This window comes from Artemia sp. Qi Xiang Cuo, chromosome 16 (genome assembly GCF_049724085.1).
Source record: "Artemia sp. Qi Xiang Cuo chromosome 16, ASM4972408v1, whole genome shotgun sequence".
NCBI classification, from domain to species: domain Eukaryota; kingdom Metazoa; phylum Arthropoda; class Branchiopoda; order Anostraca; family Artemiidae; genus Artemia; species Artemia sp. Qi Xiang Cuo.
Window position 1 is genome coordinate 42,270,289 of NC_142809.1, and position 104,417 is coordinate 42,374,705.

At 33.8% G+C, this 104,417-nt stretch overlaps 2 protein-coding genes across 3 annotated transcripts in view; both read right to left on the reverse strand.

Annotated features, from left to right (window-relative positions):
- Cand1 (Cullin-associated and neddylation-dissociated 1) overlaps positions 1 to 27,534 on the reverse strand; it is a 170,405-nt gene extending 142,871 nt beyond the window's left edge. The window contains exons 1-5 of the mRNA XM_089102636.1: positions 27,460 to 27,534; positions 22,338 to 22,507; positions 11,714 to 11,901; positions 7,971 to 8,145; positions 3,279 to 3,422 (exon numbers count right to left, since the gene is read on the reverse strand). Coding sequence (XP_088958762.1) covers positions 3,279 to 3,422; positions 7,971 to 8,145; positions 11,714 to 11,901; positions 22,338 to 22,507; positions 27,460 to 27,501 — 719 coding nt within the window. The 5' untranslated portion in view covers positions 27,502 to 27,534. The remainder of the gene's footprint in view (positions 1 to 3,278; positions 3,423 to 7,970; positions 8,146 to 11,713; positions 11,902 to 22,337; positions 22,508 to 27,459) is intronic.
- A 9,277-nt stretch (positions 27,535 to 36,811) lies between these two features.
- Positions 36,812 to 99,201, reverse strand: Hydr2 (abhydrolase domain-containing protein 2). Of its 2 annotated transcripts, XM_089102084.1 has the most exons (9): positions 99,088 to 99,161; positions 87,248 to 87,326; positions 74,184 to 74,357; positions 70,208 to 70,380; positions 60,480 to 60,647; positions 57,022 to 57,208; positions 55,249 to 55,443; positions 49,926 to 50,080; positions 36,812 to 39,998 (listed from the first exon to the last, which is right to left on the reverse strand). In XM_089102084.1, the coding sequence occupies exons 3-9, from the start codon at positions 74,336 to 74,338 to the stop codon at positions 39,835 to 39,837; spliced, it is 1,197 nt and encodes a 398-aa protein (XP_088958210.1). In that variant the 5' UTR covers positions 74,339 to 74,357; positions 87,248 to 87,326; positions 99,088 to 99,161; the 3' UTR covers positions 36,812 to 39,834. The 2 variants fall into 2 exon arrangements, with proteins under 2 accessions (XP_088958210.1, XP_088958209.1); XM_089102083.1 differs by lacking the exon at positions 87,248 to 87,326 and having other exon boundaries at positions 99,088 to 99,201.
- Between the last annotated feature and the right edge of the window lie 5,216 nt (positions 99,202 to 104,417).

The window sequence follows — 104,417 nt, forward strand, 5'->3', positions numbered from 1 at the left end:
TTTATAAATTTGAATATATGCAAAACATCTCTTTTACTACTACTACTACGAACAACTCACCGCAGCACCAAGCCATCTAATGCCAACACAGCTATGCACGCTCCTCCTCCATCCCAATCTATTCAAAGCCTCCCTTTTTACACACTCCCAGGAAGTTCTCATTTCCTTAGAACCTTTCTGTATGACGCCCTCCCACCCCAGACGAGGACGACCTGCTTTCCGTTTAGCCCTAGACCGTTGGCCAAAAAGGACAATCTTCGACAATCTATCATCCTTTATCCACACAACGCGCCCTAGCCACCTCATCTTTCTTTTATTATAGCCCAAGAAAGCAGTATTGAACCACATTTTTCGTGCTGCCTACTGTTTGAAATACGGTCAGTCAGTCACGTACCCAGAACAATCCGTAAGCAATTTCTCTGGAAAACATCTAGCAAATCTTCATCCGCTTTTCGGAGCACCTATGCTCCACAGCCATATTTGACCACTGTCATCACTATAGCTTCTAATATTCTAATCTTGGTTTGCAGACTTATCTTCCTATTCTTCCTAGACTTATACCCTGACTAGACTATCTTCCTAGACTTATACCCTGAGCCTTGGCTATTCTACTTTTAGCATCTTCACTGCTCCCCCCCCCCCCGATCTTTACTAATAATACTACCAAGGTAAGTGAAGCTCTCGACCTGATTAATCTTTTCGTTACCCAACGTCACCTTTTCATCTTCACTTATTCCTAGCCTTAGTGACTTAGTCTTCTTAACATTAATTTTCAAACCTATTCTAGCACCCTAGCATCTCTTTTACACAATGTTCTAAAGACTGTTGATAAGACATCAGTTTTCTAAGATTTATATGTATTGTCGGTAAATTTGAAAATATTTCCATTATTAAACATATTTCCATTAGGTGAATATGCCACTCGGTGCCTTTTTTATGCTCTTTCTGAATACAATAATCTTTTTACGCGGAAATTCAATTTTAAGCCCTTTCTGGACCCTTAAAGATGAGACATTTTCCTCTTATTTTTTGCTATAGAAAAGGGTTAAAAACAACAATTCTTACTTCATAATATGCAGAATGATTGTAGTTAAGGCAGTTCAATTACAGCTCCGCTACACTTTACCCCCCCCCCCCCTTCCCCCTAGTGTGCGATTATATAGCCCAAATAATATTTTTAATATAGTAAAAATATCATATTTTAATATATTTTAATATAGCAAATAATATTTTTAATATAGCCAAATAATATTTTAATATAATATAATATATTTAAAATAGCCCAAATAATATTTTAATAAATAATAATATATAGCCCAAATAACATTTTATATATTTCCCATGTTTTTTTGTTCTTGATTTCGTCAGTTAAAAATTACGAGTAAACAGGTTTAAACAAGAGTTACGTTAATCGCTTAAAGTAAACATGGCAATTTTTAGAAGACTTATAAATTGTTTATTCAATTGGATCGTGATGAATCAATGCCCGTGGATTACACTACTTTAGGAGGATTCAATGCCTTAAACATCATTTTGTGAGCCCCAACGCTGGCTGACTGTTTCAAAAGCAAAGGGTACATTAGCGAATTCTCCCACGGGACTACTTATCATTGAAACCTATAGATAAGTTGTGATTTGATTATGAAATTTTATCTGAAATACAATTGAATTGTGTCGGCAGAGTTTTCAATCAAAGCGGGATGTACCACAAACAATTCGAAGAGCTGTCAAATTGATCAATGACATTTCTTTTGAGGTGATTTTCGGCATTTTTCCTAGCAGGTGTACCAGAACGTTTTAGGGACAACCCTTTCCTGAATATTAAAAGGAAAATTGTGCTCCAATCGATCGAAAAAACAAAATTTATACTTCCTAATTTTATAAGTTTTTCTATAACTGAATATATCTATCTCTGGCACAAAACAAGAGAAGTTACAAGGGTTATCTAAGATTTCAGGGAAAGCGATTTCGGCTTCTAATTTTCTGCCGTTTATTCGGATCGCTTATCCAAGCTCTACAAGCTATGGCCAGGCCGCCCAAATAATTCTAAATAGTTTGGCCACACAAACTAAAAAAGTTTACAATCGACGAAACAGGCTGATTTTTTATGGTATCGAATCCCCTTAACAAAATGGAATTATAATCAATAGTATGTTTTAACCAGTATTTTAACCTTTTCTATAGCCGCCAAAAATAAGAGAAAGAGGTATCATCTTTAAGGGTCCTAGAATTTAAGCCCTATAAAGGGCTTAAATTGAATTTCCGAGTAACATGATTATTATATTCAGATAGAGCATAAAAAAGGCCTCGAGTGGTATGTTCAACTAATTCATAGCTCAGTAATGGAAACATCTCCAAATTTACCGTATTGTCTAACTTGTATGGAAGTTGAGAAGCTGATTCCTACCGTGTCTGACAAGAATAACTTACAATGGTAGTTTTGTATCAATTACTTTCAATCAGAACATATAGCGAAGATTAGCTGATAATCAGGATTCTAAACCAGAAAAATAAAATTTCAACCCAAGTATCAAGCCAAAAATTCCAAATTTCAAATCGAATGCCAAAAATCAAAACAAAATTAATGAAATCGATGAAACATAAACATTTACTAAATAATTGAAACTCAGCAGATAAATCTAAGGCATAGAGCAGCGTCGGATTTACTTCTAGATTTTTTACGATGTTTTTGCAACTACAGGTTTTACAACGTTACGTCTACGTTTTAAGTTATAGAAACGTCTTGCTGTCGCGTCAATACAAAGAGTTCTCGTTATGCTCTTTTAAGGCTGCTTAAAACTTTTTCATAGTTTTATAAAATATTATAAGAAGTTATATAATAGTTATAACACAATAATACTATAATATAATATTTACATACAAGATGTAAACGTCGGATTTACATCTTGCTGTCGCGTCAATCCATCTATTAAATACTATAGAAGTTTGTTATAAAGGTAGGCCACAGCCTTAATTTTAATTCAAATATAAAATTTTAATTCAAACTTCTATGAGAGAATATTCCCAAACAATCCTTGTTATGCTCTTTTAAAGGTATTTAGAACAAACAAGAAGATTATAACATCTAGAAAGAAGTCCACATTAATGATAATCTTTTTCTTCTTGATCTTGCAGCAGGACCAGACGTTTTCCGACTCACCTGCCATCTCAATTTCAGATATTAGTTTAAAATCTGCTTAACCGTACGCTCCCCAGACCAACTGTGAATTAATAATAATCGATGGAACATAAATATTTACTAATTAATTAAAACTCACCAGATAGATCCAAGGCATAGAACGTACGATTTACATCTATATACATCTTGCTGTCGCGTCAATCCGTCTATTAAATACTGAATAAGTTTGTCATAAAGCTGGGCATTGCAAGTCAACACCAAGTAACTGATGGCAGTGATCGTCCTAAATTTAAAGAGTTAATTAACAGAACGTTCTTGTGTACAATGCCAGCATTGCCAAAACATGAAAAGATGCTAAAAAATAAAAAAACGGATGAACGACTCCTTCATGTAAAATATTCTACGAAAAACTGCTTAATGAACGATCTTACTGAGTTCTTCTTCATTAGCTCAATGAGCAGCTACAGTACATGGAGCAGGGTAAAGCAGACAAAGAATTTTCTAGTCTTGTATCCGCGTTAACAAAATCACTATTTTAGATTATGGTTGCCACAAAAGGACAAGATATGGAATCATTATTTAATTCAACACTTTTCATGGAAAAGAAAATGTTTTAGATACTGAGAATATTGATTGTTCAAAATTTGTAAAAAATTAATTACAAAAATCATTCTTCTATATAAACACAGGTTTTACAACCTGTTTTTACAACAAGGTTTTACAACAAGCAAGGCATGATTGTTTCCATTAATCCAGCAGGTAGGTCATAATAGGGCATAACTGGCTCAATTCCTTCCAATTCCGTAATATATTTTGATTTATAGTCAGAATGAAAAGTTCCCATGGGGGGAACTTTTGGGGACCCCCCTACGGGCGCTCATGGTGCACAGTATCATTTTTTGCTCCATTTCTGTTTTCTGAACCTCTCATCTACCCATCTTGAAAACTAAAAAAAGGACAGAAGGTAATGAACCTTACATAAAGACAACATTGCCACAAACTAGAAGAAAGTGAAATATAATGTGTTGTTTCTGTCGTCCTTAAAAAACAATGGTTTTAAAAAACATTTTTACCAATTTTACTGACAATCGTGTTTCTATGAGCTAATCGAAAATTGCAATATTTGGAAAATTCTTTAACAATTCGAAAAGCTAGTAGTGAAAATTATTATGGGCTCTGAACGTGAAAGTAAAAAATTTGAAAATAATCATAAACATTACAGATTTCTTCATCTAAGAAATAACTTGGGAAGACTTTTGGGTTTTATAGTTTAAGATTGTATTTTTATAGTAGTTTTGAAGTTTAAAAATCCTGTTTTAAATTTTGTTTTTATTTAAAGGTTCCATTTGTTAATATCCCAACCATTTGATGCATTTCCACGAAACTGTAGCAAAAACTTTTTGTTAAGTAAGACTTCTGTTTCTACAGGTGAACAGAAAAGTACTCGTATTAATAAAAATTGGGGCGGATGGTTTTATCTTCAGCTGCTTCTTCAATACTAAGACGGCCCTTGAAACGAACTTGTGACAGCGAAATGAATTAAACAAGGTTTTATTTTCCGACAAAAATGAAAATAAAATACAAAAAAAAATTAGTGACATTACTGAACTAGCCTGGATTCAGGTGCAGTTATATTTATGAGTGCTATGATCACGTGCAGTCTAGGACTGTAAGGTAACAGCACAACCAAGGCCGTATCCAGGGGGGTTTGGGGGTTTGAACCCCCCACCCCGAAATGTTTGTCTGACTCGTAAAGACGTAACAAAAATGGACATATACAAATTTTGTATGCGTTTTTTAGGTTTTTTTGTGTAAACCCCCCCCCCCCGCCGAAAAAAAAATTGAGTTAAACCCCTGCGAAAAAAATCCTGGGTAAGGCCTTGAGCATAACTGATTCTTTAAAAGAAGCAGTTACTACTACTACTACTACAACTTACTACATCACCAAGCCGCCTGAGGCCACCACAGCTGCACACGCTCCTCCTCCATCCCAGTCTATTCAAAGCTCCGCTCTTTACACTCTCCCAAGCAGTTCTAATCTATTTTAAATCCTTTCTTACGACATCTTCCCACCCCATTAAAGAGCGACCTGCTTTTCGTTTGGCCTTAATTATAGAAAAAAAAATGTGTCAACTATTTTGAAGGATCACGGAGGTACTAGCAGCAATTAGACAGTCAATAAAACAAAAATGAAAACATGTCAGTGAGTGGGAGGTGCTATGAAAAAAGCTGTACTTGTTTTACTGCATATGTAACCTATTTCTAGGATATTCTCGAAGTAACGAGTCCTTGGTATTAATAATGAGTCAGTCGAGTAGTGAAATAATTATATGAGTAGCTTCTTTCTGTACGCACGATTCTGTACCTTAATTCTTATCGCCCATGTACACACGCGCAGATGCAAAATGCATGTGTGCTACATCGTTATGACAGCCGTTTAGAATCGTATCAAAACGCAGATTACTCGAGGGCGTATAACGACTACTTTCGGTTCATGAAAATATATGCTATTGTAAGAAAGGCTGTGCATGAGCATTTAAACGATGGAAAATATTTTTTTTCAATGACCCGGCGTCTACTAGCGCGTATTTTATCAGGACCTCCTTGATACACTGCATCAAGTCAGAACTGACCAAATCACAAAATAAATAGTTTTCAATGGTTCCCATGGACCTTTTCTCATAAAAAAAATTGTAATTTACCTTTTTCTTTAGTTGATTGTCGGCCTGCGAACTTGTTAGCTTTAGTTGACACTAGACCCTTCTGGTACCCTATATACAAGTTAAAACGCGTTCCACCTAAAACTGTGTTCTTTAAAACTTTTCTATTCATACAAAAACATTCATGTTGATTTGAAGGTGATATGATTCCTTAAATAAGCCAACTACTGCCCCCCCCCTATCTTCGTACAAACACCCAAAATACATCTCTGTTAACTCTTGATCATTGAGAAATTAGTTAAGGAACGGTCCTAAATAACAAATTTTTACCACTGAAAATTACTGTACTAACTATATTAATGGCATTAATAAATGAAGCTACAATTTAAATTTTTAATTGTACTCATTAAAAATTATTAGCATAAGTAAATTTGCAAAATTCCATAAAAGGGATTGAAAACCCCTACCATGATCCTTCCCATTACAATTATAGGTCATCCTATCCCGGGATAGGTCAATCCTATCCCGACAGTTTTCCACAAGGATTTATAATTCGACTGCTCCCAGTCCGAACATGCCCACAAAAACTGCGCCTGCAACTGCTATTCCGACTAAGGTTTCTGATACGACATCTTTCCCTACAATGACTGCATGTAGCACCCACTAGCACCCACTAGTCTCTATCTTTTCCATACGACTATTACTACAAGAACTAATCCCATAGTGCTACTACCATTTCTCTACTATTAACAAACATTCGACAGTACTGGCTGATACAAGTTACTAGCCAATACTACTATAGCTAACACATAGAAGAAATTTGTTAATTAAAACAGAATAGAAGTTGACTTAAAAAAAATAGTGTTTACAAGAAAAATAAAGAGTAAATTTAAAATAAAACAAGCAGAAACTCACACATATTATAAACCCATTACAGACAGAAATTACAATACAAATGAAGATAAATTGACTGAAATGAACAATAAGTTAACAATTGAAACTTTTCGGCACAGTTGAAGAAAGAAGGGGAGGGGCAGGGAAAATTCAAATTTAGTTTTAGGAATGACGAAAAGGCCTGACCATTTTTTTTTCAATACTTTAGACAAAAGGTCTATTGTATATACCTGCATACAATATTTAGACATGGTTCAATAGCAGGATAAATAAAAAAAACCTTAGATGGTGCTAGATCGTCAAAATGGTGTATCTGCAACAACACAGGATTACCTTAGGGCATTAAATTAAAAGTTTCAGGCAATATTTGGGGGAGGGTGCCATTTCGTGTTGAACTATGACTAGGAGGAAAGAGTAGTTATATCAAAAGGCGTTACTTGCCTCTAGGATGAAAGCTCTAAAGCCAAACTAGCCAGCCATGAAACTATAAAAATAAAAGAACCTAAAAAGGGGGCTAAACAACTGGTCTATGGCCAGTAGAAGAAACAAAAAGGGGACGAACATGCCTATATTACAAACGCCTAGTTTTACAAAGGCAAAATATCTGCTTTTTGTCTTTTCTTCTCTTTCTATTAATTATGCACACTTTACTACATTTAAGACATCCGTCTTTTCACTGCTACGACTAAAAAAATGATTTCTAAATAGTAATTAAATAGACGTAGGTATGGCAGGTGCTACTTGATATTATGATTATAAACAAAAATTTAAACTAGAAGCCTTGATGCTTTATCACTTCTTTTTTTTTTACTGTACAATAGTACAATACGTGGAGTAACACACAAAAAGAATAAAAAGGGAAAAACAAACATGAAAGAACGAAAATCTCACAACTGAAAGAACCTAATAAGGCGGTGATGTAGAGAAATACGGACGCAAGCTGTGTTTGGCAGATTTCTGTCAAGTAATTCGTTTTACTGTCACATTAGGAATAAGAAATTTTCTAATAAGAGCCCCGGGTTTTTGTTCAAGGCAGAATAAATCTAGAATAATTAATCCGGACTCCTTTTTATTCTTTTTTTTTAAGAAGGGGTGGAGAATTCCCCAAGAAGTGGAGAATTGATTATTCACAGGAAGTTGAGTAGACCTTACCAACACTCGTCTCTTATATTTCTTTCTATTAGCAACAATTTTAGCGTATCCTAATTGGATTTTCTAATTCATATCTGAGAATCGACGCTGGCACAGGGTTGTTATTAGACTTTGGATGAAGTTACCTTTTGATAACTGCCATTCTTGCAGAGGATAGTTGAGGAAGGAGACTTTCCATTATCATTCCATGGTAAGGAACGAGCAAGGTGCCAAACCGGCAAAGAAGGTCACTCATGATCTCAATAGCTTCAAGCTGAATAGCCACATCTTCTTTTTTAGCAATGGTTTCACTCAAGCGTCCTATCAAAAATTACAACATTATTTTTTCTGGCGCTCTCATTCCTCGTTTTCTTTCTGTTTTACAATCTTTTGTTTTATAAATTTGTCAATTTGGTCAATTATTGGCGTCCTTGTCACATTGGCCCCCACAAGATTTTGCTTATTAGCACCCTTGTCACATTTGTGATAAGGGTGTCACAAGCAATTACAACATTATTGCTATTACAATCACACACGCCCTCTTTGACACTCCCAAGTGTCTTTGTCAAAGAGTAATTTAGTAAACAAGATATACTTTTCCCATTGAGATAGAAAAAAGAATAGAGACCATATCGGCTGTGATAATTAGACGAGCAACATACACCAATTTTGTAACTTTTCAGTTGAGACAAAAAATAGAAAAAAGTTTGTCGGCTGTTGTAGCTCTGAAGGATGAGGCTAATGGAGAAAAATGAATATATTCTAAACCATCTTTATAGGTTCTTTTCAGTGGTATAAACTAAATTTAAATATTCCGAGCAAATTAACAATTATTCCTTTTTATGGCGTATGTCTCCTTTTAATTCTCTTGTCAAAAGTATTATGAGCATTCAAAATTGATCCATTTTTTGGCGTATGTCTCCTTTTTCCTTAAAAAAAAGGAGACAAAATACCGGATCCTCATGTTCCAGCTCGATAGGATAATCCTCTTCTGTCAAAACTGACGTGTGTCTTTTTTTTATATTCGTAAGGGTATAATATTCTGACTTCACCATTTGATTCCTCGTTCTGAGTTTACCTACAACACATAGAAAACTCATTTTCGACCAAAATGACATATGTCGCATTTTCAATTATCACAGCCGATATTCTGCATAAGTGTCAGGGTAAACTTTAGACTGGAATTTTGGTAATAAAAGGAATATATAAGTACAAACTTGTGCCTAGCAATTAAATCTTTACCTTTATTATTTTGCATTTTAGTCGGAGTCGGAGTTTTAAATAAATTTTTACAGAATGGAGTTGGAGTCGATATATTGAAAATGGCTGAAGTCAGAGTTGGAGTCAGTTATAACTTAAAGAAATCTAGTTAAATGAAGCTTTAAAACATGGCTGCGAAGTCGGAGTCGTGGAGACGGAATTTTAATAAATTTTTGCTGAATAGAGTCGGATTTGAAGTCAGTACACTGAAAATGTCTGGAGCCAGAGTTGGAGTCGGTTATAACTTAAAGAAATCTAGTTAAATGAAGCTTTAAAACAGGGCTGCGAAGTCGGAGTCGTGGAGACGAAAATTCAATAATTTTTTGCTGAATAGAGTCGGTTTGAAGTCAGTACATTGAAAATGTCTGGAGCCCGAGTTGGAGTCAGTTATTATTTATAACCGACTCCACGATCCTGATTTTACATAGATAACAAAAAAGATAAGAACAACATCTTTACTTGTAGTTAGAAATTAGTAGCTCTGGATGTAGTAACTGCAGTGGTTATGGTTCCAGTTTAACATCCTAGCAAAAAGTGCAAATTTATTGGTTTTAATATCACAGAGATCATATTTGATACTTGATAGTACTATTCAAGCAGTAATTTGGTAAGTAGTTTTAAAAGTAGGGTATATTTTAAACTTACTGTGAAAAAAATAACTATGAACAACAACTTTATGTGCAATTAGAAATAAATAGCTGTAGTTACATGATGCTTTAAACCAATATTTGTATATTGGAATTAATATGACGGGTTCATTGTTTGACTAAACCAAGTTTAAGGATATAGTAAAAATATAGCATTCTTGGAATTCATATGACGGGTTCATTATTCGACTAAACCAAGTTTAAGGATATAGTAGAATATGGAATTCTAAAGTCATATAACGACACATACAACCCTCAGATATAAGAGGATATTTTTTTTTTTTTTTTTTTTTTTTGAAAAACAACAATAACAGTGATTACGGAGATTCATAAGAGTGAAAACTAGCACTAGTGTCAAAAGAAAAATCACTAGTGTCATCTAGCATCTACCAATTTTGTTCTTATTTTAGCCTATTCCAAAACATTGAATATTCGTCTTTCCAGTTACTTTGAAATCGAGGAAAGAGTAATAAAGCGAAATTTTATCTGCAGTAGGCTTTTCAGCTTAAGGTCTACCTAACCTGCCAAAATTTTATCAAGCTAACCTAGGCCTACTCTGTGCAACAGTTTGCTTTAAAAGATTATACATCAATTTTCGACGCCCAAAAAAAACAACATTTTTTTTTTTTTTTTTTTTTAAAAAAATTACCTTTTAAGTTTTTTCAAAAACTTACCTTTTAAAATAGTAAAATTAAAATTGAGAGCCACAAACGTAATCTCTCTAACGAATTTATTTTTCCTGTAATCTCAATTACTATCGTAATATTCTCCTTTCTAATTCCGATGTTTTAGTAAATTAAAATCATACGGTTCAAAAGAAACCTCGTTTTTAGTTAGGCAAAAATGACACTCATACCTTTTAGAAGGTTCGAGAGAGGGGAAGGGGGAACTCATCCTTATCTATAATCCTTGATTAATCTTGTGATATTATTTCGTTGTTGATCTTAAGACAAATAAAAACAAGTTGCTAAAAAGACAGATCGTTTTCCAAAAAGCGCAAAAGACGTTCTGGCCTATCTAGATTTAGACCTAGACAGCGGCCGTACTTCGATTTGTGCCAATTAGTGTTTGTTTGATTGTGTTTTGCCAATTAGTTTGACTTGATTATTTCTTTTAACTTCTGTTCGTTTAGGTTTCATCTATTCGCTCAGTATCAGTTATCTGTATGTTTGATAAGAAATTCATTTCAATTTCTGTTCATTTTGGTTTTGATTTATTAATTCATAGTAATATCTATTCGTTGTAAGCTTGAACTATTTTATGAATTTATTCTGCTCTTTTAGATTATAATATGGCTCTTAAATTTTCTTTGGAAACTCTTTTTTAGGAAAATGTATCTTCTAAATCAATCCTTAATAGCATACGATCAGTTTGTTTTGTTTTGTTTTTTTGGTTATTTTTTTTAATCTTTTCCATCTTTTAATCTTCTAAGTAAAAAAAAAACTGTAATCTTCTAACTAACGCTTCAAATCTAGTTTAATCTTCCTAATCATTTTTTTTTAATCGTAATTTTTAATCTAAATTATACCTAATTATTTTAATATTTAGATGAAAATTAAAGTTATTAAATATAAGTACAGCAACATAAACATCATTGCTTTACAAACCTTCATTCAGTTATTCTTTAAGAATAAAGAGAAAAAAAAATATTTTCTTTGATACACAGAGAAGAGTATAGGTAACTTATAAGAGAGAGAAATGGCGTTAGTGTCGACAAAAAAATTATATGCGCCATCTAGCGTTTGGCACTACTTGGCTTTTTTACAAGTTGTATAATCGTTTTTTTTTTTTTTTGTTAGGATCTGATATCAGACATTTATTACTAACTAATTTTACCAATTATAGTAATGAAATTAAAAAATGCCAAGTGTCGCCAAACGGTAGATGGTGTTGATAGTCATTTTTTTACACCAGCCCCAATTTCTGCTCTTATAAGTTACCCATGCTCTTTGGATACACAGAAAAAATGTACAAGAGCTTACCAGTAATTTTTTTGCATACTGCAGCTGCCAGTCCGGACGCAGATAAAGGTAATTCAGCAATGACTGTCTTCAAGCCAATTGATGATATGTCTCTCAGCTGTTCTTTTGAGGATGACATGTTTGAACACAGCGTTTCAACTATTACTTCTACTTGACTGTCTTTCACTTTGGAAACCAAAGGACCAAGACTGAAAATTAAATTATCAAATTAATTTTCTGAATTTAATTGCTGAATTAATTTGCAGGTAAACAGGTAAAGGATGCAGCACTAAACTTCTTAAAGTCCAAATGGCGGTGCTGACCTTCGTCTCAAGGCCCTTCATCCAGGAAGTACAATGGGGGGGGGGATGGAGGCCAGCCATCCTGTGCCTTTGCACACCCTTCCTGCTTACCTTCCCCAGATTTCTCCAGGAACCCATTTAGAGTAGCCTACTCACTAACCCACTAATGAAAAGAACCTGGTGGTAAGAGTACCGCCTAACCACCAAGTGTCCACTAATGAAAAAAATGTCTTATGCCGTGTCATCTAAACCCATTGGAAAAAAAAAAGAAAAAACTATTCTGATGCCCTATAAAAAGTATGATCAGCTTAAATATACTACTACTACTACTACTAAACACTCACCGCTCACCGCAGGACCAAGCCACCTGAAGCCAACACAGCTACGCACGCTCCTCCCACTGGCGCTACCTTTTTCTTTTCTTTTAAGCTTTATAAACTTTTTTTTTGTAAGGAACTGATATCAGAGGGAATTCACAATCCATTTTTAATGCATTCATGAGACTTTGGTCTTTGACATTCAACTGCCCCAACTAAACAACTAGTGACGGAGAAAAACAAGATATTCACCACACGAAAGCTTTCCTTCGAAGCTATATATTGAACTTTGTCAGTGTCGGTTCTGGCCTCTCTTGCACCCGGGGCAAAATCTGGATTAGCGCCCCTCCCCCTGTCTCCCACAAAATTTTCAGGTCAAATTAAAAAAAAATTCATTTATCAACAAAACTATTTTCAATTTATTACTTAATTAATAAATTATTTTGAACTTATTATTTTAATTATTTAACTATTATTAATCATTTTAGTTCAATTATTTAAATTGTTATTATTTAGTTACTTTCGTTTATTATAAGCGCAATCTACTTTACTAACAAAATTCCAAAAACTACAAAATGATTATAACTGTTAGATTATTTGTTTGAAATTTTGCAACCGGGGCAAGTACCCCCTCTATACCTCGCCTAAAACCGTCTCTGAACTTCGTGAAATATATCTCAAACAAAGAGATTGGGAAAACCTGCCTAACTTACTACCAGAGGTAGCGTATGTATGCATGTATGACGTTTATAGTTTATAGTCATGAAGAACATGTCGAACCTTTGCTACATATTTGTCAACAGAAACAGGAAACCAAATGAACAGGAAACTAGTCACAAATGTTTATTCCAGTGAGCTAAATAAATATTCAGCTCAAAATTGTAACTATTACCAATAATATGAAAGGTAACTAGGTCCAAAAGTCATACGGACCTGACATAAAATGAACAAAAATGAAACAAAACGATGAATTTCACAGCAAGGGCGCTGCAAAAAAAAAGAAAAAAAAGCTACATTTATTTATTGAGAAATTATTAGGAAAAAATCCAGCTTAAAATTGCTTAGATAAAGATTGATGTTGGTGATTTGATTGCTTAGTAGGAATACCCCTGAATAAAAATTACAACGATTAGTCATAATAGGAACAACGTGGATCATCATAATAGGTGACATAACAGTTGGACATTCCCACTCCCAGAATCAATTGACCCATTCAAAAATGAAAAAATGAAATGAAAGGCTTTAGGTTGTCTGTGCAGGATTTCGAATCTTTTTGATAGAAGAGCATCGCCAAGTGCTGAAAACCATTTTGTGGCCAAGATGGGCCCAGGATTGTACAGAGCCTCCATTTATAGTGGAGGTCCCAGGAACTTCTTGCTACCCGGTTCTAAGCTGGCTTAGGTGCTTCATGTAGACTTAAGAAGATATGTTGCCCCCGTCCTCACTGGTTCTGGGACCATTGCTTTTCCTGAGGCCATAATAATTTCGATAATTAAGAATATGAAAATTGCAACTTGGAATGTTACTACGTTAAAAACAACTATCGTATCGACATTTTTACTGACGAATTGAGACGTTTCGAACTGGACTTAGTGGGAGTTTCAGAAACTCATATCCGGGGGGGGGGGGGTATGAATCATGAAATTAGATGGTATAGAATTTATTTACTCAGGCAGGAAGGATAGAGTATATAGGCAGAGAGTAGGGCTTATGATGAACAGAGAAGCTGCTAACCATGTTTAGGTTGAGAAGGTATTAATAATAGAATCCTAGTCACTCATTTTATGACTAAAAAGTGCAGGGCATCACTCATAGTAGTATATACCCCTGTAAAACCGACTGATGGAGATAGCAATGACTCAAATGAATTTGACTTAAAGCTACAGGAACGAATAGATAGGGTCCGAGGGAGAAAAATGGTATTTATATTAGGAGATTTTAATACCAAAGTCGGTAGAAACAGAGCTAGACAGTGTAGGAAAAGAATACAGTAATGGTTAAAGACTGCTGCAATTTTGTATGTATAACAATCTAGCAATAATCAATACAGTAATTGGTCACAATATGGCTCATAAGTTAACATGGTATTCACATGACGATAATGCAGCTAACATTATTTATTATGTTATTGTAAGCCAAAGACTAGTAGGATCGATACAAGATACTAGGGTGTATAGGAGTGTCGTTATTGATGTTAAAAGTAAAGATCACCATCTAGTAGCATCTAGGGTTAATTTAAAGCTGAAATTTAGGAAAGGTAACTACCTCCCGGGAAGCTATGCCGTTGGTAGACTCCAGGATGAGAATTTGAGACAATCTTTCCAGAAACAGTTGAATACTAAACTGGAGAGTTTAAGGTTTGACAATGTTGTATGGTAAGAACAGTGATGGGTAAAATACTTTTAAGAAGTATCTAAATACAAATACAAAATACTTCACTGTACATATATTTAAATAGTATTTCCAAATACGTGACTAAACATGTATTTGTATTTAAATACTAAAATACACATTTAAATACCCAAATACACCGGAAGTAAAACGCGTACAAGATAATATAGAAAGGATTTTTAGTAGGGTAAGCACATGAGTTTTATTCAGGCTATACTTTACTGATATAGAAATTATACAAACCAAGAATTACGAATATAAGTACCACGACAATCTCTTTTACTCATAGTCTAATATATTTATTTTTTTCATTTTTTACATCAATCATTTTCCGATTCTATCATCTTCAAGTTCATCTCTCTTGCATGTCAAACTGGTGCTTCCAACTGAGAAAAGGGGCTCGACAAGAGCAGACAAAACGATTGATGTGTTAAATTTATGAGAGATTTTTGAAATCATTGCTTAAAGAAGGACTAACCCAAAATCTTTCCTCTTATCTTCAAAAAACTGCAGAATCTCTGATTTTAAAGAAAAATCAGTGTATTCAGACCCGGTACTATTTGCAAGATTTATGCAGAATTACATACAGCCGTAGTTACGGCATCGGTTTGAATAGTCTTCGACTTCTGGAGCCTCCTCTGTACGGAAGAGGCTCTCCTATGGAGAGAAGTAATCTATAAGGAGATAATAAGGCTTCTGAAGTAGGATTCTCTCTAGATAGCAGAGAGTACTCCCCTCTTAAGAGAAAGAGATACCTTTCCGTACAGAGATGTAAATTCAAAGAAGATGAAGTAACTCTCGCCAAATGCATTCTTTCATCAAGTAGACAGTAGCTTCATTTTTGTAGGTAGTTCTGCTTGTTCACTAATCTGAGTTACTTAAAAAATAGGTTTGAACTTTTTCCTTTTTATTTTCAAAGTGATTAATAAAGAGAATATTTCAAAGGAGCAAGGACTTAGTGTTCTTTATGGTTGAAATGTTTTAACAGGGAAATGTAGATAAAAAGATAAGCCTGCAACAAGGACTGCAAAACTGCTTGAATTGGTGCTTGATTCAAATCTAGTAAAGGCAGAAAGTAGCCGGTTAATTAAAAACCAGTGAACCAAGCAGGTTTTGAAAATTTTATTCAGCTCAAGCAATGATTGTCCACTTTAACTTAAAATTATGGAGGATAATATTTTGGGCCTTCGTTTCCTTACTAAGTGGTGTTTCGCATAAGGTGTTCAGTTCAGAAAGGTAATGCTTTAAGAAACTAGAATCTCTAACTGATTGTAATGGTCCACGGATTCCAAACTAAATCATGAGCATCATAGGCCAAAAAATAACCCTTTAATCGTGAGCATAGCTGGCTAAAATTAAAATTACATAAAAAAAAACAAGTTTCTCAACTGAAAGTAAGGAGTAACATTAAAGTTTAAAAGTATGACAGGGGGCTGCTCTCTATTATACCCATCGCTCTTTACGCCAATGTTTGACTTCTTTCCCAATTCTTTAAGAACGATAGCTGAAATATAAGGGACAAAAATAATTGGAACAAAAAATTTTGTTGAAGCACTAAAATCTTCAGCGTACTGAGTGAGGGGTGAAACCTCCCTCGTATACGGAATAATTGCTGTTCTTTTTAAGATTTAATGATGCTCCTTACTTTCAAATGAATTAATTTTCCATTTAATTTTGATTGTTTTTCAAATTATGCCGGAAAAAAAAACCTTTCCCCTCCGTGGAAAATTTCACCCAGAGAATTCTCCCCCACGAAAAATTCCTGCCGCAAAAACTTCCCCCGTGGAAAATTATCAGGGGATAAACTAAATACATAGACCCAAAATAACAGCGGGAATCAAAAGGGATTAGAACACAATTTCTTGAAACTCATTCTATATTTATCTGAAGGTCCAATGAGCTCAGAAAATTATACCATTAGAATGTACTCTTTGAGGCATCTAAAACCTTATCTATAAAATGATCCATCACCCCTTCTTCATAATAGCTTAAATGCACTTGTGCATCATTATATTGCAAACTAAATCAGTTAAGGCAAATAAAACACTAAAATAAATGTAATAAAAATTTTTCTTTAATAACAGGAGGTATTACCCTGCAGAAACGTTATTCAGGCTTAGTCTAAATGAAAGGAATGAGAGATTGATCCCCCCCCCCCCAACACACACATACCCATGCTTATGTGAAGACCCACGGAGAGTTAGACAATTTAGGCATTGAAATGCACTGTTTCTGGCATGTGATACTTTCCCCTCTACCCCCCTTCCATCTATCCTTCATAATAGCTGATGCACAACTGTTTGTTACTGCATATAATTTCAATGAAGATCAAGTAAATCAACTTAGTTAAGACAAGGATTATAATAGTAAATGTCTATGTTTACCATTTATCTTATATCGACAAGGCTACATGATTTTTCAGGAATAAACGCCCCACAGTTCGGTATTAATTTTTCTACGACTGGGAAGCTCAACACATAGTTTTTTTTATTTTCATGAATTGATCTTCTATCTCATAATTGTTAGTCGATAGTAAGTTTGGCCCTCTTTGGGGGTAATCAGCTTTTAATCACTGAAAAAAGGCACTAGAAAATCCAATTTTCGTTCGAATGAACCCTCTCCCAATTTTCAAGGACCACTAGTCTGATACAGTCACTCCTGGGGAAAACAAAAGAAAAAAACAAAAAAAAACATGCATCCATAATCTTTCTTCTAGGAAAAAATATAAAATTCCACATTTTGTAGATGGAAGCTTGAAATGTCTACCATAGGGGCATCTGATATGCTGGATCTGATGGTGTGATTTTCAATAGGATCGCTGATTTCTTCTTCTTCTTATGGGTGTTTTCTTCTCTGTTGAAAATCAGTCAAATTTCCTCAAGTTTGTAGCTTTTGATGGGTATCATTGAACTTAATGAACTTTATATGTTTTGAATCAGCATCAAAAGCCAATTCTTTGGATGAATTAATTGTTATTAAAATTCCTTTTTCTGAAGTTTCTAACTCCCTACTTTTATTACTAAGAACTATTTGATTTATAATAATCCTTATAGAGTTTGTACCTAGAGTTCTTTTGCTAACAGAAACTAATTTCAAGTGGAAGAGTAAGTCAGATGCTCAATTATCTTACTTTTGAAATACTTCCTGTAAAGAATTGTAATTAATGAAATTTTTGCCATCGTACTTTATCGTAAGTCAAACTTGCTCATTTTTCCAAAAAGCAGATATCTCTTCCAAAGTGGTCCAGAATGAAAAGCCATCAACTGGTCAAATGCAATTTGTCATGTTATTGCAGAATGGTATTTAATGCCGTTTGTTAAAGTTTTTTGTATTTGAAATTCAAAAAAGGTACTTAAATACGTATTTCAAATACGTGTATTTAAAAACAACCCCATCACTGGTTAAGAACCAGCACTGGCATCTTCCTTTAGTGGGAAGTTTGTTATCAGATGCGCAATATTACACATAAAACAATTATTTTGTACACAGGTAAACTGCTGATCTTTGTCACAGCTAGATATCCCATCTGGTAATGCAGCTAGAAGAATATCTGTTAGTTTGCCAGGTAAGAAGGGGTTTCACTGACTGTCTCCACGAACTAGAAAACGTCTGTTGCTGATTCTACATACTAATCTGCTCAAGCGACTACATACTTAAGCATAAACTTTCTCAGAACAATCGTTATCCAGGTTTGTCAGAGCATATATATTGATGAGGAAAAAGCTAGTTGGTCCAGCAAACTACAGAGTATCGAAGTCACAAGACTCGTACGGCCTGCAGAGGATTTGGTCATCAGCAGTAACAGCAATGCCACCACTAGATCCTCCATGAATAAATTATCGTTTGACTTCATGCATGAAGACAAATTTGCATAGAAAGGACAGGGTCAGAGCAAAATTGTCCTTTGTAAGCAGATGCTCTTTCACAAAAATAACATTACATTATCCAAATCACCTCTTTTTTCTCATAGTTTATATAAAGCTGTGCATGAAGCTTAATTAATTTTTTTTATTATTATTATTTTTTCTTCTTCTTTTTTTTATTTATTAATTATTGAATGAAGTGTTAATTTGTGTGGTAAGTTTGATTGAAGGCCTTAGCGTACTTGTTGTCATACAGTTTAAAAGAGTTTTATGGCCTGTTGATTAGTGGTTATTTTTTTAAAATTTTCACTCTTCGTATTTGGAGGAAATAAAAAGTTTGAATTGAATTGAATTATAATCATTGCAGACTTTACTTAGTTAGTATATTTTTATAGCTCTGTGGACCTGGATTTTTTTGTCAGAAGACCTTCAACCTGTTTATTTTCGAGACCGAAACACTGTCCATGGTCTTTTTGCAGCTGGGGTGAACAGGCAATAGCTTGGGTACTTGAGCTGTGCACTGGGACAAGAAAGCGCTTAATTGACATGCGTTGTATCTTGCCAATTAACTGGATCATGTATAACAGAGGCAGAAGGCTTGATTGATGTAGCATTGGGCCAAATGTCTGCATAATTGACACCTAAACCAACTATTCATATTCATTTAAACGCCAGTATTTCAGATGAATGTACTCAACATAAAGGCCTTGATAGATAGTTCCATCACGTGATGGTTATATCAGCAAATACATATCTGGTAAATATCCCAGTTTGGTCATCCTAAATTTGTAGCAAAGGGTCAACACATTCTTCATAACTATAAACGTTACCTCTGGCAGTAAGATCGCCAATTTTTCTAGATTTCATTGGTTTGAGATATATTTCACAAAGTTCAATTTTTTCTTCATCAGTTGAATGTCTTTGTTTTTCTCTGTCACAAGTTGTTTGGGTATTCCTGTTCTTAAAGAATGCACTGGAACCCAACTTCATTATTGTCCTTATCTGTACTTGATTTCTCTTCCTTTTGGAGGCCCTCATGGGGTAGTTGAATGTGAAAGACCGAAAACTCATGAATGCATTAGGAATAAAACGTAAATCCTAGCCAAAAAGGACGCAATGAAATACAAAAAAAACTGCAAAACGTTCTGTTGTCTAGCTGCAGAAACAAACATACCGCCACTTATTAGCCACTTGTATTATTTGCTATTAGCCACTGAGTAGTTAACTTCAAAACCAATCTCAAAGACCACACAGGGATGAAAAGGGGTTGATAAAGGCTTACATGAGGCACACAATGCTGAACAGTAAGTTTAAAGTTGTTTGTAGCACAAAATGGCACTTTGTTGCTGCGCGATCTCTTTAGTGGTTTAAGTCACTAGAACTTTAAATTTCCATTCAAATGAGCCCTCCATAATAATCTACAACATCTAGTTTGACATCATCATCCCTAAAAAAGAAAAAAAGGAGATACAACCCACACAAAGATACAATTCTCCTCAGTTTTCAGACGGGGAGCTGCAGCCTCAGTTTTCAGACTGATCAGCATGGAATTTGTGTTCTCTACTATTTCTGCCTACTTGAGCCAAATTGATGTTTTGCTGCACAAAATGGAAAAAAACAGAATACTATAGAGGTGCAATCTAATTCATTATTGAAAAACTGCACTAGATAATTTTATTCCTGTTCAAATCCACTGCTTCCTGATATTCTATTACCACTGGTTCTAGTACTATCACCACAGGAGAAAAAAGGACAGAAAAAATAGGAGGCACAACTGCAACAATACAACAATGTGATTATCCTTATTACCCGCAATTAAGGGTTTACAGCAATGGCAATTTCATTGAAGAGTTTCATGTTCCTTTTAAAAATCTTCAAAAATTTCGAGTAATACAAAAAATAAATACAATGTAATACAAAAGTAATACAATGTACTGATCACCTTATTCACTTCACAGCCCGAAAGCAAAGGACCCTTATTGCCATAATTTGCCAATTAAGATAGGGCTCTACAATAGCTGCTTGGTACATTTATCAAGATTGAATACCAGAATAAAGAGCTCCACACATTCAGCACTTGGTTCTGATGTCCAAACATGGATGGACTTGAGTTAGACACAGTGTTTTAGACAAGAGTCTGATACAATATTTTTAACAAAATTGTGGTCAATCATTCTTGGATACAGTAAAAAGTCATTAAATAGAGAAAATGAGAGGTTTATTTTGGAAATGGATATGCTATTAACTGCTTAAAGCACTATTCAATAGCCACGACTACATTAGCTGAGTTGCCTCTACAGTCCCATCTGTCACCATTCATTTCGGTCACAATAATCCTAACATGAATATACTATGAATGATAACCAGACATCATCCCCCATTCCTCTCCCAATTTGCGCCAGTGGTAAAGACCTGAGAGTCACTACAGATAACCTAAAGTTCTGTGAACACTGCACAAACTGTTTCAACAGTAAATTCAAGCCTTGGATTTATTAAAAGAATCACTTACTATCCAATCACATGGGATCTTCTTGAAGTTATACAAGGCAATTGTGGAACCAGTTCTTGACTTTGGAACCTGCCTTGCTGGTCCTTATTACAAGAGATATGTAGCTGATTGAAGGTGTGCAAAGGAGGGCCACCAAGTACATCTCTGGACTTGGCAAGGAACCATAAAGTGAAGGGCTATATGCCCTAAAACTCCTCTCATTGACCTTCCAACACAAGTGCAGTGACATGCTACTCGAATATAAATTTGTCAACCAACCTCAAAATAAGCTCTTTACTCAGGTACCCAGCAAAAGAAAAACACAACATCACTAAGAAAATTCATAAGCCCAGAGTTAAACAAGACAACTGGAGCTGCCCATCTTCTGTGTCTCATAAATGGTGATTAATATGTATGTATATATATAAATAAAAGAGTTGGGCTAGGATGCTGATGCTGCTTGTCATACCGAACTAACTCACATACTCTATCCAAAGTAGTGTCTACTATAAACTACAGAAGAATGGTCCCCTTGACCATACCTATCTGCAGTCACTGTTAACAAGTGGGCTTAAATTGCATCTATCCTAGCACTCTCTTATTGGGAAGGCATGTCACTTGCATCTATCCTAGCACTCTCTTAGTCAGAAGGCATGTCACTGGGCTGTAAATACAGTCACAACTATCTTTTTTATATTTTTTGTTAAGTGTTTTAACCACCATCTCAACAATGGAGCCAAATATATCCAGCATCAGACTTATTTTGCTCCAAAGTGCAAATCATAGGCAGCGAAATCGCGCTGCCTAAGTAAAGAATAATGTTGGCACAATGCATTTTTTTTTCTTCATTAGGCCAGGGCACTTCACTTCTTCAAAGGAGTTGTCGTAGAAACTTGGAAAAGGGCTCATTTGATTGGAAATTGGAACAGCTAGTGCCCTTTTTAATAGTCGAAAGTGATTGGAAGGCAACTAACACCCCCTCCAAGCCCACCATTTACCCAAACAAATTCAATCAAAATTTTGAGATAGCCATTTTGTTCAGCGTAGTTGATTTCCAGATAGAAATTATGTTTTTGAGGAGGACACTCCCACACAGCCCTCAGGGAAAGGGTTTTAAGTTATGCCTTGGGGGCGTATAAGAACGATGTTGGCATATTGTATTATTTTTTTTTCCTTTAGACCAGGGCACTTTGTATTGAAGAAGTTGTCATAGAAACTTCGAAAAGGGCTCATTCAATTGGAAATTGGAGTTTTGTTAGCTGAAAAAACATGAAAAAGACCTACCATTTGACAGCAAGATTCTGTACTTCACCATTTTTGTCTTCTAGTAACTTCATGAGCATTCTTACAACTTTTCTCTCAGAGTCGTCATCTAATTTTATTGAATCTTTTTGCAGTTCAGACATAAGATCATTTGTTGCCATGAAACGAAAATCTTTGTCATTTGAACACATCTAAAAATAAAATGGGCCTTGTGTTGATATACAAGATAAGAAAAAAAGAAAAACATGTAGTTCCTTATAAGCATTAACTTCACAGAAAATTGATTTCATGGGAGGATAAGGGTCTGACTTTTGGTGAGAGATATCCCATAATTTGGGAAAAACTTTTTTTGATATTTTAAAGAAAGTAATAGAGCAGGTTGGGTGAATGAAACTTCTTGGCACCAGCTTGAACATTAAATCCTGATAATTTTTGGAAAATTTATTCACCGAGCTTAACTCTTTTTGATTTTTTTTTTTTTTTTCAATATTTATTACTTGAAATAGCATTAAGCACAAGGATATTGCTCATAAAAAGAATAGTCCTACAATTAGGTTATTACTTCCTGTTTGTCTTTGTAGTAAATTATGTGCTAAAATTGACAATTCAATTCCCCCTCAATTTTTTTAATCAAAAGTAATTTGTAATTTGGTTCATTTCAGTAAGAGAGGCTTCACTTTTCTTTTTTAATAATTTGTTGGATTATCACCTTACATTTGTATTAATTTTGTTTTAGTAAATTTATGCTGTAAAACACAAATCAGATAAAAAAGAAATATATTGTTTGATTGAATGCTCTTTCCAAGTGTAATAGTCATTGCTGTCATAATTTTACCCATGAGGCTATATATAGAGTCTACACATAGGTTCACAAGGCTACATATAGGCTTTATACACAAATTACTGATTTTGCAGGTTTGCATTCTTTTTTTTCATCAAAACTTTGTTCATAATGTCAAATAAACCAACTTGAAAAAAAAAATTGACCCTCCTCAGTTGACCTGATATATCCCCAGGATATTTCTCAATCCCCGGTGACCATTTTGAACTAAAGGGTCATTGAAATTTTGTATATAGGCTAGAGCAAGACTATATCTGGGCCTATTAGGGGGGGGGGCAAGGGTATAGCCTAATAATGACAGAATCTAGTAATTGTTATACTCAGACAAAGAATTAAATAGGAAATCAAACAGTATAGGCCTATTTACTTCTTGCCTGATTTCTGTCCCATAAGAACCATTAACCATTTATTTTGCATAAAGTAAACAATAATTTTTGGATTGTGCAAACACTGCTTAAATCAGGGATCAGACAAACAAACTAAGGATAATATATATTTTCCAACTAAACTAAATTCATGTTTGTAAATTTAAAATGTTTCACAGTACTTTGCTGGGTAGAATGTGAACAGACTTTTCAAAAATCAAGAGTGACACTTTGCTCATTATTATTTTCTTGTCTAAAAAAATACTAAAAATTCTGAAAACTAGTCTAAAGTAATTGTAAATACTTGCTTGTCTCTTTCCCAAAATTATATCACCTCCTTTTACCCCCCCCCCTGTGACAGAAAAATATGTTTAGATAAAACTACATGAATGTTTTCAGTCTATATTAAAGAGCTGTCTTCAGGAAAATGAATAAAATATATAAAGCTTACAATAAAATACATAAAAATTATAACTGAAATCAACAGCAGTCCTGAACTTAAAGCAACTTCAGCCAGGACTAAAAAAAAAAAAAGAAACAAGGAAATTCATTCAGATGAAAACAAATCAGTAGTAAACATTTACTGTAAATCTTGCTTTTTTCGCAGCTAATTCAAAAGAACCAGAAAAACTACTAGAATCTAAACCATTAGAACTTGTGTGGAGAGTTTAAAATGTCACAGACATTTTTCATAGGATATATGCTGCAATCTACAGATCATCTTGTTTATTTTGTGTTGCACCTTTTCCTGGACTTCTTTATTTTTAAAAAGAGTAGATGCAAAAGATTTTTGAAAAATAAGTTGTGGTTGTACCAATGAATTACAGTTTCAGGAGCACTCTAAAATGCCAACTTGTGATTGTTCTTTCATGCCAAAAGATAGAAAGGCAAATGATGACACAGTCTTGGCATGGATCATAAAATCCAATTTATTGTTAATAATGATTACAAGATCTATTTCTTCAGAAACTACAGAAAGGGTGTTATCTTGGAAATAGTATTGTTTGTGTTGATTATTGTTTCCAACATGGATGATATGACAATTACTAACAATGAAGGCAAGGATTCATGTATCAGCTCAACTACCAAAACTATTAAGGCCATTTTGAGTAGATTGTAGGACAGGACCAGTGGCCACTTTACCTGCTGGTTTTGAAACATCTGTATACAGAGTGAGGAGGTTTGATACAAGATTTAGTTTGTTGTTTCTGTAGAAGTTGAAGAGGCTTGGTCTAAGAATAGGCCTAGCCTTGGCCTAATACCCCCAAGGAACACTACTTAGGGTTGTTGCAGAAGAGGAAAAGTGAGGAATGCCATCAGAAACTCTGAGAACTTGCATTCTATCTGATAAAATGTCCCATATCCATCATTTGTGATGGATTTATGTGACAAGTCTATGGCTTCTCCTTTATTGAATAAAATAAATAAAAATGTAAAACAAACATCCATAGCTGCATCTTTAAGTTTTAAGATAAGGAATTTATTGCAAAATTCATTGAAAGAATTTGATAAGTCTGGAAGGATCATGTAAACAGGAAAACATGTCAAGCAGTCCTACTGTTGTACCATGAACTATTTACAGTTTGGCTTATTTCAGTGGATAACAGAGTCAATGCTCCATTACCCCCTCCCCCCCCCCATTTTTTTTAAGTCTGATTCAGTTTTTGCTTTTCTCTTTCTACCTTTGTGCAATCAAAGTGAAATTGCACATTCCCCTTCAGCTCTCTTGATTTAGTTACAATCTCTTTTTTAGCTGTGTAACTGTCTGTGAGGAAAAAAACAGGCCTAGGGAGGTCACTTTGTTTTAGAGAATTGTTTCCAAGTCGCTGTGGTTTCAGGACCTTGACAGATGGCAGGTTGCATCAATGGGTAAGATGGTCCTGATTAAACATTTGGATGTCAGCAGCCTCTTTACACAATTCTGGTATTCTATTTGGCACAATGTTAAGCTGACATTTCTGTCTTTCTTGGTCCTATCAAATAATATTTTTCACATCACTTCCAAACTTCATTGTACTGTCACTATGAGACTGGCTCAACTTACTTTTAGCTATGTCTTCTGTTTTAATTTACACCTCGGTTAGAAAACACTTATTTGCGACAGCACTTTCTAAGTTTAAGATCTTACTATTCATGTTTACTAGTTCTTGCTTGAGATCTACTTGGATCTGATTAAACAAAGCAGTTACAGCTTTGGAGACATTTGATTCAATTAGCTTTTGAATGGTGTCTGAGTCTAGGCTGGTGTTTCCACTAACCTTACAAACTGGGCAAAACCATTCACATGTGAGTCTATCAGTCATTTTTTGGAACAGTATATATTGTGACTCTGAGGTCCCAATACACTCTGTGCATAGCCATTTGTCACAAATGTCACATGATAAGGCTGAAGACTGTTCATCAAGTTGAACCTGACAGCTACCACATTCATCGTCATTCTTTTTAGGGCTTACCCAGACTCTCTTATTGTTGGTTTTGGGCAACATTCTAAACTTCAATTCAGGTTATAGCCTATATTGCACATTAGGGGGGTGGGGATAGGTAAATTTGAATTTGTAATACATGCCATTATTATATTTGTAAAGAGCATAAAAAAGGTGGTAAATTTTTACCAAATCATGTTGTTGACTTATGAATAAAGTAAACATACCACTCAATGCCTTTTTTTATGCTCTTTCCAAATATAATAATTATTTTTGTCAGAAATGAATTTTATATTTGCACTTTAGGGGGTTGGGGGTAAATTTTATTTCTGATGTATATGAGAGGTAAGATTAAACTTTTCCCCTGCCCCCATAATTTGCAAATATATACCCTGAATTGGTATAGGCTATATAGAGGTGGGGGCTGAAATTCATTTCTGATGAAAATAATTATTATATTTGTGAAGAGCATAAAAAAAGGCATCAAGTGGTATATTCACTTTATTTGTAAGTCAATAATATGATTTGGTAAAAATTTACCAAAAAGGAATCAAGTAGTAGCCTATGTTCACTTTATTCATAGGCCTAAGTCAATGGTCAATATCTACAAAATCATTTTGTTGAGTTATGAATAAAGTGAATTCACCATTCAATGCCTTTTTTTAGCTGATTTTTAATATAATGAGCATTTCTATCAGAAATGAATTTCAGCCCCCCCCCCCCGAAATAAGCTATACCAAACCCAACCTAACCAAGCACGGAATTGGCATTTATAGGGGGGGCTGAAATTCAATTCCCATAGAAATGCTTATTTTATTCATAATCAGCATTAAAAAAGGCATCAAATGGTGTATTCACTTTAGTCCTAACTCATTAATATGATTTGGTAGATATTGACCAAGTCAATAATATGAACTGCAAAAAAAATTATCAAATTATATTCAAACTCTAGGCTAAATGAATTTCAGGCCTATAGCCTATTTGGATTCTGAAATGAATCCTGCTTGTGAGGGTATGTCTATTTCATAGCTATCTCATTAGTGAGTTAATCAGAAAATTTACCAAATTAGGCTAATCAGGTTAATGGTTCTAGGCTATTGTTCAAAAACTATTTTATAACACTTCTTAGGCTGTGAACTTCAATTCAAAATTTATTTATAAGCATTAGGATATCTCTTAGGCTATAATTTTATAGGCTAGGTCAATATCAGCTAAGTTGGGTAAGAAAAAGAGCCTTAAGCTAGAAAAAATATGGTGCATGCTGCTCACATGGGTAGGTTATCAATTTTGTTTTTGATAAATTTGTTATTTCATTTGATTCAAGCATTCAAAGCAAGGGTTGATTTCGGCTTGCATCTGGCCTTACATTCCCCTTGAATCAGTCAAAATCAACAAGTGTTAAAATTCCAATGCAAGAAGTTATTGTCAGGCATATGTACACTACTAGTAGGGATGGCATAAATTACTAATTCTATTCCATTCCTATGCAGTATATGAACTAAATTTTTATCTACCTTTTCGAGAAGCTGTGCAATTTGGAAAGATAAGTGAGACATGTTTATTAAGGGAATTTCTAATCACATTAAATTAATAATCTTCTCTTTCTTTCTCGTGCCGATATAAGCTGCCAATACTTTGGCCGAATCAGCGACGGACTTCCTATCAAAGACGTGCCGGCGTCGAGAAAAATTTATGTGGCACGCCGCCGGTTTGTCTATATTTAGCCTTATTGTTTTTGCAGTGATTCGATGCTTTCAGTGTGCTAAGTAAGCTAGCATGCTAAGTTACTTTGTAGAAGTCTATCAATATTGATTTCTAACCAAAAAATCAGAATAAGAGGTTGCAGACAGAATAGGTAGTGGCGTATTTAAGGAGAGGGTGAAATTTCGTAAGATTTCCTTAAAGAGCTTATTCTTTCACTTGCAGCAGTCCTTTTGGTTCCTTTTAGTTCATTTTGATAATTCATTTAAACTGGCTCATAGTTATCAAAGTTCTACCCAGCTATTAAAATTTAAAAAATGGAGAGATCATATTTTATCTTGCATTTACACATCTATTAAGATTATCCATTTTAAAGATAGGTCTTACGAAATGAGCCGTAATTTGCCATTTCCTCGGCCATTTCATCCCTGTGCTTTAGTTTCCAGCGTATTTCATTGTAAAATTTCAGTTTTTTTTAATTTAATCTTGGGATTGGAGTTTAGAGTATTAAAAGGTGTTATTTTCCGTAAAAATTTTCTTCCTGTATAAAACAACCTCACAATGTTATGTTATAACAAGCGATTTGAACTACCTTGATCTATTATAGTATTGAAAAGGCCGAATCAGTTTTGTTTTCTTTCAATTTTTGCAGATTGAGAATGCAATACCTTCAATCGTTATTTTAGTTTTAAAGTGCGATGAATACTTTCGCTCAGAACAACTATTCTAAGATAAGAATATTTCTAAGAAGCGGTTAATTGAAAGCATATGTTGTTGTTGTTGTTTAGGGTTTGATGCGTTCGATCAATGGGTCATATACATTCGTATCAATTGATTATTCTGTGCCTTCTGTAATCACTAGCTTGCATAGGTGTCACTTCAGTCAATATTCAGTCAACCAGATCATGTACAACTTATCTCGTTATTGGTAGGGGGTTATTAATCTGCAGGAAAAGCCTGCGTTGAATAACAGGAATCAGAATAATGCATCTGTGCTTTGTCATACAACAATTAAAATACATATGCAACACAACTAAAATAAATAATACGAATTTACAATATAACTGTCACGTACTTCCAAATATAAAAATCTAAAAAAATGAGATATAGATAAAAAAACAAATAAAATATTAAATGGGATAACTCTAAAATGAACTTTTATAGGGGGTGATAGAGAGAAAAAATTCTTATAGGGAATGAACCAAATCAGTAGTCGTAACAAATCTACCTAAAAGATTTGTGCTTAGTCGTCTAGCCCAAGGAGGAGAGGTTCTGACGTCCCACAACAGAACACATTGTGAATGCATTAAATGCCTTCTCACAGCAATTCCTTAGTATTTCCTTCTTTTTTCATACTCTCTACTGTTGAAGATGATGTGACGTATATCTTCGTAAACTCTACATGTGGCGCAATTGAGGGGTGGGGCCATTTTCCATTGGCATATGTTTGACTTTGTCTTTGCATGACCACATATAAGACTGAAGAGGCAAGTTGAAGCGATGCGAGATGTGAGGCTCATTTATTTTGATGGATGCTTATTTTCATAGATATCTAGGAGCTGGGTATGAGAAGAATGGAGCCAAGTCTCTTCTTCCTCCAAAAGTTTTGAACTGATTACAGACAGGAATTTAGGACCAGTAATAGGGGTTTGAGTGATCAGAACCAGTTGGGAGGCTTATTCTGCAACCTGGTCTGCTATTTAATGTTCTCTTATACCACAGTGTGCTGGAACCCATATAAATATAACTGATATACCTTTTCTTGCTTGTTGTGTAACCAAATTTTCAATCTCAATGGCAACATTTCTTGCATGGTGGGGCTTTTCCTTAAAAATGTTAGATCTTAAAATATCCAAGAAGTTAGTATTTCCTTACGGCACTTTAAAACACAAAATCCTAATAATTATTTCTACGAGATCTCTTGCCCCCTCGTTCGGCTCGTCGGCGTTCTGGAACATACCGAGTTCCTTTTGTAAGTTATTAAAAGTCAAGGTTCTCAATTAGGTACCAAATACCTTTAATTTCCAAAAATTTAAGCTGAATGACAAAACTTTAGTTGACTCATCCAGCATATCTCCAACGAAAGAAGGAAATACTAAAGATGTTTATTGATCATTGATGATGGAATATTAAAATATACTATATTTTTCTGTGTGTGTCTATTTACATTTATGTCCTCGCGTTGAGGGACACAAAAGTAAACAGAAGAAGACCTCCCACACCCCTATTGCCTAGCTATTCTTCATTTTTTTGTCTTTGTTGCTGTTGTTTTTTGTACTGTTTTCGCTATTATTACAAGGTGATGTATTATTTCTTTTTTATGTCCCACTAAGTGTTTACCCCAAATTTAAGAGCTCTGCTCTCCGTTCGTGGTTGTGTTATTTTATTTTTTTCTTTAAATGAATGAAATAAAAAATCTAATAAAGCAGACAATTGCCATCTATACCGCTGTTCTCAAGAAACCGGGAAACCCGCTTCAATTCGCAGCAGGGAAACACGCTTTCATTAACAATTTACGTAACAACGATTCAAGCAAAACATAACATGTTGGTGAGCTGAAGCAAACCCAAACTGAACGGTTTATAAATCTTGAGAATAAAAAAGTGGTGGAGAAACTTCGTGCTGCTATTCTATACGGTGATACTGCTACTTTAGATCCCAAATGAAAACTCCCACATTTTCTGGTATAGCTAGGTTTGTGTCCTCCAAAATTGATGCTCATGCTCTATTAACCATGATCCCCAATTGTGTCTAAACAGAGCAAATTAGAGCAACCAGTTCCATCAAACTACAGTTTTTACTTAAAAGCGATCTGCAACATGCAATGGCAAGCCCCCTCGCAGTTTATTATTATCCCGTGCCGGTGCTTCAACTTCCAGCAATATGGATTTATTTGCAGTGAATTGCAAAAACTCTAAATATTGCACTAGATTAGATTAGTTACGGATCAGAAAAGGAACATCCCTGCGAAAATACTATTCGGTGCGCGCTTTGCAAATCCGATAAGCACTCGTGTTTTACCATCCATTTTCCCGAAGCGCTGAAAAGAATGAAGAAATCGCAATGACAAGGGTCGCCATCTTATGTCTTAAAGTAATATCTGGGAACATGAGCGGAAATCTGCGGGACAAAATGTCGGTTATTAAACAATTTGCCGAGAATAATGACATAGTTTGCATATTTTTCTCTGTGTAATAGACAGATAATTATTATGTGTTTTATTATGTAATAAAACAGGCAATTGCCATCTATACTGCTGTTCTCAAGAAACCGGGAAACCCGCTTCCATTCGCAGCTGGGAGAAAGGCTTTCATTAACAATTTACGTAAGAACGATTCAAGCACAACAGAACATGTTGATGAGCTGAAGCAAACCCAAACTGAACGGTGTATAAATCTTGAGAATAAACGAGTGGTGGAGAAACTTAGTGCTGCTATTCTAAACGGTGATACTGCTACTTTAGATCCCAAATGAAAACTCCCATATGTTCTGGTATAGCTAGGTTTGTGTCCTCCAAAATTGATGCTCATGCTCTATTAACCATGATCCCCCATTGTGTTAAAGCAGACCAAATTAGAGCAACCAGTTCCATCAAATCACAGTTTTTACTTAAAAGTGATCAACAACATGCGATGGTAAGCCCAATCGCAAGAACTGAAATCAAAAAGTTTATTATTATCCAGTGCCAGTGCTTCAACTTCCAGGAATATGGATACCTTGCGGTGAATTGCAAAAACTCAATAGATTAGATTAGTTACAGATCAGAAAAGGAACATCCCTGCGAAAATCCTACTGGGTGCGTGCTTTGCAAATCCGAAAAGCACTCCTGTTATACTATCCATTTTCCCGGAGCGCTGAAAACAATGAAGAAATCGCAATGACAATGGTCACCATCTTATGTCTTAAAGTAACATCTTGGAACATGAGCGGAAATCTGCGGGACAAAATACAGGTTATTAAACAATTTTGCCGAGAATAATGACATAGTTTACATACAAGATCACTTTTTAAGCAAGGATAGCTCGGATTCTATGAAGTTCTCTGACACGCATTGGTTCTCTATTACAGAAGCAGGATCTAGCAGAAGTAGAAGGCCAATTGGAGCTTTGCTATTGTAAGCAAAGATCACATCCTCGAAAAACTCTTCGAGCAGCAAGACAGTTTTATACCAGTCCACTGCGGGACAAAGTCTATGGCATTGTTCTGAACTGTGTTTACCTTCCTATTAATTACAAGAATGATTGGCAAAAGAGAAAATTCAACCTATCCTGTGAGGAACTTGGTAAATGTGGGAAGAGAACAAAGCAGTCGGGTCATGGTTATTTAATTATCGGTGGCTTTAACTGCTTCATTACAGACTCTGACAGTCTTAGAACGCAAGTAGTTTTGGGAGTTTTACCAGATAGCTTCAAGGTTCTAAATAAAAATAGAAACTTCATTTATTATTATAACAATGCCTCGGTCTCTATCTTGACTATATTGTTACGTCGGTCAATATCCAGAGTGTATCTGTGTCGGTGCTAATTATTTGTACACTTAGTGATCACTTACCTATATCCCTGAATTTCACTTGCCCATTCTCTGAAGTAAGAAAAGGCTTAGCATCAAAGCTCAGAGTGGTGCATTATTAGAAGCTCGATAATGCTGGGATCCATCAGTAACAGCAAGTGTGTGATACGATTCTTGGGAAGATCCAAGTCCCTTTCCCGCTACTGATGACCAACAGCGACGTCCCAGCTACAGAGCAGAAACTTTAGTTGAACATTTAACCCTACTTTAATATGCCATGCCCTTGATGTGCAGTAGCCATACCCTCTTGAAAAGCTCGAATAAACACGAAAATTAGAGGATGGTTCACTAATCTAAATTTAAAGGAAGTATACCAGTCTGCTAAGTTCCTGGTTTCATCTATGATGTGGTGGTGAAAGACTGAGATCTGAATAGGTCTGGAAAATGAAGAATCATACTAAACGCGCCTATGCCAAAACATTGTCTAAGCACCGTAGAGACATAATTACGAATACAGCAAGAAAAGCAATTCCAATCCCAAACTCCTTTGGCGGAATTTGGAGAAGCCTAAAGAATCGATCTTTGACGTCCCCCTTCCTAACAAAAGAAGCTTGGAATACTTACTCCATCGATCAGCTTAGAAGTCCCGACCAAGTGCTAATAAAATAATCCCTGAAAGCGTCACTCCACTGGACTCCCAAGATCAAACATGCCCCCCCCTTTTTTTCACTATAAAATGTATCTGTAAAGAATTGATAGTCGGCATAAATTACGGCCCTTATCCCAGGGGATCTGGGGGCTATTTCATCCTTGAATGCAAGTTTATTGAAATTTTAAAGTATTCTGAACATAAATGGGTGCCTCAAATGTTGATCAGAAGTACTAAGGGGTTACAAAAGGACCAAATATAATTAAAAGTTCTAGGGCAGGGGCTCGTTGCTCTCCAATCACTTTTGACTTTTAAAAAAAGGTATTAAAACTCAGCTTCCGATCGAATTAGCAGGGCCATAGCACATGGGTGCAGGGGGACCCGAAAATGATTTTGGCAACTCGGTAAAAAGATGAGTCGGTAAAATACCGACTTGCCAAAAAAACCGACTTGCCGAAATCATTGGGGGGGTCCCCCTGCCCCCATGTGCTACGGCCCTGCTAATTCGATCTGAGCTGAGTTTTAATGTATTTTTCAAACGTCTTGTGTTTACAATCACCAGATCAAGCTGTTTAGTCTGAAGTTTATCTGCCAGAATCTTCGTCTTAAAAAGGACTTGGCGTATGAGCATAAGAATCAGAATAAAATCGAAGCAGGTAATATCACGATGCAGAAATCTTTTCTTTGTTCTGTTCTATTAGTTCTTCGAGAATTTCAACAATAGTGTCAAGGCTGGTCCACAACACTGTCAAACTCTCTGACCTGCAGGCCGACACGCAACATCTTATATGCTCTCCTCCGAGACTGATCAGATAGAAAGGGAAATCGAGGCATCAAAAGCAGTGGAAAAAAGTTGGTTCACTAACCAAAGACAAGTTCCAACTTAAACAACATCCTAGGCGACCACCTGCTTGTTATTCCCGCCCCGCCCCACTGGATTACTGGAAATTGTTCTGTCACGGAATTCTGGGTCGTCCTGAGACCCCTAATGAATTACTTGGACGACGCAATCCATGATATACAAGGAAAACAACAAAAGCACAAAAAACAATAGGGAAATCTTTTTGCAAGACAGTGGAGATAATTTAAAAGAATATTTCGGCCCTATGTCCAAGGGCCGTCCTCAGCAAGACAAAAATATATAAAAGAAAGACTCACAACAACATACGACCAATAAAACCAACAAATTAAAAAATTTTCAAAGCAGTCCTAGCATCCTTACTTCAGCGAAGTTCAACAAGGACTGATAAAAAGTAAGGTAAAACAAGGCGATTCACTGAGAGGAAAGAAAAATAATTTAAAAACACGTTTTTATTGCTAATCCAGCCTTTTTGACAGCTAACCTCAAAGGTCTTTCTGTGACCGGTTCTGTGTTAATGTCTATTGGCTTTTTAAAATATTTTGTAAGATCATTTTTAATTAAATTTGTGTATCTTAAGTCTTCAATCTTAAGTCTGATTTCAATTGATTCTCGGACTACCTGATTTATGCCTAAGTCATTGCTAATAAGGGCGGATTCATCAAAAAGTATATTAAGGCTAGGATTTTCAAAAATATGGCTGCCTAATGCAGAATCAAATGAAACAGTAGAAATATTAGAATTTAGAGCTTTCACTATATCACCTTTATGCTGTTGCATGCGTTTTTCTAAATTCTGGTGTGTTCTACCTACACAGTATTTGCCACAATCGCATGGTATTTGATAGACCCCTCTTTGACGAATAACTGGGGTTTTATCTTTACCAGAATTTAGAAAACTTGTGATTTTAAAATTATTTGTGAATACTACATACAGATTATTTTCTGTGCAAACTTTTTTAAGATTTGTAGTGATTTTTGGGATGTAAGGGAGGTAAATTATGTTTGAAGGCTTGTCAGAAATCTCACATGGTAAACTATTATTAATTTTACGGGAGTGTCTTTTCAGTCTACAGTTAATTACACTATTAATAAATAAAACAGGATACCCATTTCCAAAAAGTATGTCCTTGATAAAGTTTAGTTCTGCTGTGATGTGGGAATAAAAACAAATGTTTAGGGCAAGGTCGACGAAGGATATTACGACCACTCTTTTAACTTGTGGGGGGTGGTTTTATTTAAAATGCAAATATCTATTGTTATGTGTTGGTTTTCAATAAATAGTAAAATTGAGTTTATCAAAGCTACGAATAATTAACACATCTAGGAATGGGATTTTATTTGCGATTTCTAAAGTACACTGTAAATTTTTATCATATGTACTAAGGTGATCTAAAAAACCCTTAAGTTCATTTTCCCCATAATTCCAGGGTTAAGTTACGTCATCCATGTAACGTCCCCAAAAGATATGTTTAAAAAAATACGAATCTAATGCCCAATTTTCAATATGTTCCACATAAATATTCGCCAGTAACCCGGAGAGGGGAGCGCCCATCGCTAAACCGTTAATTTGCTGGTAAAAAGAATTACGAAATTGGAAACACATTGACTACTTGTTACAGAGTTTAACCAAGGTCATTAAGACTTCACAATCGATTCCTGCTGCTGAAGCTTCTATTAAGTGATAATTTTCTTTGATTTTATTTTCTAATAACTGTTCAGATACTGCTACATCCATACATCAATATTTGTATACATTGAAACAATGTCAAAGCTACTTATAATTGTATGTTCTGAGATATTTACGTTTTTGAGTTTTTCAACTAAGTTTACCGAATTACATAAATATGATTTTTGAGAGCAAAGCAAAGGTTTGAAGGCTGTACATAACCATTTCCCAATTTTGGATGTGGGGGCTTTCGTTCAAGCTACTATGGGCCTTAAAGGAATGCCTTGCTTGTGTAATTTTGGTAGACCATAAAACTTTGGGCAAAAGCTACCGCGAGGGAAAAGTTTATTATATAGTTGTGGAGTAATTTTACCATTTCTTTTTACACCTTTTAATTCATTTATAATTTTGTTAGCGAATTGATCAGTATGATCGTGGGTTATAGCTGTATATGTGGTCTCGTCATTTAAATGAGAATAAATTTTGGGTCATCAAATAGCATGTTACTACGACAAGACACAATATGCCATTAATTAGCTTTTAAGCTACAAAATAGTGCGTTTTGTGGCCCATATGTCGGGATTTTGCTGCTCTCTTCCAAAATCCCCTAGGTGGGAGGATCTACCACCCACCTCTGTGGGGAATACCTTCTTCTGGCTTCTGTTTACAGGCTTCTTTTTATCTTTTCTTTGTTTGTTGCACAGCCTTTTGCTTTACTTTTGACGTCCTCATCCAAAAAAAAAGGGGGGGTTCCCTTTCTTGGGTACATTCGGGGCCTCATTTCAATATTTAAGCACTAGTACGCGACTTTGGCCACTCATTCTCAAAAACCATTTTCCTTATTTGTGTGAAAGCTCATTTAAGCATCTGTCCAGTGAAATTTTGACTGGAAAAGGTCATATTTACTAGAATCCAGCTCCAACACACCAACATTGAATTTGAAAATGAGTTTACATGGTGTTATTGCGAGGTTGCCATCTCACGAATTGAAGATAAAGATAGTATACGTTAGGGATGTTTTAAGTCAGTACAATTGATAAAGATTGAGAAATATATATCAACCCCTAGCCCCATAAAAAGCTATAACGTTTTTTTTATTTGCCGTTTCAACTTTCTTTTCTTTGTGTTGGAAATGGGATCCATAGAAAGAAATATTGTTTTCCTATAGTTCCGCAATAAAAGTGTGCTTTAATTGCATCCGTTTACGCCTGGGACGTCATAAGGTAATCCCAATATTCCTTAATGATAGGCTAGAACGGGAAGGCAATTTAAAAAAGAATGTCATAATGCGATAGTAGCCCCCCCCCCCCAAAAAAAAGAGCAAACACAATCTTTAATTAACACTGGAAATATTGTAAATACCGGAAATTTTGAGAGGGTGTAAACTTAGAGACTGTCCTAGGTAAGTACGTGTTTACACATCAAACCGAATTCTTCACATCGGGAACCTGACTTCTAATAATCTTAAAGCAAAAAAAAATCTCAAAATAATTTCGATTTATTAATTAACAGTAACACGTTTCCGCAAAAAGTTATGGAACTATTCTCACTTAAAGCAGCAGTAGAAAACTACAGAAGAACAACAGAAAAATATATCACGAAGCGAAATTAAAATAATTGTGCGATAAGTATAAAACCTCAAATTTGACACAAAGACATTTGGGGTATACGACGCAGAATGTACCTGGAATTTTTTAGAAGGGGAATGCTGGACGCGGGGATCTTTACCTTAGATTCGGACTTACTAGAACTAAAATTACTCTGTATTTGTAAGTAATCGGTGATTTTATTAACCCTCAGCACCTCTGACCCATAAAGAAAAATTATTTTTTACTAACTCAATACAGGAGGGAAACTGAAGTCCACAAGCTTTGATCAACAAAAAATTCTATTGCCTTTACTATCCTTAAGGAAAATCCCAGGATACAGTGAATAGTTCAACAGAAACCTCTTAGGGACGTGACTTTTTTTTTTGCAAAAAAGGACCCCAATGAATAAAGAAATAAATAAGTAGTACTAACATTTTTTCTGATTCCAAATAAAACACATTCATCCAAGGAAAACAAAATTAAACGTAAATAAAAGGAGAAGGATTAAAAGAAATTGCGTCCCTAAAATTGTAGCGCATATTTACTGCAATTTTGACCTGCAATTTTGGCATATTTACTGCAAAAGTGTGCTTTAATTGCATCCGTTTACGCCTGGGTTCTGCAGCTGTTTCGATTTCAAGTAGAAATCCATTCTGGTCTTAGAGAAAAGGAGATTTTTAAGTATTCATCCGAGTTACTTTCTCGCAAATAGTACATGACACTTTGTGACTCAGTACAATCGCAAGGTAAATCAGAGTTCCAATGACTTTTGAAAGCCTTTCCTTTCTTTTTTGGGTGAGGGAGGGGGGGGGGTATTATGACTCTCTCTCTGAAATGGAAATTCTGGTGTAATATGAGCCATGGATTACTTTATAACATAGCAAATAGGTGTATGAAATGGTGTTTTACTCAGGGTTTATACAGTGGCATTTTATTTTATTTCTTTAAGCAAACGTTCGACGCATATTGGATGAAATAAAACCCAAAAACCCGATCGTGTGAAATTAATTTGTTATATCTATTGCATGTGGAATTGGTTATTATATTCTGGACAATCGACAAACTCAACCTAACCCTTTGTTTTTTAACAATGCAGCATATAAAATGGATTTTGCGGCATTGTAACTACAATGAATACTTAAAAATAAACTTCTTTTTTAAAATCAAAACGTATATCTACAGCAATGGATATGACAAATCATATAAAATTGGTAGGTTATATTCAGAGTTGAATATGTCTATTTTGTTGCCTTTTAGCTCCTCCTTTTCACCTCTAAACGCTCAAATAATGGTTCTCGAACAAACTTCGGGGATATATTGCTCCCATCCTATATCTACATCGCCACTGCCATTTCTCCTGGTTCGGCCATGTTTGGTCTAAAGGTTTTTGTATGGTTTTGCCATTCCCATATAACCAAATCGTATTTGTCAAGAGATATATATTTTTCCCACTTTTTTTTCCTCTTATATTTTTTATATTTATCTCTTTTTTTCCCTCTTTTTTATATATTTTTTCCCTCTCTTATTTTCCTTTATATTTTTCCCTACCTTTTTTAAAATAAAGCAGTCCAAAACAAGATAAAATCTAACTAAATAAAGAATTAAGACAGGTTGACATTTCATTTGTGCGATAGGACTCCTTTTCCAAAACGCTTGTAGAATTTTTGAAAACTAACGTACTGTCATTACCACTTCTTTTCTCTTAAGCTACATCCAGGTAGGGATATGATTCCAGAAAATTAAAGCAATTTTCTGATGTAAAATTAGGTTGAAAATAAGCTGTTGAACCTAACATTTCTGTTCCTTTTTTTAAAAATACGCTTTCATAAAACAAACCAGTCACTTTTAAATATAAAGGTCGTAACTTAGCACGCTATTCAAAACTATCTATGATTTAAGGTGGGAGGTGCGCTATTACTTTTTGAATTACAATGTTTGAGTTAAAATTACAGCCTTTAGGAGCAAAATGAAGACTTCTTGAAAAAGTTTTTACTATTCATATTCTTTAGGATTTTGCAAGACTGTAGAAAGTTTGCTCAGGTATATAAGAAAAAAAAAAAAAAAAAAAAAAAAAATCAACCAAAAACAACAGAAAAATCACGAACAGAGACACATGAGGGATGGATACAGAAGAGTACAAAAATATCACGATAATCGTAACTAAGAATAACTGAACGTAAGAACGTAAACTTCAATTACTGACTGGAATTCTGCATTTCATATTAGAACTGAATCCAATCTGTTTTCAAACACATTTGCTTGAGACCTCACGAATCATTGCTTTGATATAAAATCACAAGTTAATGAGCATACGACAGTACCGTTCAGTAGTAAAGGAAAAAGCATTCAAACCCCACCACCCACATCTCAATATTTTCTTATAACTAGGTTCTTTTTTTTGCAATTGGCCAGCTCGACCTGGAATATATAACTCTGTATGCGCAAGGGTACTAAGTAAAGAAGGTAAAATTAGCAAGATCTGGAGTGCAATATAAAGAATCACCTCGACTCATTGCGAACAATGCTAAACTAATTATTACAGGGAGAGTAAAAATTCTTACGTAATTTAAAGCGTCTTTAGTCACCCCATGGTTCAGTACAGCTTTTTTGAATTCAAAAGGGCAGCTGTCACAACCGTATGTTCATTAACCCATGTTAAAAGTTCGCTATATTTCACTTCTAACTCATATAATATAAAACAAAAAAGTTAAATAAAGCTTAACATAATTGATTTAGCACAAGATCTAAGAGGATTTCACCTTCGATTTATAACTTCTCTAATTTCTCACATCTTTCTGTTCTAATATAGAAACACGATTGCAATAACGAGTATAGAACATGTACAAGGAAAAAAAGCAAAAATTAAACTAAAAAGCCAATAACCCAAAAGCAAAACATACAATACAATTAATAACTAGGCCGTCAGCTTTTTTTGTGAATGAGTAACCAAACCATCAGCTAACGATACCACAATACGATCTAGCCACTTGACAGGATTGGGATACAAAATGCCACCTTCATGAAATCCAAGATGGCCACCATGCGATGTGACGATCATCATTGACTCTGGGTGATTTTCTGAAAGAAGCGTGAAATGATTAATTGAAAAGATTGACAATTGATTAAAATCGATGAAATAATCGAAGTGATTGGTTGATTGAAATGGAATGATAAATCAGGGGCAGAAAACCTCTACAACGTATTCTTTCAGAAGCAAAGATACTACTGCTATTATTGACTTACCCTCTCCGGCGACCCTACCAACTCTAACCATTGCTAGATTTCCGACTGTCGTATCAATGAGCCATAGCCAATCTGTCTATTTCTACGTGCTCAGCTAATTAGCGAGTCTTGGTAACAATAGACAACCGATTAATTATTAAAAGGAAACTGGAAAAGAAAAACCAGAGGTACTAAATGGAAAGCGGGGTCAGGGCGAAGGAAAGTGTTTAAAATGGGGAAGAATTTGACTTACGAAAAAGCCATTTGTCTGATAATTGGGGCCAGAGCCTCAACAACTACTAACATCTCACTGCAGCACCAAGCCGCTTGAGGCCGGTACATCTGCGCATGTTCCTCCTCCATCCTAATCTATTCAAAGCTTCCATCTTTAAAACCTACCAAGAAGTCCCAATTTGCCTTAAATCCTTTTTTACGACCTTTTCTCACCTCATCCTACATCCTGCTTTTCCAAAAGGAATTTGGACAAAATGTCAAACTTTAGCGTAGAGGGCGATGAGTCGAGGAGGGGGCAGCCCCCCTCTTATATGGAACAGTTTCTGTTCGTTTTAAGTTTTATTGTGGCTCATTACTTTCAGTTGAAAAATAGACTCCGGTTTCTTGCTGTTAAATTGTATAAAGCAATAATTGTGAATTGATTGGTCGAGTACCGCTTTTTTAGTGTTTCTACTTACGGATTAAAATGTTGGATTGTAATTAAAATGTTGTATTATAATTAAGTATTTCGTCAAGGTTTTCAATGAACAGTAGTTTTGTTGAATAAGCCCTTAATAATATTTTACTACAAAATTTCAGGTGGACAGAGATTGATATTAGTGTTCATTATGATGAAAATTCTGCGTGACTTTCGGTTTTCTACGCGGCTGAAGCCATCGTGACGTCTGCAATAGGGTTCTATGATGTTGAAATACATTACATACATCTGTTTAAATATATTGAAGCACTGAATACAAGTAGGAAAACAGAAATATTGCCATTCAAAAGCACTGAAAACAAAGCTCGGGGTGGGATTTGCCACACACACATCGAGAAACTTCCTGATGGGGCCATAGTTCCCCGCCAACCCTTTTCCACCTCTGTGCCGTTAGACATGTGGATGTGAATTTTTATGCTACGTAGAAAAAGAATATCGCAATGGGAAGGGAACTATTACCCTCCCCCCCCCCTAGAACCAATAATAAAGGAGCAGACAAAATATATTCCAGGGAGCCAAGAGGAACTAGATGTCAGTTTCCACCCCACAACTTCCCAAAGGCTCTTCTGTATTCATATAAAGTCTTAACCAGATTTAGGATATTTGGGCATAAAAAAGCACTCTTTTAAGCATTCCCTCTGCCTACAAAATGACCCACCACGCATCTTTCATAATAGCTGATATATATATATATATATATATATATATATATATATATATATATATATATATATATATATATATATATATATATATATATATATATATATATATATATATATATATATATATATATATATATAACGAATAAATAGCTTATATATAGCTTATAGCTTATATAGCTTATAGCTTATATAGCTTATAGCTTTATATATATAGCTTATAGCTTATATATATAGCTTATATATATATATATAAACGAATAATAGCTTAGGACTCATTAATAGAATACAAAGATGTAAACCATATATATATATATATATATATATATATATATATATATATATATATATATATATATATATATATATATATATATATATATATATATGTATATGTGTATAAATAAAATACATAATTCCTTGCTGAGTTACTACTGGAGTCACCGTAACGACAACAAAAAAAGGAAAAACTATCCAAATAATCCACTATACTCCTTCACACACCTCAAACAACAAAAGAAGAAGAAAAAAAACGAATAACAACTTAGGACTCATTAATAGAATACAAAGATGTATTAGGACAAAGATGTATAGCTCATTAATAGCATATTAAATCGATGTGATCCTATTAACAAAAATCGTACTCTTTATCCCAATGCATTAGATGTAAACCAGTCGACATTCCCAACTTTTTATTTAATAACATATTAAATCGATGAGATACTATAAACAAAAATCGTACCCTTTATCCCAATGCATTAGATGTAAACCAGTCGAATTTCCCAACTTTTTATTTAATAGCATATTAAATCGATGCGATACTATAAACAAAAATCGTACCCTTTATCCCAATGCATTAGATGTAAACCAGTCGACATTCCCAACTTTTTATTTAATAACATATTAAATCGATGCGATACTATTAACAAAAATCGTACTCTTTATTCCAATGCATTAGATGTAAACCAGTCGACTTTCCCAACTTTTTATTTAATAGCATATTAAATCGATGCGATACTATAAACAAAAATCGTACCCTTTATCCCAATGCATTAGATGTAAACCAGTCGACATTCCCAACTTTTTATTTAATAACATATTAAATCGATGCGATACTATAAACAAAAATCGTACCCTTTACCCCAATGCATTAGATGTAAACCAGTCGACTTTCCCAACTTTTTATTTAATAGCATATTAAATCGATGCGATACTATAAACAAAAATCGTACCCTTTATCCCTATGCATTAGATGTAAACCAGTCGACTTTCCCAACTTTTTATTTAATAGCATATTAAATCGATGTGATCCTATTAACAAAAATCGTACTCTTTATCCCAATGCATTAGATGTAAACCAGTTGACTTTCCCAACTTTTTATTTAATAACATATTAAATCGATGCGATACTATTAACAAAAATCGTACCCTTTATCCCAATGCATTAGATGTAAACCAGTCGACTTTCCCAACTTTTTATTTAATAACATATTAAATCGATGAGATACTATAAACAAAAATCGTACCCTTTATCCCAATACATTACATGTAAACCAGTCGACTTTCCCAACTTTTTATTTAATAGCATATTAAATCGATGTGATCCTATTAACAAAAATCGTACTCTTTATCCCAATGCATTAGATGTAAACCAGTCGACTTTCCCAACTTTTTATTTAATAACATATTAAATCGATGCGATACTATAAACAAAAATCGTACCCTTTATCCCAATGCATTAGATGAAAACCAGTCGACTTTCCCAACTTTTTATTTAATAGCATATTAAATCGATGCGATACTATAAACAAAAATCGTACCCTTTATCCCTATGCATTAGATGTAAACCAGTCGACTTTCCCAACTTTTTATTTAATAACATATTAAATCGATGCGATACTATAAACAAAATCGTACCCTTTATCCCAATGCATTAGTCGACTTTCCCAACTTTTTATTTAATAACATATTAAATCGATGCGATACTGTAAACAAAAATCGTACCCTTTATCCCTATGCATTAGATTTAAACCAGTCGAGTTTCCCAACTTTTTATTTAATAACATATTAAATCTATAAACAAAAATCGTACCCTTTATCCCAATGCATTAGATGTAAACCAGTCGACTTTCCCAACTTTTTATTTAATAACATATTAAATCGATGCGATACTATAAACAAAAATCGTACCCTTTATCCCAATGCATTAGATGTAAACCAGTCGATTTTCCCAACTTTTTATTTAATAACATATTAAATCGATGCGATACTATAAACAAAAATCGTACCCTTTATCCCAATGCATTAGATGTAAACCAGTCAACTTTCCCAACTTTTTATTTAATAACATATTAAATCGATGCGATACTATAAACAAAAATCGTACCCTTTATCCCAATGCATTAGATGTAAACCAGTCAACTTTCCCAACTTTTTATTTAATAACATATTAAATCGATGCGATACTATAAACAAAAATCGTACCCTTTATCCCAATGCATTAGATGTAAACCAGTCGATTTTCCCAACTTTTTATTTAATAACATATTAAATCGATGCGATACTATAAACAAAAATCGTACCCTTTATCCCAATGCATTAGATGAAAACCAGTCGACTTTCCCAACTTTTTATTTAATAACATATTAAATCGATGTGATACTATAAACAAAAATCGTACCCTTTATCCCTATGCATTAGATGTAAACCAGTCGACTTTCCCAACTTTTTATTTAATCAAGCAGTTCGTGGTAACAAACTGTAAGTAAGGAGCGACTCTGCTCAATAGTGACCGAAACTCTAAAAACCAGAATTTCGATATCAATAGATATATCAGAAGAATCAGATTTTTATGCTGATTTCAAATATATAAGTTACCCATCAAAAGTTATGTGCCTGAGAAAATTTGCCTATATTTTCGAAAAAAGGAGGTAAGAACCCCTATAAGTCATAGGACTTTAATGAAAATCACACCATCAGATTCAGCATATCAGAGAACCCTACTATTTAAGTTTCAAGCTCCTATCTGCAAAAATGTGGAATTTTGTATTTTTTGCCAGAGAAAGATCACGGCTGCGCATTTATTATTTTTTTTTTTTTCCAGGGGTGATCTTATCAATCTAATGATCTTAGGATATCGGGTGAGAACTAACTTAGTCGTAAATTAAAAGCCATAATGCCCTTTCTAAATTGCCAAAAAATTGGAGAAAAGCTTGGCCTTCTCTCACGCTCTATTTTTCCCAAGGTCCCACGGTCAAAATTCCTAAGCGGCCATCTGGTTCCGCATAACAAGAAATATTACAGACTCTCCTTTGATGACGACTTGATCCCCCAGTGTTCCCAGGGAAAGGGCTGCAAGTTATAAACTTTGCCCATTCTTTACATATAGTATTGGTTATTGGGAAGTATACAGGCGTTTTCAGGAGGAATTTTTTTCTAGTGGTCGGGATTGGAGTCGGGGTTGGAGTAGAGGTTACGGGGGAGGATCTTTCCATGGAGGATATTTCCTTGGGGGAAGGGACATTTCAATGAAGGGGGCGCCAGATTTCCCAGCATTATTTAAAAAACGATTAGACATTAAAAAAAAAGTTTTTTTTCAACTGAAAGTAAGGAGCAACATTAAAACTTAAAACGAACAGAAATTATTACACTTTTGAGGGGATTGGCCCCCTAGTCAATACCTCGCTCTTTACGCTAAAGTTTTTTTGGTACTTTCAAAAGAGCTATCTATTCTAATTAACCGGCCTTTATGACTCGAACAAAATTCGAACTTTGGTGTAAAGAGCGAGGTCCCTAATATACTAGGGAGCGAGCTCCCTAATATACGTAATAAAAACATACGAATATAGAAATTCGTTACGTAAGTCAATTCGTAAGTTACATCATAACAAAATTTCGAGAAAGCCAATTAGCCAAAAAAAATGAAAATTAATACGCCAATTTCGTTTTAATTATTCATGTACGGTGAGCCAAAATCAAAGCTGCATTAATTCAAAAACGTTCAGAAATTAAATAAAAAAAAAACAAGTTTTTTTAACTGAAAGTAAGGAGCGACATTAAAACTTAAAAAGAACATAAATTATTCCGTATATGAAAGGGGCTTTCCCCTCCTCAACGCCTCGCTCTTTACGCTAAAGTTTTTTTATTGTTTTAAAAAATAAAGTTGTAATACAGAGTCAAACTTTAGCGTAAAGAGCGAGGCGTTGAGGAGGGGACAGCCCCTTTGATATACAGAATAATTTCTCTTCGTTTTAAGTTTTAATGTCGCTCCTTACTTTCAGTTAAAAAAACTTGTTGTTTTAGTTAATAACATATTAAACCGATAAACAAAAATCGTACTCTTTATCCCAATGCATTAGATGTAAACCAGTCGACTTTCTCAACTTTTTATTTAGTAACATACTAAATCGATGTGATCCTATAAACAAAAATCGTATCCTTTATCCCAATACATTACACGCAAACCAGTCGACTTTCCCAACTTTTTCTTTAATAGCATCATAAATCGATGTGATCCTACAAACAAAAATCGTACTCTTTATCCCAATGCATTAGATGTAAACCAGTCGACTTTCCCAATTTTTTATTAAATAGCATATTAAATCGATGTGATCCTATGAACAAAAACCGTACCCTTTATCCAAATGCATTACATGCATTTGGATCCTCAACCTTCTTCCCCCTGTTTAAAAATTACACTTTGTCCATCTTTTAAGAAATCACCAAAGATTTATAGGTAATTTATATGATTTAAATCGAATCTAATCTGCTACACATAGCCTCTTCTCTTCGCAAATGAATATTTCCAAATTTATAGTTTTAGCTAGTTTTGGAATATTCAAGCTTTAGTAATATTAATTGGGAACGGCTTGCACACAAACAGATCCCTTTTGAGTGATTTTCGGAGTCGATACCTTTAACCAGTGCTGCCGCATCCAAGGATTTTTCGCGTTTCCCGCTACGTCTGGCACTACACCCCAAAACCCCCTACTTACTTCTTCAAGCGAAGATTTATCAGGTGCATTCATACAAGAGACTAAACTATTAGAAAGACTGGTGGCCATCCTAGAAGGGTACTTTAAACAAGTATGGCACCACACCCCAAAACCCCCTACTTACTTCTTCAAGCGAAGATTTATCAGGTGCATTCATACAAGGGACTAAACTATTATAAAGACTAGTGGCCATCCTAGAAGGGTACTTCAAACAAGTATGGCACCACACCCCAAAACCCCCACTTACTTTTTCAAGCGAAGATTTATCAGGTGCATTCATACAAGAGACTAAATTATTAGAAAGACTGGTGGCCATCCTAGAAGGGTACTTCAAACAAGTATGGCACCACAAACTGTTTTATCGAAAACTACTTTGCTGCTTGGATCCATATCAAAAATTGTAATGCTTTCGTATTTTATCCTTCACCTCCGACCCACATAGTCCGACCATAGAGGTCCATATAGAGGTCCGACCCACATAGAGGTTGGGAAACCCAAAGAAAAAGTAACTAAAAAATCATAATTCTGGCTCGGTGAATGGATATATCGGAGACTAGTTATTGCCACAATATAAGTACTTTGGTCTTTTAGTGCAATCTAAAGCTGCAAACTTGTTACAAAATTGCTTGTTTTAGAGAGAACACATACCTCAAAGCAAGACAAAAAGTAAAAACTCTGGAATCCATAGCAAGGTAAATACAACAAGACTTCACTTAAAAATTAAAAAAAAGAAAAAAAGACATAGATACTCAAAATCAAAGGTTGAAAAGATTCTGAGGATTCATTCAAATTCTATCAACACATCAATTATTATCATTTATTGGTATTACACCTCCCCTCCCCCTCCTGGTCCCCTCCCCCGGGAAATTCGTCAATCAGTTTTTGATTTTTCACCTACCACGAATCGACATTTCCGGCAAAATTGTTGGACCCCTTCGTTCGAACATCCTGGAAATACTGTTCTGTATATATTTTACAACTAAAGAAGACAAGCCTATAATTTTTTATTTTTTACTAATTTTTATTAATTGTATTTTTTTTATCATCAGGAACTCAAGCTAAAAGTCAAGATTATTTCATGCTATTTTCTAGATATGAAGTCTTATAGGTTTGAGCAATCACCGTTTGTGTTCACAAGGCTCTAGGACGAAAAGTTTGATAAGATTCTAACCCATGATACAACAGTAAGTACAATATATCGCCGAAAATTTTGAGCTAGATTTTCTATTAAGTTTATTAAATCACCAAAGATCTTTTATTACTAGACACTAAGCTACGCTATTTTAAGTGGGCTCCATGTGTCAATGTTCGTGCGAAATTATCAAAATTTGTTAATGTACTTGCCATCCAGTTCAGGAAATCTTAACTTGTTTCGGCTCGAAAAGAGGAAGTACAAGTAATGTTTGAATTTTGGACTCTGAAGTTTGGAACTTTGGAACAAAGATTAATTTTTAAAACATTAAATGGAAATTAATTTTTTTTTAAAAACATTAATTTATCTAATCACATTTAACTGTCAAAATCAAAATTAGGGTATATTTAGTTTACTCGCAATAAAAAATTTCAGCTACATTATCCTTTGAAATGAAATAGTTCTATCTCAAACGTGAATTTTGCAGTTTATAAAGGGGGGTTTTAGGCCTATCCCCGCCGGAATGACTCCCCTACATACAAAATTGAACATGCATAGAGAAAGTATAAAAAAAAAAATACTGAAGAAAAGAAAAATATTGGAATATGCAACCAATTCCAAAATGTAGTCAGAATATATGGCGTAGAATGTCGTATAACATTTATTTTTACATTGTGATTTGGTTTTAATTAATTTTTTTGTGTGTTTCTTGGGGGTTGAGTTCATAGCAGGAGAAGATAAAGTTTAACATTGGGGCTATAGGGGTGATATTAACCCTAAAGCCAAAATTATTAGATATTTCGAAGTTTTTCAACAAAACAAATATCTCAAAATTTGGTTCGATATTATAAGTGTTAGAGGAGGGCTGGATAGCAGAAAATGAACCGACAGAGAGGCTGATTACTTTCCAATAGCTTTCGGCTACTGGAAAAATAAACGAAACAAAAACCTTCAATTTTCAATAGGGGCTCTTTGCTCTCCAACGGCTCTTTGCCTTAACGGCTCTTTGCTCTCTATTTGCTTTCAATAGGGGCTCTTTGCTTAAAAAAAGGCATTAAAATTCTCAGTTTCAGATCGGATGAGTATCCTCCGAAGTTTCTACAACCACGAGGGGAATTCAGGAGGGGGCAGTCTCCCTCCTATATGGAATAAATTCCACCCGTTTAAGGGTTGAATGTTACTTTTCACTTTCATAATAAAGGCGTAGACCAGATATATGGCCGAAAATCAAGAGGGATTAGATAACAATTTTTACCCCCCCCCCTCCCTAACACTAATTCTACATTTAAATTAAGGCTCAACGAGAGTTAGGATGTTTTGGCATTAAAATACATTCTTTGAGGCATCTGCCCCCCCCCCCTACAAAATGATCCACCACCCTTCCTTCATAATAGCTTACGTACAAATATACACTTTCTTCGTTCTTTTTATATGTCTTAATTTCCCTTTAGCAGCACTATTTTGAATTTGGGGAAAATTTTCCCGAGGGTCATTGTCAGGGTGGATTGTCCGGGGGGAATAAGAGGGGCCAACCCAGAACACCAAATATAGACAAAAGTTCACCTTCTTTGTTTCACTTAACTTTCACATAAAACTGAATCAGCATTTTCAATTTTCACTACTGTATTTCACATCCACAGGAAGACGAGCAAGTCTCGGCTATTAGTTTAATCATTAAACTAATAGCCTTAGTTTAGCTATTAGTTTAGTTTTATGCATTTGCACACACAGGAGGATCCAAAAATCGAAAGAGCCAAAAAATTGTGAGAAAAAGAAAAGAAGAAAAACATGCAAAACACTTTTCTTGACTGGCTTCAGTAAGGGTTCAGGAACAATGGTGTCGTTCGAAGAGTTGATAAAAACATCAACTGTATCGACTGAAGTTGATAAAGTCGCCTGAGTCCTCCGTTTTGCATACAAGTCCAGTGGACATTGTCCGTCAGTAGGCAAAGCTCATTTAAATTACCCTTACTCCATGCCTATCTACATTAGTTCTGCCCTAGGATGGATCATAAGACTATCTATCAACAAGTGAAATGAAATCATTTTTGTATAGTTCAAAAGGGATATGCCGGCTTTGCCTCTTATTGAGACTATCTGTCTTGGATTTACTCTAATTATATATGGCTCTCAATTTTTTCATTATTTTCACCAAGCTGATTTTAAAACAAAAATCAACGGACTCTGTCCGTTGAAGTTCAAACATAGAAAGTTTAAACATATAAAACAATAAAAAGATAAACATATAAACATAATAACATACATATTATACAAACAACATACCAACAAATTTTTTTACTGGCTCTAGTAAGGGTTCAGGAACAATGGGGTCGTCCAAAGAGTTGATAAAAACCATGGGAACTCGAATTCCATTCAGGTACGTAATACAGCTGCTAGATGTATACAAGGCGCTTACCGAGTCAAAGCCATGAACACGTCTACAAGAAAATAACATTTACGTATACACGACATAGGCATACAAAGCATATTTACGTTTACAAAGCAGTTATTGAATCAAAACCATGAACACACCAACAAGAAAAATATTAATCAGAAGAACAAAGTAGAAACAAAATTATATTTTTATTTTGTAAGAATGAACCAGTAAAATTAAATAATTTTTTTTTTCGCTTTTCATCTTTTTTCTCTTTTAGTTCTCTGTTTTTACAGAAGAACTAAATAAATCTAAAATAATCTAAGCATTTTGCGTTCAGATGGTCAATGAACAGAAGTTCAAAAAGCTTACAGAAGGTAGTAGCCACTGTTATAGGGCGGAAGGACGAGCACTGGGTTGCGAGTTTACCTTTCTTTGGAATTGGAGTGAGATCTCCAATTAAGAAAGAAGACGGTACAACTCCTTGGGTAACAATAATATGCATCCAAAGAGCAATATGGTTTACCAGGAGCTCGCTTCCATGCAGAATGTGAAGAGCGCTTATTTTATCGATGCCAGATTTTTCAAACGCTATATTTATCTTGTTCTGGCTTCGGTCCGTCAATTATTTTAGCAGCTCAATACTTCAAATCTGTATAAAAGTATTTAAGACTGCCCCTGAAACACTGCATTAAGTTTTATTAGAGGCTTACGCAAAAATTGTTGACACATTTTTAATCACAGCAAATTAGGTATTAAGAAGCTTAAATTATTTATAATCTTCTAATAGTAGCAGACAAAGACTCTAGTTTTCCTACGCTGTAAGCAGAATATAACCTTCTCAAGAAGTTCCAGACAGTTTTATTATTATACTTTTACCATTTTTTCCCTAATTCTTACCAGCTTGACTTTGTTTGCTAAACAAGAGTAATATCATGTCAACTAAACAAATTGACATAATCAACTTAAGTTGCCAATTTAAAAACTGAAACCAGATTTAAAATACTAAGGACATACCAGATTTAAGGACATTATTGCCAGGTTGAACCGTGAAAATAAAAAACAAAATTAATTACTTAAATTTGGCAACACTTTTCGTCAGTAAAAGTCCGTAAAAATTCGAATTTCGACGACCTGTTGATTCCTAAAGACAATTATACCGACAAACGAAAGCTACACCTTATCAAGCTATTTGATACCATATGTTTTTAGCTTGCTTTTGGCTGATTATTTATCCATGTTTCTTTTCTTTTTGTATTTGGCACCCATTACTACCAAAAACTGCATAACTGCAAATGGAGACCTGTGCAGTTCCATTACTGCACATAGTTTTTAATGCGGAGACCATGTTTCATTAAAATTCAATTCCCAGTTTTTCCTATTTTTAGGATAAATATGAGCGTCTACATTTCCACTTAATCATTTCAAAACATTGCAATTGGTATTAAAACTTTTTTTCTACTAGAAAAAAAGTTTTAACACCAATTACAGTGAAAATTAAATTATATTGTTTTGAATTGATTAAGTGGAAACGTAGACACACATTTATCTTAAAAAAATAGGAAAAAATGGGAATTCTAAACATTTCTAGCACCAAGTGCTTTTGCAAAATAGTATTTTGAAGTTTTTGTGTGTGAAAATTCCAAGACGCAAAAGAAAAATAATGTGAAGCCTGGGCAATAGAGTAAACTTGATTGCCATTTTAAAGTGTTTTACATCTGTGTGAAATTGTAGTTGAAGATTTAGGTATTTTCGGAGACAACACTGCCTTTCCATGACGCACTAATAACAGTTCAAATAGGGATAAATCATTTTATTAGACAATGAAAAACAATGTTGAAAATTTTGGATATTTCGGTCACATATACAGCAACCATCATCAGCAGATAAACTAAAAAATAGTTTATCTGCTGATGACGGTTGCTCTGTAAGTGATCGAAACATCCAGAATTTTTATCATTGTTTTTTCACTGTCTATTAACAGGATTTATCCCTATTTGAACTGTTATTTGTATGTGGGTGAAGACTGTGAAAATTGAAACCAGATATAAAGTACCAAGGACATAAATATTAAAACAATTTACCCCCCCCCCCCCGAAACCATCTTAGGTCTATTTATACCTGAAAACCACAGTTTTATAAGATTTTCTTTATGGTTATTACAAAATTACGAAGTTTTAAGGCAGTCTCGTATTTTCGTCACGTTGAGCAGTGAAAATAATTAATCAGAACTAATTAGTTAAATTGATAATGCTTTTTGTCGGTACAAATTCAAACCTTAACGACTGTTGATTCCCGAAGACAATTACACCTTGAAATGAAAGCTACACTTTATCGAGCTGTTTGATGCCAAATGTTTTTAGCCTATTTTTTATTATTCATCCATGCTTCTTTTTTTGGCACCCGCTACTACCAAAACCACATAACTGCACATAGAGGTCTTTTTCACTGACTGTGAATGTCTACGTTGTTGTTTCTAAGTCAACTGTGACTGTCGTTGTTTCATTGACGTGTGACTATCTACGTTTCCACTTAACCTTACCTTACCTTAGACCTTAGCGCCTCCAGGGCCAGGTGGGGCACATAGGGCATCAACAAAGACCTGCCGGACGTCTCGGAGCGGAGCAGCAGCCGTGACATCCTCCCACTGTGGCTGGGACGACAGCTCAGTACTCCGCAGGTCTCGTTTGTAGGCAATATTCGGAAGACGGTCTCCTGGCATTCGGAGGACATGACCATGATAGGTCCAGCTTCTCTACTTCAGGAGATCAGTGATTGACGGTTGACCTGTTCGTCTGAGGACCATTACGTTCGTGACCCTGTTCTGCCACGAAATGTTAAGAATTCTTCTGAGGCAGACATTTTCAAATGGTAGAATACCGTTTTTCCAGCTGGACATTCAGCTTCCAGCATTCATTTGCATAAAGGAGAATGGACATGACGTTGCTATTCAGCAGACGGAGCTTTAGGTACAAAGAGTATTTTTTGCCTCTCCATACTGGTTTCAGTATGTTGAATGCCGATGTTACTTGTCCATTTCTCCTTTTTATATCGTAGACTATTCCGCCATCATATTCGATCCAACTTCCAAGATATTTAAACTCATGGACTTGTTCGATCGTTTTTCCGTTGCATTTAAGGATCAAAGGTGAGTTGGATGTGGCCATGCTCTTCGATTTACCAACATTTACTATTAGCCCCACCTTCTCAGCCTTGTCCGCTATGGTGTCAAGTAGTCGCCTTTTCTTCGCAACCTCTTCCGCAAGTGCCACTCTCTCTTCTACCTGGTTTCGTTTATCTCTTCTTGCAATCTTTTCGACAGCTTTATCCTCTTCTTTATAACAAAGCTGCAGACGGCCTTTATCTTCAGGCCTTGACGCATTTAGGATATCTCTATTCGGTTCCTTGCGCCGTTCAATGAATTTCCAGGTTTCGAATATCCATTGAATATCCATTCCTCTTTCTTTCTTTTCTTATATCCAAGATTTGCCTTGGCGGCATCATGGTGGGTATTCTTGATTATCAACCAGATATTCTCAACACCATGATTGTCAGTTTCATCTGTTAGATTCGAGGCTTCAAATGTGTTTTTCAGAGAAATACAGAAATCCTTTCATAAGTCTCAGTTTTTCCACTTAAACAATTCAAAGAATACAATTTCATTTTCACCCTATTGGTGTTTTTACTTTTTTTTGCCTAGCACCTAGGGCTTTTTGCAAAATTATATTTTGAAGCTTTTATGTGTGAAAATGTTGCAGAAAAATGAAAGAAAAATTATGAAGACTGGCCAATAGAGAAATTTAACTACCTTTGTTTAAAGTTTTTTCTTTTTGTATGAAATTGTTGGTGTTTTTTTGTATGGAAAAAAGGTACACAAAAGTACGAGTGTTAGAATAAATTTGATTGTATTTAAAACTTGACAATAAAGTTATATCAGGAAAAAATCTAAGCAATTAAACATTTTCAAGTCAAAAGCACTTAAAGGCTTCTTTTAAGAAACGTATCTGGCATCAAGATAAGTGCATATTTGAGAAGCACATATTATAGTTGCATCAATCATTATAACCTAGTAACCACCGAACAACAGCACATCGAAAATTACAAAAATACGTTTCTAACAAATTTTTAAATGTAAGGAAGTGACCATATGACACTGATTCAGGAATAGTAACTATTATCCATGCTAAACTTCAAAGTATGACGCTTAGCATGCTAAGAACTTTAGCATGCTAAACTTCATGCGAAACTTCAAAGTAATGACGACGAAAATGTATGAGGATTTCGAAAAAGAGCGCCGAACTCTTCGAACAGAGGATTTCAGTACTTTCGTAAAAATTGAAGATCACATTTTAGCTTCGGTAGCATTTATATGTCCTTTCCCCCCTGACGTTAGCAGGGCAATGGAGCATCATATAGAGCAGTTTGAGAGGTCTATTTTGAGGTATTTTGAGAGGTTGAAAACTATATTCCTTTATTCATCTTAATAGCACTAAGTAAAATGCAATTTTGCACAAAAAACTATATATTTCTTGGCGTCATTTTAACATTGAGTCGTGAAAAGGTGGCCGATCGAAATGTAAGTGCACAATTGAGCTCACCATGGTAAAAAATTCTTAACCGAAGGTTTTCAGCCACCTGCACTTATCCGTATTTTAGACTATTTACTACTGATGATTCTCTTATTTTTCCGGTATTTAGAGAAAAACGACCTGGCACAATGACGGAATATTAACGTGTTTGCAGTTTTCAAGCCCGATAGCTACAATTCACGGGCGATTCGGATAAAAGAAACGGAACACGACGTTTTAACAACACTTTATGACACAAATTCACTCTAACAGTAATTTGCAACCGGACGTCACTTCTGGATCTGAGAGACAAAACCGAAATTCCGAACTGAGAAAATCACGGGCGCAGGCTAACGATTGCAGCACTGAACGTACTGGCTAACGATTGCAGTGAACCGGCTAACAATTGCACTGGGTAACAATTGAACTGGCTAACAATTGAACTGAACTGGCTAACGATTGCAATGTACTGGCTATAGATTAAACTGGCTAATGAATACAGTGAACTGGTTAACGATTGCAGTGAACTGGCTAACGATTGCAGTGTACTGGCTATCGATTAAACTGACTAATGACTGCAGTGAACTGGCTAACGATTGCAGTATTGAATATTTTTTTGAAAACGAAACATCTTTGGGATGATATTTTTGTCAGTTGACTTTACCTTGTATACGCTTCGTCCAGCTCAGGGAGGGTAGCAGATGAGAAAATGAGCCTTTCTGACAATAAAAACTTGGTTTTTGTGTCATCACAAAGAACTTGTGCTTGGTGAGCCATGATCACTCTCTTCATTCTTTCGGTCATCATGAAGAGGTAAACCCGTCTGAAGTTTGACCACTGAAGCAGATAATCCATTGCACTTGAATATAAGAAACTTTTATTAAAAACTGGACAAACTTAACAAAATAAAATCAATACTTCGTCTGGAGTCCTTCAGCCAATATTTTAAAATAAATATTATTATTTTATTATTAACTACGTATATTTTACATAAACAAGAGCTTTCGCAATCGCCTAAACTTGATTTTAGCATATAACCTAGATGGCATCATTTGCACAAAAACCGCAAAAAAATTTTAACTATTTTTTGGCTATTGTAATTTACAATTAAGACCTTGATTTTCATTATTACTTTTCGTTAACCCTCTTAAATGAAAGATCTAAACAGGGTTGCCGGTATTATCCAAAATTATCACCCAAAGTATGAAACAATTATTCAAATTTAGCTAAAAGAAAATGTTTTTACCGGGTGTGAACTAGCTGTAAAGCAAAGATAAATACCACTTTGGGTAACTGGACCATTTTGATTAAAATAGACAGGCTTGCCTGCACTTTAAACAAAATATTAGTGAAAACCGAGTAGAGGAAAAGGCTACAGAGCTGGTATATCTAACTTTCAGCTTCTCCTCCATTTTAAAAAAGTTTGTATTATTTTGAAAATTGTTTTAGAGTTATTTTGAAAATTTAGCAACAATAAAGTTTATAAAAAAAAAACTATTGAATTTAATAATCTGAGTTTGAATTATTGCAATACCGAGTTTTGATTATTTGACTTTGAGTTATTAAGTATTGATTACTCGAATTTGAAAATTACTCTGAACATATATTTATGATTTAGAATATTTAGTAGCAGTGGATTCATTACCAAATGGAATTTAACGTAACTTCTTCCCTTCTGAGCTTTGCCATCCTGCACTCGTGTTTTACTGAAAATAATTAAGCTTTCTCTGCCATTGGTAATTTCCAGCTTGTAAAAAATATATTTCAACTAAATGGGTCAAAACAGGACATAGATCGAAAAATCATTTATAAAAATAATCTATCTTATTAAGAGGGCAATCATTGTACATATATCTGTAATTTTTTCTTAAACCGGTACTTAATTAGAATATAAGCAACTACTAAAAACGAAATACCTAAATTAAAAAGAAAAACATTTTTCTCTTTCAGTCTTTAAGTTTTTAAGGTCTCAAAGAACTGGGACTTTCAACAATAGACTCCAGAGATAAGTAAATAGAGGGAAGATAAAGAATAGCACAGCGATCGACAGAGAGAGAGAGAGAGAGAGAGAGAGAGAGAGAGAGAGAGAGAGAGAGAGAGAGAGAGAGAGAGAGAGAGAGAGAGAGAGAGAGAGAGAGAGAGAGAGAGAGAGAGAGAGAGAGAGGAGAGAGAGAGAGAGAGAGAGAGAGAGAGAGAGAGAGAGAGAGAGAGAGAGAGAGAGAGAGAGAGAGAGAGAGAGAGATAGATTGATATATTGAGATCGAGATAGATATATACATATAGATAGAGATAGAGAGAGAGAAAGAGAGAGGAAACAGAGACATAAGCATACATAAAGAAAACGACAAAACAAATATATTAGAAAACAAAAACTTACAATCATTAAACCGTAAAAATACCTGTCCTTTCAAAAGTGAACAATTTTTGGAATACTTACGTCCCGGCATCATAGCCTTGGCATATGGAAACACATCCCAAAATCTTGTCCGTTTTGTGGAAAGTGCTATCTCCAGCGTATTTGGTGACAATATTTCCACCAAGACTGAAACCAATACATATGATACTAGTTTCAGGATAGGTTGCATGGACGTCTTCAATCATGGCTGCATAATCTTTTGGACAGCCTAAAATCAAAAATAGCTTTAGGCTATCGAATTAAGATAAAAGAAAAGGGGACAGTCGAAAGAGGGAAAGTAGGAAAAAGAAAGAAAGAGAGATGGGGGGCTAATAGTAATTAATATGTATTTTGGCGTTCATTGCAATTCACCTTGTTGCTTTTAATGCACTGAAGTCAATAATTATGAAAGCGACAAAATGGTATTATAGGCCCATTCACAAGGATATTTCATTAATACTGAGATTCATCTAGGCTAATTTGAGCCAATGAGATTTTTCATAGAATTTTATGATTAGCTGCGAAATCCTGATTGGCTCAAATTAGCACAAACTAAATCTCGGTATTAGTGAGTGTTATTGCGAATTGACCTTCAGGGGTTTCAAAGGGTTCACCAATCGATAAAGGATAACCCTTAACCTGGACCTTCTTCCTGTGGAGCACTACCTGATCCCCAGGATCCGGCCGTCGCATATAAACATTTGTCTAATGCCTCCAAAATATACTCGTAGATTTGGACAAGAGACACTTGTGAGCAGAGTCCAGGAAAGATATATCTATAAGATCAATTATCTTCTTCCGACCTATATACTAAGGTAGTAATTTATAAAACAAGACAGTGATGTGTGTGTTATTTTTTTTTTATTTATTTTTTTTTTGCATTAATTGCATTTTCCTGGTTTGTTTTCTCTCGAGATTAATCCTTTCTTTTTCTTTATCTGCACACTCATAATTCTTTTGTAACGACAAGTCAAAGCCTTGACATTGTCTAAAAAATTGTTATATAGCTTGGGGCAGGATTATGACCTAGTTTAAACCTAGGCTAATGACCTTTAACCCCTTGCTGAACCGTTTGCAAATGACCCTGTATTTTGAGCACATTTTTATCGAAATATATAAGTAAGGAAAAGGGATCCCAGACTGAGGTTACTTGTGTCAAATAAACAACTTCAGATCGACTTTATTTATCTCTAATTACAGGTCTTTTAAAAATATCTACAGTTAGAAAGTAGTAGGCTCTTTAGGCATGAGGCAGCTAGGCTGCAGCCTATTAGGCCGTCGGGTTGTTTAAGCTTATTAGATCTAAAGGAAAAAGTGCATCTAGTTCACGGCCTTGAAAAGCTTATTTAGAGTTTGGGTTTGAACGGCAAAGGAAATGATAATGTAATGATTATCATTCATTTTATTGTATAGATGATGCACTTATTGTAGTGATAATGCACTGACTGTACCGTCTTTGTACTGAAACAAAGACGAAGTGAAATATGAAAAACTGGAGCTAATCGATTCGGCTTCTGATAGGATCGTATATTAAATAGTAAGATTGTTATTAAAATGATTTATTTTTATATCCCTCAAGCTAATAGCAAAGAGGGGTAACTGATAAGAGCGAGGACTGCCACTGGTGTTGAAAAAATCACCAACGGCATCTAGTATTTCACGTTTTTCTTCAAACTTCGCAATAGTATTTTTCCAGAAACTGAAATTAGACATTCATTACTACACTAATTTTGCCATATTAAAACACTAAACGCCAGATGGCATTGGTGATTTTTCTCGACCTTAACTACCGTTTACACCCTTATAACTTACCCATACCATTTGGCTAGTAGAGTCAACAGTGAAAAGTCCTATTTTTGTAAACTTTTCATAGAGACGATTCGTTTTTTTGAACCAACACTAGGCCTCCCTGATTGAATAGTACACATTTGAATCCTAGACCCGTATTTCCTTCGATCGTCTATAATTTTGTTGCAGCAAATTGGAGTTCACACTGAAAAACTCTATAGAGAGCTATTTTTGTGAAATATTTATGGAATTCCTTAATTTGGATTGTAGATTTATTAATTATCAATCACCTAGCGCCACAGCTGTATTGGTTAGTAAACTGCCACCTTAAAGAGGGAGTACTCCGAAAACTCGAAAATAGCATCACTATTTACTCTTTTATGTAAGGAGGACTGGTTAAAAATTGTTCCAAATGTGACACCTCAATAAATTTGTATAATTGTTATTAAAGCATTAGTGGCGTTTTTTTGCGTGGTTGGTTCCGTGGTTTAATCGTGTTTTGCCATTTTTGCGTTTTCGACAAAACACGTAACAGCATGTTTTAACAAAACTTCGTTTTTTTTTGCGAAACACGAAACATCATGTTGCCTGTTCGACTTTCTGTTTCCTCAAACTTAGAACTTGCTCTTTGTGCGTGTTGCGTGTTCGATTGGTCCCTATCGAGATAGAAAAAGTTATCTGTAGATGACAAAAGAAAGGATAAGATGGAAGGGAAGAAAATGGACATAGATCCTGCTGAATATGCGTTTTTGAATAGAGGCCAAGGTGAAACATATGTGTACAAGAAAACAGGCAAGTAAAAAGCTCAGAATTTTTCCACATGTTTCCACAGTTTTGAATATTTTGCCACTTTTCCTAAAATGCGTTTTTAGACGTTCAACCAGGAACATGGACAGAGAACACGAAAGTGACAAAAACTGCGTTTTTGGGCTAGAACATGAAACTTGGAACATGAACCATGAAACACGTAACTTCGAAAAAAAAACGCAGCTATTAAGAATGATCTTTTCCTATATTGAAGAAATCCCTTATTTACAAAACCGAATAATAAAACATATTGAAATCTTCGAATAATAATTATAAAGGTTTATTTAGATGAAGTGAAGTAAATTTTAAACCAACTTTCATGGAATCAACTTTACAAAAGAATAAATTACATTGGAATTTTCAAGTATAACTATGGCTACTTAATTTTCAGGGTATTTTTAAAAGTAAGTGTAAAACTTTAGAAATGTTTGAAAACAGACAGTAAAGAAGAAGGTGTTCTTAATGCGGATTAGTTTTTAAACTATGGACTATAAACTTAGTTTATAGCCCCCCCCCCCCCCCCCCGGAAAAAAGAAGATTTAATCTAAATTTTTAATTTGGAAGAAATAGGAGATGGAAGAACAAAAGAGAGGGAAAAAAGAATGAAAAAACTAAAGCAGTCACCAGAGCATAACCATTAATTATTGGGGGAGGGGTGTTTTAAAAAACTAAATTTTTACAAAACGCATCAGAAATGTGTTTATATTCATTTTTGTTAATTTCTTACAGGTCAGACAAAATTTTGGGGTGAGCGAGTTCAAACCCGGTCCCCTGGAAACGGCCTTGACGGTTATATTTTTGAGCATAAGAAATGCTAAAATTTACAGGTTAATAGTACTTACATCAACAACCTTAAACCCTTTTTCATATCACCAGAAGAAAAATAACTAATTCAGAAGACTTACCATAAGCGAAAATCCTTGGGGAAGTAACTTTTACGTCTTTAAGAGCTCCAACATGATTTAAAACAGTACAACGATAGCCCTTTCTTTGTGCAAAGTGAACAAATGTACGTATATAGACACTTTCACTGGAATTACATATTCCAGGACATACAGCCAGTGTTATGTCACCTAAAATTACAAAACTAACATTAGTCCTAAAAAAGAGGACTGAAGCACAAGATAAGAAACAGCTTCCCTCGGTCTCTCTCTCTCTTTATAGTCTCGGATACTATTGGCCCGATTCGCTCCTTACAATTAAATAAAAAAAACAAGTTTTTTTAACTAAAAATAAGGACCGGCATTTAAAAAGAAAACGAACTTAACCTATTCCGTTTTTTAAAGGGGCTATCCTCTCCTCAGCACTTCGCTCTTTATCCTAAAGTTTGACTCTTTCTCACTACTCTATTTTTTAAAACAATAAAAACTTTAGTGTAAAAAGCAAGGCGTTGAGGATGGGACAGCCCCTTAAATACACAGAATAATGTTTGTTCATTTTAATATTTGATGTTGCTCATTATATTCAGTTAAAAAACTTGTTTTTTTTAATTTATTCTTTGAACGTTTTTGAATTAATGCAGGTTTTGATCTTGGCTCACAATACACGAATAATTAAAACAAAATTTTCATATTAATTTACTTTTATTTGGTTAAATGTCTTTCTCAAAACTTGTTTAATTTTATTTACGAACGTTTTTATCATTAATAAATATGCGTAACTTACGAATTAACTTACGTAACGAACTTGTATATTCATATATTTTTAATACGTATAGTAGGGGGTTTACCCCCTAGTCAGATCCTTGCTCTTTAAGCGAAAGTTCGAATTTTGATCTAATTCTTTAAAAATGACCGCTTAATCACAAAGGCCGTTAATTAGAATAAATAGCTCTTATGAAAGTACTAAACAATCTCTGGCTTAAAGAGTGAGGTATTGACTAGGGGGTGAGCCCAATCATATATGTAATATTTTCTGTTTGTTTAAAGTTTTGATGTTGCTGCTGTTGCAGTTGAAAAACTTGTTTTTTTATATTTAATTTCTGATCTTTTTTTAAATAATGCTGGGAAGTCCGGCGTCCCCTTCATAGCAATGTCCCTCCCCCCATGAAAACTACCTTCTTGGAAATTTCCCCCACCATACCCCCCAACCCCAGGCATGTACGCAGGATTTTGTTTCGGGGGGGGGGGGGCAAATCTTTCAAACCCATTATTCTGTGAGAAAAATCAGAAAATTATGGGGAAATGAAAAAATCGTGAGATTTCGGGGGGGGGGGGGCGGTCCCGGAGGCCCCCCTCCCTGCGTACGTCCCTGCCCGACCCCCCCCTCTCACTACCAGGAAAAATCTCCCCTGAAAACGTCTGTACTGTATACTTCCCAATAACCAATACTATATGTTAACATTGGGTAAAGTTCATAACTTTCAGCCCTCCTCCCGGGAGCTTCGGGGGATTAAGTCATCCTAAAAGACATACTTATAATATTTTCGAACATGCTGAACAAAGTGGCTATCTACAAATTTTGATCAGGTGACTTTGGGAAAACAATGAGCGTGGGAGGTGGCCTAGTTGCCCTCCATTTTTTTTTTTTGGTCAATTAAAAAGGGCACTAGAATTTTTAATTTCCATTCCAATGAGCCCTCCCACGATATTCTAGGACCACTGGGTCGATACGATCACCCCTGGGGAAAAAATAAATAAAATAAATAAACACGCAACTGTAATCTTTCTTCTGGCAAAAAATGCAAAATTCCACATTTTTGTAGATAGGAGCTTGAAACCTTTACAGTAGGGTTCTCTGAAACGCGGAATATGATGGTGTGATTTTCATTAAGGTTCTATAACTTTTAGGGGGTCTTTCCCCCTTTTTTCGAAAATCAGCCAAATTTCCTCAGGCGCTTAACTTTTGATGGGTAGGATTAAACTTAATGAAACTTATATATTTGAAATCAGCATTAACATCCAATTCTTTTGATGTATTTATTTGTATCAAAATACCGTTTTCTAGAGTTTCGGTTACCATTGAGCCGGGTCCAAATAACCAATACTAGATCCTGGGGCCCTCCTCCTGGGGGCTTCGAGGGATTAAGTCATCCTAAAAGACATAGTTATAATATTTTTTACCATGCTGAACAAAATGGTAATCTCAAAATTTTGATCGGGTGACTTTGGGAAACAAATGAGCGTGGGAGGGGGCCTAGTTGCCCTCCATTTTTTTTTGGTCACCTAAAAAGAGCACTAGAACTTTTAATTTCCATTCCAGTGAGCCCTCCCACGATATTTTAGAACCAATAGGTGGATACGTTCACCTCTGGGAAAAAGAAAAAAAAACAAAAAAACAAATAAACACGCATCCGTGATCTTTCTTATGACAAAAAATGCACCATTCTACATTTTTGTAGATAGGAGCTTGAAAACTGTATTGTAGGGCTCTCTTATAGGCTGGATCTGATGGTGTGATTTTCACTCAGTGTCTATAACTTTTAGAGGGTCTTTCACCATTTTTTCAAAAATCAGGTAAATTTTGCTAGGCATTTAACTTTGAACGAGTAAGATTAAAGTTAATTACACTTATATATTTGAAATCCGCATTAAAATCTGATTCTTTTGATGTATCTATTGGTATCGAAATTCCGTTTTTTAGAGTTTCGCTTACCATTGAGCCGGGTCGCTCCATACTTTCAGTTCGTTATCACGAACTGTTTGATTAGTTACCGCGAACTGTTTGACATAAAAAATTTGTTTCGGCAACAAGAGACCTATCGCCACATAGCCTCCATTTTGAACACTTAGTCCAAATTCAGGAATGATGGTGGTTAACCCCCCCCCCCCAAACCTTCTTTTGCTTTTATCTGATGACGTATGAACAGTTTAAAAGATTTCGGACGAAAATCTGCTTTTTTAGTCTTCAGGCACACTTCCTTTTACCCAAAAAACATCGACTGACCCTCCATCATAATAGCTGAGGCATAATTCCACACCATTATATTCAATTTCATCAAGCCTCAAATGACTCAACCGTCTATATCAACCGTTTCTTTCGTATGGACTACGTGCATGTTTAAGAACAAATCCCGCCTAGGACCATCGGTTTGATACGATAAACCCTAGGGAATAAAAATAAACAAATAAACGCGCATCTGTGATCATTCTTCTCGGGAAAAAAAGAAATGCGAAACGAATTTTTGTAGATTCTGGCTCTCTCTCCCCCTTCCCTGCTTCCTGTTTATAAGCTGGTAAGAATGTATAGCTACTACTTTTTTTTCAGATAGGTATTCAAAGGAAAAAGTTGCATACGAGAAAACAACATTAGTCCTAAAAAAAGGGACTGAAGGGTTAGACAAGAAATCTAGATTAGAAAACTCTTTCTTTTTTTCTTTTCTTGTTTATGAGTTAGTGTTTAAATAGTATGTGCATCTTGCCTCCCCATCACAGGCCATGGGCAATGAGTCTATAGATGGCACGACTAAGAGTATCTTCATTAATTGTGTGCACTGTAAATTAATTAACATAGGCCAATTAATCCATATACGATGCATCACTTAATAAATTTCAGTAAGAATTTCCGACCCGAAAATCTCTTTAGAGTTTATCCACCACTATCGAGCGAGTCTATCCACCAGCTCTGATGGGCTCTAACATTCAGAATTTTTAACGATTCTAGAAACAAAACAATGAAGAGGAATGACGAATATAAAAATGGAATTCTTTAAAAAAAATCAAAATTTTGTCGAAATAAAAAAAAAAAGCTCGGCCAAACTTTCTGCTTGGTAATTTTATCAATAGGATTTAGGGTTTCTAGATTATGGTGAACATATTATGTCACTTCTGTTGTGATGCTGTGGTGAGTTGTTAGTAGCACTTAATCTATCCTGATTCATTGTCGATCTCAGTTAGTTTTTTATTAGTTTTAACCTGGAAAATGACATCTCTCCAGAAGCAACGCTTACTGGAACTATTAAGAATATTCTGAGAGCAATAAACAAGTTTGGAAATGCTATTGCTCTACATTATCTGATAACAAGTTGAACATTTTAACCAATTTTCGAAAAATTCTGAAGGAAAAATATATTGCAAAGCTTCCATTTTGTCAACTAATATTTTTTTGTCATTATTATCCGTTATTGTTAAAAGCAATCTGCTTTCAATATCGATTTTTTTTTTTGTTCATTTTGATGGTAACGCGGGGCCCTTCAAATGCGGGGCCCTTTCAAATGCGGGGTCCGATCGGGCTCAATAACTCCAATTGCCCTTTATCCGGCCCTGACTACAATAGGCTACAATTATGTAGACTTCTTTTATGCGGACACATATCTACCAGACCAAACTTAGTTCAATTTTTTTAAAGAAGGAATCATGATTTTATATTTCTGAGCTAACTTTCATTCAATCCTACATATGTGCCTAACGTCACAAATTACTTTCATAAAGTTCAAAGGAAAAACCTACAAATTAATTCATGCCATCACCGAAAATTCTGTCAAAGAACAATATTTTTGTTCTTTACCAAGATAAGAACTGGTCAAACCCTATATTTCAAATCTTTCTCCAACTAGGAACACCTGATAGACTATAGCTATATTGTACTATTCTCTTACAATTGCGTCTTTCGATATGAGCTAATTTAATTTTTCGCAAAAAATAATTCGTATTTCTTCCTTCTAGGTCTTTTGGCAATATCAAAGGACTTCACTTTAAAATTTATAAGGTTTATTAGCAGCAGGGGCATTTTTGCAGAATGTGATAACGTACACAAACATCTTTTATGTGTACTGATCGTAATGCCAATTTGACCCATTTTCGATGCCCCTGTCATCGATTTTAATCGATGACAGTTCTGGATTTTAAGCGGAAATTTATGAAAGGGTAGAAACCTGCTTCCATTTTGAATCACACAAATCCACACATAATTAAACAGAAAGGAGTAATCGTCAACAGACCTTTATTTTTAAGAGAAAAGAACCTTTTGGTGCTTTATTTTGTCTTTGAGCACATTTAATTTTTGTTTTATTTGCGTTATAGCCCTTTTGCTTTAAATACATTTCTCAATTCTTTAATTTTTCTATACCATTAATATCGACGAACTAAGACTAGAATACTGGAAGCTACAGTGATGACAGTGGTCAAATATGGCTCGGAAGCATGGGCGCTCCAAAAAACGAATGAAGACTTGCTAGATGTTTCCAGAGAAATTGCCCACGTGTACCACGTTCTTGGTACACGACTGACTGACCGTATTTCAGACAGTAGGCCGGTACGAAAAGTGTGGTTCAATTCCTCTTTCTAGGGCTATAATCAAAGAAAGGTTGAGATGTCTAGGGCACGTTCTGCGGATGAAGGATGACGGATTGCCGAAGATTGTACAATTCGGCCAACCGTCTAGGGCTAAACGGAAAGCAGGTCGTCCGCGGTTGGGTTGGGAGGATGTCGTAAAGAAAGATTTAAGGCAAATGGGAACTTCCTAGGAGGGTGTAAAGAGAGAGGCTTAGAATAGATTAGGATGGAGGAAGAGCGTGGGCAGGTGTGTTGGCCTCAGGCGACTTGGTAGTGTGGTGAGCTGTTAGTAAGCATTACAGCATTTTTGTGAAACAATATTGAAGGTACTTTACCATGAAGCTTTATTTTTAAAATTCAGAACCCCACGACTTTTTATACTTTCAAGACGTGTATAAATCAGCTCTAACAAATTTTACAGGATCTTTCCGGTATAACTGCATGATTCTCCTCCAGAATAAGAAGGGAAATCTTACATTATATTATCAATCCAACTCCATTTAATGTTGCTATGAAAGCACTGTGCAAAACGACTTGGTTTATTTGGTTTTAAAGCTCAATTTTTTATTCATTTCCAACATGTCGAGCTTTTCAAAAGTTTGCGCAAAAAACAGTTCTGCCGTTGTTGTGAAAAAAAAAATGGTGGACCATGTGAAAAAAACGCATTGGGATACATGAAAATCCTGAAGTATTTGGCCAAAAACTAATGAAATTAGATTAAGTCAAAGGGGTGCACAAAAGAACATTTAATGAAGTCATACTGATAAAAATGAATTAAAAATTTTGTTGTTATTGCAGATAGTCCAAAAGGGATAAGCTGCTCTAGAATTTCCAGGTTCTACACCACGTAACATTTGAAACTAAATTACTGACTCTACCAAATCTCTCTCGAAAAAAATTCCGGTCATCTATTTTTAATCACCATAATTATTAATACAACAAATTGGTTAAAATATAACATATTGGTATAAATAATACAATACATATTTAATGTATAACATTATGTATAATTTTCATATATAATATGTTTATATAGTATATAATCATATATAATACAACATATTAGTGTAAACCTACTTCTTCTACACTAAACATTTTTTTGTTTTTTTTAATGCTCCTCAATTTTTGATCTTGTGGTAGCGCATTAGGCGAAGCCGTGCCTGGAAGCAATAGAAGCAGTGCTTACTTTCCCTCGAGTTAAATATAGCTAAGAAACTTGAAACAGCTTTGTTCTATGTTGACCTTGAGTGGCTTTGTACTGGGACTGGTCGTTAATAGTTTGGATAGAAAGTTTGAAGCAAACATTATATTAAACAAAAAAGCTTCGTTGAGAGTATGTCAGCGTTGCGAATGTTAATTATCCATCACAGAGCAGAACTAATCTACAATTGATAACGAAAAATGTTCATTCAGCCACTGTTGGCTTGGAAAGTTTGGATAAATACGAATCAAAACATTATCACGCGCACTTTCGCGGCAACAAACTGCAAGGAAAGAGCGGCCCGTTTCCAATAGGAACCAAAACTCTAAACCCGATGTTTGGCAACAATACATACATAAGAAAATCTAGTTTTTATGCTGATACCAAACATTTAAAATGTTTTAAGTCACCTTAAAATATTTAAAAGCCTCTGTACAGGCAAATATATATTTTATTTGATACTTATAAAGCTTTTATAATAAGAGGGGAGCTGCCATTCACCAAGCATGCGTATTGCACGGCTAGTTTGGATATATTGCTTCAAATAAAAGGGAAGTTAGGTGGTGGACCCCAAACTTCCTATTTCTTCGACGTTGTCATCCTCAAAGACCTAATTTCCAGGACTTTCAACTAAGTTGAAAAAAATGACTATCTCGAAATTTTGATTGGATGTTTGGAGAAATGATGGGCGTGAGAGGGGCGTTAGTTGCCCTCCAATCACTTTCCACTATTAAAAAGGACACTAGCCCTTTCAATTTCCAAGCGAGTAAGCCCTTTTTGAAGTTTCTACAACAACCCTTTCTATAAAAACCTTATATACCCCCAGGGCATAACATGCAGACCTTGTCCTTAGGGCTGTGGGGGGGGGTGTTATCCTCAAAGACCTAATTTCCAGAGTAGTTGAACTAAGTTGAATAAAATGGCTATCTCAAAATTTGTATTAGATGTGTTTGGGGCTAGTTGCCCTCCAATCACTTTCAACTATTAAAAAGGGCACTAGCCCATTCAATTTCCAATTGAATGAGCCCATTTCGAAGCTTCTGCGACAACGCTATCTAGAAAAACCTTATATGTCCCTAGGGCACAACTTACAACCCTTGCCCTAAGGGGTGTGGGGGGTTCGTCATCCTCAAATGACATAATTTCCAGAACTTTTAACTACGTTGAACAATATGGCTATCTCATAATTTTGATTGGATGTGTTTGGGGAAATGGTTGGCGTGAGAGGGAGGTTAGTTGCTGATAGTTTTTATTGACAAAGGTGACTCCTCACCTACCCTTCATTACCATCAACAGCTTGATTAGGTTTGATGTAAATCTGCTGAAGTGTTATATTATCTATACCGTGGTAGCAGATAGAAAGATGCGTAAGGATGTGATGACAAAAGATGTGCATTGTGAAAGAAAAGGGAAAAATGGTTTGTGCTGATATTTATAAAACCGCCTTGACAAGCTGGTTAAAACCATCAAATTAGGATATTATGGAGAAAATAAAAAAAAATATCGATTTTTAAAAAAAATTTCCGTTCATTGGCGAGTACGTGAATATTTCAAAATTCATTAAAGCTGATAAATTCTTGATGGTGTTAGTTGTTTTTTTCTAAGCGACAAAACTGATTTTTTCCTCTCATCATTTTACCATGGTTCTTATAAATGTATATCATAAAGTAACATAATAAATGAGCCTATAACATACGTATAAACGCTGAAGCGTGGACAAATCTTTTAAATCAGCCTAATCGATGGAATTCCCTCCAAATCTTTCACATTCATTTACTATTCTTCCTACTGATAAGCGGAAGTAGCTCGTAATTCCTTTACAACAAATCGTTCTCCGACATTCTATTATCTAACTAGTAATATTTACCAGATTTAAGGCTATTTATTTTGGCTTACCGGGGTTGATTCAATTCTGGAGTTCGTCTATAATATTTTCTATTTACTATCTGTAAACTCTCTGTTTTGTGTTTTCAGTGTTTCCTTCAATTATTTTCCCAGATAATAAGGACTTTAATCGCCAACATACAAGGTGTTTTGAATAGGGTAAAGTACTAGTTGCTGGCACTCAAAAACATAGTTTTATTTGTCATAAAGACAGTAAGACTTAGATTCAGTGAAAATTCAAGAAAGATATATCGGGGAACAGGTATGGAAAAAGTTCCAAAGCTGCCAGTAGCAGAATTCAACATGTATTCAATATATTTGAAAATTCTATCTTTCTTACCAGGTAAAAGGAAAATGAATGTTTTTTCACTAGGGGATTTAAAAATTAACAGCCTGGTATACGGAAGGACAAGAGCAGGGGCGTAATTTGCCATGAGGCAGGGGGCAACTACCTCTAACGTACCTCGGCCCCCAAACCCCCGTTTACCCCCCCCTCCAGCTTAAATTTAGTGTCTAAAAAATCTTGATAAAACATCTTATCAGAGCCAGCATAATTCAAGCTCTTTAGCGCATATTTACCTTTATGGTACTATATATATTAGTTTTTAGTTTTCACTGTCATTTTCACTTGATTTGGGAAAATTGGCTCAAAATTTACCCCCCCCCCCCAGGATTTTGACGAACCTACGCCACTGGACAAGAGGTACTGTCCGAAGCACCAAATTAATTGAATACACCTATTCTCCCTTTTACTGTTGATTCTAATAATGCAATGTTATGTTATAAATGGTGTTAATATGAAATTATAGTATTAAAACTTACTATAAAAGTATATAGTATTAGCATGTTAAAAAATCCAGAGGGGTAAAGAAATCTTTGGAGACAAGCAGCACCCCCCCCCCCCATTGACTGGTCCAGAAGAGCCTATATTTTATTTTTCCTCATTAATCATAGCTAGTTTTTTCTATCTTTTTTTCAGTTTGCTGTTTAAGGTTGAAACTTTTGCTTTTTTACTTCTTTTATGGTTTTCTCTCTTCATTTTCTTTTCTTCTGCAATTTTTTGTTTATTTCTTATTTCATTTCACCTCACTTATTCTTTTCAAAAAAAAGTTAATTTTCTCCTTCGTTTCCTTTTAATTTGGTATTTAAGCCTGGGACCGTTATTTTCATTATTTCTTTTACTGTTTCCTTCTTTCGACTTTCATTCTTTCTTTCTACAGTATATGCTAGAGTTTTTATACATCTTTCGGGCAATAACTAATCATAGTAATGACAGAACTCACAATTCTAATGGTACATAGCGAAAGAAAATAAATAAAAACTCGTAAGAACAAACCTTGAGGATGGAGATCCAGCGGTACAAAGAGGTCATACGTTAAAGTTGCGCCATCAGACAGGTTCAAGATAACCCTATTACCAGTAGGCCAAGGACACTTAATATGTCCAATCAAACTGTATAAAACAGACTGAATGTGGCCACTAAAGCCCCACAGCCGAGTAGGAACATACCTAAAGAAAAAAAAACGTGTAAATTTTTAATTTATACTAACTTAAACAAAAATCAAAATCATCAAATTTACGACAATTTTAGAAATAAAACCAATCATTAAACATCTTTAAACTATAAAAAAAAATAAAGAATAGAACTAAATCAAGCAATAATAAGTAACTATAGTTGCTGTATCTGTATGTTTTTTTCTAATTAACATTAGCCTAAAAAATTCCCCACCCTAAGCAAGACACAGACCCAGCGCCCTACTGTATTGAGTTTATTCATCAGAAAAATTTTAAAACGTATATATATATATTTGAAAAGCTTATTTTTCGAAAGCTGAAATCTCGACTGTTGAGCGGAGGTCTGAGAGAAACAGGATGAACTACGCATCAGTGGTAAACTGTACTTTTCACAACAAAACAGCTAACTGTTGGTGTGACATTTTGTCACATTCAAAGCCTAACAAAAGTAAGAGCCTAACAATAAATACGTCAAACACAGGAAATAAGTGAAGCAAAAACAGAGGAGCATGAGAACGATGCGACACAGGAAGGACAGAGCAAAGGAACAAATTCAGGAAACAAAAATACTGAAAATAATATCAGAAAATACGGAGGAGTAAATAAAAACAGCAACAGAGAAAAACACAGAGGAACACGTTTGCTATTAAATAGTTGTGTAAGTTTCCTTGTACAGGGGTTAAACATAGGGAATTATGTTCGAGGGAATTTTTTTTTAAGTTCGTAGGAGTTGAATTTTATTATGGCTGTTGTCGGTTAAACTAATCTTATTGTGTGTTTTTTCTTAGTTTGTAGTTTTCAAAGTTGTATTTTGTTCTTCGTGTTTTGTTCACAGTTGTATTTTGTGTGTTGCTATGGCTCATGGGCTCTTGCAATAAAATCTTATCTTACCTTATACATGAATATTGGGACTAGAGAATAAGAAACAAAGAGTTTCAGCTAAAATCAGAATTGGCAACTCAATATTGGCATCAGTATTGGCAACTTAAATCAGTATTGGCAACTCAACTCAGTATTGGCAACTCAACTCAGTATTGGCAACTCAATATTCATTAACATACACATAAGAAATAACCCCCCCCCCCAAGAATTCCCTAATAAGTACTATCACTAAAAATTAAATTTTGCTGAACACAGCAGAGCAATAAAAGGCTGATCTAAGACATACACGCAGCACAAAAATGATATCAGAAATTGCAAAAAGGGATGGAATCAAGACCATCAAAAGCATCATTGATATGATAAAAGCTATTTTAATGTGTCAAATAAAAACAATTTAACATTATTTCTCAATAATTCGCGCGATTTAACGTTCGTATTCTCCGCCACGTTGTATGTCAGCAATGATTAATAGCCTATATGTAACATCAGCTGTCATTCAAAATGTATCTAAGATTATCTTCCACGACGCAACGACTATTGCACACTTTTTGAATTGAGGCGCTACTTTCAAAATTTCATCCATGAGCGGCAATTGGGGGGGGGGGGAATTTGCCTCCTTCAAAGAGCTTTAAAAATACCTGTTTTCGAGTATTTTCATTGCTCAAATTAAAAAAACAACTTCCCTAGATTTTTTACAATAAATTTTGCCCCCACCCCCTCCACATTTTCGTAAATTGACGTGATTGATTTCAACTAAATCGAAACTTACTTTTCTAGTTAAGTAGTGTAGTGGATAGCAAATACTAAAAATCTTCAGAATACACGGAATCTTTTGAACACATTCAATTGAGTTTATCACACTTTACTTCTATCATATAAAAAAAAAACAAGATTTTCTTATGATGGTAAAAGTGGCTCTTTTCTCTGTTTTCAAATGTATATTTTATTATTATTTTCTAGACATATCAGAAATTACGTTGTTCTTCTTGTGTTAGGACTGAAGACTAACTTCAGAAATTCCCCATACGGACTATATTTCTGAAGCTTATATTATGGTTTATTTGTTATTGATCTCGAGCAGTGAGGTCAATTCACAAAAAATAAGGGGGAGTGTTTTTTTTTTATCTAGGGTCAATCAACAGTCTAAGCAGACATCCCTTTCAGGTTTTGGACGCCTATTTCCCTTGCGATTCCCGGCAACTTGTTGATCCAACTAATATTGAATTAAGTTTTTGTTAGTGCAAATGTCTGAGTGTATAAATTGGGTCACTTGCCTGCCTGACACTTTAGGTAGTTGGGGCCCCTCACTATTAGGCTTTAAACGCTTGTTTGCCTGTCAGTCCAAGCAAATTAACGGCCCTGTGTCAATTCTAAATTCTTGGTCAACCTTACCAAGATCATAGGCAGGCGTGCCTTGTTTGCCTTTCATTCCAGGTAATCTAAAGGTCTTATGTCAATTTAAAGTTCTTGGCCAACCTGCCTAAGACTCTAGGCAGGCGTGCCTTTCCAGAACCTATCACACAAGCATTTGTCCAATTAGATAGTCATACTTGCTACCACCGTTTACCCGTCCCATTTAGATATTTTTCCCTCTCAATTACTCGAACTATCTGTCCTAGCTTTTTTCTAAAAATTGGCCATGTCTTGATGCCTACTGAAAATACTTGATTTTCAATTTTAAATCATCTAAATCATGCAAATATTCCCGTGGCTTTGTGACTGAGTTTGATTGCTCATTATTACCTTAGATTAAGCATTAAGGGAATATAAAAATATAAATTATATTCTGCTACAATAGCTCTATTATGTTAAGTTACTCTACAAATTATTTTTGTTGACCACTGAATAATTTTTTTATTATTAAATAACAATTTTTTGGCTTAAGCTTTAAACAGTATACATTACCGATACCACGGCTGATGAAAGACTATCAAGAACCATGTAAGTAAATCTATCCATAAATCAGATAGTCTATCTGTATAGTAAATCTATAAATAAACCTATCTCTGCAGGGTGTATAATGACTTTTCTGCTCCTAAAACAACATTCTCATTTTTTTTTTTTTTTTTTAGCACGGTACACATACACCCTCATAAAAATGACATCTTTGCTGTCACATAGCTAAATATTCTACTCGGTAGCCAACCTGAAACTCTAGGCAGATGGGCCCTACTAGGCTTAAGTCGCTTGTTCGTCTGTGAGTCCAAGCGAATTCAGTCCCCCCTTTTACATACAAGTCCAGTGGACACTCTTTGTCATGAGTCAACCAAAAACTCTCGGTCACCCCCATTGCAATCCCAGAGGACTTTACCAGTAGGCAAGGCCAATATGATTTGAACAATCTCAGTTGCCCAATTGCCTGCATGCTCTGTGGACATGGTCAGTCATAAATTTTAGAAAACCTTTTATTTGGGGTCTCCAATTGCCTTCAAATGGCTCATAGAACTGACGGACTATTTGAATTATCTTTACTCCGTGCCTATCAGCCTTAGTTTTGCCCTAGGATGGATGATAGACTATCTATCAATAAGTGAAATGAATTATTTTTATACAATTTTGAAAAAGGCTTATGCCAGCTTTGCCTCTTACTTAGACTATATATTTTGGCTTTTTCCCAATTGGCTCAACTTTTTCATCACAGTCCAACAACTTGATTTTAATCCAAAAATCAACGGACTCTTTCAAAAAAGAAAATATAATCATTCTTCTTTGATCATTAGATAGTCAGTTTGCACGTACTTGATATATGCTTTAAGTGAAATCTGAAAAAGGGTTTGATCTAGAATCCTGTTTAAAATATCCAAGTTTATCTTTGATTAAATCTTTAATAAAGCTTTGGTTGATACCAACATAAGAATTATGCAGTCAGCCAAAAAATCAAAAGTACGAATAAAAATAATAAAGAACACAATTACGGTAAGATCAGATCTGGAACATGACTTGAGACATGCTGGACAAACTTTTTGTCTCCACCATATATTTGAGCGGGTTTTGAAGCACTGGTTACATTCAATATTTTGCATATGGCCCAAATTACGAATGCCACCAAAGCAAGTCCAGCAGGAGACATTTTGAAATAGCTGAAAAACCTAAGAGTACCAAATCTTATTAGTAAGGGAGAAAACTGAATGATAAAATTTGACTAAAATCAATTGAAAGTCATCACACAAGCATTTACTTAAAATACTCTAGATTTAAGAAGAAAATTTAGAACTTATTAGAGACTCCAGACTCTAACTCTTAAGAAGTTCTAGTGTTCTTTTTAAGGACCAAACTGATCAGAGGGTAAAAAAACCCCTAAGGCCTTTTTATCCCAACAGGTATCATTGTCATCAAACGAAAAGTTTAACATGGGAACGACTTTCAGAACAGCGGAAATATCTACTAGGTATGACTCCTGGATCGAGATGATCCACGTAGTCCCAGGATTAAGGGCCCTTAATTGTGCAAATTACCTGTTCCTTACAGATTTATTTTACGGTTGACTTGGCTCCCCGATTGGCTTGAAACTTTTAAAATCTTCCTTAGGCTAAGAAGAGTTTTAGCCAAAGCAAGGAGAGGGAAGAGGGTTAGGGTGCCAAAAAGGTTTTGTTTATCAAAGCGAGCTGTTTATTGATGAACATATGGAAGGTCGTTCCATGAAATTCGTAAAGTGCATTCGGTTTGATCTCGAGGACGAACCGAAAACAACCAAGTCGGATTCAGTAGGAATTGACAGTCTTAGCCTTAAGGCATTTAAGGTTATCATCGCTTACCTTTTGTCTAATCTTCTATACTTGGTGAACCTACCTATGGAAAAAGGCCAGTTCCCAGATGCTTTAAAACAAGCAAAAATTATACCTTTGCATAAAGGTGGCGACAAAAGAGAAATGTCAAACTGGAGACCTATATCGATTCTGCAACTGTTTTCAAAAATATTTGAAAAGGTTATTCATAAGAAACTGTATTCCTAACTTAATTCTCTTGGGTTTTTATGTGACTCGCAATTTGGATTCCGAAAATCACATTCTACTAGTCATACAGCGCACCATCTTCTTGATGTTTTAAACAATCTATTCGAGAGCGGCTCAACTCCTTTAACTATTTTTTATTGATTTTAAGCAAGCTTTTGACTCTGTTGATTTCGAGCTGTTGTTAGATAGGATTGTTGTGAGAAGGAACCGAAAAAAAATACTGCTTTGCCCAAAAATGTGAACAATGCAGAAAAAATAGCTTCCAGGATATCTGAGTCTAAAGAAGTATTTCCCCCAAATGGCTTGAAACGTATTACCATAAGTCCATGGGTCAACAAGACCACAACCTAGAAAATTTAGGGTAAAGGCACCCCTAAAAGTACCCGTGTTTTTTTTTCTTCTTTTCTCCATAAGCCCTCGGGAACACGGGATCCCATTGCAAAAAAAGAAAAGAAAATATATTGGCTTTCCCACAAATGAGCCCAAGGACAGACTGAAAACTTTTTTTTTCGAACAGCTTGAAATCTACATCTATAAGTCCGGGCCCAGGGGAAAACAAAATTTTCAGGTTAAGATCCTCCCCCCCCCAATAAATGGGGCTCAAAAAAGGAGACAGCTTCAGACAGCTTGAAACTTAAATCCGCAAGTCCCTCAAGCAACGGGACTCCAATGCCCTAAAAAGTTGAAAAAAGTTCTGGTTTGCTTGAAAATAGGACATAAAAAGGGCCAAAGCCCTTTTTACAAACAGCTTAAAACTTGTCTCTAATGTTCCTGTGTCAAAGCAATCCAAAGGCACAAAAAAAAATTTGAACAAACTTGGCTCAACTGAAAATAGGCCAAAAAAATTCTATCCAATTGGCCAGGACAGTAATTTCGATCACCCAGACCAAAAAGATTTATAGGACTTCAAACGTTTATGATCTTCTCAAACCAAAAGACTAAAAGAATCATGAAACCGTTTTTCCGGTCGAAAAAAACGTAAATGTCGTTTTTTCACTCTGCTGGAAAAATGCATCCATAGCTTCCTAGCCAAAACAGACCAGAATGCAGATAAAAATTAACCAATTTTAATCAAATCAAACAGTTACACCCTAACAAGGGGACAAATTTTCTTTTATCTCCAATAAGCCTGAACTTCCACGCATTTAGACTGGGTCAAGTCATTCAAAAAAAGGTATCACAAAGTAATTACAGCAACACTTTTACAGAAATATATGATGTCATGTAATCAAAACATAATACTCATAAAAGAGGATGACCTCACGTTCAAAGAAAAGTACATATATAGGAGCAATGTGTGGGCCATTTTAGTTTTGTAATGTTCCCAGTTGAGAGAGGTAATTGTTAAATCCAAGTAAAACAATATGGTCACATTCATGTCTTAAGAATAACGAGCCAAGTATAATCTGTCTATTATTTATACAGAAAAAAAAATATTTTAACACATGACTAATACTTTTTTATTTTTCTTTGTCAGGTTCTGTTTTAATTCAATATGCAGGAACAAAAGACAATTTCAAAACTTCAAGTAAGTTATTTATAATTAATTTGAAAACGACATTTGTGATTTAGCTTAAGACAATCATTTAATATTTCTCTTTTTCGGGTACTGTTTTGATTCAACATGGATAAAGAAACTTTAATTTCAAATAAGTAATCTTTAAATTATTTGAAATGACATACGTGATTTAGCTTTAAGACTAATATTTGTTATTTCTCTTCTTCAGATGCTGTTTTTAATAATTATGAAAGAAGAAACTTCAATTTCGAGTTTTTTTAGCTTAGGACTAATATCAGACATGCCCAAGAAGTTTACTAATTTTTTGGAAGAACTATAGGTAACGACATATTCGAAGAAAGGTATCACAAAGTAGCTGCAGCAACACTTTTAACAGAAATTATGACGTCATGTAATCTCAACGTAATACACTCGTAAGAGAGGATGACATCACATTCAAAGAAAAGTACATATATTGAAGCAATGCGTGAGTCATTTTAGTTTTGCAAGGTTTTCGCTTGAGAAAGGTAACTGTTAGATCCAATAAAACAATACAGGCCTCTACTTGTATTAAGAATAATATGCAAAGAATAACCTGTCAATTATTTATATAGAAATATTATGTTTTAACATATGACTGATATATATATTTCTATTTGTCAGGGTTCTGTTTTAATTAAGTATTCAGGAATAAAAGAAAATTTGAAGTAAATAAGTTAAATATTAAATAAAATAAAAGAAATCAATTGTGCCTTAGCTAAGATTATTTATTGGTATTTTAATTCCCAGGTTCTGTTTTGAGTTAACGTGGAATAAGGAACTTCAAGGTCAAGTAAGTAATTGTTAAATTGTTAAAAAAAATGGTTTAGCTTAGGTTTAATATTAAAGTTTTTTGGTTCTATTTTGCGTCAACATGGAGGATGAGACAGATCAACTAAGCAATTCACAAATCATTTAAAGAAAAATAACAATTGTGTTTTAGTTTGGGACTAATACATGATATTTCTCTTTTTAATTACTCTCTTGGATCAACATGGAAGAAGAAAATTCAATATCAAGTGTTATTTATAAATTTTTTGGGAAAAAAAAACAATTGTGGTTGATTAAGTAATATATTTCGTAACTTAATTTCGAGTAAGTAATTTATAAATTACTTAAAAATGACATCCGTGACATAGCTTAAGACCAATATTTTATATTTCTCTTTTTCAGAACTCTTGAATCAACATGGAAGAACAAACTTCAATTTCAAGTAAGTAAATTATAAACTATTTCAAAAAGATATTCTTGACTTAGCTTAAGATTAATATTTTATATTTCTCTTTTTAGGTACACTTTTGGATCAACATTGAAGGAGAAACTTCAATTTCGAGTAAGTAATTTATAAACTATTTAAAAATGGCATTTGTGACTTAGCTTAAGACTAATATTTTGTATTTTTCTTTTTTCAGATATTCTTTTGAATCGATATGGAAAAGCAAACTTCAATCTTCGAGTAAGTAATTTATAAATTATTTGGAAAAAGACATTCCCGACTTAGCTTTAAGACTAATATTTTATATTTCTCTTTTTAGATACTCTTTTGGATCAACATCGAAAAAGAAACTTCAATTCCGAGTAAGTAATTTAGAAATGACATTCGTGACTTAGCTTAAACCTAATATTTTATATTTCTCTTTTCCAGATATTCTTTTGAATCAACATGGAAGAACAAACTTCAATCTTCGAGTAAGTAATTTATAAATTATTGGAAAATGACATTTGTGCCTTAGCTAAAGACTAATATTTTATATTTCTCTTTTTCAGGTAATCTTTTGAATCAACATGGAAGAGGAAATTTCAATTTCAAGTAAGTAAATTATAAATTATTTGAAAGACATTGCTGACTTAACTTAAGACTAATATTTTATATTTTTCTTTTTCAGGTACTCTTTTGGACCACCATCGAAGAGGAAACTTCAATTTCGAGTAAGTAATTTATAAATTGTTTTAAAAAGGCATTCGTGACTAAGCTTAAAATTAATATTTTATGTTTGTCTTTTTCAAGTACTCTTTTGAATCAACATGGAAGAAGAAACATCAATTCCATATAACTATTTAAAAAATAATTTGAAAATGACATTTGTGACTTAGTCAACATGGAAAAAGAAACTTCAATTTCAAGTAAGTAAATTATAAATTATTTAAAAAAGACAATGCTGACTTAACTTAAGAGTAATATTTTATATTTCTTTTTGTCGGGTACTCTTTTAGATCACCATCGAAGAGGAAACTTCGATTTCGAGTAAGTAATTTACAAATTATTTAAAAAAGACATTGCCGACATAGCTAAAGACTAATATTTTATATTTTTCTTTTTAGATACTCTTTTGGATCAACATCGAAAAAGAAACTTCAATTCCGAGTAAGTAATTTAGAAATGACATTCGTGACTTAGCTTAAACCTAATATTTTATATTTCTCTTTTCCAGATATTCTTTTGAATCAACATGGAAGAACAAACTTCAATCTTCGAGTAAGTAATTTATAAATTATTGGAAAATGACATTTGTGCCTTAGCTAAAGACTAATATTTTATATTTCTCTTTTTCAGGTAATCTTTTGAATCAACATGGAAGAGAAAATTTCAATTTCAAGTAAGTAAATTATAAATTATTTGAAAGACATTGCTGACTTAACTTAAGACTAATATTTTATATTTTTCTTTTTCAGGTACTCTTTTGGACCACCATCGAAGAGGAAACTTCAATTTCGAGTAAGTAATTTATAAATTGTTTTAAAAAGGCATTCGTGACTAAGCTTAAAATTAATATTTTATGTTTGTCTTTTTCAAGTACTCTTTTGAATCAACATGGAAGAAGAAACATCAATTCCATATAACTATTTAAAAAATAATTTGAAAATGACATTTGTGACTTAGTCAACATGGAAAAAGAAACTTCAATTTCAAGTAAGTAAATTATAAATTATTTAAAAAAGACAATGCTGACTTAACTTAAGAGTAATATTTTATATTTCTTTTTGTCGGGTACTCTTTTAGATCACCATCGAAGAGGAAACTTCGATTTCGAGTAAGTAATTTACAAATTATTTAAAAAAGACATTGCCGACATAGCTAAAGACTAATATTTTATATTTTTCTTTTTCGGGTACTCTTTTGGATCAACATCAAAGAGGAAACTTTAATTTTATGTAATTTATAAATAATTTGACAAAGACATTCGTGACTTAGCTTAAGTCTAATATTTTATGTTTATAATTTTGGTACTTTTTTGGATCAACATCGATGAGGAAACTTTAATTTCAAGTAAGTAATTTATAAATTATTTAACAAAGACATTCGTGACTAAGCTTGAGATTAATATTTTATTCTTGTCTTTTTCTGGTACTCTTTTGAATCAACATGGAAGAAAAAATTTCAATTCCAATGTAAGTAATTTATAAATAATTTGAAAATGACATTTGTGACTTAGCTTAAGCCTAATATTTTATATTTTTCTTTTTAAGGTACTCTTTTGGATCAACATCGAAAAAGAAACTTTAACTTCGAGTAAGTAATTTATAAATTATTTAAAAATGACACTCGTGACTTAGCTTAAGATTAATATTTTATATTTCTCTTTTTCAGGTACTATTTAGAATCAAATTGGAAGAAGAAACATCAATTCCATGTAAGTAATTTATAAATGATTTTAAAATGACATTTGTGAGTCAGCTTAAGACTAATGTTTTATATTTCTCTTTTTCATATCAATTATGTAAAAATGAAATTCGTGAGTTAGCTTCAGACTAATATTTTATATTTTTCGTTTTAGATACTCTTTTGGCTGAACATCGAAGAAGAAAATTCAATTTCGCGTAAGTAATTTATAAATTATCTGGAAATGACATTCGTGACTTAGCTTAAGACTAATATTATACATTTCTCTTTTTCAGGTACTCTTTTGAATCAAGATGGAAGAAGAAACTTCAATTTCAAGTAAGTAAATTATAAAATATTTGAAAAAGACATTCCTGACTTAACTCAAGACTAATATTTAAAAATAACATTCGAGACTTAGCTTAATGTTAATATTTTATTATGTTTTTATTTTATATTTCTCTTTTTAGGTACACTTTTGGATCAACATCGATGGGGAAACTTCAATTTCGAGTAAGTAATTTATAAGTTGTTTAAAAAAGACATTCGTGACTAAGCATAGATTCATATTTTATTTTTGTCTATTTCAGGTAAATAATTTCGAGAAAGTGATTTATAAATTGTTTAAAGAAGACATTCATGACTTAGCTTAAGACTAATATTTTATATTTCGTTTTTTCAGGTACTCTTTTGGACCAACATCAAAGAGGAAACTTCAATTTCGAGTAAGTAATTTATAAATTGTTTAAGAAAGACATTCGTGAATAAGCTTAGATTAATATTTTATTTTTGTCTTTTTCAGGTAAGTAATTTTGAGTAATTTCGAGTAAGAAATTTATAAATTGTTAAAAAAAGACATTCGTGACTAAGCTTAAGATTAACATTTAATTTTTGTCTTTTTCAGGTATTCTTTTGAATCAACATAGAAGAAGAAACATCAATTCCATGTAAGTAATTTATAAATAATTTGAAAATCACATTTGTGACTTGCCTTATGACTAATATTTTATATTTTTCTCTTTTAGGTACTCTTTTGGATCAACACCAGATAAGAAACTTCAACTTCGAGTAAGTAATTTATAAATTATTTAAAAATGACATTCGTGACTTAGCTTAAGATTAATATGTTATATTTCTCTTTTTCAGGTACTCTTTTGAATCAATGTGAAAGAAGAAACATCAATTCCATGTAAGTAATTTATAAATAATTTTAAAATTACATTTGTGAGTAAGCTTAAGACTAATATTTTATATTTCTCTTTTTCAGGTAATCTTTTGAATCAACATGGAAGAAGAAACTTCGATTTTTTTTTTAGGTACTCTTTTGAATCAACATGGAAGGAGAAACATCAATTCCATGTACGTAATTTATAAAAAAAAATCAAAATTACATTTGTGAGTTAGCTTAAGACTAATATTTTATATTTCTCTTTTTCACGTACTCTTTTGAATCAACATGGAAAAAGAGACTTTGATTTCAAATAAGTAAATTATAAATTATTTGAGAAACAAATTCCTGACTTAGCTTAAAACTAATATTTTATATTTCTGTTTTTAGGTACACTTTTGGATTTACATCGAAGAGGAAGCTTCAATTTCGGGTAAGTCATTTATAATTTATTTAAAAATAACATTCGTGACTTAGCTTAATGTTAATATTTTATTTTTGTTTTTTCCGGTACTCTTTTGATTCAACATGGAAGAAGAAACATCAATTCAATGTAAGTAATTTATAAATAATTTGAGAATGACATTTGTGAGTTAGCTTAAGACTGATATTTTATATTTCTCTTTTTCAGGTACTCTTTTGAATCAAAATGGAAGAAGAAACTTCGATTTCAAGTAAGTAAATTATATATTATTTAAAAATGACGTTCGTGACTTGGCTTAAGATTAATATTTTATATTTCTCTTTTTCAGGTAATCTTTTGAATCAATATGGAAGAAGAGACATCAATTCCAAGTAAGTAATTTATAAATAATTTGAAAATGATATTTGTGACTTAGGTTAAGATTAATATTTTATAATTCTCTTTTTCAGGTACTCTTTTGAACCAACACGGAAGAAGAAGCTTCGATTTAAAGTAAGTAAATTATAAATTATTTGAAAAAGGAATTCCTGACATAGCTTAAAACTAATACTTAATATTTCTCTTTTTAGGTACACTTTTGGATCAACATCGAAGAGGAAACTTCAATTTCGAGTAAGTAATTTACAAATTGTTTAAGAATGACATTCGTGAATTAGTTGAAAACTAATAATTTATATTTATCTTTTTAGGTACTCTTTTGGAGGAAAATCGAAGAAAATCTTACTCCGGGCTGATGATCAAACAGCAACCGTACAAGAAAATCGAAATATATTTTCTTGATTATTATCGCTTCTAATCAGTAGTTGTGCCAAACCTATCCTGCTCAAGTCATCCTCAGGGCTATACTGTGGTGTTTATCCCTCCCATAGTATAGTGCAGACGTTTTTATATAATATTTTTTCCCTTCTTTTTTTTTTTATTTATTTTTTTTTAAAGATTTTTCAAATAGGAATATTTAATACGTCCTCAAAAGAAAAAAGTACCCCCACATCCCAAAACAAATACCCATCCTAGCTGGTCAAGCACACTATCTGAAAGTTCTAATGATAGCTCCAATTCGGAGAATAGGACATTGATAATTGTAGGTCCTAATGCAACCAAAAATGATGATAATGGGTTTCAAGAGCTCTCTAGAAGCTCTAAAAAAAGGAACAAAAATCTCTCCAATTAAAAGCATTTCCCCTCTCCCTGCCCAAGGTCCTCCTTCCAAAAACTTACGAATTTACCTTAAAATTACACCCACTACCCCCTTTGAAATAAAAATGATCACTGCAATAAGAGTTGCAATTTTTAAATTGCTTAAATCAATGTTCTCTCTTAACATTAACCGTGATGGATCTCTGCTTATAGCTGTAGAAGATCAGAAATCAGCAGATACAATAATTAACCTTAAATCCCTTCTGAATATCCCAATTATTGCATCTAATTGGAACCCAAAAAAATCACCAACAAAAATTGTAGTTTATAATGTTCCCCCAGAGATATCTACTCAGGAGTTAAAAGAATGCCTCTCAGATAGGGCTGGAAACACAATCCCAGTTGAGGATGTTACCCAACTTGGAAAACCTAACTCTACTGGCCTAAAAACTAGTAGATCCTTCTTATTCACACTAAAGGATAAAATTGATATCCCAGAAAAATTATTCCTATTTGGGCAAATCAAACCACACAAGGAATACAAACCTAAGCCTATTCAGTGTCAGAAGTGTTTCAAACTGGGACACACGACAAACAAATGCAATGAAATTCTCCAAGAGTGTAGTAATTGTAAATCTTTCCATCCTAAAGAGCTGACAACTTGCAAAAACACCCAGCCTACATGCATCAATTGCAAAGGCCCTCATGAATCTACAAATGAATCATTATGCCCTGCATACAAGAAAAGAGCTCTAACACTCCAAATATCAACAAAGAAGGCCATCCCATACCCCTTTGCAGCAATGGAAGCAAATGCTGCCCAACAATACCAAATAAAGCCTGTAATGAAACCAACCAAAACCCCCAAGTCAAATGCCCCAAATGCATCAAGCACCCCATATAAAACAATATCTTCTAAGCCCCCTAGCTCAAATCCCTATCAGAAGGAATCACCAAGCCAGCAAGCCTTGTTTTCCGGTGAGATAAGGCCAGCCTGGCCCTCCCTCCCAAGAAGAAACAAACCAGAAACACTACCAGGAATCAATCCCTTAAACAACAAACAGGATGCACTACCACAAATGCAATCCCCAAATATATGCTTATTCATTCTAAACTGTAATGCAGATCAGGCCATGAACATACATCAACTACAGAAAACAAAAATTACTGCAGAATTGGCAAAAATCTACATCCCAGATGATGTGCTCATTCAAGCAAAAAAAGATCTTGCTTTACTTTTAACAAAGCTGAACATTGATACTCAGTCATATGAAGAATAAATCAACAACACAACATTTATCAATACTCCAATGGAATATAAGATCACTCACAGAAAATAAGCTAAATGAACCAATATCATTTATGAATAATAATTCGATTAATATTGCTTGCCTCCAGGAAACTCATTTAACCCAAAATCAACAAATTAAGTCTCTGGGATACACTATCCTGAGAAAGGATAGATCTTCAGAGAGAAAAGGAGGTGGTGTAGATTTATTAGTTAATAATAATATAAAATTTTGTGGCATCAATTTTCCAGATTTTGCAAATGATATTGATGTAATTGGTATAAGTGTTTGGCTGATTAATTTAAAAACCTACATAATAAGCTTTTATAACCCTAATGGCCAAACTTCAGATGCCAAGGATTTCTTTAATTATATAAATAATTCTAATATGTTAAAAAACATCATTATTTGTGGTGATTTCAATGCCCACAGCCTTTTGTGGGGGAATAAACCAGCAAATAAAGCTGGTAAATTTATTGAGCATATGACTTCAAATAATAATGAATTAGCTGTTGCTACCCCTCCAAACCTAAATACATATTTTAACCCCAAAAGTGCCAAATTCTCCACAATTGACCTACAAATTGTGTCTTTAAATTTTTTGAACAAAATTTACATAAATAAAATTGATAGTCTGTGTACAGACCACTTTGCTATAGTTTGCTCCCTAAATGAACCTGCTGAAACTTCATCTCATACCTCCAAATATATCAACACTAAAGCAAATTGGTCTATTTTCCAAAATAAGCTAAATGATGAAATTACAAGTTTCACCCAAAGTTCATGCATTTCTAACACAACAGTTGACACACATGCTGAAGCCTTGACATCTTTACTAATAAATACAGCTAATCATGCTATCCCCAGGACAACACCTAAGAAAACATTCCCTAAACAAATTCCTAAAGCATGGTGGACAAATGAGTGCCTAAATAAATGGAAGATAAAAAGGCAGCTAGGACAGAATTCATAAAAAAACCAACACCTACTACATATTTAAAAAAATTACAAGCAGAATCTAATCTAAAAAGGACTATAATAGATGCTAAATATAAATACTGGAATAATTTTGCAAATAATCTCTCCAGAGAAACGCATGAGCCAATTATACATAAAGTCATAAGCCACATATGTGTGAAAAAGACTTCTCCCAACCCACTCCTGTATGAGCTTATACATAATAATACCCATTATGACAATGATATTGAAAATGCTAACCTATTTGCAACTCTTTTTGTTAATAAGCTAACATCATACAATCAAAGCAATCTGTCCACAATTCCTATGAACCCTAGTTACCAACCACGCCCAGGATCCGAGTACATAACTAATCCATTTTCAATCCAGGAATTGAATAATGCAATACATCATATTAGGTCCAAAACTAGCAGCAGCTATGACAATATACACCCTACATGGATAAAGAATCTCACACCTTCATACAAACAAGAACTGCTAAATTGTTATAATCACGCTTGGGCATCCTCTAGGTTCCCCAATATATGGAAATGTTCGTCCCTTCTACCAATCCTATAGAAAAATGCACCAACTTAAAACCTTGAATCTTATAGGCACATAATGATTATATCTGTTATGGGGAAAATAATGGAGAAAATGATTGATCACAGACTCCTCTGGTTTGTTGAAAAAAATAATATGATCCAACACACTGAAACTGGATTCAGGAAATACCACTCCTGAACAGATGCTTTCATTTTGCTAACAAATGCAATAAATGAATCTTTCTCAAAAAATAATATCCTAGTGGCAGCTTTCCTAGATTTTGAAGGAGCATATGACAATGTGAACCACCAAATCCTTTTAAATAAACTTGCAAACCTTGTAGTACATCACAAGCTAGTATCCTTTATTAAATCATTCATAGAAGTGAGAAGTTTCATTTTTTGTGTTGGTTCAGCCTCTTCACCCCAAAAGACAATATCCAAAGGCCTACCTCAGGGAGCAGTCCTCAGTTGCCTCCTATTTGCCCTATATCTCTGGGACATGAACCTACCCCACACCGATCTACAATATGCTGATGATCTGGTGCTATGGTCATCTGGCAACACCTTTCAGATAGCACAGTCAAATCTGCAAAAGTCACTTTTCCAGTTTGAAAAATTCTCTCAACATTCAGATTTACCCATTGCACCCACCAAGTCAAAAATAATCCAATTTCACAGGAAGCGAAACCATGTTAATGCAAAACTAACTCTAAATAAAACAACTATTCCAGAAGATAATAATATTAATTACCTAGGTCTCATGCTTGACCAAAAACTTAATTTCCACCTCCACATTTCAAACACAATAAAAAAATGTTATAGAAAAGCAAATATACTAAAAAGACTTCTTTCCACACCCTGGGTTTGTAAGGAGAAAACCTTACTCCAGTTTTATAAATCACATATAAGACCCCATATTGATTATGGGCTCATTGTATATGGTGCATGTGCAAAGACCCAGATGCAAAAAATTGAAACAACACAAAATGATATAATACGTCTCATATTTGGTCTTAGGAAACCCACAAGCACCAAGTTTCTGCTTATGGAGAGTGGATTAACAACAATAAAAGATAGACGTAGCTTTCTCTTGATAAAACATCTTACAAAAATTGAATCAAATAGCTCACACACATTACATAATTGGTTAAGAAATCCAGCCATGTATAGAGGTATTGCAGATGAGTATGCCAATATTCAAAAGAAGTTCCCTGTACCAGCAAAGTCTATTGCACCTACTTTCCCCCAATCCCCTCCATGGAATTGGTCATCTCCCATAATAAATACTGAATTTTCAAAATGGAATAAAGATTTAACCCCCATTGCTTTTGTTCAGAAAAAATTTACAGAACTTAATACAATTACCTATAAAAATCACTTCCAAATGTTTGTTGATGGGTCAAAAATGAATGAGAAGGTTGCAAGTGGTGTTTTCCTTCCTCACCTGAAAATTGCAATGGGCAAGAGATTATTTAATAATTTATCTATAATGTCTGCTGAATTAAATGCCATAATCATGGCATTAGAACACCTTAAGCAAAACCAATCTTTGATCGAAAAATTGAATAATATTATCATCTATTCCGACTCTTTATCAAGCCTTGAGTTGCTGGCCTCAGCTCCTCAATATAAGTTGGACATTGACACTTATCATTGTCTCAGTATTATTGATAATCTTGCTTCAAGTGGCATAAAGACTTACTTTCAGTACATTCCTAGCCACTCTGGCATAAGTGGTAATCATCAGGTTGATGAAATAGCAAAAAATGCTTTAAATATTGACCAGCCAAGTGGGAGACCAATCCCAATTATAGATATTTACCAATGGAGGCTATCAGATATTAATTTTAATAAGATTAATCCTATCCTTTCCCCCTTTCCCAATAAGTATCTTTCTAAAATTTATCATAGAATTCGTTCTGGAACAAATGGACTAAATTTCCTTGCATTCTCATATAAGATTTCTAATTCAAGTGGTTCAATTCCCCTGTCCCCTCTTTGCAGGCATTGTAATATGAATAATGAAACAATTGACCATTGCCTATTTGAATGTAATATGCTGACATCTGCACAACATACCTTGCTTTCTAAACTGTTAAAATACTTCAAACACCACAAAATCCCACTATCAGTCAAGAGCCTAGCCAACTATACCTGCACACAGAGCATAGAAATCGACATCTATCATCTTATATTTGAACTCCTAGAGTCGAAAGAGCTGCTGAAAGATATCTGAATATATCTAATAAATATGAGGCAATCAAGCCAGTAGCTCTGTAGCCCACAGAGTGAAGCAAAAGGAAAAGGGCTAAATAGTTTTACTGAAAAGCCCGCCTGCTGTTAAATAGAAGAAGAAGAAGAATAAATTATTTGAAAAAGAAATTCCTGACATAGCTTAAAACTAATACTTAATATTTCTCTTTTTAGGTACACTTTTGGATCAACATCGAAGAGGAAACTTCAATTTCGAGTAAGTAATTTACAAATTGTTTAAGAATGACATTCGTGAATTAGTTGAAAACTAATAATTTATATTTATCTTTTTAGGTACTCTTTTGGAGGAAAATCGAAGAAGAAAATTCAATTACGAGTAAGTTATTTATAAATTATTTAGAAATGACAAACGTGACTTAGCTTAAGACTAATATTTTATTTTTCTCTTTTTCAGAAACTCTTTTGAATTAACATGGAAGAAGAAATTTCAATTTCAAGTAAGTAAACTATAAAATATTTGAAAAGAACATTCCTGACTTAGCTCAAGACTAATATTTTAAATTTCTCTTTTTAGGTACACTTTTGGATCAACATCAAAGAGGAATTTTCAATTTCGATTAATTAATCTATGAATTATTTTAAAATGACATTCGTGATTTAGTTTAAGACTAATACTTTATATTTCTGTTTTTAGGTACTCTTTTGGATTAACATCGAAGAAGAAACTTCAATTCCAAGTAAGTAATTTGTAAGCTATTTAAAAATGACATTCGTGACTTAGCTTAAGACTAATATTTAATATTTCTCTTTTCAGGTACTCTTTTGAATCAACATGAACAAACTTAAATTATTGAGTAAGTAATTTATAAACTATTTGAAAATGACATTTGTGCCTTAGCTAAAGACTATTTTTTATATTTCTCTTTTTCAGGAAGTCTTTTGAATCAACATGTAATAAAAAAATTTCAAGGAAGTAAATTATAAAGTATTTGAAAAGGACATTCGTGATTTAGCTTAAGACTAATATTTTATATTTCTCTTTTTCATGTACTCTTTTGGACCAATATCGAAGAGGAATCTTCAATTTCGAGTAAGTAATTTATAAATTGTTTAAAAAAGATCTTCGTAACTAAGCTTAGATTATTATTTTATTTTTGTCTTTTTCAGGTAAGTAATTTCGAGTAAGCTATGTATAAATTGTTTAAAAAAGACATTCGTGACTTAGCTGAAGACTAATATTTCATATTTCTTTTTTTCAGGTACACTTTTGGACCTACATCGAAGAGAGAACTTCAATTTTGAGTAAGTAAATTGTTTAAAAAAGACATTCGTGACTATAGCTGAGATTAATATTTTATTTTTGTCTTTTTCAGGTAAGTAGTTTCGAGTAAGTAATTTATAAATTTTTAAAAAAATACATTTGTGACTAAGCTTAAGATTAACATTTTATTTTTGTCTTTTTCATGTATTCTTTTGAATCACATGGAAGAAGAAACATCAATTCCATGTAAGTAATTTATAAATAATTTGAAATGACATTTGTGACTTAACTTAAGACTAATATTTTATATTTTTTCTTTTTTAGGTCCTCTTTTGAAATCAACATGGAAGAAGAAACTTCGATTTCAATTAAGTAAATTATAAATTATTTGAAAAATGAAATTCCTGACTTAGCTTAAAACAAATGTTTTATATTTCTCTTTTTAGGTACGCTTTTGGATCAACATCGAAGAGCAAACTTCAATTTTGAGTAAGTAATTTACAAATTATTTAAAAATGACATTCGTGACTTAGCTTAAAATTAATATTTTATAGTTCTCTTTTGGATGAACATTGAAGAAGAAAATTCAATTACCGAGTAAGTTATTTATAAATTAATAAGAAATGAAATTCGTGACTTAGCTTAAGACTAATATTTTATATTTCTCTTTTTCAGGTACTCATATGAATCAACATGGAAAAAGAAACTTCAATTCCAAGTAAGTAAATTATGAATCATTTGAAAAAGACATTCCTGTCTTAGCTTAAGACTAACATTTTATATTACTCTTTTTAGGTACACTTTTGGATCAAAATCGAAGATAAAACTTCAATTTCGAGTAAATATTTTATAAATTATTTAAAAATGACATTCGTGACTTAGCTTTAGACTAATATTTTATATTTCTCTTTTTCAGGTACTCTTTTGAATGAACATAGAAGAAGAAACTTGAATTTCAAGTAAGTAAATTATAAATTATTTGAAAAAGACATTCGCTCAACATCAAAGAGGAAACTCCAATTTTGAGTAAGTAATTTATAAATTATTTAAGAATGACATTCGTGACTTAGTTTAAGACTAATTTTTTATAGTTTCTCTTTTTCAGGTACTCTCTTGAATCAACATGGAAAAATAAACGTTAATAAACGAAATGATTTTCGAGTAAGTAATCTGTAAATTATTTAAAAATTACATTCATGGCTTAGCTTAAGACTAATATTTTATATTTCTGTTTTAGGTACGCTTTTGGAGCAACATCAAAGAAGAAACTTTAATTTTGAGTAAGTAATTTATAAATTATTTCAAAATGACATTCGGGACTTAGCTTATGACTAATATTTTATATTCCTCTTTTCAAGTACTCTTTTGGATCACCATCGAAGAAGAAACTTTAATTTCGAGTAAGTAATCGATAAAATATTTAAAAATGACATTCGTGACTTGACTTAAGAGTAATATTTTATGTTTCTCTTTTTCTGGTACTCTTTTGAATCAACAGGGCAGAGAAAATTTCAATTTCAAATAAGTAAATTATAAATTATTTAAAAACGATATTTGTGACTTAGGTTAAGACTAATATTTTATACTTCTCCTCTTTTGGACCACCATCGAAGAAGAAACTATCATTTCGAGTAAGTAACTTATAAATTATTTGAAAATGATCAACCCCAAAGAAGAAAATTTAATTTCGAGTAAGTAATCTATAAATTATTTAAAAATGAGATTTTTGACTTAGCTTAAGACTAATATTTTATATTTCTCTTGTCAGGTACTCTTTTGAATCAACATGGAAGAATGAGCTTCAAGTTTTGAGTAAGTAATTTATAAATTATTTAAAATTACATCCGTGACTTAGATTAAGGCTATTATTTTATATTTCTCTTTTTCAGGTGCTCTTTTGAATCAACATGGAAACAGAGACATCAATTCCATGTAAGTAATTTATAAATAATTTGAAAATGACATATGTGAGGTAGCTTAAGACTAATCTTATATTTTATTCTTTCTCAAGAACTTTTTTGGATCAACATTGAAAAAGAAACTCAATTTTGGGTAAGTAATTTATATGTTATTTAAACATGACATTCGTGAATTAGCTTAAGACTGATATTTTATATTTCTCTTTTTCAGGTACTCTTTTGAATCAACATGGAAGGATAAACTTCAATTTCAAGTAAGTAAGTTATAAATTATTTAAAAATGACATTGATGGCTTAGCTTAAGATTAACATTTTATATTCCTCTTAGGTCCTCCTTTGGATCAACATAAAAGAGGAAACTTCTATTTCGAGTAAGTTATTTATAAATTATTTAAAAATGGCATTCGCGACTTAGCTTAAGACTAATATTTTACATTTATCTTTTTATGTACTCTTTTGTATCAACATCGAAGAGGAAATTTCAATTTCGAGTAATTAATTTATAAATTGTTTCAAAGTGACTTTCGTGACTTAGCTTTAGATTAATATTTTATATTTCTCTTTTTCAGTTACTCTTTTGAATCAACATGGAAGAAGAAACTTCTATTTCAAGTAAGTAAATTACAAATTATTTGAAAAACATTCCTGACGTAGCTTAAGACTAATATTTTATATTTCTCTGTTTAGGTACTCTTTTGTATCAACATCAAAGAGGAAACTTCGATTTCGAGTAAGTAATCTATAATTATTTAAAAATGACATTCGTGACTTACTTAAGAGTAATATTTTGTTTCTCTTTTTCAGGTACTCTTTTGAATGAACATGGAAGAAAAAATTTCAATTTCAAGTAAGTAAATTATAAATTATTTGAAAAAGACATTCCTGACTTAGCTTAAAACTAATATTTTATATTTCTCTTTTTAGCTCCTCTTTTTGATCAACATCAAAGAGGAAACTTCAATTTCAAGTAGGCTAATTAACTTATAAGTTATTTATAAATGAAATTCGTGACTTACTGTAAGACTAATATTTTATATTTATCTTGTTCAGATAGGCATACTCTTTTGAAACAACATCAACGAATAAACTTCAATTTTAGAGTAAGTAATTTATAAATTATTTAAATATGACATTTATGACTTAGCTTAAGACTAATATTTTATATTTCTCTTTTTTAGGTACTCTTTTGAATCAACATGGATGAACAAGTTTCAATTTTGAGTAAGTAAATTATAAATTATTTAAAAATGACATTCGTGACTTAGCTTAAGACTAATATTTTATATTCCTCTTTTTTCGGTACTCTTTTGGATCAACATCAAAGAAGAAACTTCAATTCCAAGTAGGTAATTTATAAAATATTTGAAAAGACATTCCTGACTTAGCTTAAGACTAATATTGTACATTTCTCTTTTTAGGTACTCTTTTGGATCAACATGGAAGAATAAACTTCAATTTCGAGTAAGTAAATTATAAATTATTTGAAAATGACATTCGTGAATTAGCTTAAGACTAATATTTTATATTTCTCTTTTTCAAGTACTCTTTTGAATTAACATGGAGACAGAAAATTCAATTCCAAGTAACTAATTTATAAATTATTTGAAATGACATTCATTACTAAGCTTAAGACTATTATTTTATATTTCACTTTTTTAGGTACTCTTTTGAATCACCATGGAAGAAGAAATTTCAATTTCATGTGGGTAAATTATATATAATTTGAAAATGACAATTGTGATTTAGCTATATATATTACCTATATATTATTATATATATTATATATTTATTATATATAATTTGACTATATTTTATATTTCTATTTAAGGTACTCTATTGAATCAAAATGGAGGCAGAAACATCAATTCCAAGTAAGTAATTCATAAATAATGTGAAACATTCATGACTTAGCTTAAGACTAATATTTTATATTTCCCTTTTTAGGTGCTCTTTTGGATGAACATCAAAGAAGAAAATTCAGTTTTGAGTATGTAATTATTCTTTAAAAATGATCGTGACTTAGCTTAAGACTAATATGTTATATTCTCTTTTACAGGTACTCTTTTGAATCAACATGAAAGAAGAGACATCAATTCCATGTAAGTAATTCATGAATAATTTGAAGGTGACATTCATGATTTAGCTCAAGACTAATATTTTATATTTATCTTTTTAGGTACTCTTTTGGATGAACATCAAAGAAGAAAATTCAATTTCGAGGAAGTAATTTATAAATTATTTAAAAATTGCATTCGTGACTTAGCTTAAGACTAATATTTTATATGTCTCTTTTCAGGTACACTTTTGAATCAACATGGAAGAAGAAAATTTAATTTCAAGTAATTAAATTATAAATTATTCGAAAAAGACATTCCTGACTTAGCTTAAGACCAATATATTATATTTCTCTTCTTAGGTACTCTTTTGGATCAACATTGAAAAAGGAACTTCAATTTCGAGGAAGTAAATTATAAATTGTTACATTAATGAATTTAATACCCATCAACTGAAAAACAGATGGAGAACACAGAAAAGAAAAACAAAACAAAAAAAAAACCTTTTTCTCTTTGGATTTTAGTCAACATTACCTGTCAACTATTTCAGTGTAATGCAAGGTTTGATGATGACAGGTTAGGTTAGATTAGTTTGTGTTAAGTTGGTCTAGGTTAGAGGTTTTAACACATTTCTGGTATTTCTGGTATTTAAAAAGCTGACTCACAAAGCTAATTGAATGCAAGCAGAAAAAAAAGGAATTTTGAACATCATTCACCAGTGAACATTGACATTAATCAGATTTTGGATATTCAAAGCAACATAATATATATATATATATATATATATATATATATATATATATATATATATATATATATATATATATATATATATATATATATATATATATATATATATATATATATATATATATATATATATATATATATATATATATATATATATATAACAATTTTAAACCAATTTGCTTTGAATTTATAGATCTAAGATATATCTTAGCATCCAGTGACTTGACATGTTTATCAGAAACACAGAGAGTTTTCCTTTCTTTCATTGACAGCTCTCCTGTAGTGATCATTTTTCTATGTAAACTAGACTAATTAAACCACTGGATTTCTTTTTCCAGGTAGATTTTTGTAGTGATAAAATTATGAATGACTTCATTATTTTATCACTCAGTCACTTATCCCTGTCATTGTTGACAGATCTATACTAGAGATTAAATAAAAAAAAAAACAAGTTTTTTTAACTGAAAGTAAGGAACGACGCTTTAAACTTAAAACGAACAGAGATTATTCCGTATATGAAAGGGACTGTCCCCTCCTCAACGCCTCACTCTTTTCACTAAAGTTTTTTAATGTTTAAAAAAAAAATAAGAGTTGTGAGAAAGTCAAACTTCAGCGTAATTTTATATTTGGTTGAATTATGATTTGGATTTACTTGTGTTTCATGTAATGAAGCTCTTTACTTTTCATTCAAATTCTTATTCTGTTTATTTTATAGTTTATATAAAACAATTTTTCATAAAAATTGAATTTTTTTGTATTTTATATTTTCTTGTTTTTTCAAGTCTGATCATTAAGAGAGATTTTTGCATTATTATTTATTTCTTGTCTGATGAGCTAGTCTACAGTGTTTTTGTCACCACAATAAATCACAGATTTATGAATATATGCCATGCTGAAATATGCAACCAGGCATGCACCCTATGTGTCAAGCTTGAGTATTTACTTTTCTGTTTAAATAAAAATTTTATGTTCCCTTCTTTAATTTGTTTTATAGTTTAAATCAACACTTGGAAACAATGCAAGTCATGCTCCTAATGTTCTAACCTATAAACTTGATATATAATGCTCTTTGTCATTCTAACAAAGATTGTGTTAGCTTTAAATTGGACACCTTTAAGAGGCTAATTTATGATGGGTGGAAAATATCTCATAACCACCAATTTCCAGCTTTTATTGTTTGTAAAGCAAAGAGATTAGGTATCAAGTTTGCGTCACATTTTGCTTTGGACACTAAATCAGGCAAAACTGAATATTAGATAGAATAAAATTTAACTTCAAATAGAAAATTAAATTATTAAGGATTTGGAGTGAAATAAAACCAGACTCAATGATTTGAATAATCAAACACAGGAGGCAAATGTGGTTCACAATTTTCATTTGTAAAACAAAATTATCTATTTTGTTTCACTACACTATAAAACTTGTCAATAAGCTTGAGGATGTATAATTCAATGGAACATCTTTCTTTTGATTTTTTTTTTAATTTTAATTTAATCCCATCTCCTCTTCTCTTAGTGGCACCAATAATAAAAAAAAGTATTTAAACAGAAAAAAAAATGCCACCTACACTTTAATTTACTTGAAAATAAAAGCTGAAAAGTAGTCTTCACATTATTGAACTACTACCTCTATACCACATTAAAAATACTCTCACACAAAGGACATCCTCCTGCTACAGGAAGTCCCTGCTTGTGGTCGCCACTTTGAAACATCAAATAACAAACTTTCTTTAATTCCAATTCTATAAAGAAGCCACTCTGCTGTTTGAAGACAAGTGACAGTGAGAATGAGACCAAGTTGAAAATGAAAGTGAAGGGAAAAGAAATGTCATGTTAGAAGAACAACACCATCTCAATCTTTGGTGCCAATAAACTGTTGCAAAAAAAGAACAGTAAGAACCTACAAAGATGCCATCAACTATGCAAGTGTTAATTGAAAGTCATTGGGCCCTTCAACATTGTAGGTATTCACTGTGGAGTCTTCCATTTTCTCACTTGAAAAGAAGGCAACAAAGGTGATTTATTTGGAGGTTGCTGCCTACTTGGTCAAATTGGATTGCTACCTACACAATTTCCAGATAAATTGGCACAAAAAAACTTCCAATCAGGCCCTGCACCTAGTCAATCCAGCCCTGTTTTAGATCACAGAGATAAATGCAAAGATGGAAGCCACAAGATGTAAGGCATACAATCTGAAAAAAGTTTATTTCTATCTTAAAAAGACAAAACAACAACAAACTAAAAGTGTCCAAGAATACAGGAGCATATATTCTGTGTTTGAAAATAGTGAAATACAAGGTATTCACCCTGATAAACTGTTAGGTCAAATTTCTTCTGTTTCAGCAAACATGGGCTTTTCAGTTGAGACTATTCAGCCCTTTTCTTTTTGACTCACACTTTTCCTTTTCCTTTGTGAGTTGAAATGAGCTACTGTAAAGGTTGTTCCTTATTAATCTTGAAACTGCTTAGATATCTTGCAGTAAATCTTTTGATTCTAGGAGTTTAAATAACTTTTTCTCTCTCTAGAAGGTTTTGACCTTTGATGACCTTTAAAAATCTGTATGTTATCAAAGTGAAACCTTGCAAAATAGATCTTCTGCTTAAATGAAGTACAGCAAAAGGTAAATAATTTTGCAGCTCATATCAATGACTTAAAACTAAAGTGAACATATTATTCAATGCCTTTTTATGCCCTTTCCAAATGTAGTAATCATTTTTATCACAAATGAATTTTACCCCACCCATATATATACCAATTTGGAGTATATATTTGTACATTAGGGGGGTGGGGGGAAAGTTTATTTCTGTTGCAAATGAGAGGTAAGTTTAACCTTTACCCCCCCCCTTCCCTTTAATGTGCAAATTTATACCCTGAATTGGTATATATAGGGGTGGGGTAAAATTCATTTGCAGCAAAAATTATCATTATTTATTATATTCATAAAGAGCATAAAAAAAAGGTATGAAGTGGTATGTTCACTTTATTTGTAAGTCAATAACATGAACTGTGAAATATTTACCCAACAAAATTGTTTTCAGCTCTACAACTTTGCATAATCCCAATTTATAAGGTTTTAAAGATATGCAAATACATTTCCTAAATTTTGAAAAATAAATAATATGGCTTCCAATTCTACTCAAACAACAAGAATATCATTACCAGAACTAAAGTCAGAGAAAAGGGAACTGATCACTGAAAATTAAGGTAAAATGTTGTTTTGTATAGTTCAAAATTTCAATAGATAATAGACCTGTCACATAGGCAAATTTCAGAACCCTCTAGAGGGAGAGGAAATGGAGGTAGGTACTTCAAAATACCTTCCTGTGACATACTTGAGCCTGTAGACCCATCCCAGAAAGTTTCATTGTCCTAACCTAACCCCATTCCAAGATAGCCAAAAGTAGCTGAAGTAGGCTAGAATTTTACCCATTCAAATAGCCTAGGGCATTGGCAAATTGTTTCATTTTTATATTACAATTCTGAAAAGATGGGAAGAGGGAATTAAGCCACTTTAATTAGGAAACTGATACAAAAACACTTGAAAGTTTAGCCTATTTGAGCCAGACAGAATTCTAACATAAATTTTAGAAAGGTGTTTATTAGGGAAAGGGAGATAAAAAGGTAAATATAGGTAAATATATTAAAGTGGGTTTAAATACTGAAGAAATTAAGTGGTATATATATGGGAAGGGTAATTTTCTAGCACTTGGAGAAAGGAGGAAATATTTAGGGAGGGTAACGGTAATGGACGGTCCTTACTCATGCCCTATGTGTGGAGAAAATGGTGAGGATCTGCTTCACTTCATGGCATTTTGTCCCAAATTTCAGGATTTAAGGAAAGAATTATTTTTTGATAATGTGGAGACAAGTGAGTGGTTGGTTTCAGTAATGGGATCAAAAAATTATGGGACAATAAGAATAATAGCAAAGTATATAAAATTGGGTATGTCACATAGAGATAGATTTTTGTAAAGGGGGTGGGGTGAGTGTTGAAATTATTTTTGTATGTGTGTAAGTTGTTTTCTTGTTTTTTATTTTTTTGTAGTCATGGCCCTTGATAGATGTAACATACATCTATCTATGTATGTTAGTTTAACGGTATTGTGTGATTTATTATGTTATTGTTTTGTTATTTTGCATTGTTATTGTTATGTAGGCTACTATACTTTGCTATGAGCATTATAATCATGTGCTATTATTTTGTGTGATTTTCCATTTTTTTGCCATGGCCCAAAACAGCTTTTATTGCAATAAATATCTATCTATCTATCTAACTATCTATATACCAAATCATATTATTGAGTTAAGAATAAAGTGAATACACCATTTGATGCCTTTTTTTATGCTGATTATGAATATAATAGCCTAATCATTTCTGGTCAATATCTATCAAATCATATTATTGAGTTAGGACTAAAGTGAATGCACCATTTGATGCCTTTTTTATGCTGATTATGAATATAATAAGCATTTCAATCGGAAATGAATTTCAGCCCCCCCCCCTATAGCCTATATGCCAATTCAGGGTTAGGTTAGGTATAGCCTATATAGGGGGGGGGGGCTGAAATTCATTACTGATAGAAATGCTTATTATATTCGTAATCAGCATAAAAAAAGGGCATTGAATGGTGTATTCACTGTATTCCTAGCCTAACTCAATAATATGATTTGGTAGATATTGACCTCATCTCTATCGGAAATGAATTTTAGCCCCCTTCCCTATATATGCCAATTCAGGGTATATATTTCTACATTAGGGGGGTGGGGGTAAGATTTAAACGAACCCATCACTAACTAAATTTGCCCCCACCCCCCTAATGTAGAAATTAAGACACGTGGAATTGTAGCTATAGAGGGGAGGGGGCTAACATACATTTCCAATAGAAATGATTAGTATACTTATAATCAGCTTAAAAAAAGGCATCAAATGGTGTATTCACTTTATTCCTAACTCAATAATATGATTTGGTATATATTTACCAATAAAATTGGTTTATTTGACATTACCTCTGATAATCTCCAGCGATATATGTCTCTAACGGGGATTGGTCTCCCACTTGGCTGGTCAATATTTATCATTTATCATTAAAAAATCATAATAGGTGTTTTGGACTTGAGCCCTTTCTTCTTCGGTTAGCTGGAGACAATTGTCGTTACTTAAATTTTTGATCAACAGTTACTTTTCTAGATAGCGCGGTTTATTCTAGCGCTATAATAAACCTTTTGAAAACTAGACCAACTTTTGAACGAATCTCCAAAATATCGCAAAACACAACAAGAAACAATCATATGCATCTTTCTCAATTCATTTGTCAATTAATTCTTTATCTTTTCTTTTGTGATGAACTATTAAAAAAAGGCTATCTAAAATTATATTGGTATATTAAAATTCAGGACATCATTTTTTTTTACGGGCTACATGAATGCGATCTGTTACAATTCCTCTCAACCTTTGTCTGCAACTTTTAGCTAATCTGGTTGGCAAGGAGGCCTCCGGTTTTGGGGTGATGTTATTCTCGTCTTTAAGGTTAAGCTTCTGGGTGAAGAGTCGCCGTACATTGGGTTGAATAATCCTAATTCCCCAACGAGGATGGACTAGGTATAAAAAGACTGGAGCTGTTCCGGTGCTATGAGATGGTTTGCGGCTTCCGATCCATCATAAGTTCTGTTCTCCATTCCGATACCGTACCAGATAATCCTGCTTACGGGACCCCATAGTGGCGTCACATTTGACCTTACAGGAGTTTTCCTAACCAAAGCCGTGACTGCTAACATTACTGAAGGGTGGCCTAAAGGAGTGACGCCCCTCAAGGAAATTATTGCTTAGTAAACTATACAGCATTTGTACTGTACTCTGATTAATGGATAATTCCAATGACGTCTTTGAGGTTGGTATTGGAGAATCCCCCCCGAATAGTTTGGAGAACAAATTATTAAGTAACTTTAAAATTATTCCTTGTTTTAAGTTTCAACTTCGGTCTTTACTTTGAGCAGAGAATAAAAAAGAAAATAAGACTTAGTGTTTTTTATAATAATATTTGTACTGTAATAAGATAGTTCAAATTGGCTGTAGTTTAGTCGTAGAGGTTAGTAGGGGGGAGACATCGGCTCCAGGAATCATTTAATTGTTTTAATTTTTTACTTCCAATATTTAAATCACAACTCCAATTATAGCTACAGATTCTCTTATTTGTAATTGAAACGCCTAGTGAACGCTGATATCGTTCTGTTCCTTACGCTTTTTTATTCACATACTGATCCATAAATGTAGACCTTCATCTATGTACATCACCATGCTGACTTCTTGCTATTTTCGCTTTTCTAAGTATTTCTTTTAACCAGCTCCAAAAGAGAACTGACATAAATGTGCTGAGGATTATAACTTTTATTAGTTAAATTAGTTGAATTTCACGTAAAGCCAGTGCTACTTATGTGACATTTATCTCTGCATCAACATGCTGTACGAAATGTCAGTTGCAAGTAGGATAAAGTGGATCAAAACAATATATGTATTTTTCTCATAATTTAGAAAATTTATGCTCACAAATATACGCTACAAACCAGTGCTCTTTATTTATTGTTTTGTTATCAGTTTTAATGTGCAGCAGTAGGTGACCAAGCTTCGCTTGGTGAGGGAAATTTCAGACAAACCCCAAAAAATGTGAAGTGCCCCCCCCCCATCCGAAGATGTATATTCATCTTCATTAAAATAAAAAAGAGCTTGTAGTTGGCAAGATGTTACTTACTTACTGTAACACAATTTATAATAATACTCAATACTTGCTGTGAATATAGGAAAATTTAAGAGGCCAGAACCACAACTGCTTTCCCCTGAAGGATAGTCCATGTCCAATGACTATCTGGATGCAGACCCTCTCTTGCCCCCCCCCCGTCAAATGAAAAGTATGGAGCTACGCTCCTGGATAATTCTTCTAGTTTGGGTTTGTTTTGGTAATTTGTTTTAGCTGAAGGACCTCTTCCCAGTTTAATTATCCATAATGGGTTGCCTCCCCAGAATATTTTAATATGTATAGGCGCGAATATGTAACAAGTCGGAGAAAATAGGCTTGAGATTGCCAGGGCAGGATATTGACTCTTATGGAAAAAAGAGCATTGCCATGTATAGAAAACTTTGTTGTGACCAAGACAGGACTGGAATTGCCCAAAGCCTGCAATCATACGGGAGGTCTCAGAGACTTCTTATTGTCCTTCTCTAAGCAGGCTTGAGTGCTTCGCATAGACTTGAGAAAATATGTTAGTCTCCTCCATGCTTTTCCTGAGGCCATAATAATTTAAATGATTTAAAAAATACGAAAAATTGAAACTTAGAAGGTTAAAACGTAAATAAAACAACTATCGTACTGACATTTTGACAGACGAATTCAGACACTTTGAACTGGATTTATTAGGAGTTTCAAAACTCATCTTCCAGGGGTAAGAAACATGAATTAGGCGACATAAAATTGATTTACTTTGGTCAGAAGTATGGGGTGCTTATACAAGGAGTTGAGGTCATAATGAATTAAGAAGCTACTGAAGCCTGAATTTATCAAAAGGCACACTGTACCCTGGCCTAGGAACATGTAATGCCGGGGGTGGGATAATGTATCTGTGAGTGATTTTTTCTTAACTATAATTGAAATGGTGCGATTTATCGTAAAAGTGCCAGGTGCACTCTACTGCTGAGCTGTCTATTCGCAGAAAGTGATTTAAAACAACGCAGGAATTCCGTAGCAACTTACAAACTGTCAGACTTGTATTTGTAAGACACTGTCAGATGTCTCCAAAGAATGGAAGCTTAGAGCTCTGTATCTCCTCTCTCTTTCATTACTTTTGGCTCATCAGTTGTATTCTGTTCAGTGCTTCCCCCGTCTCTGAATTTTCGAGGATTTCCCTAAAAATCTCACAAAAACGGAGTGGCGAAAACGCTTGGGTCTAGAAGTGTCAGAGCTTTAAGTCTGGCCTTGAAGATACTATGGCTATTTCATATTGGAAAGATATTAATAATAGAATGCTAGTTGCTTATTTTAAGGCAACAAAAAGTACAGGGTATCAGTCATAGTAGTATATGCTTCTGCAGTACTAACTGATGGAGATAGCAGTGACTCAGATGAATTTTGTTCGCAATCGTAGGAACAGAAAGACGGGATCCCAGGTAGAAATACGGTACATATGTTAAGGGATTTTAATGCCCAGGTCGGCAGGAATTGGGATAGACGACTTCCTATCCTAGGTAAATTTGGCGTACAAAAACAAAACGGTAATAGTCACAGACTGCTGCAATTTTTAGGTATCACAATTTTGTTATAATAAATACAGTATTTGGCCATAAAATAGCCCATAAGTTAATACGGTACTCACATGATGGTAAGACAGCTAACCTTATTGAAAATATTATTTTAAACCAAAGACTGGCACAGTCGATAGAAGATACTAAGATATATAGAAGTGCTGTTATCGATGTTAATAGTAAACATCACCATCTAGAATTGTCTAGGGTTAATGTAAAGCTGAAATTTAGGAAGGATAACTACATTCCGGGAAGCCATGATGTTGCAAGACTCCCGAATGAGTGTTGGAAGGGCATTTTCCAGGAACAGTTGAATACTGGACTGGAGGGTTTAAAAATTGACAATTTAGAAGATGGATGGAATAGTTTCAGGAAAATAGTTTATGAAGTCTCTGACGGTGTCTTAGGGAAGAAAATTAGAAGCGCAACCAGAAATATTAGTAGAACGCTTCATGTTTAATAGAGAGTTGGGGTGGCTTGTACAAGAATAATTTGAGTGATAGATCGTTTGGAAATAAGAGGAATTTAAAAAAGTAAAGAAAGTATTAAAATATGAATTAAGGAGATGTAAATTGGAGGCAATGGGTAAAATAACTGAGGATCAGGAAAATGCAGCGAGACGGCATAATAGTAAAATGTTATACTGATATCTTAAATAATTATGAGGAATAGTCGATCTGGACTTGTGCCAGTTAAATATGAGAGCGGGGCCATAATTAGTGATAAGTGAAGAGTTAAAGTTAGATGGGCAGAACATTTTGAGAATGTGCTATAAAGTTAGCACAGAACAGTTATGAAGTTAGATATAAATTACTGAAGACTATAATTGACATTTTTTAAAAAGGGGAAATACCTAGTGATTTTAAGAACCCTCTAATTAAGTCCATGTATAAGAAAAGGGATGAGACTATGAGAGTGAGTGCAGTAATAATAGAGGCATCAGGTTACTAAAAAAATTCTTTTAAATATTTCCATTTTTATAACTTTAAGAAATCAAAAATTAATTAAGATTTTAAGGAATAAATATCAGCATATTTATATTAAACTGACAATGCATATTTTTTTTTCAGTAAATTCATTTGAATTTTCAAACAGTTTGTGGTAACGAACTTTAAGTAAGAAGCGATCCGGCTCAATAGTAACCGAAACTCTAAAAAAAGGAATTTTGATACCAATAGATACATCAAAAGAATCATATTTTTATTATGATTTCAAATATATAACTTTCATCAAGTTTAATCTTACTCATCAAAAGTTACGCGCCTGAGAAACTGTGGCTGATTTTCGAAAAAAGGGGAAAAGACCCCCTAAAAGTTATAGAACCTTAATGAAAATCACACCATCATATTCAACGTATCAGAGAACCCTACTATAGAGTTTTCAAGCTCCTATCTACAAAAATGTAGAATTTTCCATTTTTTGCCAGAAGAAAGATCACGGATGCGCGTTTATTTGTTTTTTGTTTTTGTCTTTTTTTTCCCAGGGGTGATCGTATCGACCCAGTGGTCCTAGAATATCGGAGGAGGGCTCATTGGAACGGAAATTAAAAGTTTTAGTGCCCTTTTTAAGTGACCAAAAAATGGAGGGCATCTAGGCCCCCTCCCACGCTCATTTTTTCTCAAAGTCACCCATCTAAATTTTTGAGATAGCCATTTTGTTCAGCATAGTCGAAAATCTAATAAATATGTCTTTTAGGTGGACTTAATCCCCCTCAGTTCCCAGGGGAAGGGCTGCAAGTTATGAACTTTGCTCATTGCTTACATATTGTATTGGTTATTGGGAAGTGTACAGACATTTTCAGGGAAGATTTTTTTCTGGTGGGGGGGGGGGCTGGAGGAGGGGGTTACTCGGGAGAATCTTTCCGTGGAGGATGTTTCTTTGGGGTAAGAGATATTTTTATGAGGGGGGGGGGCGCCGGATTTCCAAGCATTATTTAAAAAACGATCAGAAATTAAATATAAAAAAAACAAGTTTTTTCAACTGAAAAGTAAGAAGCAACATTAGAACTTAAAACGAACAGAAATTATTACGTATATGAGGGGGTTCT

Excerpts from the sequence above, each read along its gene's own strand:
- Hydr2 (XM_089102083.1), bottom strand. The coding sequence starts at position 74,338 with ATGTCTCCTGCTGGACTTGCTTTGGTGGCATTCGTAATTTGGGCCATA. Across the intron at positions 50,081-55,248 it reads CTGGACGAAGCGTATACAAG|ACGTGTTCATGGCTTTGACT; the intron begins GTAAAGTCAACT and ends ATTTTCTTGTAG. Across the intron at positions 39,999-49,925 it reads GCCAGTAAAAAAATTTGTTG|AAAATCACCCAGAGTCAATG; the intron begins GTATGTTGTTTG and ends CGCTTCTTTCAG.